At 37.6% G+C, this 132,234-nt stretch overlaps 1 protein-coding gene across 3 annotated transcripts; it reads left to right on the top strand.

Moving 5' to 3' along the window:
* Positions 1 to 63,852: 63,852 nt before the first annotated feature.
* On the top strand, positions 63,853 to 127,248 carry LOC592280 (excitatory amino acid transporter). 3 transcript variants are annotated; one of them, XM_011681720.2, is made up of 12 exons: positions 63,853 to 64,080; positions 86,993 to 87,090; positions 98,302 to 98,646; positions 100,198 to 100,405; positions 110,886 to 110,928; positions 111,387 to 111,582; positions 117,035 to 117,161; positions 117,583 to 117,813; positions 118,646 to 118,840; positions 119,645 to 119,779; positions 125,917 to 126,016; positions 126,657 to 127,248. In XM_011681720.2, exons 3-12 carry the CDS (start codon positions 98,370 to 98,372, stop codon positions 126,786 to 126,788), a joined length of 1,644 nt encoding a protein of 547 aa, XP_011680022.1. In that variant the 5' UTR covers positions 63,853 to 64,080; positions 86,993 to 87,090; positions 98,302 to 98,369; the 3' UTR covers positions 126,789 to 127,248. The 3 variants fall into 3 exon arrangements, with proteins under 3 accessions (XP_011680022.1, XP_030843703.1, XP_011680025.1); XM_030987843.1 differs by lacking the exon at positions 63,853 to 64,080 and adding an exon at positions 76,917 to 77,214; XM_011681723.2 differs by lacking the exon at positions 63,853 to 64,080 and adding an exon at positions 84,528 to 84,630.
* The last annotated feature ends 4,986 nt before the right edge of the window (positions 127,249 to 132,234 follow it).

Below are 132,234 nucleotides of genomic sequence, written 5' to 3'. Positions count from 1 at the left end.
CCCTTGTATACGTAATGACGTTTTAATGAAAGGTAGAAACAACTCTCTTAGATTTAGTATTTACAGGTATCGGGGCACATTTCGAATGTGGATGGGGCCGTGGGGTCGTTTGAATTTATTACACTTTTTGCCTATAGTATAAGGCTAAATAAAGTTTTCCTTACCTCTTTTCATTTAACGATTATAACAATATGGTTTATTCTTGATACAGAAAGTTTATATCTACCATACGTTTATTGATCAATCTCTATGACTGTTTAGATTGATCAATCAAGTTCTTAGAAGATATAAACCGAATCTATCAAAAATAACCATATGCTCATATTCACTTCAAGAAGAGGTAAGAACAAAATTATTCGATCTTTATGGGCAACACCCGCCCCCCCCCCCCCCCCCCCCCACTCAGAGGTCGGAATGACCGCATGCGTGTTGCCAAAATGTCCGGTAAAGGGGTACTTTTCGTGCGACAAAGTCCGGCCCGAGAATTGTAAAAAAAAAGGGTGTATTTGACTTTTCACCCGGAGATTTCTTTAAAAAGGGGTGTTTTTTCTTTTTTTCTCTCATCTCTTTGGACTCCTGAGAAATTATTCCGAATTTAGGGGGTTACATAGAGCATTTTTCCTGATTTAGGGGGGGTCTCCAAGGCAGGAAAAGCCCGCGAAAAGCCCGCGAAAGGGGGGTTCGAAAATGTTGGCAGTCCTCAGATAGGGGGTGCTTTCAAAAAGATGGAACAAGCATATGCGTACCCTAAATAACACTGAGTGGGGGGGGGGGGGGGGGCTGGGGGGCAACAGCGTATTTTACGGGCATTGGCCATGGTATAGTGTATATTAGAATGAGTGCAACCATTGTGGGGCACTGGCTTCATTGGGGATGGGCACCTGTCTCATTACATGGAATGTTGGTTTATATACAAGACCTCAGATTAAGGGAATAGTGTTGCCCTTATTTTGCCATTCATATAACGACCTTTCTTTCTTTAAAAATATTCTTCCTCCCCCCCCCCCCCCCCCCCTCTCTGTCGTTCTGTCGTTACGACACTGTTTATCGACAAGTAAAGAAAAAGGGGGTCCTCGGATTTTCAAATTACTAATAAAGGCTCCTGTCTTCACTACTGAATTCGCAATAAATTCGGGAACAATCCTCCCCCATCTATCAAATTATCCGGACAATAGAAAAGTTAAATATAAACATTTGCAGTTGTCCATGATTTGTTAAATGAGCCGACAAAATTAGATTTAATACGGAAAGGAGACTATCGAAATAAAATCAGACATTTATCATCCTACATACGTTTAGCCTTTGACAAAACAATTTGAATGCAGTTGGACTTTTTTGTTTTTTTTCTTGGGTGGGGGGGGGGGGGGGGTACAGATTTGCCAATTTCCATTAACAGATAGGGGAAAGATGGTTCTTCAACAAAATGGGGGAGGGGTGATATTTTAGCAAGCCTGCAAGCGTATCGTTGACCCATCGCAATTTGTTGATTCAATCAGAAGGGGTAATGGTTGGGGTTTGTCAGATTGGCAGTCCTAGGGGCGTGGATCCACTGCTAGTCGTTGATGTGCAGTGTGGTCGGTTATACAATGTCTGATCACAACTACATGTACCTAAGGTATAGGTCTAGAGTTAAACATAAATAAAAACTTGATACCAAACTACTCTTGATGAAAGATGGCAAAATCAGAAAAGCATACCAGTGGTAAAAGATTGAATAAAATTCTGACAACAAAAATGAGAAAGTTATGCAATTTTGAAACTTGTAATCACTATGGTATGTGCTCTTCGATTTGGCTAAATCGGTAATGTCTCTGTGATATAATGGAGGACACCTTTCCCACTTGTTCCAAGTCAAGAAATGACTAAAAGTTATGATTCAGATTTGTTTTCTTCATAGAGGACCTTTAGTATTAAATACGCTATCCATAAAATACTTTGAGTAGTGCTCCGAGGGAGAAGGCAATTAGGAGAAAAACAAAATTAATGATAATGTGTACTCGACAAACGGGAGCTTTCCTCAACTGTACACTGACCAAACTGCCATTTTGAGATTCGCATAGAATTATTACCCCCCCCCCCGGGACTTGGTGATCTTAAATTTCAAACATTCATAACTTTCTTATTGGTCTGCTTTATTTCAAACGTTTGTCATTCTGTTTATATTATTATTATTTAGTTTATACAAATGAACTTATCACAAGGATTGCTCTTTAACGGTGCAAATATGAGGAGGGAAGGGGGAGAGCGGGGGATACCCCGGCTACACCCTCTGTCGGATACGCCAATGCGTGCAAAGGAGTCTTATCCGTCTATAGTACTATAGTAATTGGACAGTTGATTATTCTAATGCACTTTACCGTATAAGTAATTAATTATTGACGAGGGTTCTTGTGATAAAGAATTGGCGTGGCCGCTTCAAAGACGATGCGATTCACACAAGAACATAGCTGAATTCGCATTAGGCCAGAATTTGATGAACTTTGCAACTGTAAGCATCTAGCGAATAGAGATCGATGGCGAATCCGTCATGGGGGGGGGGGGGGGGAGGGCAAGGGTGTCGATTTGTATCCGTGGTTGGGGGGGGGGGTGATAGGTGCCAAAATATTTTCGGCAATGGATCAAAGCAATCAAGAGGTAGAAGCGTGTGGCAAGTTGCACCCCCCCCCCCAAGCGCGTAGCCAGGATTTCATTCTAGGGGGCGGTAGTGAGCACGCGAAGCGCGGTCCCTAGGGGGTTGCGTGCAGGGAGGGGAGTCCCCCCCCCCCCGCGAAGCGCGGAAGCTCTGATGTTTCATTAGATGATTAAAGAAAGAAGACGATCACCATTCTCGACTCTTAATCCTTGTTTGAATCAAGTTCCCCTTCCTCCGCGCGTAGCGCGGAAGCTCTGACGTTTCATTAGATTATTTAAGACAGAAGACGATTCGATGTACCATTCTCAACTCTTAATCCTTGCTTGAATCAAAGTTCCCCTTCCTCCGCGCATAGCGCGGAAGCTCTGACGTTACATCAGATTATTATAGAAAGAAGACGATTCGATGTACCATTTTCGACTCTTAATTCTTAATGTTTGAATCAAGTTCCCCTTCCCCTTCTGACGTTTCATTAGATTATTAAAGAAAGAAGACGATCCTGTGTACCATTCTCGTTTCTTAATCCTTGTCTGAATTCATTTTCGCCCATTCCTGCGCGAAGCGCGGAAGTTTTCACATTAGAGAAAGAAGACGATTTGTTGTATCGTGTCCTTCATGAACTCAGTTTCCCCCCTACCGCGCGAAGCGCGGAAGCTTTAACGTTTCAATAAATCATTACTCTTAATCCTTGTCTGTATTCATTTTCGCCCATTCCGCACTTAGCGCGGAAGCTTTCACGTTTCATTAAATTATTCGTAAAAGAAGACGCTTCGTTGTATCGTGTACTTTGACGTTTCATTTGATTATTACGCTTAATCCACGTCTGAATTCAGTTTCCGCACTGAAAATAATTTGTGTGACAAATAAGTTGTGACATAATAATATTTCTCCAAAAATGAAAAATCTTTTAGGAAATATCAGGAAATAAAATGAGTGAAAAAAACAAAAATAAAGATACAATGACGTGAATTTTAAAAAGGGTGAACGGAAACAACATAACAACTAGAGAACTATTTTATAAGTCATACTAATGTCCGAAAATCTTTCTCCTTGTCTCTGATCTCATCACGAAATCGTCACAGAGTTCATCTATGTTTACACTGTCCAGGATTGTCTGATGTGCATTGCAGATTGCTATTTTTGCGCTTCGCGCTTAACATTTAGCTCGTTGCTTTTTGACGCTGCGTCTTTGCATTTGGCCCACTGCATTTCTATGATGCTGTTGATTGAACAAATTGAATAAATTCATCAGTTCCTGATGAAACCGTAATAACTATGAGCGAGAATTCAATTTATTCTTGTCTCATATACGGTTGTCTTATTTACTTCGTATAAAAAGAGATAGCAAAATGTGCATATTGATGGTCATCTTGCGAGTAATAACCATTAACTACTCTCATCGGGCTCTCATCCTTAATTTTTCTCTTCATTTTTTAGTTTTGTTTTTTATGGTGAATTATTGGGGGGGGGGGATGATTGTACAGGCCACCCCCCCCCCCCACCTGAAATATTGGGGGGGGGGGATATATCCCCCCATCCCCCCCCCCGGGATCGACACCCATGGGGGAGGGGGAGACCCGCCGATTAATATTAAAACATTTTTTAATTTTCATTAAAAAAAACGTTTCGTACGCTTTCTCAGGGAATTTTCAGGTTTCAACCCCCCCCCCGCCCCTCCGCTCTTCCCCCTTATGACAATCCTTGGTCTCTTCTGCTTCGAGCCTTGCCTCGGCAGATGTCCTAGAATGATTGCTCTGAGCAAAATGTGACCGAATTGGCAAGCACCATTTTAGTTTTTGCCAGGTAATTAGATTAAATTTGATTCTTTGCCTAAATGCTATCATCAGCTCGTTCCACAATTTCTGTTTCATTAATTAAGGTGGCTTAAATATTAAATATATCATTCAAACTTCAAACCGCAGGGGTAACATTACATGAGTGACTATGAGAATAATTTGAGAAAGCATTTATATATATATATTTAAAAGTTCTTCAGGAATTTAATACTTATGGCAACAAAATAATTTATCTCAACTGGAGGATGCTGTATTGGGGTAGGGGAGGAGCAAGAACGTTAGAGACCTATGGGGGTGAGTGACGTTATGAGAAGGGAAACCAGGGACAGAGAAAAGAGAGTGTATAGGCTTATAGGTCATCAGGAGCGTGGTAGAGGAATGAAGATAAAAGGAGTAGGGGAGAGGGAAAGAGGGGGAGTGCGAGAGAAGTTCGTGAGAGAGCGGGAGAGGGGAGGGGGGGGGGGGGGGACGCAGGGGCGGATCTAGCTTTTTGCCAAGGGGGGTGTTTGACCTATAGTGGCGGACCCAGGATTTTCCAAAAATCGCGCCATTTTACTTTGTTTCCTTTTTTTCTTCTTTTCCCCCTCTCTTTTCTTCACTTGGCCACCCAAGGAGGGGGATCAAACCGCCGACCCCCCCCCCTCCTAGATCCGCCCCTGGACGGGAAGGTAACGGGAGGGTAAAGGGATTGGAAGGAGAGGGAAGAGGAGGGAAGGGTAGGGGGTGGGTTCCTATTTATTAACGACATATATTATTGAATCTTGCTTCAAAAGAGGATTTTTATTGCGACTGTAAGAAACCTCACAACTCTCTCGCAAACTTCTTCTATTGCTGAGCGATGGGGCATTTGAAGGATGGGGATTTGGGGGAGGATGCCCCGAATTCCCAACGACTCTATCCCACTTTGCTGTCTAAAGGTACACAATCAAATCAATCAAAACCTCAATATTGTGTTTGTAAACATGTTTCACATAATAGGAAGCCATAGACAAATAATCTAACCTTAAAACGAAACCTCAAGTGTGCAAAGCTTGAAGATTAAGGGAGAAATCATATAAATTAGAATAGCTTATCCCAGTCTGAGCTTAGCCTTTCTAAAGCGACTGCGCAACGATAAGCCGCTCCGTATTGCCATCGAGTAGTTTGTGCAGCGGTCGTTTCGGTGATGACGATGTCAAGTCAGTAGCTGATGTGAGCGCGTATGCGGTTTGGTCTCTGCCTTTGCCTCCGGTCTCTACTCGGATCCATCTTTCTGAAGTGATTTTTTCGGGATTAGCTGATAGTCTTTTTGACATTTTTAGCTAGTTCGGAGATTCAAGGTGTCTTTGACCAGCTTTTGACGCTTCGACCTTGCCTCAGCATTCAACTTTCCTTGAGTTAGACTCAACTCAAATCTTCGATTGCAGATAGTTAACCTGTGCATTCCGGTAAGTTTCCCCCTGTTGGGAGAAAGTTTGTTTTCTCTCGCCTAGCTAGGCCTTGCGATCGAGCTCGAGCGTGTATCGTGGGCGTTTTCACAGGAATTGTCGCCTGCGCTGGACCAAAAACACAGGGTCTCGCAAGTTATGGTTTTGGACAGGTGTATGGAGGAATTGAGTGATTTGAAATGACATTTGCAGAGTGAACTATCCCATGTTCATGTGGTTGTGACATTTATAAGTATTATTGTGGGTGGGGGTGATTGGCAATGGGAGATGAAAGGGCTTGTTTGTATGGCACCCGGGTATGGCATGATTCGATGTGCATATAGACTGGTTTGTTAAATGTTAATATATTTAGATTTATGTAGTTTCTTTCCCACGGACCCAGTGATGAGTTTCCCCCATTATCCTGTTATAAATTGATGAATTACAATACTTGGAATCCAGTCCAAGTATATTACTTGTTGCTATGTCGGGCAAGCTTTCAGGATGTCAAGAACAAACTTTGCTCTAAGGAATCTCCACCCCAAGTAATAACTTAGTGATTCTGAGAGACCTATTGTATTCTTGCTCTCAGTCCAACATACATGTAGGCATCACCATTTTCTTGATAACCTGACATACTATCTTTCTGGCTCTAAACTGACAGTTTATTATCTTCCTGATTGCACTAGATGCGCCAAAAGGCAGTAACTGTTAATTCACTCACTTTAAACTTGACTCTTCTTTCCCCTCCAATGTGATTGGTGATACAGAAATGTTCACACATCTAAACATATAATTAATAGGCATATCAATAATTCACAGAGTAACTACCTACACAATAGGCCATTATTGTAAGGTCTTCAAATTCATACAAGTTTACTAAGCAACGAGCTAGATGTATTACATTCACATATTATTGTATTTCAATAGCTGGAATGCAAATTGCAATATTAGTTGTTGCTACATGTAGGTAGGACCAATATAAATGGCTAGCCCTACCTAGCAACATGTGATGTATACAATTTGCATTCTGACTATGAAATGCAATTATTTGTAACAGCAGAATGAAATAATTCATAACGAGGCACTTAAAGGTTGTGTATCCCTTTAGCAGCCAACATCAACTTCAGTAGAACTTTGTGGGAATCATGAATATGTCACATATGTCCTTTTTGTGAAATTTAAATGTTAGCAGTGTCCTAGTATTAAAATTATGCAAGGAAACCCGTTAACTTTCTAGACTTGACTGTCAGACACTCATTTGAGTGAGTGACTGACTGACTTCTTTCTTCTTTGCTAATAACATACATAAAATGAGCTGTAAAGGGTACATGAGCATTGGTACACATCAATAACACACCTCTTGTTAATGGCCAAAATCAAGCTGATTGAACATCTGTGCAACACAAAACGTTTGACCATACAGTACAAGGGTCTGAAAATTAGACTGCTTCTACTCATAATCTAACAGTTGATATAATACCGCATGATTCATAAAGGCAATTACCTAATCTTTTTAGGAGAGTTTTTAGTAGGTATTGTCTCTTGTTTATCATAGGATTCACACACGTTTATATTTTCAGCCTGCAAAAGGGACACACCACCTTTAACACTTATATTTTGCTGATATCATATGAACATCAGGGACCCGTTTTACAAAGCCTTTTTTTCCATGACAAATGACAAAAATCAGTGACAAATCTGCTGATAACCAATCAGAAGCAAGGATTTCACTAGCTTATAACAAAAACTGTTATTTGTCACTGATAACAAATTTTGTGAATTGGTGCCCTGGTCTCTTTGATATAATTTTGATTTGGCTTTATTTTGAAGGTCATCATGAAACTTAAAAACAATATTACTTGCTGATGATGAACCCCTGAATAAATGTTACCACAAGTAAACAGTAAGGTAATTTTATGCAAATGAAGCAATTTGATAGAAGATTATAACTCGGGGAAATCAAAAACATGTTTTGGGACTCTAATTTTATTTAAATCTGTCTTAAAGAACAAAAAAAGTGCTCTGAATGTCATGTCCATTAGACTGAAATTGCCCATTCCCATATTTAGTGAATTTTGATCTAGGAAAAATACTATCATATCAATTAGTAATCAGACGTTTGTTTTTAGAATTTATCCTTTCATCACTTTCTCTGATATATTTGATCATGCACAAGTGAATGTTGTAATCAAGGTCGGATTGCCCTTTAAACATTAATAGCATTTATGTTTAGTTCATGCGTGACATTACTTCATACAGTTCTGCTCTATTTGATTGTCAGTATGATGTCCATTAGATCAGTATCAAATTGTACGGTTCAAGGCCACTTGTGAATGACTTTCAAGAGGCCTGTCATCATCAGGCTGAAGTTGCAAAATAACCCGCTATTTTCAGACTCTGGATCTTTTCCCTAAGCTCGAAATTACGTCTTCACCAGACCGATACGCTCATTACGAATGGGCACAAATTAGGGGGCTAGAAACAAGACCGACATTTCTTGGGATATTTTCTCGACCAAAGAGGCAAATCATAGCCAACTCATATTTCAACATTCATAACTCTCTTATTATGGGTTTGATTTATTTCAAACTTTTTCCATTCTATTTATCTTTTTTGTCTGTTTTAACCAAATGAACTTATTCCAAGGATTAGATTAAAGTGAACTCCTTTGTAGAGAAAATACAAATTACACCACAAAACCCAAACTCTGTTTGACTTAAAATCCTCAGACTGCCAGAAGTTGTTGTACATACTTGTACATACATCATAAACTATTTTGAGAGCTTGATTATCAAGCAGCAGTTACTACATGTAGCTTGGATATGATCATAACCCTTTACTTTTGATCATAAGGGAGGACAATTTTATTATTCGTTAATATTTCACGTATCCAAAGATATGAATTGGTTAGGTTTTGCAGACTAACATTTGTAAGCCAAGCTAGTATCAATAACTCCTCCTCCTGCCTGACATGGTATGGTGTCTTTGACTGAGCCAAATGTAATTTGTGTGTTTCCAATTCTTTTGATGCAAAAGCCACCCTCAGCTTCCCTTGACTACAGCTACATGGAGCAGAAAAGGAGAAAGTATGAAGACTCTGACATCTGTAATTTATGTATCTCCTGTCAAATTACATTTTCATCTGTCTTCCATGGGGCGAGAAATCTCAAGAGACTTTCCCCCCTTTCAAATCGTCTGATTGATGTTATACTTGTACATAGGGATCACCCCGGGTTTCATGTCTAATTTTGTTCCAGCTTTTTCTCCGGGTTTTTTTGCGCTGTGCTGGAAGCGATCCCCATTTTTTCCATCAGATCCTGCCGACGTTTTTTTGTCAGCTATTTCCCAGCGATCCTGAGGCTGTAAGAACCACAGTGTGTACTCTGTAACGAGGCACATCTTATGAAAGAAGTGCAGAAGTGGTGTCATGCATAAGGGGCTCTTCAAAATTGAAAGTAAAATGTAACCTAGCAAATGTGGCAATTTCAAAATTTTAAGTCCAAAGGTTGATTATTTTAAGCGAATTGTCAGGTTTATTCCAGAAATAGGTATTGTGTAAACTAGGTTGAAATGTGTGTTATTATAAGTTTATAATTTAGTTTATTAAAATTGAGATATGATCACATGACACCATTTTAACCTGTCGATTTCCGAATAGACCATTTTCATAATGTAATCAAATCAAATACATAGGTCTTTGTTAATAATAATAATAATAGCTCACATTTATAATGCGCCTAGTACTTTGTTTCTAGGCGCAGCACAATGATTACCCCTGTCATCAGATTCAGGCTTACCTGCAACACAATGTATGCACATTTTGCACTTTGCTGCATTACAGCTTACAGTCTGAATGGAGCCATATTTATACCTCAGAACTTGATACATTGTGGCCAGTGTGAAAGTGTCTATAGTCTGAATGGAGCCATTTCTATGCCTCAGAACTTGGTACATTGAGGCCAGTGTGAAAGTAGTCTGAATGAAGTCAATTTTATACCTAAGAACTTGGTACATTGTGGCCAGTGTGAAAGTGTGTATAGTGTGGATGTATTGTTGAGAGGGAGGCTTGCCATGTTCAACAGACAAACAGTAAAGGACAGGAGTAATTGTTGTTGACAGATGGAAACCATTAGGTTTTCTCAATTGATCTATGGTTTAAATGATATCTAGTGAAGATGGTCAATTGCCATTTGGTTCAATGTCAATTGATCCAATTCCAAATCCATCTGATCGCATTTTACTAAAGAATGTGTTTTCTTTTGTACTTCCACTTTGTAAACCGTTTTACTAATTAATATATTCAAATTTGTGGATATTTTATTTGGGGACCTAGTGACGACCTTTTCCATGAACCTGTTATTAATTAATGTACTACAATATTTGGAATCCAGTCCGCATACATTACTTTCTGCCATGTCAGGCAATCCTTGTGCAACTTCAGATTGTCAAGAACAAATCTTGTTAAAAAAATTATGCATACAATTTAAATATGTTAGTAGAATATCCAGTTTATTCCATTATGCATTTGGTCTAATCATTAGTTTGTGTAATAATGCCAGCTTTTCAGACCCGCTTCATGAGTATAACATCCAATGGAAATATGCTTGCAATGGCCACAGTAGACCTGCTGCAGTATCAGACCAAACAGGCTACATGTATATGAACTAAGCAAAATGATAAGCTAGTAGCCTTACTGGTCTTTTAGACCAAATTATAATTAGACTGAAAACTGGAGAAAAAGAAAAAAGATGAGGGCACATGAATAGACAAACTACATGTGTAGCTCTGGACAATTGCATTTGCAGTTGGATTGCAGACCAGTCTGTTCGGCCCTGTAGAAAAAAAGAAGATTACACAAGTTTGATAACTACTGGCAAGATAGCATTGGACATGTAACATAAAGACAAGAACAGAATGGGTGCAGAGATTGAAGCCTGAGAATTTAACTGTATTTGTAAAATGAAAGCGATTGGACTACATGTATATTACAGTCAAAATTGTCTAATAAGGCTACTGGTACCCAACAGAAACCAGAAGTAGGTCTCTGCATGCAGATGGCTATTCTGAACAGGTTCTTCAACACACATTTCTTCCTAGAGCCGGTAGAGGGAGATGATAAGGTGCATGGTCTTTCAAGAGATGTGACCATAGCCATACGCAAATTTAGAAGTTGTAGACCTAAATGGCATTTCCCACAAATGGTTTGTGATTCAACATTTTGCATGTTACACAAGAAAGAAAAGGGAAGGGAGGCTGTACAGGAAGTTGGTCCAGACATCCCTGCAGTCTGTAGATCCTGGACCACATTCATGTAGATCTGGGAGACATGTAATTAGCAACCAATTACTGAACATTAACAGTCCTTGGTTGAATACAAAAAAACGTTTGTAAGAATGATGACAGAAATTTCTCTTGCCCTTTTAGACAAGAATAATTCTTAATCAAGTTGTCCATTGTGGTTGAAGCCCCAAACACACTGTAAACCTATGACAATTGGGTTTTTTGATCACTCCACAACGCTGCCCCTGTTTGCAATGACAGTACTTGTGCTACATGTAGGTTCATGTGAACTGTGGACTGTGAACAACAAGGTACAGGGTTCGAATCATTGCCACAACACTAACGTCCTTTGGCAAGGCATTAATCTACTACATTTGGCACTCTCCACCCAGGTGAGGTAAAGGGTTACCTGGTAGGATTATTCTAGCTAGGGTAATAATTTCCAAAGCTCTTTGGAAGCCCCTATGCACTATACAAGAATGGATTATTACTATTATTTCCATTAGTTCAAACAAGCTCTAGCTCAAGCTTGAGACATCAGAGTGATCAGTGTCTCTTGAGGGAAAAAGTCTTGAGTTTGAAATGCTTCTTCTCCAATCTCCTGATTTGAGTATTCCCTGCTTGCTAGAGGAATTATCTGCAGTTTCACTGCACATCACAGTCTGGGTGTTTCTTCTCTGGCAAATTAGCCTTCTACTACTATTGCCCAAATTGTTGGCTTTTTCATGAACAACTCCCTAGTTTGAAGGCACAATGGTTTAGTGGTAGAGCAGTGTCCTCGTAATCAGAAGGTCCCAGGTTCAAAACGGAGTAGATGTGCTAGTGCCCTTTGTTATGGCAGTAATCCTCATTACCAGGTCCCTCGGAGAGGACTAAAAGATGTTGGTCCCCTGGTTGTTTACTTACAAGCCCATGCTTTCTTAGGAGTCGGGTTTAAACAAAAATGAACAAAACCTATTTTTGCTAGGATAACAGGTCGAGCAAATATACAGCGAAGTGGTGAAATAGCCGTCTATTGGCCTGATACATGTACGTGTCTGAAGCTATATTAATGTAGTTTTTAAGCCGTTTAAATGTCCCTTGATTACAGTTTGTGGGCTATTTAGATAACTCGGTCTATTGTAAACTGGCCCGCAGTGTGAATAGAGACTTTCTGTTCATAGCAATAAGAAACAGGTGCATGTTACAATGTGGGTGGGGAAAATCGTGATGACACCCAGAAATTCAATTGGCATCCTGGTAATTAACGTCTAAATAGGCGACCACCACAAGGGATGATAGCTAGTCCAGATGCACCAGAAACAAGTACATGTACGTCAGCCAGGGGCTTGCTACGTTGGTTGACTCTAGATTTGTCCTCCAGACTCTTATTTTATCATGACGTAGGCCACGGTTCGAGTCCTACCACGGTACTAATGTCCTTTGGCAAGACATTGATCTACATCTGCCACACTCAACCCAGGTGATGTAAATGAGTACCTGGCAGGAATTAATTCCTTGAAATGCTAGAGCGCCGTAATGGCAGCACAGCTAAAGCCAGGGTAATAATCGGGAGCGCCAGGGGTGTCAAAGCTGACAGACATGAGCGCTACACAAAAACCCACTATTAATATTATTATGGGTTAGGGTTAAGTTGAGGTTTATGGTGAGATTTAAGATTTAGGTTCAGGTGTATAGATCAAGTCCCTGATACGGTCGATAGCCAAAGTTAGGAGTTGATTAGTGCTAGAAATTGACCATGGAGTAATTGTCGCTGGAGCATGTGTCATACTCCATCTATAATCTCTCTCTTCATAAACAAAATAAGTTAGTATGTCAAAGACTTGGACCATTGCCAATCAACTCGAACGCATCCGCAGGATTAATACAACATCACTCTCAGAGAAGGGGTGAAAACAGCTTTCTAATACCTCACCCTTGTTTGTCTATAATTCACGTCAAATCATTTCAGACGATCTCCGGAGACATTGCGATGCATAGCTTTACCCCTTGGAGACGGGAGCCAGCAGAAGCAATTTGGAGCTTGATGCAGCTCTCCGTAACACATCCACGTTCTTACAGATCAATCAGTACCCATTCTACGTCCTCTTTATTTAAAGGTAGTGTCAGTGCTTGGGAAGACAAACAAATCAAAGAGATAGAGAGATAGCATGCCTCCTCGTATTCGGTGGAGCAATACTTTCAAATACAGTGCCACCAGAAAAACATACTTTAATAAGAAATTTTAATTTCATGGAGAATATCTGGAGGATTTGAAAATTGATAATCTTGATGCCATAGAAGTTTTTTGGTGAGAATTTCAGCATTACAAGTGCAGAAATACAGAGGAGTGACTGCATAAGAAGCGATTCTAAATGGGTTACAGTCAGACTATTAGACACCGGCCCTCCTACTGGCTTGTACCAATCTCCTAAAAAATAATTTGTGTACAGCTAGAATGAATGAAATCAACCTAAAAAAAAACTTTACCTGGCATTCGATTGGCCAGCAGATAAGGAGGATTAAGAAAATAAAGAATGACATGAAACTTAATGCATGGTACCCAAGTTCGTCCGACTTGGGTTCAATGCGGGCCCTTATACTATTTACACTTTAATTTAGAGATACATTTATTACAAAGAATCAGAATGATATCAGGAAGGCCACTTTCATGTGAGTTAGTCAAGATTAAGAATTATGAGGTGCCACAACTCTACCCACTTTCAAATTAGGTCAATGCACATTAATTATCAAATAAGTCAATGTCTGTGAAGTTATCATGTTACCAACACTTTATCTGTTATTAGAGACAATGTCTAGGCCAGCCTAGTGCGCCTACATTTATGCTGGTAGAGTATACCATTGATGGATCCAGGATTCTTGAGGGGGGGGGGGGGGGGGGGGGGGGGGGGGGGGGGGGGAGGGGGGAGGGGGGGAGGAAATGATCCCATCATCTCTCACAAGGTATCATAAGAAGGATTTCTCACATTTTACTGGTGCTTATTGTTATACCATTTAAAACAGGGGGGATGGGGCACAATTAAAACAATTTTAGGAGCATTTTGGGAATATACTTAATTAAGCCAGTGCTCTATACTGCTTTTGTTAGGGTCCAGATTGAAATGATTTGGTCTATGTGCATTCAGCTCTATGTAGAAAGTTTTACCTGTGGGGGGTCTGGATCTAGACTTAAGGCATTCATGTGTTCTGGGCACCTGTCTGTTTGAGCTTTGCTTAAATACATGAAATATGCAGAATGGGTTGAGCTGGGAGGGGGGGGGGGGGGGGGGGGAGAGGATGTGCCCCCTGGATCTGCTTCTGTTCTAATTATGTTATGTAGATCAGTTCACCTTCAATTGGTCTAATGCTGTTCAGTGTGTGCTTGGTTTAATCAGTATACCGTATGTGATTTTTATTAAGTGAAATCTGCTGGTACAACTAGCCCCGTATTATCAAATTTCTGTTTTACCAAAAAGATTCCATAGTCATGAAGCATCCAAATAAAACTTTATTTTTTTTACCTGAAATTTAGAATACATTTTTTAAAATTTTGCATTAATTGCAAGACCCATAATCATGAAGTATTATTATCAACTTTAAGATGTCCTCAGTGAGCTATTCTCCATTTGTTGTCTACAAGGAGAAAGTACAATTTTTGTAGGTATAGTATTAAATCTAACAGACTTTGGTCATATATCAGCACACATATATTCCTACAAAAAGGGGGATGGGTTTAAAAGCAAAATAAAGCTATGGAGAAAAATGGAAATCTATGAAACTAAAACAAAACATGATATCGTGTTGTTCCCCTGGTGGTACAGACCCTGTTATATTTGTTATGTCTCTAAATTGTTTTGTCTGCAAATATGAAAACGTATTGGAAATAAAGATTAAAAAACAACCTTGAAAGTAGGTAAGGGTTGGGAATTAGATTTCCTACCAATGTTTAGTTCTTGGAAAGATGTTTTCCCCCTCGTTTTTTCTAAGTTAGATCTTACTAGTTTGGGCATTAATTTGAAGATGGATTGATTGATGAGTGATTGGTTATTCCAATTGTCTCACTCATATTTTACATACCTGTAATGAAACTAAAATAGCTACATTTCCCATTTTTCTTGATTTCATTGTTGATTTGGGATTTGGGTACATGTATATCCTATGGGAACATATTTACAATGTTTGTACCTTACAACCTAGGTCTCCTAACCAAGACTAATTCAAGAAATGGAAGGAAAAGGCTATGTTATCCTGTGAAAGTTGGTTATTTTACCAGGTCCTTGCCGTACTTGACACCAAGGATTGAGATATCAATCATATCTGAACTACATCTTGCACAGGAACAAGCCCACATCCGGCTCAGTGACCGGTGTGAATGAGCCACACATTGTAGAGAATGGCATGGAGGAGGGCCATGTTCACACTCACTAGAACTATATTTTCACCTCAAAAAGAGGGACAATTATTCAGTGGTGAGACGAGTGTTTTTACTTTCAGAACATCCTTCATTTCTGGCTACAGGAATAGGCTCCTATCTGCTCAGTGATTGTGTGAAGAAACCCACCTGTAGTGAATGGCATGGAGGAGAGGCCATGTTCAGACTTTAACTTTAAACCCACCTATAGGCCTTTATAAGGAAGCATACTTGTTCAGTTGTGAGAACAACGTTTTTGTTTTATGTGTAGGACGTCTTTGGTTTCTTTCTTCAAGCAAATAATTTATCAGTGGTTGGAGCTGTGAAATCCATTGACATATTGGACCTTTGATTGATCTAGTCATTAATCAATCAATAGTTGAAACAATAAGCTTGATTGATTGATTGAGTGAGTGAATGCATGAATGAATAAAGATGTTTATGCACTAATACATTCATTAATATCATTTAATTCATCAATCACTAAATTGATGTATGAATCAAAAAAAGTACAAATTAGCCCAATTTTATGAAAATTCTCACAATGAGTCATAAGGCCAGGAGGCTAATATGGTCAGTCATATAAATCCATCTATCTGTATTTCAGTCAATCAATCATGAAATTAATAAGTCACTCAATCAATTGATCAATAAATTAACTAATTAATCAATCTACCTGTCAATCAATACTGCAATCTGTCAATCTATCAGCCAGTCAATCAATCAATCTCTCAATATGTCAGGCAGTCAATGAATCGATTAAACAATCAAACACCAATCCGTCTGTTAACCAGTCTATCATCAACTGTGATCCATCAATTAATCAATCCAGTCATCCATCTATCTATCCAACAAGCAACTCATCCTTCATTCAATCTCTCACTCAATCATGCAATCATTCACCACTGACTCACTCATCCAGACTACCGGTACTAAGATTCATTGTAGAGCATTTGATAATCATATACGGCAAGCAATGAATTTTTCCCTAGTCTGAATATCAAATTTATGAAGAAAACGTTGTATAATGAAACACCTGTTTGAGCTTCGTTTGGAACGAAAACTTGTTTATAAACTAGAATCACTCTCTAGTCTAGCTGAACTTGTCAAATCATATGAAAATCATCTAACTAGGTGGGACTTATCTTGACTGAGCACTGATGATTGACCATCTGTCGCGTCAATTGACCTCTTCAAATATTTTAATTTTTTGTTATGGGACATTTCTTTAAACGGTGTTGTTTTCTAGTCTGTACACTCTTTTCGCTATACCATGATTTTTGTATACAATGTTTCTTTATGAGATGATTCCTTATGCGATGATTCTTTATACAGTGCGTCCCAGAAAAAACGAAACCGAGAAGTATCGATGTTTTATCATAACTTAATCACAACCATAATTAATGAATGATACATACTTGGAAAGCTTAGAGTCTCCTCTTTCAGTTGATGCATATTTAACGCATGAGTGATTAAAAGCAATTTGAAGGAAGGAAACCAAAAAGTAATTTGGCGGGCGGTATCTGAATTTCAGAGAAAAATTCATATTTCTAGATAGTTCATTTTCTGCTCTTTCATATGATATCTCAATCAAGAAAAATGAGCCAGGAATAACAAAGTTCTGTTTGTTTAAAGTAGCCCTTACATTTTCATAATTTTAACAAACGAATTCGTTTTCACTGGGTGCCTGCCGTAGCAAAAAGCAGATTTGACAAAAGACTTAACTCCGTTTCGTTGACAATCAGCCATGCATGAAGACTCTCGTATACGGCTGATTGTCAACGAAACGGAGTTAAGTCTTTTGTTAATTTCGTTTATTGATACGGCAGGCAGCCAGTGAAAACGAATTTGTTTAATAAAATTATGGAAATGCAAGCACTACTTTAAACAAACAGAACTTTGTCATTCCTCGCTCATTTTTCCTGATTGAGGTGTCATATGAAAGGGCAGAAACTCAACTTTCTAGAAATGTGAATTTTTCTTCGAAATTCAGATACCGCCCGCCAAATTACTTTTTGGTTTCCTTCCTTCAAATTGCTTTTGATCACTCATGCATGAAAAATGCATCACATGAGTAGCATCAACTGAAAGAGGAGACTCTAAGCTTTCTAAATATGTATCATTCATTAATTATGGTTGTGATTAAGTTATGATAAAACATCGATACTTCTCGGTTTCGTTTTTTCTGGGACGCACTGTACAATGGTTCTTTATTTACAATGATTCTTTATACAATGTTTCTTTGAATGGGTTTTGTACACATTTCCTTAAGTCTGAAGGGGCACTCCTCATCCTCCCACTCAATGGATTAACCCTCAATCAACCAAGTAATACCTGTAACAATGATTGACATGATGACCATTACACAATGGTCTTATACCTTTCTTATGGACTTGATGGTCACAACGGACCACAAATATTGTAAATAATGCATCTTACCTAGCCAATTATGTTAATGGATTTCATTTTCAGTGTACCGATACTAATTGTTGGTCAGGAACTTGATGTTGGTGTGATTTATTTTGCCCAAGTTTCTTTCCATCTCTAAATTTATTCCACACATTTTTCATTCAACAAGTAAAGGCATGTATGCAAATCTCACTTTGATTGATTAGAATCAGATCAAGTACACCACATGTTGCCTAATATTTAAAAAAAAATTAAGATCAGTTTCAAGCAGAGAAACAGGTTTCTAGTTTTCTCATGTAGATTTGTGATAAATTTTGAAAGTGAAAAATATGGTTCTAGAGAATGATCATTCACTATACAGTAAGAGATTTGAAAGAGATGAAAAGTTTTTTTAAATAAATATTGTGGAGGTTCTTTATCTTTCGATTTTTTAAATTTTGTTGAGGTTCGGCTTTTTCATTGTGCTTCATCGACAGGTGATATTGAATTGCTCTCCTCTGTAATAAATGTTTTCCTAGCTACGGCAAAACGTTTCATCTCTTTTCAGAACACGCAACAAAATTCTATGAACACAATAAGCCAAGATTATATATCCTTCCCATCATCCAATACATTTATGTCAATGAAATGCAGCAATATACTAGAGCCAACTGTTACAGCACACTGCTACAATACCTGATTACAATCTGAATACAAGATAAGAGCTTTTGTATTGCCCCATAATGAAAGAGGCGGCATGTCGTAAATATCACTTTCCAACCGATTCCTCTGCCTCTACTTATGACGATGATGTTCTTCAACACAGAAGCCTGGTGATCGTTAATCATAAAATGCTATAGAAGAGAAGTTCATATTTTTCAGCTTGGAATTGAGATACTTGATGATGATTGAGATCGCTTTGAGTGCTACCGTCATGAATCAGATATTCTGAATTATTGCAAGCTCATCAGACAATGCTACACTGACAGATAATATCAAATTTGAGAAGCAAACTGGTTTTTACCATGTTATATAAATGCCAATATGTTTTTTGTCATTAATAATAATAATATTCCACTTTTATATAGCGCTCAATACAAATGTCTCTAAGCGCTTTACAGATATTTGTTTATCATCTGAATATACAAGTGCTGTACTGAAAGATATCAAATTTGAGAAGAAAGCAGTTGTTACTATGTTACAATGTAGGTATGATTTTTCCCATTTTATCATCTTAATTCACTATATAGGCAGTAGTCTAGAGGGGGTTGGGGGCCTCATTATTCCCCCCCCCCCCAAAAAAAAAAGCCCTCCAAATTAATCTTTTGAACTCTGCCTGACTATATGTGGCATGTCATAGGGGACCAATCCTTAAAAAAGATTCACATATTTTAACAACATAATGGTATAAAACTATATTTTTGTAAAACCATACTGTACTACCACACTACCATGAAATCCCCTCAAGCACTCCATGTATCTCAGGTCAGCTGTAGCAGTATGGTTCCGTAACTTGCTGCTTCCCTAGCTACTCTGTTGGTTCTTGTATCAAGTCCTCTGCAAAGTGGGAAGTAGGTATTTGGGTTACGCAATGTTGGCGCTTTGACTATTAGGGTGCGTTTAATCGACACTTTTTCACCCTAGAATCACGGTTTCTAAAGACGTTTAGTTTAAAATGCAATGCGTTCAAGCGACTTTTTCGTCGGTCGTAAAAATAAACGTGTTTGAAAACACAAACATGAAACGCTGAAAAAGAATCACGGTCGCTAAAATTCGATTGAACGGACGGAGTTCTCAATCATGATTGTATGACGGAGCCTGTTCCGGTTTGGGCAAAAACCGCGCGCCTGCTTTTCATGCAATTTGCGTTTACTATGCCATGCTCTTTATCGTGGCCTGTTCCGTTATGTTATACCTTGTTTTCCTTCTATCTTTTTCTCTTTCTGTCTTTCCTTATGTTATTCTTTGTTTCTTCCTTCTATTCTTATGCTATTCTTTGTTTTTTCCTTCTCTCAGCCTTTCTTATGTAATTCTTTGTTTTTATAATTCTATCACTTTCTCTTTAGTTATTCTTTGTTTCTTCTTTCTATTCTTATGTTAATCTTTGTTTTTTCCCTTCACTCACATTCTCTTATGTTATTCTTTGTTTTAATCATGCTATCACTTTCTCTTTCTGTCTTTCCTTATGTTATTCTTTGTTTCTTCCTTGTATCACATTCTCTTTTTGTCTTTCATTATGTAATTCTTTGTTTCTTCCTTTTATTCTTATGTTATTCTTTGTTTTTTCCTTCTATCCCCTTCTCTTATGTTACTCTTTGTTTCAATCATTCTATCACTTTCTCTTTCTGTCTTTCCTTATGTTATCTTAGTTTCTTCCTTCTATCACTTTCTTTTTAGTCTTTCATAATGTTATTCTTTGTTTTTATAATTATTCTATCACTTTCTCTTTTGTTATTCTTTGTTTCTTCCTTCTATTCTTATGTTATTCTTTGTTTTTAACTTCTATCACCTTTTCTTATGTAATTCTTTGTTTTAAGCATTCTATCACTTTCTCTTTCTGCCTTTCCTTATGTCATTCTTTGTTTCTTCCTTACATCACCTTCTCTTACGTTATTCTTTATTTTAATAACTCTATCCCTTTCTCTTTTTGTCTTTCCTTATGTTATTTTTTGTTTCTTCCTTCCATCACCTTCTCATTCTTTGTTTTAATATTGCGATCTATGCTCAAAACAGCAGTCGACAGTCGGCCGTAAACAATTCCAAAAAGCGCGCGCCAAAGTTGACCTATACTTGCATTCTATCACTTTCTCTTTCTGCCTTTCCTTATGTCATTCTTTGTTTCTTCCTTACATCACCTTCTCTTACGTTATTCTTTATTTTAATAACTCTATCACTTTCCCTTTCTGTCTTTCCTTATGTTATTTTTTGTTTCTTCCTTCCATCACCTTCTCATTCTTTGTTTTAAAGGTAAAGACCAGTTATGGTCATGCGATTGCATTGTAAAAAGAAACGTTGTGGAATCAATCAGAAAAGGTTGATCATCTAGCATCTAGCATCTGCAAGGTTCTGGAATCATCTAAATGATAAGAAATTTGGCCCATTCTTCGTAAAGTTACAAGCACTATACACAGAAAGATGTATATGGGACTACCCTATATCTATCACAGACCATGAGAGAAACAAATTTACCAAATATATGAATTAGTAGGCGGTTTCCCGGCAAATTTTGTATCATCATGTATTAGTCAAAACATATTCTTTCACATGATTGGTAATGAGAGCTTCCATTTCATTTTTTGAAATTGGTGCGTTTCCAATACTGGTCTTTACCTTTAATATTGCGATTAATGCTCAAAACAGCAGTCGACAGTCGGCCGTAAACAATCTCAAAAAGCGCGCGCCAAAGTTGACCTATACTTCCTGGGTCAAACTGCGAGTGTGATGCGAAGTGGCTGGGCACGAAATGAGCTAGAATCAGCGTTGAAGAAAAATCGCTTGAACGCTAACCGCAGTGACCTTGTTTTTTGTAACGGCGTTTTGATTTGTGATTCATGTTTGTGATTCTAGCTTCGAAAATTCAATTGAACGCACCCTTAGACGGCCCGTGCAGCTAATGGTCATGCTAGGGTAGAAAGTTATTCATTTCTGTATTGCTTTAAGGCCTGAATATAAACTTGGAGTTTACTTCAATACCTGCTGATTTTTGTTAACAGTGATTGCAAGTGCATTTACTAGTCTGCTGTCAAGTGGTTTTTCTCTCAAGTTAGAGAGCACTTATGGTCTTTGAAATATTAATGTTTCTTGACAGAAATAATGATAGGTTTATTTTGAATGCAGGATATCAGCTTGGAACTCCAAACATATAGTGTAAAACAATCTAAATTGATAAGAACTTCATCCCATCTGCAAAAGCAAGCATCAATTCTATGCACCGATTATTTGTTACTTAGGATATTTTGACTTTTAATTGTTATTCAGAATTTTCAATAAAACAATTTGGCTAATTCAAGTAACATAATTTTTGTATTTTAGTAAAGGTTCAAAATTTACCTTTCATTGAAGGCACTGAGAATGTCTTTGTCCTTTGTTTTAATGTCAGTTTTTTCTGAATGTAATTTGGATGAAAATCAGCCTCACTGAGCATGCATGTTGAAACACTAAGAGCACCCCCCCCCCCACACTCTGTATCAATTTAGTTTCAATTCAGAGTTGACCCCAGGTAGCAATACAAGCATGGCAAAAAACCTTTGATGATACCCAATCTTCCTAGTTGCACAATAATAACTCGGTGTAAAAGAATGGAACCAAACTGATTATGATCTCATATCTACACAGCAGTGATTATACAAATTGCTCCTGACAAAAAGCAGATGCAATTTTGTCTTGCCAATCGGCTTCCAGTTTGGCAAATTACAATAGGGGCAGCATGTAGATAATCAATCACATTGATAAGAGACCTAGATTGATGTCATTTGGAGGCCGCCGCAGGCTTCCCCTCTCCTCAGAGTAGGCCTGTCTTCACTATCTCGAGATTGCCAAATATCCAGCTATTTGAACTATCCTTATCGCAAACTATCCAGCTTATTTGCGTCTTCATTAGACCGAAGTAGCAATTAGAAGGATATTTGGTCAGGATTGTCATCCCAAGATATCTTGGGATAGTTTGCAAAATATTCAGCTATTTGTCCTGTGCGTCTTCACTAGACCGAAGATTCGCAATACGCGCTAACGCTGAGCAAAATATCTCAAGCTAATTTCTCAAGGTCGAGTTTCAAGTTTTGAGGTCAAATCTCGAGATAGTGAAGACGCGATTTGTTACTTCGGGATTATTTCCCAAATCAGAAATAGCGGGCTATTTGGCAATCTCGAGATGATGAAGATGCGCCTAGTATGAATAAGACATTGTCAGCTTGAAATATTGAAAAGGGAGAAAGTCCTGAAACAGGCGGGCGGCCGATGTTCAGCGGAAGCACACGCTTTCCGTGTCTTCCCTTTAATAGTAATATCAATATGTGAATTATTAAATTGGCATTTGTAAACAATTGATGGATGAGTGTACGTCAGGTTGGAAGAGGATATTGCAGAGTGTATGTTTCCTGGGTTGTGGGCATACAAGTTTGCATACTACCAAATTACACACTGACTAAAGCCAAGTTCATAAAACCATACAAACAAATCTTTTTTTAATAAACCTTTTTACAAAGAGTGAAGGATATATTCTCTGTTTTCTGTCTCCCAGAAACCAGAGTCATGGAAGATGAGTTTATGGCTTATTATGACAGTACATTATTGGTGGCAACAGTGGGCTTACATGTATGTGCATATTAAAGACGATGGGATACACAAGTTTATTGTGCATAGCAAAATTTGGTTTGACTGTGTCACAATGGCTATCAGTAACTTTTTGGGCTTTCTGTTGGCTTACTATTAAATGTACATGTAAGATTCTTAGATGTAATCTGAAGAAAATAACACCATAAATTTTACTTACTGCAGCCTAAATGCTTAGTAAAATACTGCAGGGGGTGTTTCACAAAGATCCTAAGTCATACTTAACTCTAAGGTGGACTTAAAAATTATGGAGAGCTATTTGTAGCCTTAAAATAAAATATATTCTGAAGCTAAAATTCAAGTATTTTAGACTTTTTATAATTTCCACATCAAGAACATGAAATCTCCTTGATCATCGAAAATATGAATGATTTGAATCTACATGTTATGCCTTTTGAAATAAATTTTACAGAATATTTTCATAGATGCTAATGGTTTTTCATAATTGTTAAGTCCAACTTAGAGATAAGTTCAACTTTGGATCTTTGTGAAACACCCCCTGTACTGATTTGAAAATACTTGCCTAGGACTTTAATCGGTGGCAGCGGTGGGATTGTATGTGTACTAAGCAATGGGCTTCACAAAGTAGAGTTTATATTGGGTAATGAACATTCAATGGCTTTTTCCTATCATTCAAGTTTTCAACAGCACTATTGTATGATCTGTTGAGAGCCAAAGGGCACTTATAGGCTTAAAGTCCTTCTGGCTCTCCACTGACTCTGTGTAAAGTTTGAAATACATTACATGACCAATCCTTGCCTTGTTGTGGGCAAAGGTGACAAACATCATCCATCTGCAGTTTTGTAATGTTTTGCCCAGTGTTAGAGCAGTGGTCTCGTAACCAGGAGGTCCCAGGTTTGAAACCAAGTCAATGCGCTAGTTCTTACAAGGCAAATTTTAAGGCCCAGTGTTTTTATTTCAGATCTATGACATGTAGGTTTTTGTATTGCCATTTCCAGGAATCCTAGAAGTTGATTCAGAAAGTTGATCCTCCCAAATAAAAATTCTCCCAGATTGGCCTGTTTATTAGAATAAAGATTCACATGTCCATTCTGTATTGTTAGTTTCAGATGTGTCAACTATCAACCACTGATGAAATCATAAATGAAATGCGTTAACTACTGATACAGAGACACTTCCTCACCTGCACACAAAGCCTGAAGGATCTTTTTCAATTGAGTAACCATTAAATCTGAAAACAATTGGTTTAAACACTTCAGTACTCCTGCTAGTCTCTTCTTTTATTATCTTTTAATCCTATAACAGAGGATTTGGGAAATAATCTTTGTAAAGTTAAGAAGTAGTACATTGAACTGTCTAATTGCAATGAAAGCAAAATCAGTGTGTATTACATTTGGATGATGTAGGTGCTTATAATTCTTTTTTTAATTTACCAAGAGGTTAATCTTGTTTCAAAGTTCATTGATTTGATGTGTCATCAGCTGTCACATCATTGCAATTTTATCTCCTGAATATTAAACATTTAATTGTCTATTGTATGCTGGAATGAGCTGACACAAATGTTAACTTGTCTGTTCTGGCAACTCATTCCTGCGTAGTATATCTCAACACCCATTTATACCCCAGAGAATTGGATGCTCTGGTATTATTTAAAAAAAATACTTCAGACAAATATGCTAGTAATTACCAAATTTTCTGTGAGGCAGAAGACACAAGAGAAAGGTTTCTATAAAGAAGTTCTGAACTAAAACCCAAGATTGTAGTGATGTCATTATAGTAAAGTCACTTACACATAGTTAAAAAAAAAAAAAGAAATAAATAATTAACAAAAGAACTGTAAAGGCATTTATACCCTTTATGAAGAAGGGTGGAAAATCTATCAAATGAGTTAACGCCCTTTTGGCTCTGACAGTCTGAATGGAGGATTTGATATATTTTTTTATATTTAGTGATAGATTCATTTCATTTCTAGCAATGACCATGAGAGAAAGGGTATGGGGCTGCTGAGTGCCACAATCTACTGGAACTTTATACAAGAGTCATTATTAAAAGCTAAATGTTTGAACCTAGACATTTTAACCTAGTGTCGAGGATCTGTTCAATAAACAGAGAAACAGAGACAAATCAGAACTAACAAAAAGGAAGGAGAAAAGAACAAGAAAAAAAAAAACTCAAAGTGAGGGAGGTACAGTCTATAGTCTTACAGTCAGGCCCTGTGTGATGGCTAACACTAGGGGTCGTACCTTGTGACTCTGCATGAATTATGGACTGAACTTTTTCTGACTTGTTTCAGTTCGAAGGGTTGCGTAAAAAGGTTCATGAATTCCTTGTTACGTCCCCCATCCCTGGATGTTGGATCGAGTCCATTGGGAAGGAGATTGTGTGCATAATATCGATCTCACCAAACAATGTTAATTGAAGACGCGGGGCTGGGGTTGTACTGGAGCAAACGCGGGCTCTCAGACCGTGTAAAAGGCCTTTTAATTCCGCCGGATTAGTCTGAAAGATTTCATTAAGTAAAGTCTTTGGATTTGCTCCAAGGCTGTTGGATTGTTTAATTGAGATATTGGGATGTCAACCGGTTAGCGCATAATCCAGAATGACAGAGAGAAATCGGCTGTGCAGCAGTCAAGCAGCAAAGTGGAGAAGGAGAGAAAGGGGAGGAAAGGGAGGAGGGTGTGTAAGAGAGGGAGAGAGAGACAGAGAGAGAGAGTGAGAGAGAGAGAGGGAGAGAGGGAGATGGAGAGAGACATTTGAAGACTGCATTTACATGTACGGAAGGGAAGGGAGAGAAAAAGATAATGATAAGGTTTAGAGAATGAAAACTATTTAAAAAAGTAAGAGAAAATGAGAGAGAAATTGACTAAGAGTTTGGGGCTAAGAGGGAAGGAGAGAGAGAGAGAGAGTGGTAGATTGGGAGGGAGAAGCTGGTGGGGGAGTTGAGAGAGAGAGGGAAGGCTAGAAAGAGAGAGGGAGAGGGGGAGGGAGGGAGGGGGGGGGGGAAGGTGGAGATAGATAAGATAGGTAGGAAGTAGAAAGTGTTGAGGAGGTTGCAGTCGGTGAGAAAGGGAGAGAGAGAGAGAGAAGCGGCTGGGGGGAAGGCAAGATAGCGAGGGGGGACAGAGAAGGGAGAAAGAGTTGAGGAGGAGGTTAAACCATGGACCTACTTTGTAGTACGTCCATGGTTACAGTTGGTGAGAAGAAGAGAGAGAGAGAGAAAGATTCCTTCCTTGCCTCTTAATCTCTTTGTACTGGAGCCAGTGTTTGGTAGTGAGCTTAGCAACCATAGATCTTGATAGGTATCTTGATGGATGCATAATTTGTGGAATCGTAGCCGAAGCTTCACATTCAATCAGTGTGTCCGTTCCTCTTTCCCCTGCTTCTCAAACAATCGATGCAAAGTGCTGTAAAATACATCTCCCCTGTCTGCGCATACAACTGCTGGTATTTAGCTGTCGAACTTCATCCTACTGATGTGCCTGCAAACGGAGACTTAACGTTCTTTACCTCAAAGTCAAACGCTACTCAATAGAATACATGAAAAAGAATGGGAAGTGAGAGATGCATTGAAAAATTATAAACACAACTGTAAATTTCAAGCACATTGATGTAAGAATGTTCTAGACATCCCTGAACAACAACCCTATTTGTCAAAGCTTTAAAATATGCCAGAGAGAGAGAGAGAGAGAGAGAGAAATACAAGACTTATGTAACTTGGCAAGTACTGTTTCAGCCCTTAAAGCCTATCTGCACTAGTTGGCCTGGAGGGATTAGAGCTCCCTGCATGGTCACTGACAGGTGGTTATCTCATCAAATAAGCTCTCAATTAACCTAAGAAAAAAGGGACCATTGGAGACCAACGGTTACCCATTAGGCATTTTTTGCTATATAGAGGGCGCAAGTAGCTACTAGTAGTGCAGTGGGGCTTTATGAAAGAAACAAAGAAACACAAAGTATTGCTCACATCCATGCAAAATCTTGACAGGATGTCTGCATGCCTTGCATATCCCTGCTGTGATGTGAAAATAAGGAAATATTTTGTCAAGTTTTCTTAAAATGCATTTTTGATTTCCAGAAGTTTTTTAAAGTATAAAAACAGTATAAATATCATAATGTAAAAGTATAAAACTCTGATAGAGTCAAGTTCTGCTTGCCCAAATTGGCCAAAAGTATCATAATGTATTGAACAGCTGTGAAACAGCCAATTATTGTGTGGCAGGAGTGGGGAGCATGACTTTGGAGGGGTTGTCAGTGGAATTGGAAATTTTGAATGAAGATTGAAGTCACTCTGACATCTAACAATATTGAAATGTTTCTGACTGGACATTTCCTGTCTATCTGTCTACATAGCCAAGTTTGTCATCACATTCAGTAATTAGGTTGGAAACCCTCGGGTTGTAGAGCTTTCATCACTATCTTTCCGTTCTGGCCTTTACTGGGGGTTGCCAACTTGTACTTTTCTAGGGCGTAGCTAGGGGTCGGTGATCGCCTAATCTTCCCAAGCAAAATGAAAGGATTAACACAGCAGGAATTTAAAAGTTTGAAAAGGTTCTAGTAGCCAATAGAAACACTTAAGGGAAAGTGTTTGGAATTGACCGCCAAGCAATTTTCGCCGGAGCATGGGTGCCAGAACTTTCTTAAAGGCATCGTTTAATAATGTTAAAATCTGAGATGCATGGCCCTACATGTTATCAGAGTCTGTGATATGGTGTAATATTGAAGCCCTAAAAAATTGAGCTTCAAAAAGATCTGGAAGTGCCTCAAAAAAGTAAAAAAAATCTTTAAGTGACCGGTTTTACCATACTCATTTTCCTCAATAGGCTAGTGTTATTAAAACCATTAGGAAAACGGTTTTTGAAATTTCGATTTCCAATCATTAATATATCTTGATAATCAGACAAGTGATCGGCTTGTAAAAGTCATGGGGTTCCTGACTGACCTAAAGGTTTATGATTATCATTGCAGCATGAGCTAATCCAGGATTTTGTTTACAATCTGAGGCAATGTTACTGAGTCACTCTGACCCTTTCCTGGCTCTTGATCAGCTGATGAATATGTAATGACTTTAAAGAGATTAATGTACATCAATCATCACACCTGCTTGATGAGGCTGTGATTTTATGACATCTAATTAGTAGATCAGAGGCATGTGTAGGTCTAGACATTAATGGAGCACCAGCATTATGGGGGTGGGGGCACTGGTCTTACTAATTTGATAACATCAAGGAGAAGGTGTAGGGGAGGGGGGGGGGGTCATAGTCATCTTCTTGTCCATCTTCCCTTTTATCCTCTTCCTTTTCTCTCTCTCTCTCTCTCTCTTTCTCTTCACTCTCTCTCTCTCTCTCTCTCTCCCCTCATTTTTTGTCATTTGATTGAGGGTAGAGAGAGGGGGAGGCTCATTGCCCTTTGCGCCCTGTAGCTACACCACTGCAGACATGTATGTTCTTCTGCTGTGCCAAGAGAGATCAGTGTTTTGACAGAAGCCAACTGCTCAATTGAACTGCAATTTATTGAAAGTGAACAAACTCTGAATATGAGTTTCCCCCAAAAGGCAATGTTTTGTTTTGTTTTTAGTCTGGTATAGAATATGACTTATCAGAATTGGTGAGTGATTAGTTTTCATGTTTTAAAAGAAATATAAATTAAAACTATGAAGGAAATACATATAAATTCATTTGCTGATATGTCTTGTCACTTGACTACCAAATTTGTAATTCTCTCCAATAAAAGCCTCAACCATTTGATTATGTAATACTCTATTTTTGGGGTGGTGATATTACTGTATGTATCCTTATGGATTATATGTTATCAAGTGATTGGCTATATTGAAGTATACATATCATGAAGGAAAGTGTAGCTTCTTTTGTGCAATGAGTTTGCATGGTAAATAGTAAGGAAATATCATTCTTTGAAAGGTTTTCTAAACACTGTCACGTGTCTGCTTATATTGCAAAGTATCAATGTTGAAACCTGATAGCAGTAACCGCTCTATCACACCAGAGACGCATCTCAGTGGCCTTTTACCTTACGATTCCTTCCCACCTCGCTGCCCGACCGCCTGCCCGACCGCCTGCCTCCCTCCCTGCCTGCCTGCCTGCCTCCCTTCCACCCCATATCATTGAACAAGGTGATCATGGTGACATAATTGAGAATTAATATTGTGTGCATACAGCCTGCTGGAGGGATAAGGGGAATTCATCAGTAGAAGAAGTTATTGTGCTCGCGTTTTAATTTAATCTTCAAGGCGCCCGATTTATAATGCGATCCCCATCGCTAATCGCGATTTGCCGAGCAAGGATCGAGCACTCGAACGCTGGAGAAAGCTTTTACGTGATAAGAGGGGATTTGTTGTATCGTGGAGATGGGTACGGTTACCCATGGGGCTACGGGCAAGGAGAGTACTTGCGAACAAGCAGTGATTGCAAAGTTGTGGCAAAGTATTCCTTAAAGGGAGGGAAGAGGGTTTGCAAGGGGAAAATAATACAAATATATTGCGTGAATGTTTAAAGGAATTTTCCCCAAATTTGCAGTTAAGTATTATTTAAAGGGAGAGAAGAGTCACTTTCAAGAGGAAAACATGACGGAATTGTTCTACTTTTTACAGGAGCTTTGCTAAGAGTTTATCAAAGTATGTGTATGAAAACAATGTGACCGAATCTACAGAATACAAAGTTGCAAAGCAATAATTTGGTAGGATATAATAATCAAAGAAATTGCAGGCCGGTACTGTCATAGGAACATTTACTAAGAATGATAGGAAATAGTGACTCCCCAAATTTACAATTCGTTTGCAAGAATGAATGAAAGCAGTTCACTCTTACACAGAATTATAGCATATAAAAACACCTGGAAAGAATTTTTTATGATTTTGTAGTACACATTGGAATATTTTGCCCCAAACATTTGTATTTATTACAGAAGGTACCTGTATATTCTATGGTTATGTAGGATCTTTGAACAAGAAAAAGTTTGTTTTTCTCCATGGCATTTAATGTCTTTTAGTTTATTGAGAAGTCAAACATTGATTGTGGGATGCTACTTCTCTTCTATGAAGGTATTCATGAAAAGAGCATCATTCAAAAAAGAAAGAAGGTAACATTTACACGTGAATATATTTGAAAACTTGCTGCAATGGTAAAGGACAAATGAATCGTTGTATTCAGCACTTTTCACATGTTTTAAAATTGCTTTTACCACATATAACAGATATATCTTTTTCGTTTGTTGGTACAGCATTTTAATAATCACAGGTTAACAATATCATGGATTGAATTGTAACAGTGTAGCCAGTGGTGATCATGTACATGTACATGCAGATCAGTTAAAAGAACAATTAAAGGAGCTTTGAAATCAGATCAACTTCTGACTAATGATAACAGTATCTAAAGCAGGTGTTATATATCACAGTCATCCACATTGAACACAAACACATTTCACTGCCCATGGATTTTTGGTTTATTGCTATCAAATGATAATTAGACCTTATTGATGGTAGACGAAATGGGCATTAGACCAACTGGGAATTGGACTAACTAGTTATTAGACTAAATGAATAATACACCAAATAGGTAGTTGAGTAGACTAAATGGAGATTGGACCATACGGACATTATACTAAATGACTAGTAGCCTAAATGGTAATAAGGTAGACCAAGTGATTACAGTTGTGCTTTCATTTCACCAATTGCCTATTTGAATTTGTCTGTTCCTGTAATAGAGCCTGTGAGAATAGAATTATTCTGTAGTCAATTTCCATTTAGAAACCACAAGAAAAAAGTTTTTTTTTTGTTGCATTAAGATACCCCTCATACTCTTTACAAAATTTAGACAGTGTAAAAATATGAAATTGTGAAATTAAATGAATGTTTATCATGTGTTCTTTTCAATTATTTGTTTATTAGTACCTTCCTTTCAACTGAAAGCTAAAACTAATGGCCATGATTCCCTTTAAAACACCTTCCAAAGTGCCTTCCATTTAGAAAGCATGAGAAGAAGTAAAAGGCAGTGAGAATAAAAGAATGAATTAGGCGACCGCCGTGCCAATGTGTATGTATTATCAGTTATCATGTGGGTCTATTTGCATGGTCTGTGTGGTTAGGTGTATTAAGCCGTGGCTCAGCTAGCCAAGCCAACCCTGGGTAATTCGCAGTTCGGTGCTAACGAGACGATTTATGGGCGACGTGGGGACGTTTCTTGCGCGTTCGATTCCTCAGTGTCGGCATGCGACGACACGTCTCGTTCCTCAGGGCGGGTAGCGCTAGGGGGAAGGGATATGGCGTTAAAATGCTGTATCACATAGTGTGGAACCCCATTCTCATTGTGACTCTGGTATTGAGATCAAAAGAAGGAATTTTTTGTCAGCATTAAACCTTGTCGCGTCCTCCTTTCATACAATCCCTGCATCCCAGTGAGCTATCTTATTACCATGGCAACATGAGATGATTTCATCTGTTTTCCTTCTCTACGTATGAGGTGCTGATAAATAAAAAGCTCTCCTGTGAATTCATAGAAAATAGAGAGCTATATAAATGATGAAGATGGATAATAAGATGAAGTTTGCTTTGCTTGGCTAATGAATTGATGTACCGGAACAATAATTCTGCTTCCCTAAAATATTGAGCACATAATTGGGTGGATTCACAATTAACAGCATCCCTCCAGAAAGCCGGGACAGGCAAACTTTACTGGGCAGTATAACGTTAGCCACCGATAAAGATGACCTAAGTGGTCCACTTGATTCTGAATGAAAAATTTGGAGTGACTTTGGACGAAAAATCAATACAAATTATCATTTTGGGGGCAAAAAGTGACAGAAATTACCATTTGTAGTTGATGGAGGTCAATCTGACACATAATAAGGCTCATCAAATCTCCTGTGTTGATAATAACGACTGGAAAAGTTACCCCTGACCAAAAGTGACCATAATGGTCAGTTTGTCCAAAAAGTGGCCAAAATGACCAAAAGATTATGATAAGGGTAAGAAGACTGATATTTTTGGAATAAGTGTGGTTTAAAGGTACTCATTTTAGTAGGGGCATCTCCACTGGGGTAAAAATTATTCTCAAAGGCATTGGGCCATCTGGGCTGAAAAGATATGGTGTCAAACTTATAAAAGCAATTTTTAAGAAATTCAATATTTTGTAAGCAAAATGAACTTTAAAAAACACGACTCTAACAATAGATACTCATACATACTAATATCTTTCATATGAGAATCAACTGTGACATAAAATCTTTTGAACTAATCCAAACAGATTGATTTTAGGGTTTTATTTAGCTCTTTTCCTCTCCTTACTTGTATTATATGACTGTATGACCTTCAGATATTATAGCTCAAATTTATGTGAAATTAATTGAAATTGATGAACTCTGCCACCAGCAGACTAAGTCCATATCTTATGAAGAAAACAATATGATTTCATTTGAAAAGTGCTGGAGGGTGAATTATCTTGTAGTTTGGGATGTTTTGGGAATTATATGGCACATCCTAAGACGATTCATGTCGATTCATGTTGATTCATGTCGATTCATGTTGATTCATGTGCATGTACAGCTACAGTGCATACTATGGAAGACTTGACTGTACATGTATATTTAGAATATTATGTCAATCAAATATTCTTTCTTTAAACTTTATTCAAGCATTGTAATATTTAGGCATTTAAAAAAATTCTTTTCAGAATTATAAGTCTACATCTTAGTGAGATGATTTATACACATGTTATTTAGGCGATTAAGTAGGAAATAACTTTTTATTCAAAATGTATGTCGTAGAATCTACTCTTGCATTGTACTATTTTTGAAAGTCTGTCCTTTTTTTAAAGAGTATGTCTACATCTTAGTTAGATGTATCATACAGCCTTTGAAGCACACAGCTACGCCGGAGCAGAGAATGGTTTAAACAGGCATAAATATGAAGTAGATCTTGTTAAAAAAATACAAACAATAACTAAGAAATACAGAAAGAAAATTCTGCACAAAAAATTGACTTTAGACAGAATTTTTAGAAAGATTTAATTTCTATGCCACACCACTAAAGCCACTTTCTCATAAAACACAGGTCTATATAATTACCCATACTTGAAATAACCCAGTATTTCTTGAATCCGATTGTATCATATTGAAATCACTGTACTTAAAAAAGTTCATTTATTTCCAATGGCAAACTTGTAAAAGGTCTGTACCTCTTGGATTGTCACTCATTCTTTTAATCATGCTGTACTAATCTTGGGCTCTCATAATAGAACTTTTTTTCAAAAGAAAGTGGTATACAATTACTCTCAATGGTTTATCATACTTTTTGGGCTTAACTGCAGAATACCCACACTATGCATGTATAGGGCTAGGATCAGGCTTAGGATTAAGATTAAGATTAAGATTTATGGTAGGGTTAGGTTCATGATTAGGCTTTAAGGTCACGGTAAGGTTATGCCTTGATCACACTAATGCGTGGAGCCCATGCGTTTCCATTTCGATGTAAAAATCAGAGAATGAGTTGACGTCAATAGCTATGTCTCCAGGAAAAAAACATCCATAAATTTGAATAATATTATTTTAGTGAACCGGTCTATTGCATCTTATCTCTAGTGAAAAACCTTGAATGGTCTGCTATCTATGGTGATGCCATTAGGCTGGAATCTATTCCTCTATCCATGTTTATATGTATGTTTATATGAGTGATAACAGGGCTCCTCGAACGAACAGTGCCTATTAAAATAAAAGCCATTTCATACGTGTACAGTTGTATGTATATGTATGTACATCAAAGGAGTATATATATATATATATGGTTAAAGGCAAAATAAGCTTATAATAGTTACAATCAAGCATTAAAACAGGTGTGTGAAACACAGTCATACTTCAAATGCCCATATACATGTTTACATGTACCTAATTGTGTGGTAGGTCAAAGTACAAAGTACAGGATAGTTTTGTGATTTAGCTTTTGAAATCCATGAAACAGCTCTTTGCCTTTTATTTAAGGAATACCTGACATAGCTTACTTTTAATATAGCTTATTCAGTACATAAAATAAACTTCAGTCTCCTTTTTTATCAAAGACATATGAAAAACGTAAGGCACATTTATTGTGAAAATTAAGGTTCATATTACTACTATTGGAATGAATCTGTCACAGATTGTTTTCCCAGAAACCAAAATTTCACTTTGATATATTTCCCGCCCAATTTGGTCATAGGGTAATAACACAATTTTTCTAACGTAATTTTGCAATATCAAAAGTTTGTTGACCTGCAAGGAGTATATCCTTCGTTTCATAGATGTGTTTTGCACTGTGTGAATACATACATTAACCCCAGAAATCATTTTAAACAGAGGTTTTGTGTTGGACTAGTACATGTGCATTATCTTACACTTAATTAGTACATTTGATTAGTAATCTAATTGAAAAATGACACTTTTAGAAAATGTACATTAATATGACATATGTTAAAGCTATCATGCCATCATTCATCTTCTTCCAGCTCACATTTGATCATGCAGATAACTAGAGCAATCTGGAAAGCAGACTTTCATAATTTGTCTCACTCGTAAATATAGCAAAAGTAATTGTATCAAAATATGACCCCTACCGTACATCACAATATTGAGTAATGTGTACAATGTATGCATATAGTGTCACTGACTTCGTGATATTTATCTAAAGAAAATTAAAAGCATGGATAAGGATTCATTCTTAAACTAGGTCACTGTTTTGACCCCCCTTCTCATTTTAAATGCTTGGTTTATTATTAAATTAGGCTTAACATTTATTACATGATGGAAAAAATATCACAATTATATTTACCTGTCCCTGTTTCAGGTTGAAAAATGGAGCAATATACCGTTTGCGTAACATAAGCAAATTTAATGCATACATCTTTGTTAAGTGCCATGTTACAAATTATTTCATTCGCCTATTACGAATTGCTAACATTAATTGACGTTAGGTAGGGCAAATATTATGTCTTGTCCTTTCTAATAACTAAGTTTGTAATTGACATTCTGACCATTGAATAATTTGTAACAAGATTTGTGCATTAAATTTGATTACTTTACGAAAATGGCCTATACTTAGTCCAAAAGATTGGTTGACACTCAACATTTGTAGTGCATTGTGCAGCCCACAGTACGAGAGGAGTTAAGAACCTCTGTTACAGGGTATAGTTTTAATAAAACCATTATTAATAGTTGCATAAAAACACAGTTGATCACTGTAGTATTTATGTCTTATTTTTGACAAGTAGCGCCTCTATAATGTGCTTGAAGTGAAATCCAGCGTTAAGACGACTACTCTAAAAGAAATCAGAGAAGCAGACTGTTAAAAGTTTGATACACATCGGACAAAAAATAAGAAAGTTGTAATTACTATATGTACAGGCCCTTCAAATTGGAGTGCTGGACTATTTTCCCATTTATTTCAACACACAATGATAAAAATATAATTTTTTCAAGATGTATTATTCAGGAGGGTCTTTCCTTTTGAGAGGACCTATTTTATATTTTGAGAAAAAGAGATATTAATGATATTTTTGTACACGACCAAATTGCCAATTTGATATTTGCATGGATTTAGGAATCCCATATTACAAACATTCATACCTTTCTTATTTTTGCGCTAACTTATTTCTAACTTTCACCATTATGTTTTTCTTACTTTTCTGCTCCCATATGAATAAAGTTATTACAAGGGTTGGATTGACCTTTAACCAGTTTGGAAAAAAAGAACCGTTCAACATGTATTCCTAAAGATAATCGATCCTGTGTAGGGCAAAAGTCGTCCAGTGAGGCGGAAAAAAAATCTATAATATAGTTTTTTCTCACTTTTTTTAATGACACTAACTTATTATGAACTTCACAGGTCCCAGCCATTGGGAATTTGTAGTTGGGTTGCTTTGGTATTGCTCATATATACCACTCAGTTTGACGTTGTTATGTGTGTTTTGACTGTATGTGAACACGAATTCTTGGACCTTCGAGATATTACTAGAGATAATGGATCTTGTACAGGGCATAAGTCGTCCAGTGAGTCGGAAACAAATCAATAATTGGGAGGCAAGCCATCTTGAGGAGAGTATAATGTTTCCAGGTTAAACATTGCTAAGAACCCGTAATGTAAGGGTTGGTACAGCGTTTTCTTGTTAGCACTTAAAGGTAGGATCAAACATTCAAATGGTCTGCAAATGGTTAACTTTCCAAAGAGCAAATTTTATGCAAATCGGAAATGAACAAATATAAAGATTTATAAAGATACTATCTGTAAGTTAAGGATCCATACAGTATCTGTTCGCACTTAAATGTAGGATCAAACATTCAATGCCTTTTTTTGAAGAAATGTGTGCAAATGTTGAATTCTGCAAAGGGCTGATATAGATTTTCTCTTTGATAAATTGCCAAGAACCCATAATGTAATGATTGATACAGCATTTCTTGTTAGCACTTAAAGGTAGGATCTAACATTCAAATGGTGGGCAAATGGTTAGTCTTCCAAAGAACAAATTTATGCAACTCTAAATGGAATCAATACAATGATTTATATGGATATTCTTTTAAAAGATTGCTAAGAATCTGTAATTGAAGGATTGATACAGCATTTCTAGTTAGTGTTTAAAGGTAAGCCCAGCTTTTCCCTGCCATGTATTATAGAATCATGTGCAAATGCTTCACTCTGCAAAAAACCCATATAGCAATTTAATGGAGATTCATACTTATTTGGTTTAAACTTTGCTAGTAAGAAGCAGTAATGGAACTGAAAGGGTTAGTGTGTAGTGGTGGTTATTTTACCTGACTGCTAAGAAAGCATAAATGCTTGTAAGTAAGCAACCAGACGGCTGACGGCTTTAGGTCCTCTCCAAGGGACCTGGTAATGAGGATTAATGCCTTACCAAAGGGCACTAGCGCATCGCCTTGGTTTCATACCTGGGTTGCCGAATTACGAGACCACTGCTTTACCGACTGAGCTATCGCATCTCTTCTACAATTTGGTACAATTTTGTAAGCACGTAAAGGTGGAATCAAACATGTATCAAAGAGTTTTGTTCCAATGGTTCATTTGTAAATCTACAAAGGTGAGGATTTACAGATTTTGTTCTTGAAAAGTTGCCAATAAAGCATCATGTAAGGATTGGTACATCGTTTAACACTTGAAAGAATGTTAGGATTTATTTGTATAGCTTTTCTTTTAGCACTTAAATTAGAAAATGCTAGCAAGAAATCTCTTAACATCAATTACTTACTCTTCAGAAAAACAATCAATAACCATTCCTATTATTGCTTCATTTCTCATGGATAGTCCTACATTTCAACCAGATGGTGTAAAGCAGGGCTGTGCCACATTCATGTAATTTTCAATCACACTGCCAATTCCCCAATAAATTATCTCACATCCGCAAGATATCAGCCAATCATGGAAATTCCCTAACATTGCCAACATAACTAGCATTTTCTGATCGGATAAGAACCCACCCTGATCAGTAATTATAAGAGCATTTCCCAGATCGCTAGGGGCGTTGTCGGACCGTCTAATGAAACGTTGTATCCACTCAAAGTAATGTAGGCCTTTATTAAGAGGGTAAGCTGATGTTGTTAGTTAAGCCAAGAGATCATTGTACACTCCATGGCCCAGAGATCCACCTTGTGAGGTCCGTTCACACATGGCAGATAAACCGCTGTGACAAAATAAACTATTGAAGTGTATGTGAAGAACAGTTATGAGTGAGAAAAAAGTATTGGTGCTTATTAAACAAAGGCTCCTAAGCTTATATATGTTTATCTATGTGTTGTAAGATGCAGAAACGTAAGGAAAACTGCACCTACGCCATTTTTTATTTAAAGATAAAGTTGAGTACTGGTCATGCGATTGCATTATGAAAGAAACGGGTAGAATTGATCAGAAAAGGTTGATCCTCTAGCATATAAGTATTGGTGTGTACTGCAAGGTTCTGGAATCAAAATGATAAGAAATGCGGCCCAGTCTTGGTAAAGTTACAACCACTATACACAGAAAGATGTATATGGGACTACACAAATGGTGTCGGGGTAACCTACCTTGATTTCCTTATCTTTCTATGCTCATTACTCAGCCAGTATACATTTTCTACCAAAATTGTTTGGCAAATGACATTTATTTGTAATCTTGAACATTCAGTGTAAGTTTGTTTGATTCTGTGAGAATTAATTTTCTTTTTTTACCAGAACTAAAGTTTATCTTTAATTTCTGTGGCATTGTTTTTGAGGTGGTTTAGCTATCATATGGGAAGGAATCTTTAGCAAACCAGCAGAGCTTAGAGTGAAAGGTTAGGGACCAGCAGAAGAGTCTACGATCATGCCTACGCATACCTAAGTTGTCGAGGGGGATGAGTTAGTTTTTGTCTCTCAACCTTCTCACTTACTTTGCCATGCATGTGCATACTTATCCTTCAGGGATAGTGTGGCACCTCATACTGACAAAGCAATTTTTCATATTTCTTTTTTCTTTATGGCGGTTGTCTCGAGCTGTGACAGAAAGGAGAGAGGGAGAGAGATAGAGAGGCAGAGATTGAGGGTTCAAGCAAAGATGAAGAAAGATGGATGGAGGGTTTGGAGTTTGGTGAAGGTGGGAGAAAAGAGAGATAGAGAAATGAAAAGACAAACAGAGAGACAGAGAGAGAGAGAGAGAGAGAGGGATGTGACAGAAAGGAGAGAGAGAGAGAGAGAGAGAGAGAGAGAGAGAGAGATAGAGAGGCAGAGATTGAGGGTTGAAGCAAAGATGAAGAAAGATGGATGAAGGGTTTAAAATTTGGTGAAGGTGGGAAAAAAGAGAGATAGAGAAATGAAAAGACAAAAAGACATACACAGAGAGAGAGAGAGAGGGATGTGACAGAAATACACCTAGATGTAGAGAAAGAGAGAGAGTTGTAGAGTCGGGGTGAGTAAGATGTATGTTTGGAGCCAGAAGGGCGGTAACTCTATGTGAAATGATATCAGTTAACACCTTTCTGACTGTGATCAGCCAAAGAGATACTCAAATTGTCAGGCAACAACTCTTGCATGGCTACATGTAATTCATTACACTAATCCAGTGTGTGATTTCAATCCTCATAATAAACCTTACCATAAACCTGTCCTGAAACTCAATTTCAAGTGAGCCCTGACCCTCATGTATGTTTTAACAAATAAAACTGAATGTTAATGTTGTCCAAGTAAATGTGTGATCATCACTTATGGATACAAATTTTAAAGAAAGAAAAAGAGATCAAGAAAACAGATAAATGTTTGTAAGCAAGAAAGAAAACAGATAAAACACACACATAGATAGGGTGAACCAGAAAGGAGCGAGACACAGGGAGGGAAAACATAAGCTGAAAATATAAATCGGCTATAAAGGAGACAAATAAAACAGAGAGAGGAGAGAGAAAGAGAGAGAAAAAGAAAGAGAGAGAGAGAGAGAGAGAGAGAAAGAGAGAGTGTGAGAGATGGATGAAGTAGGGGAGGAAGACCCCCTATGGAAATGAAATATGAATCAGAACATGATTGTATCCTAGAAGGATTTGTTCAGTAATGGCATTTGTGCATATTTCATGAAGGGATTAATCACCTATTGAGAGGCAGAAGGGAGCTTGCTCCATTCCAAAGTAATGAGTCAATGCCCTTTTGACTCTGAGCAAATGATTTGAGAGTTTTGACGTCAGAAGAAAAATGACGAGAGGCTTTACTATTACATTCTCATCAGGCTGTGATAAAATCTTCTATGAAACGGTAGTAAGCTTAAAGGGTTAATAGGTCCTGTGGTATATTGGATATGTCACCAGGATGTGGATCATAAGGTTTGCGGTTCAAGTCTGAGGTATCGTATTATTTTTACGTGCAAGGCATGACTCTATATTTCCCACTCTCAATCCAGATTTGTACATGTTTCATGACTTTGAAATTGATAATATTAGTCTAAGTATAGTGACAAAACATGAGAGTGGCCATCTTGGATTTTAATGACAATGGACAAAAAATGTGTGCCAACAATATAATCCAAGATGGCGGCTCGCATGTTTTGCCTCTACTCTTAGACGAATACTATTAATTTCAAAGTCTTGAAAAGGCACTAAATATCAACAAACATGGTCTACAACAACTCTAAATGACAAAATAAACCCAGCTATGCATGTTTTTTAGCATTTGATAGCCCAAAACTTTAAATTTCGGCATTAAAAAAAAAAAAAAAAAAAATCTGCCAATTTTTTTCCCGATCATTTTCTTGATTGGGGATCGAAATTTATTTCCGATTTCACCTGATCGGCTCGAGATCGGCTACAGGGTTATCTAGAGCAGCATGTTTTTTTTTTTGCAACCTTCTTTTAGTTATGGCACCCTTTTAAGAAATAACAAGTTTCGCATCACCCCAATCCCAAATTCATTTACAGAAGATTAATTTTGCATCACTCTGACGCTCGTCCCACGCCATGTACACATGGGCACATTTGTTTCTAAATGTTGTGATCAAGTGAAGTTAGCAAGCATAAAAATAATGACACTTTTAATATGCTAAAAAATTACTTTATCAACACACTAGATACAATAGAGAAATAGGTGTGCAGGCACCTCACTGCTAAATACACAATGTGAGGTCGATTTGATGCACAAATATGAGGAAATTTGGGCATCTCATTGCCCAGAATTAACATGTTTCTAAATATTGCGAGCGCATAAAGGGAACAAGCATGGTAAAAATGTAATTTTTATATAAAAGATATATTCAGGCACCTTGATGTCAAATAGAAGGCTATCCAGGCGCCTCGTTGCTCAAATGTAGAGGTACTCTGGCTCTTGGCTGCCAGATATCATCATCTTTTAAAATTTATGAGCGAGTGATGCGAGGGAAGAAGATAGACACTTTATATTTCCTCATGAAATTACATACTTTATGGTTTCTAAGGTTTTCAAGAAAACAATGTTATTCCAAATTTATGATTTTTTTCTTTTATATATATATATATATATATATATATATATATATATACTAAGATTCTCTCTCGGCACCCCTAGACTAGAGATGTCTTGCACAGCACCAAAACGCAGTTCTAGGATATCCATGTTAATGAACACGATATCAAGCCAAAGTGAGGAAGATGCCTCAACTTGTTTATTCCAAGCAAGGGCAATGTTATGATTGATCATAGATAGATTGGATTCCCACCTACAAGCAGTAGGTCCATGCTACAAGTTACTCACATTAGACTGACTGACTGACACACATTTTATGTTTTCCTATTTGTCCAGGAGGAATGAGTGAGGGTACTAATAATCATCCCCACACCATTATACTCCAATAATGAAATCCTGGTATTTTTGCAAAGTAATCAATATCTGTCTATTCTTCATTTGATAAGCCATTGAGCTCATACACTCATTGAGGTCCTGTCTACTTTTCTTGAAATGGAAAATCCAATAAATTTGTTGATGTAAACGAGCGATTCCGCTGTGTGTGGAAAGTGAGGGTTAATTGCTTGCCAAAAGCAAATAGCAAATTGGTGAAATTAAAACCTGTAGAGATAGTAAATGCGACTTTATTGACGATGAATGGGGAGGTGGAATAAAATAGAATTCATTTGTTGTTGGACAGGATATGAAGAAACACGAGGACAATAGGAGCCACAGGCTGGGAGATATTAAGAGAGAGAGGGAGAGATAGAGAGAGAAAGGGAGAGAGAGGGGGAGGGAGGGAGGGAAAGAGAGAGAGAGAGAGAGAGAGAGAGAGAGAGAGAGAGAGAGAGAGAGAGGATGAGAGATGGAGAGAAAGAGAGAGAGAAAGAGAGAGAATGGATGAGAAAGATAGAGAGACACAAAGAGAATGGATGAGAGAGAGAGAAAAGGAGAGAGAGAGAGAGAAATGTTTTGTTGTGGGGGGGGGGGGAGGGGGGTAGAGCAAAAGAAAGATTAGAAAGAAAGATAGGGAGAAGAGACAGAGAAAGACATACACAAGAAAGAAAGGAAGTGAAGAGAGGGAGAGAAGGGGGACACATGGAGGGGAGGAGGGGAATAACGAACAGAGAAGAAGAGAGAGGGAGAGAGACATTTAACAAATTGTTGAAAGATGGAGACAGAGGAGGAAGTTAGAAAGAGAGAGAGAGAGACAGAAAGAGAGAGACGGAGCGAGAGAGAGAGAGAGAGAGAGAGAGAGAGAGAGAGGGAGACGGAGTAAGCTAGTGAGGTACCTGGATGACTCCATCCCTCTCTCTTTCTTTCTCTCCTTTTCTCTTGTTGTCTTCCTGCTAGCGGATAGGGCATCATCTCATAATTGAATAGATGATAGAGTTACCTTTTAATCTCCTCACCCCACACATTAACTGCATAAGAGCTATTACCGAGAAAACATTCGCCTCATGCACTAACCTACCTCTGTTTGCTGACCATACAAAACTAGGTAGATCGATTTCTTGTCGACTGTAATGTTTAATTGAAAACTATTTTATTAATTTACAAATGTCACATTGACAATTTGGGTTTGATGAAAATGAGAGCAATTGTTCAGTGTAGAATTTGGAAAAATATATGTCACGCTCACTTTGATGTTAGGTGGATTTAGCCATTTTGAAGAACGATATTTCTATATTTTATCCTGTGCCAATAGATTTTGCTCTTTTTCATGTTTTACCAAAATGTGAATGATCTTTACCCTTCAAACATTTGTTTTACTTCATTCATGTCTTCAGTATCAACATGATCAAAACATTGGGGTAAATGTGATATTTAATGATCTTTCAATTGATATGTAACAGTATTATTTCACTCAGTTCGTGCGTAGGAATAAATTTCAAATATAATTGAATATATACTTTCCTCCTCAACCTTTCTATTCCTCATTTGTTCACTCCACTCTTGTGTAAAGTAAAAGTTAGCTCCAATCTTTTACAAAATCTGCAAATAAAAACACGATGGTTAAGGTACCATGTTATGTATTTAGAGTGCTTGTTTCAGGCTCTTAGTGTTGGTATGAAACTATCAATTAACCTCTGTATTATTACTTTGTTTATAATGGAGCAATGTGCCTTTAAACACACTTTTCACTGATTGTCATACATTTGCATGAATAGGAACCAAAAAAGTAATAATTTATCCATTCAAAATACTTGTTTTTCCAAGTTTGTTGTGCATTATCTTTAATGCAGGATAATTTTTACTCAGCCATAGCACCTGCACTGGTCTTAAATCCTATTTCTTGTGGGTAATTGCATTCCAGATATGTAAACACTAACATTTAGATTTCAGAAATGTCGTCATACAAGGATAAAGCACTGTCTACCATATATAATTGCCTAGCAGTTATTCCTAAATTTATCTTTTAATCTGTAATAATGTGAATGTCAGTTCACTCGTAATCGTATGTTTCCTATTGCGTCAATTTCTGTATAATTGTACTGAAATGTCCAATAGATGGCAGTGTGTTTAATGTGATAGGACATTAGTAGGGACTTGTATGACATAAGGAGGCGATTTGAGGGTAATGTTACGAAGCCAAGGCGCATTACGAGCCGGAGCATGACGACCGCTTAATTCCCGACTGGCCGGGAGGTCCCAACAGTACGTCCCATCGTGCGCTGGTGGTTAAATGGAACAAAATATTACGAGGAGAAGAGTCGTGTAATGGGCTTGTCATCCGAGTAAATGGGGAACTATGAATTTTTATGATCAGATATCGAGGCCTGCAGATCGAGCACGATGTGCGCCACTCGTGGAACGTGCCGGAGCAATACCCCGGCCGGAAATCACGGATCGTTGAGTTTTCTTTCCCATTTTTCATGCCCTGAAACGCTTTGGGTGGCTGGTGTGAAGAATGTTTTGATTTGACAAAACGGTGTCAGGGCTATGTGAACTCTGATTTCAATAGAGAAAGGTGACATTTTAGAAGGCTAGATAAAAAGAGAGATTTGTATCTATTATATGGGTCTGAAATTTAATATTTATGGAATTAACACACCTGTGAGTGCTAAGAGAAACTAAACACAGTATATCAGACCATTAATATCTCACGTTCATTGTAGATTTTAGTATCTTATATTGAAATCACTTATATCTTAGTTAGAAAATTTGACATCTTTCAAAACAATACTAGTGGCAACATCCACTTAATTTCAGTGTCGGAGATTAGTCTGTATCACTGGAAGCAGCAATACAATAAGTTAAAAGAGTGGTTATAAAGGTTGAAAGAAACAACACGATCAGGTTTGAAAAGCTTTTAGAAGTGAGAGTAGGAAAGATAATAGAAAGACAGAGGGAGAGAGGGGGAGAGAGAGGGGGAGGGGGGGGGGGGGGAGAGGGGGGTGGAGAGAGAGAGGGGGAGAGAGAGGGGGGGAGGAAAAGTTATACAAAAGGGGAGGTGGGAGGAAGTAGAGAGAGAGAAAGAGAGGTAGAAAGAAGGGTAGAGAGAGACAAACAGATAGAAAGAGAAACAAGAAGGGATGAAAAAGGGAAATCAAGAGAGAGAGAGAGAGAGATGGGGGAAGAATAGGGCAACAACCAAAAATAAGATATGTGCATATTAGAGAGAAAGTGAGAGAATAATAAAGTCTGAGGAAAGGAAGATGAGTGAGTAGAAACCAAAGTCCGAGCATCGCTGGCACCTCTACCATTATTGATTACGGAGTGCTATCCCCAGACGATGCTTGCCCAAAGTCGTGTAAAGACGCTCAAATAGAAAGAAGCTCAGTGTAAGAAGATACTATACTCATGACCCCGGGAGAGATTAACCTGCAGATAGATGCGAGACTCTCTCTTTCTCTCGCTCCTCTGCTCTGTTTGCCCTCTCCATCTTTCTCTTTGTCCTTCTCTATCTTCGTTATAAACTCTACAACTCTCTATCCATCTCTCTTTGACTTTTTCTATCTCTGTTATAAGCTCTACAACTCTCAATCCATTTCTCTTTGTCCTTTTCTATCTCTGTTTTAAGCTCTACACCTCTCTATTATACATTTCTCTTTGCCTTTCTTCTTTAAATGTAGTGTTCTGTTTCATTTTCTCAAAGCTTTCTCACCATTGATCTTTCCTTTCTCTTCTCTCTTTTTCCTTTAAAAAAATGTTTCCATTTTCTATCACTGCATCACTTCCACCATCTCTTTAATATCTTTCTCTCTTTATGTAACTTTTTTATCTGTAATTTTGCTCTCTCTCATCTCTAGGCTCACAATGCTATTCTTCTATATTTTTCTCTCCTCTTTAATCTTAATTAGAATTTGGGTCTATCCCCCTTTCTTGATCTCTTCCCCTTACGTCCTCACTCATCTCTTTATATGTTCTTAGTGCTATCTCTGTCTCTATCTCTCTTCCCTTGTGATCACCTCTTTTCCTCCCTCATCTCTTCTCTCTCTTTACTATCTCTCCTTCTCTTCTCGCATTACTCAGCTTACTTAACCAACACCAGTACTACAAGCCACAAGAAAAGCCTGGAGAGGAAAATCACTTTCTTCTCGCTTTCACTGATTTAATAATTCATTTGTTACAGCCGAGAAGTTCCGGATCAATAAGTGACGAGCGAGCGTAAAGTGGGATTTTCGTTGACCTTGCTAGAATAGCCCATTTAATGGACCCCTTGTTCAGACTACCCAAATTTATTGTAAAACTACTGTATAACTATGCGATAAGTAATTACTTTTTAAGTAATCTGAACATTGTATAAAATAGACTTCATGTAATGAATAATCGTATAGCGAAACACAACTTTGAGCATGGTTTGAAAGAAAAACTGGATGAAGAATCGGTTTCCCTCCTTAGTCTGTATGTTGTACTGTACAAAAACTTATCCACAAATCGTGAACACGCAGTGGTGAACACGCAGTGGTGATTGGCCAGCTGCTATGTCAACTGACCTCTTCCAAATTAATTTCTTTATATGATGTCATTATAGTCTGTATCCCCTTTAGCTATACATTGATCTATATACAAGTTTTAGATATATTCTGTCTAGTCTGAATGGGCCGTCGGTGCAGAGTTTGCATAGGATGCGTTGTTGGGGGAAGGCTGCATCGTAAAAATGAGACGTGGCCTGGAAAAGTGTCCTGAGCCTAGCTTAACTGCGTTATCTGATGTTTTTGACTTGGTGTTAGATATCATCAGTACTTGAACCTCCCTGCCCTAGATGAAGGAATACACATGGTGGTGCATCATTCAGATGTACAGCCATTCACCCAAACATATTTTTGATTTGTATGTTATGCCATAAATGATGAAATGTAATTAATTTTTAAAATTTTAAATGTCCACATTGCAGAAATGGTAAAGGAAATGGTATAGAAAAATAACTGTATGTGTGAAAGCTTACCATGTTAGTGTACTGAAAAATAGGGAAGACATAGATGTTTGTTGTCTAAACTACAGCATGTGCATACTTCAACAAGGGTCAAATTAAAAGGTTTCAAGACTTAAAAATTTTAAACAGGAACATCTCAACATTCCACCAGTCCACAAGATTGACAATGTTCATTCAGTATACGTCCTAGGAAAGTTGTGCAAAAGATATTTTGCTTTGTATGTTATGGCTTCCATGTGTACAACTCTATTCAAGACATTGGGCTTCAAATATTACTTCTATATAGAGTCATTGCAATTTTGAATACCCTCTCAGTTAACATAAAAGCAACTCTTGAGTAAACTACTCACATTAATCACATGCTTGGGGTTCTATATTATGCTATATTTTTGTCATACTCATATAAGTAATTATGCATCATACTCTCTGTATTTATAATAAATAGTAGTTCACTTGACTTCTTCAAAACACATCTGAAAACATACCTCTGCAATTCATTTTTTTTTTGTTTATTGACTAAGAGACAGCGCCTTGTATTCCCTGGTTAAAGTGCTATATAAATCCAATTATTATTTTTTATTATTATTGTCATAATTATCTGTTATCCCATTGGACACAAGGTAACAATTTTAAGATTGATTGTATACATTCTAGCTATACACAAATGATCTTTTAAAGCCCCACTGCACTACTTATAGCTACTTGCGCCCTCTATATAGCAAACAATGCCTAATCGGTACCTGTTGGTCCCCATGAGCCCCTTTTTCTTATGTTAATTGAGAGCTGGCAGTGACCTTGCAGGGTGGTCTAATCCCCCTGGCCAAACTAGTACAGACAGGATTTAAGGCAATTTGTACACTTTAAGCCTCAATTAAATTTTGCTTTCTACTGAAGATATGAAACCCTTATCTCACCGAAGAGAAAAAGAAAGAAAGAAATTGTGTGCATTCTTCAGGCTCTTAATTCTAAGAGAAAAACATTTTCACAGAAAGGGGAGATCGGAAATTAATTTCCTGTAAATCGGGATTGATACTTTGAAATTGTCATAACAAATTTATATTGCAATCAATTATTGATTGTTGCGTGCACACTGACCAGTTACTGCCTTATGAAACATTCACAAAGTCATCTGCACTAATAGACTGTGCTGTGACTGTGCTGTGGCTGTACTGTGACCCGGCATTTGAGCTTGTGATAATTTCTCTGTTTATTTCATCAATGATCTAGGGTTAGGGTTTGGGTTGCACTTTGGTTCTAGGTTAGGTTTGAAGTTAAGGTTATGGATAGGCATAGTCTTAGGTCCAGGATGGAAATCATGAAATTGGTTAGAGTAAGATGCTGACCACAAATACTCAATGCATTCTTTACCAATGAAAATATAAGACTCTGAATGTTTTTTTTATTGAACGATGGGTGTTGAGTGATTGAGCTTTGGAAAGCTCTTAAAGCCTGTATGCACTAGTTTGGCTAGGAGGGATTAGATCTCCCTGCTGTGGTCACTGACAGGTGGATATCTCATCAAGTCAGTACTCAATTAACATAAGAAAAAGGGGATTATGGGGGACCAATGGGCACCGCTTAGGCACTGTTTGCTATATAGGGTGTAAGTGGCTATAAGTAGTGCAGTGGGGCTTTTAAATTGTGTGAAATAAACTACAAACTAACTCTGGTATATAAACAAACAAATACAATCTGAATTGCAAAATCAACTTTTACAGACACCTGTAATCATAAGAATGCTCTGCTGAGCAAAAGTGTCATTTGAAAAATGGATCAACATGTGAACAATTTCAGTTCTAATAACAAATAACTCATGCTATCCTTTAAAGGTAAAGACCAGTAATGGTCATGCGATTGCATTGTGAAAGAAACGTTGTGGAATCGATCAGAAAAGGTTGATCATCTAGCATCTAGCATCTGCAAGGTTCTGGAATCATCAAAATGATAAGAAATTTGGCCCATTCTTCGTAAAGTTACAAGCACTATACACAGAAAGATGTATATGGGACTACCCTATATCTCTCACAGACCATGAGAGAAACAAATTTACCAAATATATGAATTAGTAGGCGGTTTCCCGGCAAATTTGTTATCATCATGTATTAGTCAAAACATATTCTTTCACATGATTGGTAATGAGAGCTTCCATTTCATTTTTTGAAATTGGGGCATTTCCAATACTGGTCTTTACCTTTAACTGAAAATGTTAATGCTTCACAAAAGCTTATAAAATATAGATTTCTGTACATTATGTATCCATGCAAATATGAGGCATCCTGTGTTTAGCAGTTTAAGTAATAAAATGGAACGACATAAGTAGATGTTTTAATGAGGATTAGACAGGTGCATGAGCACTTAGTGTATTTGACAGATTGCACTATTGAAAACTTACCCTATTGAATTTGAAAGGAAATGCCATATGAATCATTGAGGAGGATTGATATTCTTCAGTGGGAGTAGGCCATTTCGTAATGTAATCAAATTTAAAGACCGTCAAAACTACTGGGCCAGAGGGGATTAGACCACACAGCGAGGTCACTGACAGGTGGCTATCTCATTAACTCTTACTCAGCTCTCAACTAACATAAGAAACAGAGGATCATGGGGGACCAGCAGGCACCGATTGGGGAAGTTTTCTATGTAGAGGGAGCAAGTAGCTACAAGTAGGACAGTGGGGCTTTAATGCATAATTCTTTTTTTTTAATGTCTCATTAGAAAGTATATCATTCACCTGTTACGGATTATTGCATTTCAATAGTCAGAATGCAAATTGCATACATTGGTTGTTGTTAGGTAGGACAAACATTATGGCTTGCCCTACAAGGAGGAGAAGCAATGGCTCACTGGTAGAGCAGTGGTCTCGTAACCGGAAGATCCTGTGTTCGTAACCGTGTCGATGCACTAGTGCCCCTTGGTTAGGCATTAATCCTCATCAGCAAGTCCCTCAGAGGAGACTTAAAGCTGTCACCCCCCTGGTTGCGTAAAACAAAGCATCAACCCCAAGACAAATATATGCAGTTTGCATTCCAACTAGTGAAATACAATTGTTTGCATCAGGTGAATGAAAGAGTTTGTATGGAGGCACTCAGGTTTAAATTTGGTTATATTACAAAAATGGCATATCTATGCTTGTTCATTAACCTTTTGAGTACCATTTTGAACCCTGTCCAGAATATCTATGTCATCATCTTAAGAGGGTTAAGAGATTCGGATGCAGTCATTTGTAAACCATGAAAGGGTTAATGAACCAAATGTTCCCTTTAAGAGAAAAAGGAGAAGAAAAGAGAGAGAATACTCTGTTGTTGTTCTTCCTCCTCGTACCAATTTGAACTAATTCAACATGAACAACTAATGGGTCTCACCTCAACTTTTATCAGGTTTTCATATCGATGGATCAAGAATAAAATCAGTAATTTGTAAGATGAGAAATTAATTTAATTTTCATTAAGTCTCAAATACCTCTAGGCATTGTACTACAAGCAGACTTGCTCACTACAGCCTGGGCATGTCTGTAGTAGTAGGGAAGGTAGCAAAACCAAAATTGCCCTTGTAAAATGGAAAATTTTGGAAAATGTTCTCATAATCAATTCTGTTCAATTGAAGCAAGTAATGGATTAAAGAGTTGTGAATCAGCTACCTAGTATTAGAGATATATTGCAAACATGATGCTTTTTGTTTGATTTTTCAATAAAATCTTGTTTTCATCTAAGCTAACAATGGATATATTCTCTCTTTTTTATTCTTTCTACAAACAGGTTGGAAGCTGTGAGCAGAAACTGCGGCTTGTGTACTGCCTATTCTTGTAAGTAGGATTCTGTGAAAAGAAAATATTGTTTTTGTTTACATTAGAATTTTTTTATGGTGTGTATATGGGGAAGTTGTCATTAAGATGTTCAGGTACCATATGATTTAGAATTTTGAAGATAAGCAGACCTCAAAATAACAATACTTTTGAAATGAAGCTAGAAGAAACTCGACCTTGAGTCAAAGCAAAATGCATGTGATTCCAGAATCGATCCTGTATATTTGACCCTTAGGCGGGACTGCACTACTTGCGCCCTCTTTCAAGCAAACAATGCCTAAGCGTCACCTGTTGGTTCCCCATGATCCCCTTTTTCTTACGCTTATTGAGAGCTGATTTGATGAGATAACCATCTGTTAGTGAACATGCAGGGAGGTCTAATCCCTCCTTGGCAAACTGGTGCAGACGGGCTTTAATATAGCCACCCCAAATTTCCTTCTTTACACAGAATGATAATAATATTGGACATTTTCATAGCGCACATATCTAAAACACAAGATGCTCCAGGCGCTCCAATATTACCCTGGCTCTGCTAGGCTACCAATATCAATGCTCACAGCATTCCAGGAATTCCTTCCTACTGGTATCCATTTAACACCTGGGTGGAGAGTGGCAAATGTAGATTGATGTCTTACCAAAGGACATCAGTGCAGCGGTGGGATTCGAACCATAAACTCTGTGCTCCACAGTCCTGACGAATCCACTAGACCATGACACCTCTACATGACAATTGGTGATCCGTGCCACTACCCCACGGACACCTGACACCAGTAGTGTGGGGCGAGTCAAGTCATTGAGGGGGCAATGACATCATTTCAGGAGATGGGGGGGGGGGGGGGGGGGAGGGGGGGGGGGCAATGGTCGTAGATGAACATTGAAATGGGAATTTACAAGACTTCTGATTAGGGGGGAGATGCTTAATTGAAGGGGTCATATGATCCTTTTCCCCCAACCCTTTTCTCTGATTTGTTGTTGTTGTTGTTCCTTTATTTCATAATTCAATAGGGGGTGGCGCATGCCCCCTGTGTCCTCCTGTTGCTACATTACTCTCTGATGTGTATTATTTCATGTGGTAATATTTGGTTAACATTATATTTTATGTGAGATGATAACATTGATAGAGCATGCATGATACACAGGAAGCCTGTGGAATTGTGTATATATACTGACAATGTTGATTCAAGAGGAGTGTGGAGTGCCCCTATGACCCTCATATCCAGAAGTCTCCCATCAGGTGCATCGATCCCCATTAACCTAAATAACAAATTCATGCTTGAAATATAGACCAATCAATGCCTCTCGAAAATGTGAGATTAAGTTCATAATGATAATGATATAATTTTGTAGTGTAGCGTGTACAATATTATGATAAAACATTTCTCTATGTGCTTCCAAAGGACCTTTGATACTAGAACCCTGGCTTTAGCTCCAGTAATTGCAGAGCTCAGTGGACAGTGCATTTGTGGAATAAATCATACCAGCCACCCGCTTCTGTACTTGATAATGAGTGCGGTGGCAAATATGGATTAATGTCTTCCTAAAGGATGTCAGTGCTGCAGCAGAGATTTGAACCTGAAACCTTATGTTAGGAGACTTATCCACTAAACCACTACACTTTTATTTATGGTGAAGAAAAATATAGAAACAACGGCAAAACTGTTTTTAAAAATAAATCTTATTGATCCTCTGTGTGAACAGCCTGATTGTGATTTCTTTGCATATGTAGCTTTTTTTGTAAACCTTTTCTGTAAGACTATCACGTGGTGTTGCGGAAGGTACCAAAAGCCATACTTTGGAATACTCACTCACAATGGAAACCTACAACTTACTCTGCATTCCTACCGAATGAATTGATTTAAGATCTTTTCAGGAACCATTAGCAGTATATAGGCCTACATCAGAAACATGCATTCTCTTGAAACTTGATAGTTATTAGATTTTGTTGGTGCTGATTCTTCCAAACTAGATCTGTAACTGAGGAATGCCTGAAACCTGTGGAATTTGGTCAGTTGGAAAGATATAAACCCATCAGAATAAGTAATGTGCCCCTATGACCTGGCTAAGGGCGTGTCTATGCTTAACTTTTCTGGCCAGAATCAGGCATCTGTTATGCTTTTAGTTTAAAACACGGTTGCGTCACGATCGCCGATCGTAAACTCACAAAAAGATGCGTTTACAATTTGTAAACACATTTAAATGGGGTCAACGCACTGACCTCTAGTGGGTCTACGTAGCATGCACAGTGCAGATTTGCGAATCCAGCTGCAAGGCCACCCAGGGAGAATTGCCTGGAGGAGCCAGAGAAGTGAGCATAAACAGTACACCGTGGAACTGCGATTACGATGAGCATTTACGATGAGCGTTACAAATCGCTCATTCTGCCTTCAAAATTTAAGCTTAAACACACCCTTAGTCTCACAGATCTTCAAACTGAAACCTTGTAATACCTACTCTGTGGGCAAATTCTTTGATGCAAAGCCCACCAGAATGTTTTCATCTGCTTTAACTTTGTGTGATTCTCCTCCATAGGCCTAATCCGATGCTCTCTAGGTTCAGGATAGAGAATTTATTCACTCACCCTTCACCTCCCCCACTTGCTCTTCATTTACGCAGGAAGTCTTAAACATTTTGACTTGCTTTCTTTGCCTCTATGTGTGGTTGCCTGTTTATCACACTGACAGTATTGCACATAACCAGTGATGAGATGATCGCTAAATTGTACAGCTCAACGACTTGTCTTTGTCTATTGCCCATTTTATCTACCATTTTGCAAAATGACCTATTTCTGGTCTTAATTAGCACCATGAGGACCATTTGAACACCGATATAAATTAATCTTGCACTGGAAACAGTTCAATAGTCTTGAAGCTTTTAGTTTATCTTTCCAGAGAAGTATGATGTGGCACAGGAAGATTATTTGGCATATAAAGAGTTAAGTGCCTCAAACATTTCTACTGCAAAAGACTAACAATTCTTTGTGTGTTTTAATAGCAAGATGGGAGGGGGGGGGGGGTGAAACAAGTAACCCATAACAAAAGGTTCTGATATTTATAGGGCTAAATGTAGACCCTATTCACCTTTCACTATTAAAGATAGCTTTATGTAATGGCATTTGTGACATATTGTTTTTGTTGTGGTCTTCTAAATCATGCACGTGTAAATTAGGTTTTACTTAAAGGTAATACAAAGTTTTGGTATGGGGTCATGAATTTGTTTCAAATGAACATATTGGAAGCATTTGGATTTTACAATATTCAATGATCGTTGTCGTGGTTGAAATCGAGTCTAAAGTGATACAATTGTAATTAATAAACTCTTTATGTTGTATAGCTCCCTCTCAAGATTCATATTACTTTAGCTTTAAAACAATGTTTCTTGACTACTATCGACCAATTTGCTATTTAGGTGGGCTGTATCTAATACAGACCACCTTATATTTTTGTTAAAATCGCCTTTATTTATTTATTTTTCTTATTTCGAACCACTTTTTTGTGAGCAAGATAACTAAAAAATGCCTAAATCAAATGCCTTGAAATTTGGCACACATATGTATAGGCATATGGACGAAGCAAAATAACGTTTTCAACTTTGACCTTCACTGATGACGTCATCTAGGCGCCATTTTGTAAAATTTTCTGAAAATCAAGTCATGATCATATCTCCATAACCAAAAGTTATTTTTCATTCATATTTATAATGATGAAGGTCAATATCAGTCCAGTCAATTTCAGGTCAAAAAACGCGCACATGCGCGTATGTCCGCGCGTCAGTGCGTGCGCAAAATTTCAAAATGCTCAAAATCGTCTCAAATTTATTTTGCATACGTTTCAAGTCATTTTAAGCATTTTATAAAAAATCGCGCACACGAGCATGCGCGCGCGTTTTCGCGCGTAACACCATTACAAAACATAGAATCGCCATTTTTTTTTCTTTCATGATATTTCTCTAATTTTTTCGAGGAATTTGATACCATGTTTATCTCTTTATGACCATTAATAACAAGATGAGCGTCAATTCAAGATAAATGTCCGTGCGCGCGAGCTCTTTTAATACATAGCATATATGGACAAAAACATGCCTATACAAAATCCATTATAGCTCTTTGGAATAAGCCGTGACCTTCATTTTGTTTTCATATTGAGATAGAGTATGAGTCGGAAATATGATTTAATGTCTCATTTGGCGATTAAAAATATTTTGACATCATCATAATGGCCTTCGAACTAAAAATAGGAATTTGCATAATATGACGTCAGCATATTTATGGAAAATTGATTGTATCTCTGTATATATTGATCGATTTTCTTCAAATTTTCGATATGTTGTAGCTAAGATAATTCTCTACAAGTTCAATTATAACCATTTTTCATTTTGATGACGTCATCAGAGTAAATATTTCGATTAAAGGCCTCATGTCAGAAATTTCATAATTTGCGTGTTATGACTATAGAAGGTGAATTTCGTTCACGTAATGAATCTACATGATATTGTTTTTTAAGAATTTGTAAGCAGTATGTCGCTTATTTTTGCTCTATTTTGTCTCAAATGTTAGTTGACCAGCCCACCTATACTTGTTCCAAACAAGTATTATATGTCTAGTTCTGTTTGGAAACTATATATCAGAGCTGCATATTCTGAGATTCTCATGGTTGCAGCTATCATGGAATGGCCTTAGGCGCTATTTTAAATATTTGAAGATTACCGGGAGCACCAGTCAATTTTGATTATTCAATTTCTTGAAAGCAGAAGTGTTTTTGGGTGCTAAATGTTGTAGTGCTCATTGTACATCGACAGGGGCATCAAAATATATCAACATTTTAAAGAATTACTATCCATCCAATTTTCAAAATTTCCCAAAACTTTGCATTACCTTTAAGAAATGTCTGCTTGCACTTTTTGTCTCTCAGTCATCACTACATGCCTGATTGCTGATAACCCCACCTTTACTACTTAGAAACCCAACAAATCGATATGATAAAAGTGATGAAGCTAGCGAGGCTTAAAAGGGTTGTCAATTGCGTACAAACATACCCTTAGTTAAGCCCTCAGCCTTTGAATTTACTCTTCCTTGTATACTATAGCCATACTATAGTATACTATGCTTAGCCCATGCATGCTTAGAGCTGAGATCAGCAGACACTTTGAGCCTGGACAAATCAAGAACTAGTTATATCAGTGCATCAAACATTATACCTACTTGTTGTAGCTCTTACCAATTCAAATGTTAGTAAGTCATCAGACACTGTGGCCCAAATTCACAAAGGAGGTTTGTCATAAACCTAGGAGTGCGTTTTGCCGCGTTTCAGACCAAGGTTGGTCTGAAACGCATCGAAACACGTCATTTGACGCACATAAACCTAGGTTTGTTGACAAACCTCCTTTGTGAATTCGGGCCTGTCTGTTTAGAGCTTGAAGGGAATCAGGTGAATTGCTGTTTGGTCCACAGTTCGTCTACTACCCAATTGCTCTATTCCCAAATAGTCTACACCCAGCCTGTGTACTATCCACGTGGTCTAATAATCATTTCGTCTAATAACCAATTAGTCTAATTCCCATTTTGTCTAATGCCCATTTCATCTACCATCTACAGGTTTAGTAATCATTCGATGATTGTTATTATTTATGATAAAATGATTATTAGACCAAATGGGTAATAGTCCAAAGTAGACATATTGGATATTTAACCAAATGACTATCAGCCTTCATGGTCCTTAGACCAAATGCTAAGTAGACAGGCGCGTAGCCAGGGGGGGGGGGGGGCGGTGGGGGCAGTCACCTCCCCCAAAAACGCCAGCCAAAAAAAAAAAAGAGAGAGAGAAAGAAGAAAGGAAGAGGACGTTGGAAGAAAAAGGATTAAGAGTCGAGAACGGTACAACGAATCGTCTTCTTTCTCTAATAATTTAATGAAACGTCAAGGCTTCGCACGGGAGGAGTGGGGGAAAACTGCATTCAGATAAGGATTAAGAGTTTAGAACGGTACAACGAATCGTCTTCTATCTCTAATAATTTAAGAAACATCATAGCTTCCGCCCTTCGCGTGGGAGGGGGGCAAACTGAATTCAAACGATTAATAGTCAAGAATGGTACAACGAATAGTCTTCTTTCTTTAATAATTTAATGAAACGTCAAAGCTTTCGCGCTTCGCGAGGGAGGGGGAAACTCCCCCCTCCCTGCACCCACCCCCTAGGGAGCACGCTCTGTAAGTGATTCGCATGCTTTGCGTGCTCACGAGAAATTTGGTAGGGGTTACAAAGTCATGCAAGCAATTGTCACCCAGTAAAGAAAGCAAAGGCCGCAGTATACTACAATCCCTGTATAAATTTCTTCACCATAAGGCTGCTGTCTTCATCAGCTCAAGATTGCCAAATAACCCGCTATTTTAACTATCCTGATCGCAAATTATCCAGCTAATCAGCCCGCAGTTTCAATTAGCGGGATATTTGTTCAAGATAATCATCCCAAGATATCTTGGGCTATAGTTTGCAAAATATCTCACTATTTGGCAAAATATCCCGCTATTTGGCAAAATATCCTGCTATTTGTCCGATGCGTCTTCACCAGCCTGAAGACTCGCACTATGCGCGAACATTGAGCAAAATATTTCAAGCTGATAAATAGGCGATTTGTAACTTTAGGCTTATTTACCAAATCAGAAATAGTGGGCTATTCGGCAATCTCGAGCTGATGAGGACATACCTATAGTGGAGGTTTAATGCTGGCTCACAATCGCTTCTTTAATTGACCCTCCTGCCACTATGCATGGACTCACAAGGTCAGTGTATTTAAGAAGGTATTAGGAAGCTGGACAGCCCACTTTAAGCTTGATTTGAAATGTGACAGGTTGAATAAAGACGTTCACTCTGTTAATCTTGAGAAGCCCCTTATGTGTATACTACAGTGAGCTGGCTTCTGTATAGAAATTAACTTGGGTGTATATATGTTACTTCCTTTGCTGAATCAATACGAAAGGAAATGGACTAAGAGTGATATAATTCCTATAAAGTTACCCTCCCCCCCCCCAATAAAAAGAAGTTTTTACTGTTAGATTTCTTTCTTCATTGTAATCTGAACTTAAAGCCCCACTGTATTACTTATAGCTACTTGCGCCCTCTATATAGCAAACAATGCCTAATCGGTGCCTGTCGGTCCCCCACGATCCCCTTTTTCCTATGTTAATTAAGAGTTTATTTGATGGGATAACCACCTGTCAGTGACCTTGCAGGGAGGTCTAATCCCCCTGGCCAAACTAGTGCAGACAGGCTTTAAAGCAAACATGGTTCAAGCTTTTATCTTTATTTCTAGTAATCAAGATTTGAAAGAAAATGGTTTGAAGGAATTCTAGAATTGTTTATCAGGTGAATATTGTAGATCTCAGATTGAATGATGTTAGATGTGTACTCCTAAATAAAGCATTGCTCTGGAGAAGTTAAGACTTGTCAGAGGATATCCATACAAAAGCTGCATTTACAATTAATGCAAGCATAAATCATTGATTTTTCTCACATTCCAGTGTTTGACATACATGACGAAAAAACAAAATTGAAAAATCCACACCTGGAGTGTGGTATTTTAAACGCCTGCTGAAATTTCACAGATTTTTGCAGTGTAAATGCCCGCTCTCAAAACTTTGGTACGAGTTGGTTTGTGGTCACATGGCTCTCCTCGCTTCTATGTGATTGCATGCAGGAGCAGCGACAAGTTACGCATCTAACCAAAAAGTTGGATTGGGGAAACACTGATTTTTTTTAAATTTATTTATTTTATTTTTTTTTTATTTATTTATTTATTTATTTATTTTTTTTTTTTTTTGGGGGGGGGGGGGGGTTCCAAGAGTGTGAATGGCTTTCCAAAAAAAATTGATGATTAAAAACAATAGTGTTTCGGGCTGTGTATTGGGTCTATTATGACAACTAGCTAAGATGTGCTACTAACAATGCAAGGTTTATGTGTCAACTGTCAAATCATCCATGAATTAGATAAAATTGGTAAACTGTTGAATTTTTCTTTTGCAATGTAGGGGCTGGAAAAATGGGTAGGCTAAGCTTTATCAATATATGTATAGGCCTAAGATATGGGCTATTAAAATAAACAGTGGTTTCCTATACATGATGTGAGCTTTGTCCTACTTCTTGTTTGGCAATATACATGTATAGGCCTGAATTGTAAAAAGTTTGAAAACATTGGCATAACTACGGCAGGAAATCTGAAGAAAAGGTGGCTCATGGGCTCTTTCCTGACTGACTTCTTAATTCCTTTCTTCCTGTCAAACCAAAAGAGATAAGGCATGGCTTTATGCTAGCTACTTGAAAACCTTTTCGGATTATTGGATGAAGGAACAAAAAGAGTAATTGTCTGATATTCAGGGCGGGTTTGAGAAGATTTGGGATGTTTATTTGAAGATTTTAAGTTTAGTGAGGAATTAATCTGAATGCAAATAAAGTTAAATGGATTGGAGGGAGTGCAACCTGAACAATAATGATTTCAAATGAAAATTTTGATTGTAGGTAAGACCCTAAGTCAAATTCAATCAATAGAATTGATATACACTACCTTTACATATACCACAGGTGAATAGAGTGTATATACCTTTGATTTAATATTATATCATTATCAGGTGTGTATCAGTTTTAAGTATGTTGCATGTGTTTTATAGATGAGAGGACGTTGCCTACATTTACCAGGATAAGTACAACTTTCCATCAAAATGGTAGAGAATAGAAAATTCCATGCACCCTGGCATTAAGTTTATTCAAATAGATGCTGAAAAACCTGTAGAGAAACCTGCTAGTGCAAGTTTGAGAAATAATTGGCAAAAGTTATGAAGATTTCTAGATTAAAAGGTCCCTATACATGCAAACTGGCAACTTTATGATTTCCTTCATAGCAAACTACTCTCTTTCTGTGTCCTCAATGGCACCCTTTTTAAAAGAGCTGAAATAAGTTTTCATGGGTTCATCCTGTGAAGGATTATTCTCTCTTTATTTATTCCATGTTGTAATTGTATTCATCATCAAAAAATAAGAAGAAATCAAAAATCAAATCAAAGTAAATCTAATGCAAAATTGATGCACTTCTGGCTCTAAGCAGATGGCTAATAGCCTGCTCAGACTATACGAAAAAGAAATGTGTAAAGAATCATCATATAATGAAAGGAACGTACAGACTAGAAAAAACATTGTACAAAGAAACGTTGTATAAAGAAACGTTGTACAAAGAAACGTTGTATAAAGAAACGATGTACAAAGAAACGTTGTATAAAGAAAGCAATGTTGGACAGGTCAGTTGATATCACAGCTGGCCAATCAAAACAAAATTGGTGCTGAGGGTTTACCGGACATGCAACAATATCATATTCAATACACTTGACAGTGTGACTCTAATTCCATGCACTTTTCAGAAAATCAAGTTTAAAAAATATGGTATCCTGCCTTAGTCTGCTACCCATCGCTTCAAGGATGTGTGTCTGGTTTTGTTGTGAAACAGTTGACAGTTATCCATTCACAGGGGATTAAAAGAGGATTAAAAGGGATTACAATTTGAAATAGAGTCTAGAGATTAAGAGCAATTTGTGACAGCTTTTCACATTTACCGCTAGCTATTAATTCCACCAGACTGAATTGAAGATTAACCTGGCCTTCTTTGAAGCTGATTTGTTAAGAAAACACTTTAAAGTGTACTAATCACCTGAAAAAATAATGATGTGTTTAAATTCAACCTCTAAACACTTTACGTGGCCTTCTAGAGGTAAATGGTTCAGGAGTATAACGAATATCAATGGTAATGCCAAACTTTTGGTATTGGGTGCGCACAGAACCCAAGTTGAACTTCCTTCTGTGTGCACCCTTTTCTAGTCTTATCAACAAGACGTTTACTGTTCACTGTGTATTTAAACTGCAAATTTTCTTTTTTAGAAGTAATATTTGAAGCTTATATTTTGAATACAGTATAGCGACGTGGAACCCTTATGGTACATCAACAGCAAAACATATTTTGGTGATTTTGACTCAACATTATACCTATACCTAACTGTAACAGTAGCCCTTACCCCTAAGCGCTACCTAAATTTCTAACCCTAACCCCAAACCTAAACCTAAATCGAGACTTAAACTATATTACACGATTGCAACCAAGAATACGATCCTATCTTTTATTTTCTTTCATCACCTGGTTTCTTCTTATTTGATAAATCACATCATCCTCGTCAGCATCCTCTATCATCATCGATATCTTCATCATCACCACTATCATCATCATCTTCATCATCAGTGTAAACATCCTCTTTTTGATTCTGTGGGGTTGGATGTTTCATTTCTTCAATGTCCCCTTACCCCAATCAGAATTCACAACAATACAAACTTTGTTGGTTGATAGTATGTAGACTGCAGTTTGAGTTTTTATGTCCATAATTATTCTTCACCCTGTTTCCTGTTACCTCCCAATATGTCATTGCAAACTTCCTGAATAGGCCCATTATTTTGAAAGTCACACTGAAGTGTCCAGCAGACTTCCGGAATATGTTGCCCAAGTGCTACTATTTTGAGAGAGTCAATGAAAATTGTTTTGTCATGTTACTGCAAGAAACAATACATAACTTTTATAGTCTTCTTACAGGCAACCGATGGGTTGTCCTTTAAGATTGATACAAAGAAGATGGGGATAGAAGTTATTATAAGTTCATCTCCCCAGTAAATAGGACAAATTACTCTGTAATGAGGAACTTAGTTTGCTTAGGCGAGGCGTCAAAAATAAATATACCAGCCAGCGGCAGCTAACTGCACTTGTGCGTCCTGGCTGCATATTTTTAATTAGCTCAGCCGGCTACCGCTGGCGGTAGGACCCTCAATTAACTCATGATGTCATCATAATGGTCTCCGAACAAAAGCATGCGCCGGCTGCCGCCTTTCGAATGGAAACCGAGCCTCAGATCCCAGCCTGGCGCAAGCCGGCTGGGCTAATAAGTGAAAAATAATTGCCCCAGCCAGGCTTCGGCCGTAATTGCAGCCTCGGTGCGCCAATACGTGAGGCGGCAGCCTGCTGGTATCGATATTTTTGACGCCTCGCCTTAGAAATTGATCCTTTGAACAATCTGTCATCCGATTCTTTCCAATTTAATTTCACTGCTAGAATTGACTTCTCTGCTTGATACTCCATTTCAATTTCCTGAATTGGTTGTATAAACTATGACAATGAATAAACCTTTGCTCAAGAAATTTGTATCCATGATTTGTTGACCTCAAAACAAGACAGAACGGAGCAACAAAAACAAATGACGTAGGTAGTCAGCAAGTGGAGACAAGGCCAACAATGTTCTTAGATATTTGTTTTGAGTGATTTACAATTGTTACAGAATGTCAACTGATTACATAAAAAGAAATTTAATGGATACAGATTAAATTTGGTGGTGGTGGTGGGGGTGGTGGTGGGGTTGGTGGTGGTGGTGGGGTGGTGGTGGTGGTGGTGGTGGTGGTGGTGGTGGTGGTGGTGGTGGTGGTGGTGGTGGTGGTGGTGGTGGTGGTGGTGGTGGTGGTGGTGGTGGTGGTGGTGGTGGTGGTGGTGGTGGTGGTGGTGGTGGTGGTGGTGGTGGTGGTGGTGGTGGTGGTGGTGGTGGTGGTGGTGGTGGTGGTGGTGGTGGTGGTGGTGGTGGTGGTGGTGAAGAGGAAGAGGAGAAGGAGGAAGAGGAGGAGGAGGAGGAATAATGGTCACTTATACTGTGCTATACACTAAGAAGTACCACAGCGCTTACAATGTAAAACACTTTAAAAATACACAATCTCTGTGGAAAAGACGGGTCTTCAGTTGCCTTTTGATATAGGCTTATTTTATTTTAGGAAATACATTTCTATTTTGTCTTGTCTGATGTGTCTTTGACTGAGACAAACACTGTCATGATAAAATGAAAATGTATTTTTATGCTGATTATTCTATAATTTTTTTTTATAGTATCAGCTTTTTTCTTTTTCTACTCAACTAGTATTGCTACTACATTTATATAATTATCTGGAAGTTTTAATTTAAAAAGAAATGATATCTTACAAAAATATTGAGTGGGTCTGAAGAGATATTTGTTTTTCGGAACAGTAATTGATAAGTTAAAATATAGTCTTTATTTGTAAAAGTGGTATTGTCTTTAACTCTAGTTCATTGAGAAAAAAACAATTTCATAAATCTTGCTGTCCTTCGTGATGGGCCTGTAACAGTTTTGACTAATTTGTCATAGCCCCCAAATGCTGAACTACAGGTATATATTTTATGTGTACTTCTCAATACTTCTCAATCAAAATCATTCCAGTAGAAGAATGCATAATGTAAAAATACGTCTGTTTTGGAAATTTATCAATTGATTATTAGCATAAAGTTAATTAAATAAATGCGACACGTTTGTGTCTTTGATAACAGTTTGGACTATTAAATGTATTTTTTGCTCTCCCAAACCTCCCAAACGCTGAACTACAATGGTAATGTGCATTGTTGACTTCTTAATTATGTATTCATCTCAATGCATTGTATGAGTGCTGTATTGATGGAAATTGTATGGGAGAAGAAGGGAGACTGTGAATCAGTAAATAAAGCACCCCTCCTCACAACAAGAAACACATTGTAAGAAGCCCAGCCTAGCATTCCGCATGCATCTCTGAATCCTCTGATACAGATCAGTGATGCTCACCAAACAAGTCAAGCAAAACAGCCTCCATCATCCTCTCTGCTTTACAAACCAACATCACAATAGTCAGCTTGCATGCCACGCACTCAGGTGAAAAGCGATTGTATTTTCATCTTTTGTGTGAGGCAAAGCTATTTAACGTGATGGTGAAAATACTGTATTTGGTTCTTTATCTATTCAGTGTGGAATCCAAGAAGAAAAAAGAAACTCTGAAAGTTACAAAACAATTTAAGTAGGAAAAGGTAATATTGATTTACATTTAGAAAAATAACAATTCTTGCATAACTCTGCAGTTGTCAGAATTCTTTTGAATAGGATATATTGCTTTCAAGTTACGAACATGTTTTTGTGAAAAAAGTCTATCGCTGCTATTATTGTTTATGTTAGTATAGTATGAACACTTTATATTGTAAAGCTTTAATTAAAGGTTTTGGGAATGGAGGTTAAAAAAATTGGTTGAATTTTGACCTCAACACATCTGAAACTTTAATTTGAAGTTTATATGGTTTATATTCAACAGAGATAGCCTTGATATGCTTGTATAGTTAGAGCTATACTCACCACCTTCTGAAAGAAGCTGAATTGTTATGCTGTGCGAAAGGACTACCAAGTGTTTATGAAGTTGTATCTTGATATATAATAGTACACTCTGATCGGCTAGATTAAAATCAAAGTATGAACAGGGGCCATTATAAAGGGGAAATTATTATCATGGTTATTGGCGAGATTCTTGAATTTTGATAATACTATCTGATACTTGTGAATTAAAGGACCCAAAGAATCCATCAATTTAAAATCACAGTGTAAACAGATCTAGATGGTAGTGACCAGTACAGCTGAATGGGTATGCATAGGTGAAAAGTGGGCGAAACACTTTTTTTCTTCTCTCTCTCTCGTATAATGTGTGCTCGCTCAACATCGACGCACCATAAAAGCAGATTACCTCGCCTGTGTGTCGACAGTTGTGGTTCATGCTGAAATTGGATAATACATGATCAGGAAGCTTGCTAATAGAGAGATATTTGGTAGCTAGGCTAGCTGTTGGTCTTGGGGATCACATACCTGGAAGATCAAGGGATAACGGCCAGTGCTCGATCTTTAGCCTCTAGCTCATGCAGTTGTTGGATTGAGGATTTTACAAATATCTGTGATTATCCAGTAAGTTTTATTCGTGGAAACATGACTGAGAGTCAATCATTAACCAATTTAAAAACAGTTTGTCTATTCAGAACTGGAATGATGTTAACTATGTGTTAAAATATATGTGTTAACACCCTTCTGGCTCTCGACAGACAGGTTTTTAGTTTTATAGACTTCTCTTTAATGCGTTCATAGCAGCATTTGTATACTTTGTGTGATGTCTTTTCTTAATTGAATGTACTTTAGATGAACCTATAATCTACCCCTTCTTCTCTAATTCACTCCTCCCATTGGATAATTCTTATTTGAGCATTAGTGCTCTAATTACGCTAGGTCACCCCCTTATTTGCTCTGGTAATTGATTGGTATAATGGGTGATTAGTATGGGCAGGTGATTAGTCTACAATGCTGGCACCTTGTTTGCATTTTACAAATCCTGTATGCTGATGAAAGTAACGGACATGCAGTATGGAATACCAGGGCCCGTATTCAATAAACTTCTAAGACATTTTTCTTAAGTCTAAGAAAATGTCTAAGAATTTGTCTAGGTTAAGAAAGTTGCCTTAGCCGTATTCTAAACACGTAAAGCAGTTTGTCTTAGCCAAGACGAAAGATAAGACAAATTCTTAGACCCGATGACGTCATGTGGGAAAGTTGATGTGGTCGACTCGAGCGAATTAATTGCAACTCGATTTGCCTATGTAATTTGCGTGTTAAAATAAAAATCGCACCGCACGAAAATTATACACTAACATGTATGGGAGAGCGTAAGGGAGGAACGATGCTCACATAATTATTTCGGGATTGACCAACTGACACTAAAACAGTCTAGTCAAGACCACCTGAGGCTAGATCTAACATCCACTGTAGGCTTTTTATACTTTTCTGTCAAACAACTCCGAGGAGCCCAACCGGGCTTACTTATTATGTCGCAGCCGCAGGTCTGTGAGTATGAAGGGAGCGCCGTCGCTAGCCGGCCGACCAGCGCTAGCTAGCATTGGATTTGGAGCTACCCTTTCATTGTTTTACATCGTCTACTGTTATGATGGCCTAAAATTAATCAAATGGCTAGATGTAACCTTTATCAGACTCATACTATAACAAATTTTGTCTCACCTAATATTATGCCGATTGCACATTATTCCCTGTTTCCATACTTTAGCGCCAAAGACTAATAAAGTAAGAGACGGTTTCTTTATATACGACAGCCATGTCATGATTTAGTGTTATGCATACTTATGCTACTACTCGTTTAGTTGTGTACATATAGTACAAGTACAAAGAGCCTATGGCGCTCCTGCGCGCTGCGCCGTCGACGCTGTATATTACGCGAAGCTTACGTTGTTATATAGGTCAACTGATAACCTGCGCTCGCGCTGCACGCGCTGCATGCATTGTTTTTATTCCATTTGATCGAAACCCGAAGCGGTTGCTTGCAGCATCACTGAGCTGCCGGTGCCAAAGCCCCATTTAAGCATCCTCGTAGTATGCTTAAATATAGGGTAGATTTCTTACTTATTTTAGATATCTCGATTGTATTAGAATACGACATGCTACTTAAGTCCTTTTTCTTAGATAAAATCTAAGAATCCTTCTTAATCTTAAGGCAAATTTCTTAAGTCCCCATTGCTGTTATAGAATACGATTTTTGGCTAAGATTTTTTCTTAGCCAAAATTTAAGAAAAAGTACTTAGATTTCAAGCTTAAGAAGTTTATTGAATACGGGCCCAGGGGCGGGTCCAAGATCTTGTAAAAGAGGGGGCACATCGTGCACCAAATTTCCTGCAAAGCTTTAAAGGGATCCGGTAACTTTGTCTTAGATCCTTAATTTAGCTCATGCTGCAATGATAATTATAAACCTTTAGGTCAGTCAGGAACTCCATAACTTTTACAAGCCGATCGCCTGTCTGATTATCAAGATATTAATGATTGGAATTACAAATTTTGAAAACCGTTCGCTGAACTGTTTTCATAACACTACACTCTATTGAGGAAAACGAGTATAGTTTTTAGGGCTTCAGTATTACACCATATCACAGACACTGGTAACATGTAGGACCGTGTATCTCAGATTTAACATTGTTAAACGATCCCTTTAAAAAAACGAAGGTCATCAATATTTTGCAGGTCCTTTTTTTGTAAATCAATGTTTGGCAAGCAAAAATAATTTGAAAAATAAAAAATAAAAAATAACGAAAAGGTCATCACCTAAAAATGAAAGAAAGGAATTTCACAAATTTGGACTTGTATAGTGAAAGTACATGTATGTCAATTGGGTTTTGAAGGCATCGTCTGGTGGTGCCAGCCTCCCCCCCCCCCCCCCCCCCCCCCCCCCCCCCGAAAATCCACCAATGTGTGTAGCTTACAGGCTGTTATCAATTCAAATCGAATTTTACAAGCGTGAAGAATGTAATAAATGTAGGACTACTTTTAAAAATTACATAGATCAAGTTGCTTCTAAATTTTGCAAAAGTTGATAATTTCATTTATGCACAACATGTGTCAGATTTTGCTATTTTTACAGTAGAAATTTGATGGAGTTGTTGTTTGAGTGACCATTAGAGTACAGTTGTTTTAGAACTGACTACAACTGAACACACCCTCTTTGCCATCTTTTTGGTTGCTTGATAAATTCATAAAAAGTTGTGTTCTGTTTTGAAAAGTCTATAGATATCTGACATATGATGGAAAGGACGGATTATAATACAAGACATACCATAGAATGATTTCATACAGTGACATTTATGAATTATTTTTAAATTCATGATACAGATCTCTCTTGGTTTGTGTGGTCATAAATCTCCTCTAAAAGGAAGTGATATTTATTTATAAATAATTGATAACAAAAAGGTTATTGAGGTTATTTTCATGCACTTTGGTGGTGAATGTAGATGAGAAAAATCATGTTTTTGTTCCTCATTCAATGCGCCAGCGCTAAGATTTTAATCACCTTCATAGCATGCACAATGCTCACAGATTTGTAAGTTTTTACTTTGTGTGAATGGGCTTGTAGGATGAAATTTGAATTGAAATACATATCTGATTTCTCTGTGTGTGAATGAGCTTATAAATCATTACTTTTGTCTCTTCAGGCAATCAGGCATACAGTATTTGATTTATCTATGTAATAACCAGCTGTGAAATATGCGATACTTGACCCTTTTTTCTGTAGGATTGTTCCCATTTGTGCATTTTGTTCTGAGTTTTGAGAAATTTAGAGTTTTGTGATTTTGTGGTTAGGAAATGCATTTCAAAAGAAACTGGCTTAGTGACTTGAAATGATTCTGCACTACTTTTCATGCTATATTGCCATGCTATATTGCCATGCTATATTGCCATGACCAGCAAAATACAATTTTTGTTTAATTATTATTATTATTATTATTTTTTTTTTTGGGGGGGGGGGGGTTTTGCTGAAAATAAAATTCATCAAAAGGTGTGACAAAATGCATTGGTCATGGAACTTACATCTCCCTGATTATATTTATAATACCTCTCGTCATGGTTGTGCTCTCTATTATATCTTTAGTTGTTTTGGGAGGCTAAGCAAATATTTATTTGAAGTAGATGGAAGATTCATTTTTAAAACAAAATCTGCAAAATCTGTGCAAGAAAATTTAAAATAAATGAGAACTTGTCAAAAATGTCTGTGTAAATTAATTTCTGGTTAGTACCAGAACTTAGAAAACTACCTGACAGGCCAACCATGCATGATGGGGAGAGGATATATTTCAGTTTTAACAATTACTAGAAGGGATAATAGTGCTCAGAACTATGTTATTGGTCACTGGATAAGTCACAGGATCATAAGGTACATGATTCAAGACTCGATTCATGATTAATTCTTGCCAAGCTCAAACCAAGTGCAGTAATTGGTTTGGCCTACTTGTAGGATTATTCCTTGAAAAGCACTATGAGCTGATCAATGGGGTGTGGTTGGGGAGGGGGAGAGAGGAGAATAAAGCGGGGGTAATAGTATTGAAAGCCCTTTCAAAGTATATAGAGGTGTTACATTGTAATGGGATATATGCCCTGCAAGAATGGAATATTAGTATTTTCTTATTAGTAAGTTTTGAAACATTGCAAGAATGTAGTGTCAACAGGGCCAAACACCCATGAGGTAGGTAAGGTTTCATTTTTTGAGGAGATATTCCTGGGAAAAAACGTTTTTCAATGTTTGGGTTCGTTTAGCCACGTCTGAGGAACTTAGTATCAAGTTCACAAAGGACATGTAATTTCCTCCCCAGAGAGTTAGCGGCAATATCAATCCCATGCTTACAATTGGTTCCTGTTGCCCCATCGTTTTTCTTCAGAGCAATAATGTTTCCTTTTTGAGCCATGTTTTCACCTCTTTCCAGGGAATAGAAAAGTGGACGCATTCCAGCAGTCTTGCGCTGGGAGATTATTGGGATCGCGTGTCAAGAGCGCCGGTGGCTGAGATTGTGTATACCTTACTTACGTTCAGGCAAACGTTCTTAAAAATATATTTCTCAAGTTTTACCACCGTGAAGCGGAGAAACGGGTTAACATACCTTTAAAGTCGATCAGAGAAACGTTCTTCGGCGGCGACATTAGTCACACAGAGATAATCAAGCTTTATTACAAATTAGATCAAGGGACTGATATGGGTCAGTTCTAACCAAGGGTTCTACGTTTCAAAATGTTTTCAGATTCTTCAACTAAACAACTTGATACAGGTGAATAGCCAGCTCAGGTGAGAACTGAATTATAAACAACAGTTTGAATAAGCTTCAGCAAATATGAGGGGGGAGGAGGAGGCACTATAAGAACTTTGGTAAATTTGTTTTTCTTACTTATACCACTTATGCTAAGACATGAAGTCCCATTGAAATTTGTAAAGAAACTCTGTGGCACAAGAAAGTGCCACTTTTAAAGCCACTAGTTATCTGTAAAGATGTGAAGAACTTTCAGAGCTTTTGTATTTTGAATAGGAGGTAGAAGAAACGGAGGATTTGAGAGAAAATAAAGAGGTGGAATAGGATGTGAGTGTGAAGATCAGTGCAATGGTCAAAAGATAACATTGGGGGGGGGGGGGTGTACATGTAGAAAGAAACTTTGAAGAGAGAGAGAGAGAGAGAGAGAGAGAGAGAGAGAAACAAACACAATATTGGATAACAAATATAGCCAAAATCAGAGTAAGACAAAAAGGGGGGGGGGGGGGAGAGAGAGAGAGAGAGAGAGGAGGGTTTGGGGGGGGGGGTGGAGCAAAGGAATAAATGTGTGGAAAATATTAAAGAGGGAGTAAAACTGGAAGGAGGTTGTTTGTGCTTTCCAACAGACAGACTCACAGTGGCAACAGGACAGGAGATGTACAGGGGTGGGGTGGGGGTTGGGTGGGGGGGGGGGGGGTTCCTCCAACAGACATACATTCATGTCATCCTTGAATACTTCCATGTCTTCAGACATGGCGATATACCCTCATGTGGTTGTCATTTGTCTATTCATTTCTCTCTGACTTCACGGGGTCATGACATAGTTTGTAAGCATGAACCCTTGTCACTGGTATTACTTAACAGTGTCTGCATTGCGAAACTAGGCTGACAACGTACTCCATGTTCTTTGTACTTTAACTGCTCCAGTCACAGTCAGAGACAGACAGAGATAGGCTCTGCTCAAGGCTTTAGGAATGGTGCTAAAGTGTCAAATCAGAGTCTGTGCCTGCAGACTATTCATGATAGTGGTGTGGTGTTGGGAGAAACATTCCAAACATACACATATCCATGGGATGCTCAACAGAGGTAAACAAGAACACATTGCAGGTCATGTTCAATACTTTTAGGCAAAAATGAATTGGTTGAAGCTGGTATTCAACTTTAAAAATACAGGTAAGCTTAGGCCCTACATGATGTAAACCAAGATTAGTTTGGAAGAGACAATGGTATGCCCTCTCTTGTTCTTGGATCTTGGATTGCTGTCCTAAATCTTCCATCAAGAAACCTTAACTGGAGATGTGTTTGTGGGTAGTCATTCACAATAAACTATCAATTAAAATATCATTCTTCATTTTATGGAAGTTTTTCCAGGATTTGTAAAGATGATCTACCCCAAAAGACCTGTTTACTAATGTATTTAAATTGATGCACGTTTCTCTCCCACACGATAGGGTACCAACCAATCATCTGCTATGCAAAGTTGCATCTCTCTGGATGGAATTCAGTACATTAGTTGTTGCTATGTGGTGCAATCATCTGACAAGCTTTATAGTTGTCATGGTAAACTTTTGGTAAAAAAGTATGCATAGAATTAGTTAACATGTCTAATGTCTGTTTATCTTTGATTTAATTTGTATTGATGAAAATGGAATCCACCCAGCTTATATTAGTTGTTGCTGTGTCAGGCAAATATTATGCAAGGTTATAGGCTGCTACATGAATAACATTTGAATACAAGAGTCAAGAAGAAAAACAAGCTTTCTTGGTTCTCAAATGTTTGGAAATGTAATGTCAAATTTGATTGATTAAGACTAGTGTTACATTTGAGAAGTCTTTGGGAGTAGCCTCAAGAGATCATCTACTGGGTATATTATTGGTCATGCTACTGCAAGTTATAAGTATGTATTGTGAATTTGTGAAAAAGGCTGAAGTTGTAGGAGATGCTAGTTGATTTGAATTTTGCTCCAGCGAAAGTTCTTCATTCGTCATGAAAGAAGAATGTGTTGTTAGGTAGGGCAAGCCATAGTTTTTGTCCTACCTAGCAAAACACACTGTATCCAATTCTCATTTTGCCTATTGAGATCAAATTATTTGTAACAGGTGAATGAAAACATTTGTATCGAGGCACTTCACAAAGATGTATGCATTAAAAGTGGATACATTATGAAAATAGTCTATTGCAATTTAGCTTTAGGGTTAAGGTTGGGATTAGCTATAGTGTTCAGTCTAGGGTTGAAGTTGGCATTCTATTAGTGAATGACCTCTGAGTAATTACCACTGGAGCAAGTGTGTAGAACAGAGAGGCATATACTCTAATGCCAGCGTGGCTATAAAGCTAAGTATAATAAGAAACATTAATGATGTGGTAATGATGATGATGACAAACTATGACAGCTGACTTGGTAATTACATGTACTTATCACATAAGGTTAGGCCAGATGAGATCATCCATCTGTACAAATGTTTGCACCATGCTGTATCCCGTTTAACCTGCTATTTTTGTGTGGAATAACTTTCAACAACTGTAACATTAGTACTGTCAAAGTAGATATTTCACGCTAGTCATGTACCACTTTAACATGTGTGAACCAAGGTGCCAGAGTATGCATGATTTGTACCACAGATCTTCCACAGTTAGGGAGAAAGGCCTGTTATTATAGAGTTGAATGTGAACTGCTGATTTATATTCCATATATGGATTGAACAAATACATGTTATTAGGAAATTGTATGGATTTAGAAAAGATGAAAAGTAGAAAAGAGAGAGAGAGAGAGATAAGGAGAGAGACAGAGAGAGAGTTATAGAGGGAGCTATAGAGGGAAAGGAGAAGGATTCCAGCCTTTTCTCTTTCCCTTTGCTATTCATTCTCTTTACTCTTCTACTTTCTATCATCTTCCCTTTCTGTCTGTCCTTATTTTACTCTTTGTGTTTATCATTCTTTCATTTTCTCACTATCTTTCCTTACTTTATTTTTTGTTTTTATTCTTTTACCATTTTCTCTGTCCCCCTTTCGTTACTTTCCCTACGAACACACACTCACTTCTAATGTAGACCAGTCCAGTAGGTGAGTGAGAACGGGGTCATAGTCTGTAGTACATGTGTGTATATTCTAATGTTATTCTTCTAGTCTAAGAACTCCAGACTGGGGGAAACATTGTTTATGTGCATCAGGGAAGACCAATTCCACCTACAAGGCAGGCTAACAGCATAAGAGACAAAAGATGGAGAGACAGAGAAAGAAAACTCCAAGAGTCAGCCAAGTGACATTCATTGATATGCGATATAACTTTGTTAATGTTTGGTTTAGTTTGAAGAATGAACACAATGATTTTGGCCTTGAGGGCAGACTAAAGTAACCTACATTTAGCTTGTCTCAATAGAAGACTATTGTCATTTATGACGTTTGCGTTCACCTCTCGCTGTTTGTCTTTCAATTTAGGAAGTTTAAACATGGTATTATTTAATTTTGATCTCTGTTCAAACATCTAATTCAATTGGATTGTGATCTAGACACCTGTCTGGAGGTAATGCTCAGTAATCCATTTTGTTAGTTTAGAAAACAATCATGGAATCTGAGGTATATTGTTTCCTTGAAAATACTTTCATTTCTATAATACATGAGAAGGAAAATTGTTGGATATTATTCCTTTTTTACAAAAAAAGAAATACTGTGGGAAATATGTTAAAGGGCAATTCACACACATAAACACACAAATTAGATGTCATAAGAATATATTTGAAACCATCAACAAACTGTTGTATGTGAGACATCAAAATGATTAACATTTACAGAACATTGGTAAAATTATCTTGGCCCCATTCAGAATTTGAATTTTTATTAACAAGTTCATGTGGGAAGTATATGTAATGTAACCAAATGTATGCATATCCTTTTGTGATGCACCTCATGCATAGAATTATTAAACAGTCAGAATTCAAAATGCATAAGTTTAGCCCGTAAAAAACTTCTGCTTTTGAGAAAAATTGAATATCAAAATTTACTGGTCCTCCTGGTAAATTTTCATAAATTTACAATAGCGCCTACGGCCATTCCATCGTAGCTGCAACCATGAAAATCTCAGAATATGTAGTTGATATATAATTTTGAAACAGGAATAGCCAATACCGGTAGGTCCATTTTGGTTAATGTCTTGACCTTGAGAGGGAGCTATTCAACATAAGGAGTTTATTATTTACAATTTTATCACTTAAGATTTTATTTCAACCGCGACACTGATCATTGAATATTATAGGATCGCATATGCTTCCAATATGTTCATTGATTTGAACCAAATTCATGACCCCATACCAAAAGTTTGTATTACCTAATACAGCAGGGAATAATTTTCCTCAAATTTTTTGATTAGCAATTTCAGCCGATGGATAAATATTTCAAATGCAATTCTGTACATTTCTATGGAAGAAAACTGCTACACAAAAGATATTTTGTATAGCAGTCATGCAAAAATGCATAGCAAATTGCGATGCGATACCAGGAAAATTATTCCCTGTACAGATTTGGTTACATTATGAAAATGGCCTATTTATTGCAGTATAATTATCTATGGCAATTTTATCAGTGACTGATAACATTTTTAATCACCTCTAAATTGTATGATATCCCTAAGCCACAGGTATTCCAGAGGCACAGCCCCCCTCCTTTTGAGGGGGCAGGGTGGGGATGTATTGAGTTCAATTTTCATAGCACATTTTATGTATCTACAAATTAGAAAATTTAGAAAATATATTTTTTGGACCAATTTGGCTATTTTAAATGCTGTAATCATGATTGGATTGACTGCTATAAAAAAATATCATTTTAAGGCAATTTTATTAGTCCTGTCTGTCACCTTTAGAAATGTCTGAACATTACAATGCTGTATTACATAATGGGAACATGATTTTTGTGGAATAAATGTCCTTGAGTTGATTTGTCAAAAGTCGTGATGGTGTTTGCGTTACCTCGAGACCAATCTCTCACATCTCCATCATGTTGATAAGTACATTTGTCATCAGATGAACAAGCAACAGCATCAGGGGTATGTCAAATCAACCATCTTTTTCACACTCTACCTTATGGAGGCCTCCTACCCATCTAAATGTTTTCCCAGGCAAAAGAAGGAATAGAATGACTGGCGATAAGATCACCCAAAGACCGGTGATAAGTTCACCTAAAGACCAATAGGTCACTTTCTAATGTAATCAAATGTTTTCATATATGCCTTTGTGAAGTGCTTGATACAAATTATCTCAACAATCAAAATATAAAAAAGCATACATAAGTTTTTCCTAGGTAGGACAAACATTATGGCTTGCCATACCTAACAACATATGCAATTAGCATTGTGACTATTGAAATACAATTATTCTTAACAGGTGAATAAAATCGTTCGTGTCAAGGCACTTGAAGTAAAAAAAAAAAAAAAAAGGTTACATTATGAAAATGGCCTATTAATGAGATTTGAGATAATAAGAATATTCAAGGAATTATCTTAGAATTATCATCAAAATCCCCCCCCCCTCTCTTTTTTGTAAACAAAAATTTCCCACGAAGCAGCAAGTTTATGATCACAAATGAATTTCACTATTAGTGCATATAAGTATTATTGACTGATTATTTTGTCCATTCAAAGCCTGAAGAATATGTTAGAATAATTATTTATTGCCCTTCTGGTTCTAACAGATGGTATGCTGTATGCTCTCTGTAACCCTACTCTATTCTATACTTGTACATCCCATCAAAGAACATTTGCAAAAAAAAAAGGGAAATTTCAATAGCATTTCAAATTTCACCCTTTTTCATGTGTTAGCTTTTGTCTTAACTTTTGTCTTACGCAAACTAGCTACTTCAGAGGCTAAATGACGACCCGGGGAATGATGACTAATTGAATATTACAGAATGACCGGTTGATCGGTTGGTGAAAAGATGAATTTGGGGCAATTATCACTAAGAATCGTAAAAATGATTTACATTAAGACATAGATATGTATGTCTACTCTCTCCTCCCTCTCTGTTTTAATATGTCTCTTTCATTTCCCTGGTTCATTCCATTCTCTCTCCCCTTCCCCTTTCCCCTTGCCATCTTCCTTGCCCCCTCTCGCCTTTCCATCTCCCCTCCCCTTATTTCTTGCCTTCCCTCCCTCTTCCCTTCCCTCCCTCTTCCCTTCCCATTCCATTCTCCCCTATTTTACCCCCTCCCTCTCCCCTATTTTCTCCCCTCCCTCTCCCCTATTTTCTCCCCTCCCTCTCCCCTATTTTACCCCCTCGCTCTCCCCTATTTTACCCCCTCGCTCTCCCCTATTTTACCCCCTCCCTCTCCCCTATTTTACCCCCTCCCTCTCCCCTATTTTCTCCCCTCCCTCTCCCCTATTTTCTCCCCTCCCTCTCCCCTATTTTACCCCCTCGCTCTCCCCTATTTTACCCCCTCGCTCTCCCCTATTTTACCCCCTTGCTCTCCTCTTTCTTACCTTTTTCCATCTCTTTCTCCACCCATTATTTTTACTGCTCCACTTCTTTCTCCCTTAAACTTAAATCTCCTATTCTCATATTATTCGCTTGCCCCTCCTTTCCTCACTTTCATCTTCCATTTTCAGCCCGCTGTCCTTTTCCTCCGTGTTATCTTTCTGTCCTCTAGATGCAAGTTAGTTAGCATGGCTTCTATACATTGCACCTGACAAGGCTACTTCTCTCTCTCTCTCTCTCTCTCTCTCTCCCCCTTCCATCCTTCCATCTATTCAGACAACTTACATCAAGCAATGCTTCAGATTCCTGTTAATTACCTGACAAAGTGCTTTACCACCCCAGCCCCTGCTCTGACTTCACATGACATCACATGATGTCACACATATCTCATACAAACATAGGGTAACGTCAACAACCCCTTTCATATCCACTGAGTCAGAGGGTCGAGTCTACCTTACGGAAGCTTCAACAACCCCTTTCATATCCACCGGGTCAGAGGGTCAAGTCAGAGGGTCGAGTCTACCTTGCAGGAGCTTCAACAACCCCTTTCATATCCACCGAGTCAGAGGGTCAAGTCAGAGGGTCGAGTCTACCTTACAGGAGCTTCAACAACCCCTTTCATATCCACCGAGTCAGAGGGTCGAGTCTACCTTAAGGGAGCTTGAGCTCAGCATATCTGCTGTTTATATTTCTTACCTTGGTTTTGTTCAATGCAGTGAGTTACATTTCTGTGCTTTCTGATTTCTCCTGCCATTCTGTTCATAAATATAGAAAGCATCGATCCTAGAGGAGATGTGTTGATCTGTGTGAGCCCAGACTCAAACCTCTATGTACTACTCCTAATGACTACATCTTCACCCACACAGGAAGGGGTCTAATGAATGGATGTGAAAAAAAAAGCATTATTCATTTAGTCTAACTCCTTTTCAGCAAGTTTTCATGTCACAAAGTAAATTAAGTCATGTACGTATTATGGACTCTCAGAAACAAGCTACAGAATAGGCATAACCTTTTATTTCTTTGCTCATTACCAGAATAGTGGAGATTAGGGCATTGTTTCATGAAGTCCAAATTCAGATTCACCGACATCCAATTGAAATGTGTGTATTGAAATCAACATGTATGTCAACATGATGTCAGTGAACTTGTCCTCATGACTCTTTTGTGAAACAATGCCAAGAACAGATCTGAAGCAACTGGTCTATTTTACTGTAGATGTGAACATTTGTTGTTTATCATTACAAAGAAAAGCAAAAGTCATCTTGGTTGTTTCTTTGCCAAGTTGCACTTTTTGTAGATAATTTTAAATTTTATGGTGGTAACTACCCTCCCCCCCCCCCTTGAACTAAAAAAAAGTGATCCATACCCCCCTCCCTCGTTCATGCCTGAATAAGTCTCAATATCCACCAAGCTAAGCATTACCACTCAAAAGCATCAGATCCAGGGTATCTACTAGTCTGCAGACACAGACCCTAATTTGACACTTTACCACAATTCCTAAAGCCTTGAGCAGAGCCTAGCTCTGTTAGTCTCTAGCTGTGTCTGAAGCAGCTTAAGTATAGAGCCTATGAAGTATGCTGTCAACATAGTCTCACAGTGCAGACACTGTTACGGACAGCGAGTGACAAGGGTCTGTGCCTGCAGACTAGGTTTCTACATGCCTTTACGCTAAACCCAGGTGGGGTTATTCCCTCTCTCATTCAGTGCCTTTCTGCGAGCTGATCCCAACACTTCACAGCGACTTTAGAAACTTTGCTTTCAGTCCTGAAGTAGCGTTTCACACCCGACTACAAAGCAACATTTCATCCAAGCTGAAAGGAAAGAAGCAAACTGTCTGCTCCTCGCTCTCGCTTGCTCCTCTACACTTTAGGGATTGATTCTAACTCCAATGACCTCTCAAGTGTTAGCTTTAGAGCTATTTTCTTCTTCTGACTTATTATCTCAAGGATTCTCAGTTTTACTCAGGATTGTTGCACCTGCTGGGCGTTAGGAGACGGCCAGTCGCCCAGGAAGGAGGTGAAACAAAATTCATTGTTTGCAAACTTTTATACTCTTTGCTCGCTCATCATATCTGTCTCATTCTCTCTCCCTCTCTACCTGTCTCTATCTCTCTCTCTCCCTGTTTATCTCTATCTCTCTCTCTCCCTGTTTGTCTCTCTGTCTGTCTCTCTATATATCTCTTTCTCTCCATGTCTGTCTCTTTAGTGATTCCAAAGGTACACAGAGTGCAGTACACAGACAGGCTGCTGCGGGCTAGCTTGAAAAGAATCCATTATTAGAACATACAGGTATTGTCACTGCCACTACCAGGGAGTTATTTCACATTCGACTGTACAACTATTCATCTGTGTGCACGAATGTTCGCTGGCTTGGCTGGCAAGTCGCTCAGACTTTCTTTCTTGTACATTGAGACTTGGACTACATTTTGCATGTGGTAAAGTTTGCTCTGGTGGTGGTGTGTACTGTGTGTACGTTTCAGTTGAGTATCAGTGGTCGAGTTTTGGAAGTGAACAGACTTTGGACAACTCCTGGAGATCATTTCAAGGTTTGTAACGGACACCACACCACTTGGTGCACAATTATACTTTTTTGGTAAAGTAATATTCTAATGATTCTATATTTGTTATCAAGGAAAGGCAATGTCTCAAATGTAAAGAAGGCTGTAGGCCTACATGCAGCCTATAAGTAATCAAACTATTGGGACACTCTCTTTTGTATGTTGATATGTACGGTTTTTCAATGTCGAACAGGGTTAGTCTTTGTAAAGTTTTCTTCTTCGGCCCCTTTCTCTGTTGCTAGGATTTGGAGCTAATTTTCACCAAAGTGCTTTATGTCCACAAACATGCAAAGGCCATTTCTCTTCATCAGAAATAGGTAGGTTGTGCAATGCATAGATTATGTTATTTTGATGAAGAGGGATATATTGTACTACTATCAAGTGTCATCATCAAGAAAATGGTGCCTGTTTGTGAAGAGCTTTTAAATTCATTAAATCTGTTGATTTCTGGAACCCTTCACAGGCCTTGCATGGTTGACCTCGGCTCTGGAACAGACATACAGGATTGCCACAGTCGACTTTCGTCACATGTACAATATTGTCTGTTTGGAGCAAAAAGGTTGTTAACTGGTATACTTTACACCGAGTATAGAGCTTAAGCTGTCCAGTGTTTTGATCTGTGGTGAATAAAGAGTTAAGGTACTTGATATGCCTTTTTTATGGTGATTATTTTCATTAAATTGTGATTACATTCACATTATAGTCATTGCAGAATCTGGGTTTGACTTGGACATTTCAGACGGGGACTGGGTCCAGAAATTGTGTGCATGCAGCGTCAGGAGTTAAGATTAAAATGCTTAACTAATAGTTTATATATATATATATATATATATATATATATATTATAATAAATGAATTATGAAAGTTTCATTCTACTGCAAAATCTAGGACTCCTAATACAATCAGCTATATATCGTATTTATTTTGTTGCCGAGTAACCAAGGTGCCACTGAAAATCTTGCCATTCTTTATTCATATGTAGAATTCTGCGAAAGCCTGACCCTCTTTCATTCCACTTGAAAAGTTTTTTATAGTACATTTGAAAGCAATAAAACCTCAATGATATCCGTTTGGAGTATTACAATTCTAGCGTAATGACCGCTTATCATGCTTATGCCTCATAATACCGGTAATACCTGGCTCCATGAGGACTTAGCTCTGCCAAGGACATGTAAGAACTACCAGTAATATAAGGGTGCGTTCAAGCAATTTTTTGAAGCTAGAATCATAAATCAAAACGCTGTTAAAAACATGGTTACTGCGGGAGAGCGTTTGAGCGTTTTTTCATCAACGCTGATTCTCGCTCATTTCAAGCCTAGCCATGCACTGCTCATCACACTGTGCAGGAAGTATAGGTCAACTTCGCTGTATGCTTTCTAAATTTGTTTGCGGTCGAATGTTGACCAAACCGGAAGCAGGCCACGATAATGGCGTTATAAAATCATGATTGAGATCTCCGTTCATTCAAGCAGTTTTTAGCGACCGTGACTCTGCAGAATTACGATACAAAACGCATCTTTTTCAGCATTTCATGGTTGCGTTTTTAAACACGTTTATTTTTACGACTGACAAAAAAAATTGCTTGAAATCGCTTGAACGCAACCAAGTTTTAAACTAAACGTCTTTGAAAACTGTGTTTCTAGGGTGAAAAAGTGTTGCTTGAACACACCTTAAGGCATGTTATCATCCTTGTAGCACTGTCAGGATCTCCTTGGGGGCATGGATAGATGGATGGAATTCCACAGCCCATTAGTGTAATGATTATTACCCTGCTCGTTACATTCAAATCAAATCACAATCCTAATATTCCATTTATTGATCTATTGAAATTTTTATTAGAAGAGCAGTGATGTATTTAGACCCCTCAAACTTTGTGTGCAGATTTTGAAGATAATATTCAGTAGTGGAAGGCTTGAGAGCAAAGAGGAAATTAGAATGAAATAGTTTGATGATTGTTTCCTATCATGTCAAAAGATCCATCTAGGAGATATTCTGATGTGAAAGATACGGTGAATAAGTGATACATATAAAGACCACTCAGAGAAGACAAGAAAACTGGTCTGTAAAAGTTGTTTAGACAAGTGGTTGTTCTTTTTAATAGTTGAAATAGTTGAAATATTTATTGGTTACTGAATCATCATAGGTTATAACAATAATGTGACAATGTCTTTACATGAGTATAAAACATAAGTTAAATTACATTTCCACATTCAGTAAATCATAGATACATACGCTCGAAGAGGTGATGATACAGAAGGGCTACAGCCTAAGCGTGACAGCTTGATACGCTTGCAGCCCAGAAACATTTAAAATCATAACGATTGTAAAGTAAAGTAAATTACAGAACATAATTGGGGGAAAATAACAAAAAATAAACAGTGACTTGCAACCAAAAAAAAAAAAATGGGATAGAGGGTGCATGGGAGGGGGATTTTCCTGCTATATCAAGGAAATGCTGACAAACATATATGATATCATGTGTTAATTTAAGAGATTTGTCAATATTTGCTCAATAAAATTGATTTCACACTTTTCTTGAAAGTATATACTGACTTCAAGTTACGGATGTCAACGGACAGTGAGTTCCAAATATCCGGACCAGAATGTCTTATAGATTTCATAGCCATTGTTGTTTTAGGATTACATAAATGGTATTTATTTGATTGTCTGGTTGGGTATGTATGAATATTTCTATTCAAACAAAACATTGGTGGGAAGTGGGAAGGTAGGGAATCATTATGTAGACGGAACATGAACAGTGCTTTTTGTAAAAAGTTAATATCAGTTACTTTCAGAGTTTTTAACCTCGCGAATAGGGGATCAGTGTGATCGCGATATCCAGCATTGGTACACACACGAATCGCTTTCTTTTGTAAAAGTAGCATTTTATCAGTATATACTTTTGAGTCTGCCCACAGTATATTGCAATAAGACATGTAAGGAAGAATCAAGGAATTGTATAGCATATATAGAATATTCAAAGGCACATAATGTTTTAACTTATACAGTAAACCAACAGTGCGTGACACTCTCTTTGAAACGTAATGTACATGATCACTCCATTTCAGATTTTCATTGATGATAGTTCCAAGAAATTTAGTATTTTGTTTTTTCTCCAAATATTCACCATCCAAGACTATTTCAGGTATAGGTTTATCAGTTGCATTTTTCCTGCTTTGAAAATGAATATAATTAGTTTTTTTCAGATTCAGAGACAATTTGTTGCTCCTAAACCACAAAGACAGCTTAGGTAGCTCGGTGTTCAGAATTCTCTGAAGTGATCGAAAATCGGAATTGGAGCAAAACACATTAGTATCATCAGCAAATATAATATATTGTAATGATGTAGTTGAGTTCGAGATATCATTAACATACAGTAGAAACAATAAAGGACCGAGTATCGATCCTTGTGGGACACCACATTTCATAGGCAATAATGATGAATCTACAGATTCGTAGCTTACATATTGCTTTCTACCTGACAAATAATCATTAAACCAGTCAAGAGCAACTCCTCTTACTCCGTAATAATGAAGTTTGCTTGATAGTACCTTGTGATCAAGAGTGTCAAATGCTTTGCTTAAGTCCATGAATACACCAATAACATGCTTTCGAGACGCCAAAGCATTCGAAACCTTATCATATAATTGTGCAAGGGCTAAATCGGTTGAGTGGTATTTCCTGAAACCATATTGATCCTGATTCAGTAAGTCATTTTCTGTTAGAAAACAATATAGCCTATTGTATATAAGTCTTTCCAATACTTTGGACAAACTCGAGAGAATAGAAACAGGGCGATAGTTTGAGACTTGGGAAGAGTCATCCTTTTTGTATATCGGAACAACCTTAGCAATCTTAAATGCTTCTGGAAATGTACCAGTGATGAACTATATTAAAGGGAAACAGAAATGTGATTTATAGGCTGGTGGTCTTTCTAAACATGCAGGTGGTTGTAACAGAAGGTATTTTGATGTCCCTTTCATTATCTTATATGAATTTAGTGTAAATATAAAAAATGAACACATCTAGTGTCCTCACACTGGTGCTGTACTACGGCACATGCCTTAGTGACACTTGTTGAGAGGGCAATATCTACTAACCGTATTCTTAACTTTGACACTGGACCAAACACTATATGTAACCCAAATCCTAGTTATACTAAACCTAACCTAAAACTCAATAGATGGTTTTACTAATTGTATGCATACGTTAGATGCCATTTTGAATAGCAGGTGAACCAAATAGTTTGTAGCTCCTGAGAGGAACATGTATACATAAGAATATATTAATAAACTGGGCATTTACTTCTTGACTTCTCTTGATAAAATATAGCCAGCAAAAGAAATTGTTTCATGAGCATATTTTGGAGCATCCTACATGACTGCTTGGATAGCTCCATGCATACTGATCACAAAAACATGGCTAATGTTTCATTTGTCACCAAATTTATGCATATGTCTTTGTGAGGTGCCTCAATATAAATTATTTCATTCCACTGATCAGAATATTTGTATCTCAATAGTCAGAATACACATTGCAACATTAATTTTCACGAGGTAGGATAACATTAGGGCTTGTCTTACCCAACAACACATGATATATGCAATTTGCAATCTATAATGGGTGGTATTCCGGTAGCGCGTACTAAGTTAGCGCGTACTTAGTTAGTTCACACTTCTATGGAGTGCCTGTTGCAAACTAATTTACCCCGTACAGATTATTTTAATCCTTCAATGAAAAGTGTTCAAAAAATTAATTTTGCAATGAAATGGGAAGAAAAAGATAATATGAGTATGAACTGAATTTCAACAAAGTCTTTGGTAGATTATCTTTGTCATGAATATTGAAGGAGGAAGATGAAACCTAGCATTCCATAGAAGTGTGAACTAAAATTCTTGTTTAGTCTGGACTTGTCCTGGCTTAACTTATGAGAATACCACCCATTGAGATTATTCTTAACAGTTGAATGAAATAATTTGTATCAGGCACTTCAGTAAAGTTTGGTTACATTACGAAAATAGCCTATTCACATCCTGGCCCAGGATTTAGGATATATATATGTGACCTTACATTTGTTTAGTGGAAGCGGTGGTCAAGGTGAAAGGGTAAGTTTACCCTGCTTCCTAGTATGGCCTAATAACAACCATGAATGTGTGTGTAAACTAATTATATATCATTGGCTTATCGGAAACTCTAGTACTGTAGTTCTGTACATGCATGGTTAGTTACTTGACATGGGACTGGTTGTAGTTCAAGCAGAGACATTTTATTAGTAGTTTTCCTTTAAAAGAAGTTTGTACTCCGTGAGTCCATTGCTACAAGGTAATATTCTTGCCATCTTACAGACTGGACTAAAGACTTGAAGGTCTGTAATTATTTATGATGCTCTACAAGGTAAGCAAATTAATAATCATCAATGCTACCAGTTGTGCCTCTTAAAACAGACTGTCCCATTGAAATAATAGTACTTTCCAACTGGGAAGGTGTGCTGAATATCGCCTCACAAAACAAATCTCCCCAAATTTATGAGATTTACTCAAGTGTGTGAACAAACCCATTTGACCAGGGCATCTGTCACAGTTCATTTACCAGCCATGGGCATTTCACATTATGCCCATGTTTACACTATTGATGCACTCTATTCAAGTTATGCTTTCAAAAGCACAGCGTCTAAAGCGTTTTAATACCAGCCCATGGATAGCATTATAGTTGTGAGATTATCAAGAATGACTATATCTCGGTGCCAACTAGATGTGAAATTGTATAAAGTGATTTTTAAATTCCTCCTTTTTTCCAGTTCAATTTGAATTGAATAGACTGAGTGTAAATTGACCTACAATGCAAAAGATACTATTTCCCTAAGGACCATACTGTGATATATCTATTTTATGAGTCTATGTATTTTATGTTTCTCTTCACGTTTGGAAATTTTGCAAGTGCTATGGTACTTTTTTTATATATTTTAGCATTCCTAAATACTCAGAAAAAAGCGTCTGCTTACTGTTAAGCTTTCTTTTGCATTGGACTGAAGTAGTTTTGTTGTTGTTTTGTACTGAAAACTTTTGAACACTGTCCACTTGTTTTATTTTATTTTAAATTTTGATACATATTTTTGCATAGTGCATATAAATTCCAAAACTTGTCTTGTCTTCGTTGGATATGGCAGCCATTACATATCAGCACCTAGACGTATACGCTGAGATGCAAAACATACCAGCTTTCCCCTTAGTACACCTAGAGACGCTAGCAAAACTCATGAGTAGCAAATGCAGATCCAGAGGACTTGAGTGCTATGTCAGGGTTCAAACTTATGAACTTCACATTGACAGTCACGTGTTCTAGCCACAATATCTAAACTTATGCAACAGAGTTGTATTAAGTGTTGTATTAAGTGGCAGCCACATTATTGTATTTTCCTCTCTTTTGTTACATAAATAAATGTTAATGGAACATTTTGGAGGGATGAGGATGTCCTGTATTTAACGCCTTGTCACTGTGCCACTCAATTAAGGGTGGTCCTAGACATGTGCAGTAGAAATAAACCTTTGTCATGATTGTGTGTATCCAGCCTTGAAGCAGGAAAGTTACATTCAGTTCTAAAAATCAATCACCCTTCAAGGTGTATCGTCATACAATTGATGAAGTGATAACATTGATTTTTTTTCTTTGCCCGCACGTACGATTGTTCAGTCGTACGTGGTTACTGGACACATTGCATTGTTCTTTTGTATTCTATTAACTCTGCAAGCTTGATAAGGACATCAGTCATCAAGCAGAGGATTTCCTCAAGTTTTTTGTTTGTTTCATCAGCGTTGTTTCGCTTTAGATTTAATTGGTAATCCCAGCATGGATCCATCAAATGACTGGAGCATCAGGTAAATATGACCTGGGTCTGGGATGACTTTATAGATGTTACATATGTGCGGCGCTCCCAGCAAGCCATTTGCTGTGTACAAGGTCTCGAGCCCAATTACCTGTATCATAAAGATTTGTATGATCAAATAAAGAAAGCTATCAGTACTGATTCAGTAGTGCCAAAACAATATATTTATGGCCCTGTCTAGGAAACAATTGGCATTCTAAATTACAGATGAAGTATTAAAACATGTTGAGCATTGGATCATTGTTCTGTTGGTTATCTTTTGACTGATGGCTTGATACTAGTACTAATAGTCCTTTGAGACGAGCTGCATGCTCAGATTATTGTTGGTGTATTTGAAATAAAATTAAAAAAATAAAAAGTAAAAATAAAAAATAAATATTTTTTCATGTTATCCTTTGATGTAGGATGCTATTCATAGTAATAGGACCAGAAGGATAAGACAGAATTGAAATTCATTGGAATGCCATTGGAATCCATTTGCACGTCTTTTTTGAACTCCTATCAATTGTTTTTACACGTTTTGATTCAAATAACTGACCTAAGAGTTACTCGAATATAAAAGGGCAATACAACCTTTGTAATAAATTCATTTGTATGAAGACAGAACATGTGAGAAATAGAAGAGAAAAATAATAAGAGAGTTAGGAATGTTTAAAATATGACATCAATAAATCTATGCAATTCTGAAACTGACAATTTGTCAATGGGTTATGACATATTCACAGACAACTCTCCCGTTTGTGTGTTAAAAAATATCACTTATTTCTGTTTTTCTCTTAAGCGCCTCCTTTTCTTTATAGTGCACTTCTCAAAATGTATGATGTAAATTATAAGTACTGTAAACAGGAAAGACCCACCTGAGTCATACATTTTGTGCACTCTGATAATTAAAAACGAGGTAAAGAGGCAAGAGGCAAATTTCTATTAAAAAACCCAATTCATTACATTTCTGTCTAGAAGAATTTTCAGAGAGATTTATGACTAGATGAATGAGTATTATTCATAATTCTAAAGACTTGATCTTTTATCCTGTTTAATGAAATTTGATATCTGAAATAAGTGACCAAAGTTCAAGTTAGGAGAACTTCAAGAATAATATTTTCCACTTTTGCATTCTTCTACGTCAAGTTTAGTCCTCACTTATTTACCCAAGTTATACAAGTCTCTCTGTTACCCTGCGGATTTATTTGACCGTTATTACTGATTTCTAGGATTTATAAGCCTACACAAATATATCCTGCAAACACGTCGGGGGGACGGCCCAACAATAGGCCCATTTACACAGCCCATACACTATTTTGAAAAATCATGGATTTTGGGGACTGCCATTTCTACCACAGGTAAAACCCATAAAATACTGCCAATGTTTGCTCCTTCCAATTTTGGGGTGAGTACCGGTATTGCACATGTGCGACTTGATGCTGCTCCGTCTGCATGAGACGGCATGGAAAGGAGGAGAGTCGCATGATAACAAAACACAATCATTCAAGAGTGGGTATTAATTTGCACTGTGAAAATCAGTGACATTTCTAATGGTGTTTTTCTCTAGAGGTGGATTTTTGTTGTTGTGTTTGCTGGTAGTTGCTTAGCAACTTGCGACACAACACCGGAAAGTGATGTTTTTTGCATGCAGTGTAAATGGAGCTTTGTTAGAGGTGTGCCCTATGCCATGGGAAACCCCCTTTTTCAAGATCAATCCGGCTATTGGTTGCAAGAATCTGGAAATGGTCAATTTTATATTCCTGAATATATTTGATTATTGAATTTTTCTCATTCATCACAGCTAATTTCAACCATATGTAAAGATTGAAATATGTTGTTGACTTTACAAATGTGAATAAAGATAAGTGAATGGGGGGGGGGGGGGGGTGTTAAGGGACAGTACCACTTGCATCAACAAGCTGACCAACGCCAATCAAAAGAAAATTGAAATATTTGATCTTTTAATTGCCTGCATTCACTTTAGTTCTGCAATGAATCATTTTGAGGTTTTGTGTGGACCAATAGAAGCTGACACAAAGCCCAAAAAAAATTGAGGGGAGAATTCAGAATACAAACAACTGCATTTTTATATGAATTGATAAAGAGAAAATATAAAAGGGTTTGGGTGTTATTTAATATTGGGTGGGGGTGGCATTACTTGGAAAATGCTATACAAATTTACAAGGCTACTGGTTAGGGGAAGGGTGCAGGATGTGGTATGGGCTTCTTCTTTCCTTATATTTCCCCCTTCTCTTGTTCACTTTCTCTTTCCTTGCTATGTTTTTTTTTTTCCACTATAAAATTGTAATTGGTGGGCTGTGTAAATGACCTAATGAAGAGATAACATTTTATTGCTCAATTCTATCTTGCAGATTCTAAAAGGATTAAAAAGAAGTAACAGAGGAATCACTGAAGTCCAAATCCTACTGGAATAATACAAGGCTTAAAGATACTCACAGTAACCATATTGGTAAGTAAACAAAATTATCAATCAAAGAACCCTCTTGTGATATCGAAACAAGATTTTCTTGGGCCCTGGAAGATAAAGAATCATGATCGATTATATCTCCCCGAATATCAATTATATCTCCTTTAGTCAATAGAGGTTAACTTACATTTATGGATGTTTCTTTCCTAGGAACCTAGTGAAAAGGTATTACATTGACCTGTTATTAATGTATGAACTACAATACTCCGGTCTGCATATATTACTTGTTGCTATGTTGGGCAAGTCTTGGGCAAGCTTTCAAGTTGTCAAGAAAAATCTTTGTTCCAAAAGTATATTTGAATATGATGATAAACTAATCTTTTGTAGCTTTACACAAAGTATAATCAAGTTTATGTCATATAGAGACAATGCATGGTATAATGGCAGCCAGATTTGAGGTACAATATATTTGTTGCGAGTGACTTGATTTTATGTTTAAGGGCACTGGTTGCAGCCCCTGCCCTTGATTTAGTGCTTACTGATGAACTGAATATACTAATTCATATTTAAATTGATTTCTTCACGTCCTTATGTAGACATAGAAAGATTATCATTAAAAAAAAAGAAGAAAAAAAAAGAAGAAAACAAAGTTTAACAAAATTGAGGTATATATACTAAAGAAAACAAAGTCATATTGTACATAGACATTATCACATTACACTCAACATAATTATTAATATTGTTATTATCAAAGACAGAACAAAGATAGGAACATCATAGATATAAAACAAAACCTAGTCAAAGACGCATACACGTAAACAGCCTAAATAGGGATGGGAAGATGTATCTACCACTGGGCCACTGTGTCACGGTCAAAAGTTCACTTTCATCGCTTACCTCTTTCTGCCCTTGAACCTGTTCACACAAGGGAAACAAAATAATACGATTCTTGGTGTAAATTTCTGCTTTTACGTTAACCCAGGGACTCTTGTTTTCCTCGGTCTTTTTTCTGCAGCAGTGAGCATCACAAAATAGTACCAGTATGTTGAATTACAAATCTACCACTTGTATACCTCTAGAACCACTTGAAACCTTTGAGGTATTGAAATTTGAAGGATGGCATTTTACTACTGGTAATGCTCTAACGTTCCAGGTATAATAAACTGCATACTGTATCAATATTTTTACATGGCTTTCATTAGAATTATGCTCAGTGCACTGAATAGCTTTATGTCTCATTGCTACAAATCATATTTATGGGGCACGTTCACATGATTCAAATTAATCACTTATTTCTTCATAAACATCTTGGTTATCATTTAGTACAATTAACACCTAATTTTCCCAGTGTGAAGGGGGGGGGGGTACTCTTCTTCATGCACTGCCTTGTTCCACAGTGATCAATCTTCCATCCCCTCCCCACCATCAGAATGCAAATGACTCTAAATGTTTTCTCAGCACTCGCCTGGCTCTTCAACCAGGAAACTAATAATTCCTTCCGATTCCAGTAAAAAAGAAGAAACAGTCTGCAAGGAAGAAGACAAGCGCACTAAGCACCTGCTTGTAACATCTGTTCCTATTGTAAATGGGTTGGATGAATAAACCAAAGGAAATATCAAGGATATATATTTTCTCTCTGAAAGAGGCTTAGGTGGAATGGATCTGGTAGATAAGTCAAACAGCAGGAAAAGAGGACAAGTGTCAATAAATTGTTTAATTCATCTGTATCTTGTTTATTAACGTTCAGGTCAGATGATTTGATTTTGAGGACACTCTGGCCTTTCTTCTTTTTTCTTCTTTTTTTCATCTTGTCTTGGTCACTCTCCAAATTATCTAAAACCCTTTGGTTGCTTACTTCGCCTCTCTGCGTGGGTGCTTATGTGCCACACATGCAATTTTGCACAAATGTTAGACACCAATTAACAAAATACAATGGCCTTGCTATATTGCAAATTACAGTCTTGATTAGTTTCATTACCACACTTTTAAAGGTACTATGTCCCTTTTTCAGCCATCCTCAAATTCTGTAGAACTTTGCAGGAATTATGAATATGTTATGTATGTCCTATCTGTGAAATTTGAACGTTAGCAGTGTCCTAAAATTAAAATTATGCAAGGAAACCCGTTAACTTGCTAGACTTCACTGTCAGACACTATTGAGTGACTGACTGGCTTTTTTCTTCTTTGGTAATAACATACATAAAATGAGCTGTAAAGGGTATATGAGCGTTTGTCTACATCAATAACCCACTTCTTGTGATGGCCAAAATTAAATTGATTGAATCTTTGCGCAGCATAAAACGTATGACCATTCGGTACTATGGTCTGAAAATCAAGACTATTACCTATTGGCTCTATAGCTCCTAGGTCGATTTGACAACTAATAGTCGTTATTTTCCCACTTGAAGACATTTTCAAGCCCCACCTTTTTTAGGGAAGTTCTAAAATTAGTATTATCTTTCTAATGCCGTTGGAATTCAACCTTTTCAATTTTTTGGCCTGCAAATGGGACATAGTACCTTTAAAGCCCCACTGCACTACTTACAGCTACTATGCCTTATCGGTTCCTGTTGGTCCCCCATGCATGATCCACTTTTTCTAATGTTAAAGGGAAAGTCCACCCCCAAAATAAGTTTGTTTCGATAGAGGCATAATAAAAAGAAAATCAGGTGAGTGAAAGTTTGAGCAAATTCTGAATGAAAATAAGAAAGTTATGAATTATTGAAGTTGTGATCAATCAAATACAAATTGGCAACTCTGTGACTTATTATACGAGCTCTCCTTCATTTGCTTTGTGCATAATATTCCATAAAATCATGTTTTCTTCGTTATTGATGACGGAATATATATTTGTTCCTTGCAGGGGGAGTATAGAAACATATTTGCAATTATTATATTTAGGGTGCATGTATGGTTGAAATATTTCTTGAGGGAAAATGAAAATTTTAGATTTTTTTAGTACTGAGCAAATGGAAGTTGAGCTCGCATGATACGTCATAGAGTTGCCAATTTGTGTTTGATTGATCACAACTTAAAAAATCCTAACTTCCTTAATTTTAATCGGAATTTGCTCAAACTTTCACTGACTTGTTTCTCTCATTTTTCTACTCCTATTAAAACTAACTTAATTTCAGGGTGGACTTCCCCTTTAATTGAGAGCTGATTTGATGAGATAACCAGCTGTCAGTGACCTTGCAGGGAGGTCTAATTCCCCTGGCCAAACTAGTGCAGACAGGCTTTAACACCGGTATAGTCAGAAATGTTCCTAGTCTGAGCATTGCACTGGTTAGGCACTCACCATTGCACTGCTGCATTTTGACCAAGATATTCCTCTGGGCCGGGCAATCACAGATTAACAATTTCTAGTTCTGAAGAAATATACAAACTTAAGTTCAGTACATCAATCAGTAAATAGGCAAGTTGTGTAAAATCATATGTTTAAACCTTGAATTACAATGTGATCAGAAATGTGCATGTATTTGTTACTACATCAGAATTGTTATGATCAAATACTTGTGAGAATGCCCTACAAATCTGCTTCAATTGTACTTTGGTTAATGAACCCATCAATATAGTTTAATGGTCATTTATTACACTGGTAATAGGAAGACAGGTGGGTTGGAGTGGGAAGAGAGGAAGTAATTCAGTTTGCTATCAGTTGATTACAAGCAATAAGGATATGTCTGTATACATTTACCAGCTACAGAGAAATCGGAATGGAAAGAATCGTGAGCAAACCATTTGTCACAATTTCGTTTGAAAGGTATTTTTTAATTTCTTTACATTGGTTTGTAGTTCATAAAACTTACCCTTTGATCTGCTTTATATTTGAAATGATTTTCTATCTTTGGTTTTCTATCATAAACTATGAATAATATGATACGGTATGTGATAGTCATGATGGGAATGATTTTTAGAATGCAGCACTGAGCTTGTCAGAGTATTTGTTCATATAGCTTTGCCTTTAACTTTTGTGATCATCTGGCAAAAATGTTGGCAAAAACATTTTTGTTCTCCATGCACAGCAAGCATGTACAGATGACATCAAACGGAATGAAAAAGCACCTGCCTCTCTCTGCCCATGTAAACCTGTTCGGTGATGGGTGTTATTTGTTTATTTTCAAGATGATCTTTTGTCCCTGAATGTTTGATCCTTGCCACCTATTGGACCAGTTTTGCTTCTCACTGATTGATAGATCAGATGGGGAGATGGGAGGACCAGATTTCAGTCAATCTGCGTTCTGACTTACAGGAACATGGTACTATGGCTGTATGAGTCCTGTATATACGCGATAGGTAATGGCATTTTTCCTAGTCTGAATGTTTTTTGAAGAAAACTTGTATAAGCAAAACACATGTTTTAGCAACGTTTCGAACAAAATTTGATAAAGAATCAGGGTCCGCTGTAATCTGAAAGTCACATCGTATGTATAATAATAATAATTATAATACTCAGCTTTTATATGGCACAATTTACGATTAAGTCTCTAAGCGCTTCCAAACTTGGAGATTATTACCCGGCTTTAGCTGTGCTGCCATTACGGTGCTCTAGCATTTCAAAGAATTAATTCCTGCCAGGTACCCATTTACATATCACCTGGGTTGAGTGTGGCAGATGTAGATCAATGTCTTGTTGTCTTCCATAGTCTGTGCGCTCTTTTTGTTATTCTATGATTCTTTAAACGATGTTTTTTATACAAGTTTTGTATAAATTTGCTTTAGTCTGAACTGGTTTTTAGTCAGAGTGACATTCACCTGTAGACAGTGTAGTCTAGTCTTACTTTTGAGCTCTTGCGGATTGCTGTCCAGGCGTCAGCCATTTAAAAAGAAATCCATAGACTTTGGCATGGTTGGCCCTTCTAAGGAATCAGTTCAGACAGGTTGGGCCAAATTAAAAAGAAAACATGTTTAGCATCCTGTCTTTTGAAAAATAGCAAGGAGTAGGCCCTTTTTTTTTCCTTTTTTTCCTTTTTTTCTCTTTCAAAATGGCCGCTGGACGGTACATTTTCCCTGACAGTCGGGCTATTTTTCAAGATGGCCGCCGGCATTTTTTTTTTTTTTTTTAAATCAGAAGTAGATCATTTTAAGCAGTGTGTTTTTCATGTTTTTGTTTTTTTCTAAAAAAAAAAAAAAAAAAGAGGACGCACCCCCAAAAAGGAAGCGGGCGGGGATGCTAAGCACGACTTTTTTTTTAATGACCTTGTATAGGCACACTATCTAGGAGACTTCATGAAATTTAAAAATCACCTGTGAGACAAAATAGTTATAACCCCATGAACTTGGAATGGAGGCTAAATTGTCAAGGAACATTGTTGACTTAGCAACCAAATCAGTGTTTACATTGGCGATGATTTTGATCCTGTCAAGTCATAGTTCCTTTATGACTTCTGTTTGCATTCTGTCAGGCTCGGTATGTGACTGCATGGTCTCACCTTGTTAATTTTTGCATTTGTGGATATGGGGGGGGGGGGGGGGAACAAATAAGTTTAGCCCCCCCCCCCTTTGAACCTAAGTGGCATACCTGTAGTACACAAGTTCAAAAATGTGCCCTACTTTTGAGAGCTTTTTACCATTACTATTTTGCTTCTCAGCAAGATTTTATAAATACTGTGCCCTCTCTTTTACAAACTACTGGATCCTTGTGCCTGCATCTCGGTAGCTTTGTGGTTTGTGTAGGCTCCCTATGTCATAACGGGTACCCGGTAGGATGCGACTGTCATTGTTGGTCAAACAGTTTTTGAGCATCAAGTAATGCCTGGCTGGAATGCTCCTCAGGGAGTGGAGATTATGCACACATTGTGTGCTGGAAAGTATCGAATCCAATGACCGGGGTAATAGTATATCTGTAAAGCGCTTAGAGACATTTGTACTAAACGCTATATAAAAGCGGAATATTATTATTTATAATACAAATAGTCTACGAACATGGATTTATTTGCCATAATCAATGTTTTGATTTGAAATGAATGATAATGAAATTTTCTGTATAGAAATAGTTGGAGAGAAGCTCGCAAGATACTTCACAGTGTTGCAAATTTGTGTTCCAATGATGACAACTTCAACATTTTAGAAGTTTCCTATTTTCAATCGAATATTGCTTAAACTTTCACTAATTTATTTCTCTCATTTTTCTGCTTTTATTTAAACAAACTAAATATTAGGGTGGACAAGTTAGTAGGCATTCCCTTGAAGGTTGCAAATATGCTCATCAACTTTGATGAATGCCTTAATATTGACTAGAAGATATGATGTTTTCAGAAATATGTGTCAGAGGTACACACAAACACACAGAAAAGTCACTTTTGTATCCACATTCCACAACTCGCAAGTGTATCATGCCATTGAATTTGTTGTTTATGCTAAGGAAAGGCGGGTCAATTCCAGTCAATTTAGGTATTTGATGGAGCTGGCCAGATTGGGCAGATCAGTGACCTCTCTGGCAGACAACCTTCACTTCTATCCAGCAGGTCCACATTAGGTTGTTTACACAGCCAACAAATATTTTGGACAAAAAAATGGCATTTTTTCCCCACTGCCATATACACTGTTTTATAATCCTGTTTTGGGGTAAGTTGTGCGCACACCACTTGTCACTGCCCTGTATGATTTTGCATGAAAGCGAGGAGAGTCCCTTGACCGAGAACCAGAATGATTCACAGGTGTTTTGAGAAGCAAGCATTTACACTGCAAAACAGTTTTTAAAGTTTTGCCGTTTTTTCCTTCAATAAAGAGGTGATTTTTTGTTGTTGAGTTTTTCATCAAGTTTATTGGTAGTTGTTAAGCAACTTCCACAAAAATGTTATGAAAAACCAAGGGTTTGTGCTTTCAGTGTAAATGCAGCAATCCAGTTATTAGCCCCAGGAGGCTCAGGTTGCCTAGCAACGGAAAGCTAGCAAATCTAAACAAGGAGGCCTATTAACCTCCACCTCCCAGTGGATGAGGCAGTGATTAGGGATTTGTTCTGACATCAAGCGTGCTCTTTGGTCAATTTCAAGCTCTGTTTTCAGAACCCCTTCGTTTCCCCATGTGGTAGTAGTCACTTCTGTAACTCATTACCACAATATATCGCTACAGATATTTGTAAAAGGAATTTGTCCTGTTGGTTGAAGTATTTGTGTATCTATTCTAGAATATTGTAAAAGGGAGCTATATAAAGAACTATATAAAGAACTATATAAAGAACTAAAGAGAAAAACATGAACATGCTATACGTAGAAGAGACAAAATTGTTATCTTCAACAGCAAGTGCTATTCAGGCTCTTTGGCTTTGCTCATTGTGGGAGCTTGAGAGATGTTAGAAAACTACAGTAAAGCTGAGCTGAGCTGGTGATTTGATTTAGGAAGTTTCATACCTTCGGACTGAACTTACAAAATGTTCCTATCTATTTTTAATCAGCATGATTTTTCATTTTTTAATCATTCTCAACTTCTTCTTTTTTTCTTTTCTCATTACCTTGTCTTTCATTTTGCTTGAGTCAAATTGTCATGGTATTGTTACAGGAAAAAAACAACTTTTCGGGGGCTACTTTTCAAGCTTGTTTGCATGAAAAATAACACTCTTTAATTTGTTTTGCTTTGAACTCTATGCAAATTTTTTTGGCTCTTTTATGCATTTCGGGGGCTTATTCGCCCCGAGCCCTTGTGTTTTTTTTTCACTGACCTGTTCTTTTTCTCATTTTCTTCATGTTACTTTTCTTCTCAATTTCTACCTCTTTACCTTCATCTTCCCCACTGTGCATCATATTTAGAGGCACATTTTGATTACACCACTATTGTTTCTTATTAACCCCATGTTGATTGTCTTGCTATCTGACCTTGCTTTGTTTATGTTGTTACTACATAGTAGCATGACATGAAACACCAGGTATGACATTGAAATATGATGAGCTTTTACATTTTCCATATTTTTTTGAGAGAGAAAAACTGTGGCATACTTTTAAGAGAGGATTTTGCAATTTCTATGATACAGTGAGCCTGCTTTAGAAGAACACTTTTGTATAAAGATCACTTGTCACATTTCTATGTTTCCCTTGACAATTGTTTCTCATTTAAACCTGTACTAAAGTAACCCTGTTCACAGACACCACCTGCTTATAAAGCAGGGCTGAGCTTGGACCTCTTGAAAACTTCTTTAGAACAGAGGGTCCCAGGTTCAAGTCCCACACATTTTCACAGGCAATGTGAAATCAGTACTGTGTGGTATGAAATGTTGCAGGATGCAGATGGAGAAGGAATGACGAGAGAGAGGGGGGGGGGGGGGGGGTTAAGAGGGTAGGAGGGATTGATGAAACTCCTCCACCCCCTCCATGATAGTAATGGAGGGAGTGAAGTTTATGTTTTACTTTGTGAGGTTGGACGGGGCTGGCAATTATTAACAACACAATAACTATGTATTGTGTTGCTTATAATTGCCAGCCTATATTTGAACATAAACTCAGCATTGGACGATAAGTAGGCCTATATACTAAAGTATAGGTCTATTCCCCTTTTTTGTCTCTCATGAGCTATAGAGTTTTTAAATATTTTAAAACTGCTAATATATTCATGGCATAAGACACGGCCAAAGACATAAAGATGGCATCGATCCTGTGGTAATGATATTAGTCACATTACAGACCAACATGCTGAGCACATTACAGACCAACATGCTGAGCACATTTTCAAACATTTCAGTGACCCTAAAAAAGTGGTTCAGGCGGAAGTGAAATCAGAACATGAATTAAGAATGTTAAGGTGCATCCCAAACAAACTCAGGCTTGAAAATTCTGAGTCTGACTGGTGAACATGATAGCTGTAATCTAAATGCATCATGCAGGGTGTGGCACCAAAATCAAATCCTACATGAAGTCAAACAGTTTCAGATTTTGAAAAACAGTTCCTGATATTAAATCACAACAAATTTATACTGCCTGTGTCAAAAGTGGTTAGCACCATATGGATGTGTTCACCTTGTGGTTTTGTTTACACTGAGCTTAAAGCATTTGGTACTTTTAAAGACACACCCTAACTCTGTTTCCAAGTGTATTGTATCATAGTTCACATTCACACAGACTTTATGGAATTAGCAATTAATATGTGAACAAATTTTGCACTCAGCAGCTGAAAAATTGGTGTCTCATGGAAATTTTGGACATTTTTCTATCATCTTTTAGATTTGGACTTCATGATCATGGTGGCTTTACCTCGATCATGAGTACTACTTCATAAAAATGAATAGTGGGTGTAGCATGATGTAAAGCCTGTTGGTCACAAAAAGTGAAGTCCGTTCTCTGTGATTGCAGTATAAATGCAGCTAGTGCATCTTAAATTATTATCTGCTAAGTGCTGGTGTTTTCTATGTATTATTCCTGCCAGTTTTGGGGAGTTTGTTTGCATTATCTATGCTACATGATCTACAAGTCAGAATAACATTTTGCTCATAGTACATACTCCCTTTAAAGTATGCAAAGTCTTGAAGGTGATTCACCCCCACAGCTCCCACCTCCCCAGCTCCCACCTCCCCATATTATATCCTATGAAGTATGTATATAATAATTTCAACTAAAGCAATGTCCCATCTACACATCTTTGTTAGCCATCTTAGGGTACATTTTTAAAGCAAGTTTTGACACTTTTATTTTAATATAACATTACTGCAACTTACTTATCAATTCACAATGATTTTTAATACTTTTTCTTGTATTGAAGCTTTGATTTGATCTCAGCGAGTTCTACAGATTGGTTTCAAAGATCCAACCAAAGAGACAGAGAAGAAGAGAGTACATGCGCCAGCTGTAGAAATACCTGATTGTTTATAGGACTTATTGAAGACCTTCGCATCCTATTAACTGTTCACACGTCACAGCCTAGCATCTGTGATCTGATGTGACATACCTTATACCAATCTCAATAGGAATGGTCTATTTAGTCTGCTAGAAATCGAGGTCGGTCTTCACTATCCTGAACTTTAAAAATATGTTCCTATCTCTGTATATATACCATACTGATAACCTGTGCCACATTGTATTTATCATGAGTATAGAAGTACCAAAGGCTTCAAGATTATTTATGAGGTTCGAATTCACTGTTAATCAATGCCAGTGTTCAAAGTGTTGTCATGGAGGTATAATCAAGACTGAAAATGTGTAATGTTGCAAATCCATTGTTTTACACTCAATAATCCTTCCTTCAAGTGGTGCCTACTGTTTTGTGCAAAATTGTATGTTTAGTAATTAAGTGACCATGCAGATTGCAGAGAGGCAGAAGGCACTTGAAATAATTAGGTGAGGTGCATCATGTTTCTGTCACAACATAACTAATTCTGTAGCTACTACCTAAAATACAGTGAAGATTTGGTTATTTCACCATTTACTTGGGAAACTAGCTTGGACGTATGCCAAGTTGTGTTGGTCTTGTTTGTGATTTAGCCCAGTATATAGTCCCTTCTTGGTGGCTTAATTCACAGTAAAAAAAAAAAACTCTGGCTTATTGCTTTGTTGCCCTTGTACGCTTCCATGCAAAAATACCTTTCCCATTTCCTGTACTTTGCATACTCCACACAGGGACTGCTATCAAGTCCCTGCTCCACACTAGGATTTATAAACACAGAAATAGACAAGAAATAAACAGCTTTGTTGTTATCTCCTACTAAAAGACAAAAGTACCTTTCAATTTGGTATAATATTTCAGCATTATTTTTTAAACTCAAGCTTACTAGGACTAATGAGGAGGCATCCTTTTCTCTTTAGAAGACTAGGTGTGAGAAGTCGCTGTGTTGCTCCCCATGCAGTGTTGTCATTCTCTGTGCTGTACCTAGCTCCAAGGTCGACTCACCATCTCCAACTGCACTTTTAAAGGGAATATTATTCAGCATTTCTATGAAACTTGATTGTTTTGTTTTGTTTTGTTTGATGGTTACGAGCATTAAAAACATAATTTAAACTCCTTCCAAAACGAATACATTGTATTTCACAAAATTAGTCTGTTCTCAAAATGGTAGACATACCGAAGGAATACTGCTGATGTCCTGGGACAAGAATGTTGTACAAAAATTCAAAAGTTTTTTGCGCAAAACTATTCTGGCTTGTGGGAGTTTGATTTTTTTCAGAAAAAGAAAAGTCTGGCTCTTAGAGTTAAGTTTGACTTAGGATTTTTGTGAAACAACCCCCTGGACATCCTGCAGATCAGTTTTTAAACTGCAGCGATTAATATCTAAACTATTGTATTTCCATTCAAAATAGATATTATTAATTTCCCCCTATCTTTTCCACTTAGGTAACTGAGCACTGAGCATTGTTTCATCAAAACAAGTTGCAGGAGCAGCACAGACAACCTGTAACACGATGGGTGACGTAGATGCAATCGAGAGCGGGAAGCAGGAGTACACTCTGAGGCCACGCAACCGGGACTGGAAGGAGAGAACCAAGGTGTGGTTCAAGACCAACCTTCTTATCATCTTCACCATAGCGTCAGTACTTTGCGGGATCTTCCTTGGGATAGGTTTGAGGTCCGCAGAGCCTTCTAAAGATGCCATCCTCCTCATCGGTTTCCCTGGTGATGTACTCATGAGGATGCTGAAGATGCTGATTCTCCCTCTTATCGTCTCAAGCTTGATCACAGGTGAGTCTTCTTTAATGCTGTATTAGGGACTTTTAGATTTGCATGGACTGATACGTGTGACGTCCATTTAAGGCAGTGCATTAAGAGGACGTCAATCGTAGCAATCTACGTTGTTGTTCGGCAAATCTAAAAGTCCCTAAAGACCCAAATTAAGGACTCAATTTGAGCTTCAGTTTTGGCTTACTTGATGTAGACTCTAATTCAGATGTAGGAAAGACTTGACTTATTGTGAAACTGATAACTCAACCCCCTCTGTCTCACATTGATTTATGAACAAAGCTCAAATCAGAGACTCGCCTCGGCTAGCTCTTTGAGCTGACTTGTGCTGACTCTAGTCACATTAACAGAAAATACTTGTCAAGGAGCTCGACCACCTATTGACTTGATTTAACAGGGACTCGATCCCTACTGTCTTAACTTGATATTTAAGGATAGTTCAAAGTAAGAAGTCAATTTGCTAACCCTGTGAGCTGACTTGAGCGTACTGGAGTCACAGATAGAAATGACTTGTCATGTAGCCCAAGGACCTATTGACTTCATGTGACTGGTACTCAATCCCTGCTGTCTCAACTCAACATATGGGTATAGCTTGAGTCAGAGACTCAACTTTATAGCTTTTTGAGCTGATGTATGTAAGCTGACTGGTTTCACAGAGAGAAACTCAACTCAATCAAACTAGGATTCAATCCTTGCTGTCTCATATGAACATAGCTCTAGGATACAGCTGTTTTGCAGTGTCTTGTGTTTAAAATTTAGACAAATGTAGGAGTCAATCTTGACCCCTGCTTACCCAACTGAACAAAAAAAGCCAGCTTTAGCTACATCACTTTCAGTGTTTTAATAGCTTGAGTCTTATTCTCAGATTTGGTGACGGTATAGGAGGAAAAGTTTAGACTTGACACTCTATTGACTCTTCCCTAAACTTGACCCTTGTTGAATCAACATGAAATATCAGTTTAGCTTTAGGGACTCAATTATGCTTGTTGAGTCATGGACTCAAGTCCAACTCAAAGGTGAGAGGCTCGACATCCAGATGGCTCAATTCTGAGCTTTACCTGATTCTTATATACTTTAATAATAATGATGATAATAATAATAGGCATTTCTATAGCGCCATCTATCTAGATAATTATATTCCGAGGCACATTTATTATTACCCCGGCTTTAGCCTAGCAGCTGTTCATACAGCGCTCCAGCATTTCAAGGAATTGATTCCTGCCAGGTACCCATATACATCACCTGGGTTGATTGTGGCAAATGTAGATCAATGTCTTGTCAAAGTCATTAGTGCCGCGGCAGGACTCGAACCGCGGACCTTGCGATCGACATTCCGGCGACGGATCCACTCGACCACGACACCTCTACCTTTAATTGACCAATTTAGAAACATCCATTTTTTTTCTTCAGGTCTTTACCATAAACAGATATATTCTAATGGAATATGTGCAAAGATATGTTTATGAGTTTTAGAAGTTGCTTCAGTGGTTGCACTTAATTTCCAGCTAACAAAGCACACCTGTTAATTGTTTCCATCATCACCACCCTGTTTAGGTCTAACGGGCCTTGACGCCAAATCTAGCGGAAAGTTAGGCGGGAGGGCGCTTCTCTACTACTTCTGCACGACCTGCATCGCCGTCATCATTGGAATCATCCTGGTAGTAGCCATCCGCCCCGGGAGAGAGAACATCAAGAAGAATCTCGGAGACGGTAACCAAGTGAAGGAGCTCACCACCCTGGATGCGTTCCTAGACCTCCTCAGGTAAGAAGATGGACCATTTCTATCAGATGTTGCATTAAAAAGAGGGAGCATAATATTCCTAAACTTCGCTGTTAAGCAGGGTTGTCCACAAACCACATGTGAATTTGAAACTTGGAATGACTATGAACTGATATGTGCCAAGTTCAAAATCTCTTGTCGCCTTGGTCCATACTAAGGCTCACTCAATGGCTCACTCTAGGGCTCTAAAGGGTTATTATTTGCTCTCTGGTGCAACCTCAGCCATATTTGGGAGAATTTTCAACAAATAGTATGATTAATACTTACAAAATAATTTGGTTGTAAATAGATTTTAACATGTCACTGATTTTCAAACCTGTAGTTTCAAGCTTCAAAACTGCAGCTTTTTTTCGAATATGTAATTTGGACATCAGCCTGGACATTGGCCTGGTTTTTAGCCTGAGACCTCTTGGTTTTGAGATCACTTCTCTGCCGCAGGGCCATCATGTCTTTATTACTTTTCTGTTATTCCAACCTTTTCTTAAATTGAATATCCTTACTCAAAGAACAGTTCATTGGAAAGTCTAAGTTGTAATCCACCGATTTAGAAAGAGCAATGTTCCACAATAATAATGCTCTTTCAGTATTTCTATTTAGCCTCTCATTTAACTAAATAAGGAACTGCAAAACGAAAATAAGATTGGGTTCGTCACCCTAAAGTACAACTACTGGTACCTCTCCAAGTTTTCTCGCAAAATACTGTTTAGAAAGATCCATCATATTTCCTCCTTTCTGACTGTTCAGTTCTCTCTTCTATAATTTGTTTGGCTCCCAAACTGCTGAGTACTTATATTTTAACAAGAACCCTGGATTTTCTTATTACAAGATGCACTAAGACCCCTTTTGTCTCTTTTTTTATGGGGGGACAGAAGAAAAAATATCCCATTTCGTTCTTCATGTTTTAAAATAGGTTTCTCCCCAATGCCGGGGCCTGAGGTGGTGTTTCTTTCAACTGTACCACCTGAACAAATCAACCACATGTTGCTAATAGGCCAAGATGTTTTCAAGCTCTTCCTCATTATCTGTGAGAAGTTTGCAGTGGAGCCAGCTTGACAAAATGGTTCTTTGTTGATCTTAGATTGGACAGATGTACCCTTTGAAGGAGGACATTTATGCCCTCCTGCCTCCTGACACCCCCTCCCCCTTCTTCATCTCAAAGCATGCATGGCCCACCTCTGTGTTACTATAGGTCTGTCGTCATCAGCCCGAGTTGGTCAAATACATGTAGCTCACTATTTTGTGATCTGGGAAATTACAAATCACGTCTTCATTAGTTCAAAACTCAAGCCCGAGAAATTTGCTCAGTGTTTATGCATAGTGCGAGTCTTTGGGCTGGTGAAGACAGTCCACAAATAGCCCAAGATATCTTGGGAAGATTTCCCGACCAAATAGCCCGCTATTTGCATGGTCGCTTGCCAAATAGCCAGCTATTTCCTGATCTGGCGAATTTCCCCGATCAGAAATAGCGGGCTATTTGGCCAGCTCGGGCTAACAAAGATAGTCGTATTGATATTTTCTGTTTTGATCCAGGAAGACGTTAACTTTTAATTGTACACAGAGATAATACCCTTCTGCTCCTAACAGATAATACTCTTTGTCAGTTGGTGCAAGAAGGGCACTCACAAAGAATATCATTTGTTGTTAGAGGTGACATTGTGAAATATGGAAGTCATTAGACTAGAAGGGTTAAATGGGCCTGAGAGAGAAAGAGAGAGAAAGAGATAGAGAGAGGGAGAGAGGGAGAGAGAGAGAGAGAGAGAGAGAGGGGGAAGACAGAAAGAGAAAGAGGGGGGGGGGGGGGAGAGAAACATATTCTTTAAGCTGATTTTTCTTACCTTTGGCTAGCTTGTATTTATGTTTGACAGATTCAAAGAGAACCCAGAATTCTTAAGACTTAGATTTAAAACAAGCGTGACTCAACATGACGTGCGAACTATACACATGCTTCTGGCTATCAAACAAGCATTGTCGTTACTAATCTCATGTACTCACCAAATGATTCCTGACGGTAAATTGAGCATGACGCTGAACATTGAACCCTGACAAACATCATTTTAAGGAACATTCACATGAAAGATTTTAAAAAATGGAGACTTCCAGAAGACATGCTTTACCTAGAATTAAGTGTCCCCCAAAAGTTGTGAAAAATTCCCAGGACATTTATTCTTCACAGATTATGTTTACATACATGTATACCTTCTCAAAATGTTTTTGTAAATTTCTATGACTCTTAGTTTAGATTGTTCTGAGAAGATACAAAGTTTATTTATTCACAGTGTCTGTATCCTATACTCCAGACAATGCGGTAGTCCAGGTTCCCTTCACTGCAAGTAAAGAAAGAATTAATATGGACGTTCCAAAAGAACTGGGTCATGTTTGATTTATAATAGTCCAGAACAAGGATGTCTACTGTATACAATTTATCTTTATGGAATAATAAATCAATTTTGAGGTCATTCTGACTTTGTTGGGTTAATTGCCCTTTGACATGTTAACCCTATTTCTACAACTCACCAAAATGATATCCAAAAAAATCCATTCCCTGTCCCCCCCCCCCCCCCCCTCAACCATCAAAATAAATTGAGGCCTTTGGAATTTAGGTCCAAACAAACATAATCTATATAATAATACTGTAAGGCGTCGAGGGGGGTATCTGGGGAGTGTTTCGGCTCCATTTTACAGCGCCCAAATCTCCCCTCCCGCCCGCCCCCGGTCGTCGGCGGGCGGTCCCGCGGACGGACGACGTTTTAATCCACCCATTTGGCCACGTCCCCGTTCGAACTTCGGTCGTGGTCGCCGTCGACGTCGATAAAGGCGGTTTCGGGGTCCCGGGGAGGACGGGCGGACGAGAGCACGGCGGGCGTGGTGGATTGCAAGGAGGCGACGAACCTGTGAGAGCGAGTCGGGAAGGCGTGCATCCGCCCTCTATGCAATCAACAAAGAGACTCACAGCGGACGAGAATCCACTTCTGTCAATGGGTGTAGCACATCACGTAGTAACGGTTGTGGCTTACCCCGAGTTTAGGCCTCTTGCTATAGGATACGCTTTGTAGCATGTAAGAGAAATACACATTAACAGATGACTCACACGGGTGAGGGGATGTAAAAAAATGCACGCTCTCACGGGTTGGGCTTACCCGTGTTATGCGTCTTTTTATAGGATATATGCTTTGTAGGCCAGCCCGGACCTGCTGCGTGTACGAACGCGAATGTATGCGATGATTCTACGCTCACCGTCTCACGCACAGCTCAGTCGCTTCGTCTTTGATTCTATGATGATTGCCGTGATTTGTATATAGTTTACGTGAATAGAGGTATGCAAGCAGGGTTACTTTGGTATTATCCTGTTCATGTTTACTGAATTTTGAAAATCATTCTTCAAAGTAAAGTTTTCACAAGAAATTCATCGTAACTGACAGTTCAGTTGCAAGCTAGCTGCCGTGAGGCACGGGCAGTGCAGTGCGCCACTCCTGCCGAGCACTGTCGGAACTGTGACTGTGTGTGAGGTGGGGTGAGCTGAGCTGAGCTATTATAGAGTAGACTCGACAACATTTTGAAATTGCTCTTATTGCCCCTATATTTCAATATAGTTTCGTGACTATAGAGGTATGAAACCTGAGCTTAGATCGCGATTATTCTGTCCATGTATAGTTGTATGCTAAATTTCGATAATCATTTTTCAAAGTAAAGTTTTCACAAGAAAATCAGACGGTGGTTTAAAAACATAGCCATTGGCATTGTCTATAGCTGGATAGAATACTTTTACTATGATACAGTTCCTTCATCAAATCAATGCATTAAAACGGGTATTACGGTGCGTCATTCATGGTCAAACAGCGTTATAAAAATCGTCTAGATTCTAGGCCTAGACCTTATATATATATGTGATGTAGTAGAAATAGGATGTGATGTTTAATGGAAAAAATTAATCAGTAATCATAGCTATCTCTAGCCCTTTTCTTCCCCAGAACTCTGGGGCTTAAAACCGGCCGTAATTGCAGCAGATGCTGTATTTTCTGAGCTGAAGTGAATTTTCATTTTTTTAAATTGAACCGGTTGATATATTTCATTGACGTTTCTTACAGGTATTCGGACAATGATCCCGGTCAACTTGATACCTCATTCATGAATAACGGAGCTGTATTTCTTGCGTACGCGAAGAAAATGACCGAAAAGAAGCTCGCCACGCAAACACAGAAATTTATGAATATCAATCATTATTTTTAATTAAAATATAATAGGTCTATTTTAAATTTAAATCAGTCAAGTCTTTATTTGATATTTATTAGCTTATTTTTAATTAAAATATAATATTTTAAATTTAAATCAGTCAAGTCTTAATTTGATATTTATTAGCTTATTTCATGATGAAATCAATTATAAATACAATTGTAAATAGAATTGTTATATATGTCAATCTTTACGGAAGCTAAAGGCTGAAAAGTTTGATGCCGCGGACGAACGCAAAATGGCTGCCACAGCAAAGAGCGCCCGTTTAACGGGCGCAAACAGCTAGTCTATATAAGTAATACGCTAAGGCTCCGCGGGGGGCGCGACGTCTCGGCGAGCCTTTGTATTCTATTGTTTTTTAATGAGATCGCCGACCCAAGTTGGTGCGGCTATCTCCTCCTGAACCCTCCCCTCGGGGTACCGGTGACCGGTGCCGTCGTCCGCGGGAGAGTCTACTCTAGCGAATTGGCTATACTCCGCCCGAGGTCCTCCTCCGTGTCGACGTCCAGGGCGAAAACAGACGCGACATGCATAATGCAGGATATGCGTGACGACAGAGATACCTCATGGATATTCAACATTACATCCGTAGACACACGACCGATGACTTGTATACACAAAAATCGGTCGTAAAAAAAACTCGAACCATATTCCATACCTTACCTGGCTTACCATGTCGCACGCAAGTACGCCAAAACACGTACATTTTCGCAGTTGCGAGATCGAGACGGAGCGTAGGGCTCGAGTTTTTGGCGGTCGATTTTGTTTCGGTAGAAGCTGAATCTAGACCATGAACCACTAAACATCGCGAAACTGCAATCAATTTCCATCACGAATTCACGATTGCTGCAATATTATAAAGTTTCCATAAATAGAGGTATGAAATTAAAGCCTATTTTGTGATGTTCTCGCCATGTTTACGTAATTTTGATAATCATTTCTTCAAAGTAAAGAAAATCAGACAAAATCACCGTAACTGTGCATTGCCACTGTGTAGTGTGTGTGAGATGAGCTGAGTTGCAGTTGAAAGTGTGTGAGTTGAATTCGAGTCGAAGAGATTTGACACTTTGAAATTGTTGGTTTGCATCATTATTGCCGCGATTTCAATATAGTTTCGTGAATAGATGTACGAAACCTGAGCTTAGAATTAGTAAAAGTATTACTAGACTCTAATGTCTACGTTTTTAAAAGACTGTTTGATTTTCCTGTGAAAATTTTACTTTGAAAAATGATTATCGAAATTCATGGTCAGAAATAATCACAATCTAGGGTCTATTATGTTACAGTTCTTGCATCAAATCAATGCATGAAAACTTAGTTATTGAACTAGAAAAATGTTTTTTTTTTTAAATAGGCAATTATGAAGTAGGAAGCCTGAAACCTAATAGCCTACTAAACAAATCTCAACAAAGTGTAGGCCTATCCTTATATGAATTAATGAAAAAGTAGCCCCAGAAAAAAGAGCCCCCGAAAATTTCCCTAAAATTTAAAATGGAGCCCCCGAAATGAAAAACTTTTTTTTCGCCAGCCTACGCATAACCTACGCAGGGACTATTTCCCCATTAATACGCAGCCTAATTTCTGCGTAGTCGGTACGCCACACTACGAAAATTTTTTTTTGCCTGCACACCCCCTCTAGAATCCCGCGGATTTCCGCGGGTCCTGAGTTGAGTGTATATATAATATAGGCGTGGGGTCCACGGGTTTCAAGGGGCCATAAACCCCCAAAAGCTCGGGGGTTACGTCTTTCAAAGTTGGGGGGGGGGGGGGAGAGATCAGATCGCAGCGAGTTGAGTGTATATATAATATAGGCGTGGGGTCCACGGGTTTCAAGGGGCCATAAACCCCCGAAAGCTCGGGGGTTTTAGGCGTATAGGGTCAGATGAGCATATTTTTAATACTTTATTTGTGACACTTGCGGGTCGCTAATTGGCGTGGGGTCAATACGTAGAGTTGCGTAGTGTTGCGTAACAACTACGCTGGCCTACGTTACTATATGCTGAGGGACGGAAAGGGGTACGCAAGATAAACAAAAACAATTCAACCTGTTTAATTTTTTTCGCCAGCCTACGCATAACCTACGCAGGGACTATTTCCCCATTAATATGCAGCCTAATTTCTGCGTAGTCGGTACGCCACACTACGGAACTCTACGCAGTTCCAGTGGCTTAAAGAATAACTACCGGTACAGTTGGATTGTTTTTTTAATTTTTATATAAGGCCAAATTAAAAAAAAAACATGTTTAGCTTCCTGTTTTTTTGAAAAATGAGAAGGAGGCCCTTTTTTAAAAAAATTTTCTTTCAAAATGGCCGCTCCGTACATTTTTCCTGACATTCAGGCTATTTTTCAAGATGGCGGCCGACAATTTTTTTTTTCTTTTTTAAAATCAGAAATACATTTTAGCACTGCTTTTCATGTTTTTTTTCTTTCAAAAAAAAAAAAAAAAATAAAAAAAAAAAAAAAAAAATAGGAGGCGGCCCCCAAAAAGGAAGCAGGCTGGGACGCTGTTTTTTTTTTCTTTCAAAAAAAAAAAAAAAAAAAAAAAAAAAAAAAACTTTTCAAAAAATTTCAAAAAAAAAAATAGGAGGCGGCCCCCAAAAAGGAAGCGGGCGGGGACGCTTAACATGTATATTTCTTAATGGCCTGAATGGCAAATAAAGTTCTTGGTGGTTTTAATTTAGACAGTCTCTATATCTATTTACACCCCCCGCACCCCTCTAGGATCCCGCGGATTTCCGCGGGTCCTGCTAGTATATGTATGATTTCCTAAAAGTTTTTTGAAAACGTGTCAACAGAAAATATCCATGGAGTTAAATGTTCTTTAAGAAGAGATCCCTAGAAGTTTAGACCCTGCATGACACAGTGTCTTTGTGAGTTGGAACTTTGATTTTAAGTCATAAAATCTCAATATTTTTTCTTAATATCTATACATCATTAAGCACTCATTTACCATGATATGCACATGAGCTCATATGGAACAAAGTCATGAATGATGATGAGATTAATGTATTTTGCAGTCCATCTGTTAAATGACTTTAATACACTATGATTAAATTCAGAGAAGAGGTCAACTTAGTCGACATAGGCTGAAGTAGAAAGTGGAGGTTTATGAAATTTTTTAAAAAATAGAAAAAATTCCCTTGCCCATTTTGAAATAGCTATCACAAAAACAATCACAAGAATTTGTTCTATTAAGATGAGTCTTTGTTACAATTTTCTTTTCACATTTCGTTTCTGATTTAGAGAATAAACTTTACCAAGATTTAAAGAGAAGGTTAAGTTCTGGGAAGAGGTGAAAAATAATTTGTGAGCGTTACTCATTCTTATTATGCAAGTGTGGAAGAACATCAGATAAGACATGTTCCCTGAAAAGCATGGCTCTTCAAATGCCTTCTTATTCTAAATATGCATGTAACATCGTAAAAATCGGGGGCCGGCTTTTTACGCCACGTGTAGTCCCATATACATCTTTCTGTGTACAGTGTTTGTAATTTTACCAAGTCTTGGCCAAATTTCTTATCATTTTGATGATTCCAGAACCTTGCAATACACACAAATTCTTATATGCTAGATGATCAACCTTTTCTGGTCGGTTCCACACAGTTTCTTTCACAATGCAATCGCATGACCAGAACTCAACTTCATCTTTAAGTTTTGCTTGGTGACTGAATCCCAATCTAGGAACCCATTTATTGATATGATAAAGATCTTTGGACAGATTGTGGGAAATGTCGGTTTGATCACTTACTGGTATAAGTCAACTCAAAAGGGCCATTTACACAGCAAACAAAAGCTGTCAGTTTGTCTCACAATGAGATTTTTGTTGGAAGTTGCTAGGCAGCTACCCATTAACACAATATAAAAAAAAAAACATTGCAAAAAGTTTCCCCTCTCCCTCTTTCTTTCTTCCCCTCTCTCTTTCTTTACTATCATCTCTCTATTATTAGCATGTTAAACAGTGAAGTAAAGATAAACAAAATCCTTTTTTCTCATGGTTTTCTGAAAGAGCTATTACTTTTTGTTTAAGAAGAAATTGAAAATTCCCGTAACATTATTCTCTGCTTTATTAAAAAAAAAGGGAAACTGCACATTTGTCATAATATTGACCCAGTTCATTTCCTCTCTTTTTTAAAAGCTGCCTTTCTGTTCTTATTGCTTTTTAAAAAGAGTTTGCCACTTTTTAAATACTAAGATTTAAGGCCTGCCCCAACCAGGAGATTATTGATATTTTTGTTTTCGCCTGCTTTTTGCTCCTCTCACCCATGGCTGTTGTATATGTCCCTTCCTCCTCGCCATCCATCCTCCACATTGGTCACTCCATTTATCTCCCTGTTCTTTTGAATGTTTTCTAAAGGTTTCTGTTTTCTTTCTTTTTCTTTCCCCTCTCCTCCTCTCCCCCTCTCCCCTCTCCCCTCTCCCCCTCTACCCCTCCCCCACACCCACATACTCACATCACACAACAACACACATTCATTTTCTCAATTTTTTTTTCTTTTTCCTTTTTATTTTCCCTTCCCTCACCCTATATCTCATAGTGTCTTTCTCTGTCTCTCTCTCTCTGTCTCTCTCTCTCTCTCTCTCTCTCTCTCTCCCCTTCTCTCTCTCTCTTTTACCCTTTTCTCTCTCTCTCTCTCTCTCTCTTTCCTCTTTTCTCTCTCTCTCTCTCTTTCCTCTTCTCTCTCCCTCTCTTTCTCCCTCACTCTATTTCTCATAGTGTCTTTCTCTGTCTGTCTCTCTCTCTCTCTGTCTCTCTCTCTCTCCCCTTTTCTCTCTCTCTCTCCCCTTTTCTCTCTCTCTCTCTCTCTTTCCTCTTCTCTCTCCCTCTCTTTCTCTTTCCTCTTCTCTCTCCCTCTCTTTCTCCCTCCCTCTCTTTCTCCCTCTCTCCCTTCCTCCCCCTCTCTCTCCCTTCCTCTCCCTCTCCCTCCCTCCCCTCTCTCTCCCTCCCCCTCTCTCTCTCCCCTCTCTCTTCCTCTCTCCCTCTCTCTCACTCCTCTTTCCCCTTCAGCATGTCTGCTGTCAAAGTCAAAGTCCAAGCACATTTACTCAATTCTATTTGTCATGGACAAAACCAGGAAGGGCATCATTCATTCAAGCTGCCTTTGACAAGTTTGCATAGTGCATTCTTCCTCTACAATAATACCATTGTATGCTACCAAGTTGATTTCAACACAATAGAAAATACAATTCTGCGCTCACATTGCCATAATGTAGAGAATACAAGTCACAATTTTAATCATGGTAATACATAATCCCAATTGCATACAGGTAATGGCCTGAGGCAAGACAAAGTGCTATGAGGCATGTAATTGTACTTTCCAGCCATGGAAACAGGTCATTTTGGTATAGTTCTTCTTTTTTCCACAATTTTTTCTTCTTCATAATTTCATAATCACATTTTTTGTATTTCATTTTTCTGAGCTGTATTTAGCGAAAGGCGAGTGATATAAAAGTAATGACATGCATTACTGTATGTTTTTGGATTATCCTATTCAATTTGCATATCTGGTATTAAAGCCCCTCTAAAGTGTTCAAAGCCCCAAATTTGCCAAAAAGTTGATGGCAAAATTTCACTTAGATTGTATCAAAATAGAGTGGTGAAGTGTGACGTCATCAAAAAATTCAATTTTTAGAATTTCTCAATTTTTTCTTCATTTTCTGAAAGAGCATCAAAAATAATGTCCAAATGTCAAAAACCAACTGAATATGTAAGTATTGGCTGAGATATGAACATCTGAATACAAAGATTGCCTATAGGAACTCAGTGTTATTTTGCTATGGTTTGTATTTCTCTTTCTCCCTCTCTCTACCCCTCTCTCTCTCTCTCCTTTTTTCTCTCCTTTACTCTCTCCTTTTCTCTCTAACTATATCTATCTCTCTCTCTCTCCCCTCCCTCCCTCCAATGAAAAGAAGAAGATGACATATACCAGTATTGATGTTAGGATGTATTCTCCTGTGAATAGACAATGATAGATAGTGCTTGATGGATGGGGGTGGGATATAGCCCATTTCCTCTCATCTGTATTACTGCCCAAATACATAACTTCTCTCTCTTCACAATCCAAAACAATCTCTCAGCTCACGTATATAGTCTGTAGACACAAACTGTTGGCACAAAATGAAATTCTATTTAAATAACCATTTGCTCCACTCCGCCCAGGTTAGATTAATGGGTACCTGGTAGGATTATTCATTATTCTTATTCTGTTTTTGTTCTTTGCTTTTTTTTTACAGGAATTTCTTCCCAACAAATTTGGTGCAAGCTTGCTTCCAACAGGTATGATTTATGATAATCAGTTATTTACCACTTTCAAAGAACATTCCAAGGAAGATTTGTCCTTCCGCCTAATGTTGATCTGTTGTTTTTTTAAATCTTGTCGATTTTAGTCTGAAGATAGAATGATCTATGCCTGTTGCTTTTAATTAATGTTAACTTAAATATAATGGAATAGTCTATTCAGACTTCAAATTGTACATGCATGTAGTTCAGCTTTTTTGTTTTGCTACAAGTTCCAACTAATACCAAAGTTTCTGATGCATATTAGATGTGCATCCATGAAATCGATTTTGATGACATTTGAATTTTGAACAGGGATAACATTGCCAACCAATCAGTGCATGTATGTATAAGTGGATGTGTAATTGCCAAAGTGACATTCTACTAAAAATCTGGTAAATGTTTCATACACCTGACAAATAATTTTATTTGTATTCCTCTCTTTTCTTTCATATCAGACACAAACATATCAGGAAGACGCAGACGTTATTGAGAAAAGGCTTGTTAATAGCACGCTTTTAAACTCCACACTTTCCTACAGCGGAGCCGCTGCAGATAATGTTACAGGTCCTGTGAATGTCACATATGAATACATCACCGTCGGTACAGAAATCGTTCGCAAGCAGGGATTCAAGAATGGCATGAACGTACTTGGTAAGAACTCATCTACTTTATTCCTTTCAAATAAAGCTTCATTCTTAACATTTAAAAAAATGATTTAGGAGTTAATTGACCCAATTAACACAATTCAATTCAATTCAATTTTATTTCGCAATATGAAATATACAAATATACAAAGTAACAGTAAATTTTAACTATGTTTACAAAGGTTGGAAGTGTGTCGCTAGCGGTTGTAAGTTTCGTTTTAATGAATTCCTTTTTTTGGTCGCACAAGGTTGGCAGTTCTGAGTATGTGCATGCATCCCTAGTGCTGCACGTACATATAGATGTTATACATGTATGTGGAACCAAATCCACGTTTGTAGAGACTGATGCTCCGTTTGGGCGGAGCACCATGTGGAAAAGTTTGATCGCCCAACTTTTCTCACCACTCTGAATAGCCTTTTCACATGCTTGCATTGTGCCGGCGATACACACAGACACAGAGCCAACAATCCACTGTTTTCTCACCAAACATCTGGTTCTGGCCTTGCGGTTTCGGGGCAGGTCTCACCACAAAAAAGTACTTCTTAAAGATTGAAACCTGACCGCAATGTCAAAAATATCCAAGGGTGTATGGAAACCTATCTACCTTTGCGGCTAAAGGCGTGTTTCTTTTCTTAAAGCATGTTACAATCTGGTTGTTTTGTGGTCTGAGCCAGATTTCTTTTCATTCAAAGCTCTTTTTTTATTGAATAAGTGGTGACCTCTCCCTTAATAGCGTACATGTATGTATGACTATTGTCTACTGTGCTCTCTCTCTCTCCCTCTCTCCCCTTTCTCTCCACTTTCTCTTCCTCTTTGTTTTTCTCTCTCTCTCTTTCTCTGCTTTCCCCTCTCCCTCTCCCCTCTCAGTCTGCTCTGCTCTCCTATCTCTCTTTCTCTCTTTCTCTTTCTCTCTTTCTCTTTCTCTTTCTCTTGCTCTACCTTTTTTTACCTGGGGATATCCAAAGTAGGTCATCAAGTGTTCCTTACATGGTTTTGATTTGGCCTTCTAAATAACTCAAGATCAGGTTCAGATAGATGTGTGTCAGGGAATCTGGTGACCACACACTGTTTGCTACTCACTGTTTGCTACGCTACATGATACTTATTCTTCATGAAGAAAGTTATTCTGTAGAAGATGTGGTAATAGATCGGGATTAAAGATGCCCTAACTCAGACCCAACACCAGCAACTTTACCATGAGCAGCAGCAAACACTTCCAACACAACCATCATCATCATAACCACCATCATGCATCACCACAACTAAACCACCACCACCACCACCACGGTTATCAATACCACCACCACTACCACCAACACCATGGCCACAACCACACCCTCAATATGACTTACACCACCATCCTCACCACTACCAATACCACCACCAAATTCACTACTACTACTACCACCACTACCACCACCTACCACCAGCTACCATCATCACCAACACCATTGGCTAAAAAATTACCATCCCTTTATCTTCACCACCTTGTCCTGTTTTTTTTTGTCACCCTTATTTGTATTTACTATACATATTAGTCTGGAATCGTTTGCATAAAAAGATCTTTCTACTCTGCAATGGAAATATTCAAGTCATTCTTAATCATGACATCAAATTGAATCACTTCTTGTATTTTGGAATATCCCTTAAGGTAATTTCTAGCAGTGACATCAATCATTTGAATAGATAACAAAATATGGGAAGGGTAGTCTAAATTGATAAAACTCATTAACAAACTTCGGATTGCCTTTAAAGGTACTATGTCCTATTTGCAGGCCCCAAAAAATGAAAAGGTTAATTCCCAACGGCATTTGAAAGATAATACTAATTTAGAACTCCCCTTAAAAAAGGGGGGCTTGAAAATGTCTTTAAGTTGGAAAATAATGACTATTAGTTGTCAAATGGACTTAGGAGCTATAGAGCCAATAAGTAATAGTCCTGATTTTCAGACCATTGTACCGCATGGTTGTACGTTTTATGCTGTGCAAAGATTCAATCAGTTTAATTTTGGCCATTACAAGAAGTGGGTTATTGATGTTGACAAATGCTCATGTACCCTTTACAGCTCAGTTTATGTATGTTATTACCAAAGAAGGAAGACAGCCAGTCAGTCACTCAATAGTGTCTGACAGTGAAGTCTAGCAAATAAACGGGTCTCCTTGCATAATTTGAATATTCGGACACTGTTAACATTTAAATTTCACAGATAGGACATACATGACATATTCATAATTCCTGCAAAGTTCTACAGCATTTGAGGTTGGCTGCAAAAGGGACATAGTATCTTTAAAGTCATGAACCTAAAGTTCACATGTCCTCTTTTCATCTTAGAGGAGGTAGACAAACCAGGATGTTAGGGGGTCAAAGGTCATCATACCCTGAGAAAGTTTGCCGGTGATGTTTTACTTCAGCACCTTGCATTTGTCCAAATTGGCAATCTTGTTAAGTAATTTTCTGTATTTGATTTGGAAATGAGGTGTTTTCGTGACATTTGGTAAATTGGTTCATTGATAGCCTTGCAGGGAAGTGATGATAGAGGTATCATTGTGCTCGTGCTCTGCATGTGAAGCATTCAAATGGATGTCCATCAGTACAAGCCAGCCAGCTCCATGTTGACATGAAATTATTTATTTCTTCTTCTCTCTTTTCTTACTTCCCTTGGCCATCACATATTCAGAAATCCAAAGGTCATGGCCCGATCCGTGGGCAGCAGGGCACTAAGCCACTAATGTTCTTCGACAAGACACTTATGTTTGTTGACAAGACATACCTAATGTCTTTCTCACTCTCTTGACCCAGGGGTAGCACCTGCTAGAATCTATTTCTTTGAATGCAATGTGCACTGAGAAAGATTGTTTGTGCTCAAGTTGAGGAAAGCAGGGAAAAAATACAAGGGGGCTTGGGGCGAATTAGCCCCTGAAATGCCAAAAATAGCCCCCGAAAGTCATATCAGAGCCCCCAAATTTTGCATAGAGTTCAATGCAAAACATATTAAAGATTATCATTTTCATGCAAGCAAGGTTGAAAAGTAGCCCCCAAAATTGTTAAAGTAATTCTTTCCCTGGAATGTGCTTTACATGAATAATCTAAACAGCAGTCATGATGAAAGCATTCTACTTCTACATTTCATTATGTAGTCCTAATTGTTTTCTCAATATTTTGATCAGGAATTACATGAAATTTGTATGTAGCGTTTCATAAATTATTGAGCTTTGAAAATACAGGTTTGACTTAGGTAACGTAATAGAAACTTAAGGCTACACCGGGCGATGGCCAATCAACATCCGTCTTTCCCCTCAAGAAATATTGGACTTGCAAACCAGCAGCAAATATAGGGGAGAGGGAGGGGGGGGGGGGGAGGAAGATTTATTGAATGTCCAGTTTATGCTTGCCTTAACTAAACAGATTCATATATAAATTGGCATGTCCTGTCCAGACGATATATATTACATTTATAAAAGAAAGTCTTTTAAAGAATCATCGTATAAACCTAAAGGAGCGTAAAGATTCAGTAACCACATTGTACAAAGAAACTAATTTTTGACGTTGTCAGTTTATACGACAGTCATGAGTACGTGGTAATGCTAAGCCCCATCCAGTTATACAACTTTTATACTAATACAACATTTAGACTAGAACGGAATGCTGATTCTTTATCGATTTTTCTTTCGAAACGATGCCCAAACTGGCATTTCTTTATACGTTTCTTTATACTATATAACTAGCTGTAGCTATCTATGATTCTGGTATAGCTATACAAAGAATTTTAGTGGTCTGAAAAGGGGAGTTAAATGATTTTTAAACTGTCCACTGCTGTATTTCCATTTTTGCCGAGGCGCAATCGATAAATTAGCCTGTTCACATTAAAGCTATGGGTTAAATTGACCAAGGCCCCATCTTAGTAAAGAGTTGCGATTGATCAAATCAATTGCAAGTCCTATCAATCGTAAGTTTGCAGTCTCACATCTTCTTATGTACATAGTTGTGATTAATATCAACTCTTTATAAGACAAGGCCCAGATGTACTCTTTTGTAAATAAGAAGTTTTACATGTGTAATAGCCATTGCATTTACATGTTCATCGTAGGTAGTTTTGATGAATACAGGCCTTTGTTTACATTGCATACAATAGAGAAGAGAACCATAGTTTAAACATTGCTTTTATATACATTTAACTTGGTTAAAAAGTAGTTAAGTTAAACAAATGGCATATCATTGTTTTTGAGAAAATAACCATAACTTGAACTATTCTCATATCTTGTAATAAACATAATAGACATGTTGGAATGTGATTGATAATGGTTCACTCAGCCTCATGTGAAGGGAGCCAGGCTAAGTTTAAGAGCCGCTGGTCCATTGGAGGATGGAAAATTTGTTTCTGATTGGCAGCTTACCCCAAGCAGACGGCCAATTATCTGTGGAAGCTTGAGGTTAAAGGTCATGGAGAATGTTCTTTCTTTCCCTGTTTTCTGGATACTTTTGGTGGGAACCTGTTGGTTCTTGATGGCTACAATTCACTCCATTCAAAGAAGACTTATGTAGTTATGCCACATGAAGGATCCCTGTACTTTTTTGTCCTTGTACAAAGAAAAGCTTCAAAAGGTAGCTTCCGTTATTGAGTCCCCCCCCCCCCCTCCCTCCCTCTCTCTCTCTCTCTCTCTCTCTCTCTCTCTCTCTCTCTCTCTCTCCCTTCTCTGTCTAACTTGTTTTCTGGCATTTTCTCTCCTTTGTCTCAATACATGAGAAAAAAGGTATTGTCTGTGATATATATATATATATTTTGTGGAGTTGGGGGGGGGGGGGGGTAAAAGGGGAGGGGGTACTGCCATGCATTTACGAGAGACTTTTACAAAATTGTGTGACAAGCTTAAGAAATATTAAATAAAAGGAAAAGGAAAGGGAGAAGGTTCTATCACTTTTTAAAGGTTTTCTTCATTACTCTGAAGACCAGAACACCCAGGTTTTATGGGTTTGTAGGTCAATATGGATCATGCCTTAATTGTCCACATGTAGGGCAAAGACTGAAAAGACATTTTTTTGTTTACAGCATGGATAAACTTGGAATGTGCTTGCAAGTTTCAAGTAACCGAAGAGAAAAGGGCCCCAAAATGAGACCTCAGATTTTCGAAATTGAGAAGAAAAAAATGAAACATTGTCGCTGTTTATAATTGAAAGGTGGTTATTTTACCTGACTGCTAAGGCAGCATAAACACTTGTAAGTAAGCATCCAGACTGCCGACGGCTTTAGGTCCTCTCCGAGGGACCTGGTAATGAGGATTAATGCCTTACCAAAGGGCACTAGTGCATCGCCTTGGTTTCGAACCCGGGTCACTGTATTACGAGACCACTGCTCTACAGCCGAGCTATCAATTGTGATTCTCTTCCAGGTCAAGAAATCCAATTCATATGCCACCTGACTTACCTGTGGAATTATCTTTCTTGTTCTTTCCTCTTCCAGGAATCATCGCTTTCTGCATCTTTTTTGGTATTCTTCTGGGCCAGATGGGAGAGCGTGGTCGTGTTATGGTCCAGTTCTTTGACATCCTCTCTGACCTCACCATGCAGATGGTCAACATCATTATGTGGTAGGTCAAGCTAACAAGCTACTTCATTTTCTGATTAAAGTAGTCCTTCTTAGTTAGGGGAATTTAGTAGCAAAAAAGATGCATCCGGAATGCAAAATGCATAATTGTTGAAAAAATGTTATCACGTTGAGTTGAACCACATTATTATATCTTAACATGCCACTAAATCTACTTTAGGAAGCTTTTTACAATAATTCTTATGCTTACATGATATTTGATTATCGCATTTTCATGCTTATCTAATACTTAATTGTTCTCAATTTGTGCATTGTGCGTTGTGGCAGATTAGCCTTGTTCAAAAAAGTAGTCCAATAAAGTTGTCTACTACTATTTATTTAAAAAAACATACCACTATTACAAATTCATATAGATGATCCTTTGTCTAGATTAATCTCAAGTTTCTCCATTCTCTTGTTATCAGGTACTCACCTATTGGCATCATGAGCCTGATCTGTGCTAAGATCCTTGATATGGACAACCCTGCTATGGTCTTCTCTAACCTGGGTCTCTACATGGTGACTGTCTTGCTGGGGCTGGTCATCCATCTGGCCTGTCTCATGACCATATACTTCACCATCACTCGCAAGAATCCCTTCACATTCTTCAGAGGTCTCCTACAGGCCTGGCTCACTGCTCTCGCTACATCCTCTAGGTAACTAAGACTCCAACCATTCTGTTGACAGGCAGATCTATTAAAGCCCCACTGCACTACTTGCGCCCTCTATATATAGCAAACAATGCCTAATCGGTGACCATTGGTCCCCATGATCCTCTTTTTCTTATGTGAATTGGGAGCTTATTTGATGAGATAACCACCTGTCATTGACCTTGCAGGGAGGTCTAATCCCTCCTGGCCGAACTAGTGCAGTGGGGCTTTAACAGCTGAACCAGTCAGCTTTTCTATCTTCAAATTGGCAACAATGATCCCTGTTTATTTTTCCTAATAAAGTATCACGTGACTGAAAAAATGTACATAAATCTTAAAGCCTGTCTGCACTAGTTCGTCCAGGAAGGATTAGACATCCATGTGTGTTCACTGACAGGTGGTTATCTCATCAAATCAGCTCTCAATTAACATCAGAAAAAAGGGGATCATGGGGGACCAACAGCCACCACTTAGGCATTGTTGGCTATATAGAGGGTGCAAGTAGCTAATAGTAGTGCAGTTTCGCTTTAAAAATAAACGGGGATGAAAACGATATTCAAAAGTGATTAATGAACTACAATTTGTTTTGCAAGAAAGTGATTTTGAACTATCATATTGCCAATTAGGTCATTTACCTTTCGAAAGTACCTTGTACCAATCTGTATAAGGTTAAAAATAGTATGTTTGTTTTTAAATATATGGGGGAAAAATAGATGCAAAAAAAATGCAGAAAGTTTTGCACTTTCATATTATTATGGCTCTGAACCAAAACGTTATTGAGCCTAACTGCAAAACCGCTCTGTATAATAAGATAACATGCTTTTTCCCTTCTTTGCAGCTCTGCGACTCTCCCAGTCACATTCCGTTGCCTGGAGGAGAACCTAGGTATTGACAAGAGGGTGACACGCTTTGTGCTGCCCATTGGAGCAACAGTTAACATGGACGGTACTGCACTCTACGAAGCAGTAGCAACTATCTTTATCGGTCAGCTCAATGGCTATACTTTGACCATTGGCAAAATCATCACAATTAGGTAAGGTCAACTCAATCAGCAGCTCAATGGAATGGATTAATAATGGTTTTAAATCTTTAAAGTTGTGTACAAGATGAAGGCAAACTGTCAGACCCAAAGATGTCATTACTCATAGCTGATGATTGAAGTGGTTGAGATATTTTGGATTAAAAACAAAAGAAACCCATGTTTGGCAAGTTCCAATATGAACCAAGAGAAACTACTGTAAAGTTTTATTTGGATGATGAATGATAGTATCGTCTTCAATTTGTTGGGTTGCTCATCCAAATGTGAAGATCGCCTTTGCCCAAGTTTAAGATGAATGCATACATTGTACACTGTAGCTGCCAATCATTCCTACAGTATTTTGGAGGAATGATTCCTCTATTGTGACTTTCAGACTAGTGTTATGAACCTTAAGCTTACAAAAGACACTGCCTTCCTAATGTGACCTTGAGAGATTCCTATTTTGCCCCACAGATGTGGAGGAGTTACTTTCCTAACATGTGAATAATAATAATAATAATACAAATAGCGGGTTTGTGTATAGCGCTCATGTCAGTCAGATTTGACCCTCCTGGCGCTCCAGATTATTACCCTGGCTTTAGCACGGCTGCCATAAAGCGCTCTAGCATTTCAAGGAATAAATTCCTACCAGGTACCCATTTACTTCACCTGGGTGGAGTGTGGCAAATGTAGATCAATGTCTTGCTGAAGGACACTAGTGCGGCAGCGGGACTCGAACCGCGGACCTTGTGATCGACAGTCTGGCGACGTATCCGCTCGTCCACAACACCTCTACACCTCTCTTCTTTCTCTCCATAGCTTAACAGCAACCCTAGCGAGTGTTGGAGCTGCCAGCGTACCCAGTGCAGGTCTCATCACTATGCTCCTGGTTCTTACAGCTGCAGGCTTTCCTGTTGAAGACGTCAGTTTGCTTTTTACCGTCGACTGGTTCTTGTAAGTTTTAATCACTTCATTTGCTTTGTACTCATATATTGACTCAATTTTTTTTCTTTTTTGTATATGTAGTTAAGCACCCTATGTTGGTGAATTTTGTTCCCACTTATAAAGGTCCTGCCCAAATGAATACACAAAAAACATGATTAAACTTTGTTTTGAAGGTGTGAAAATAGTCACATTCCAAACCAAAGAAACCATGTCATAATAGCAATGAGAAAAGCTAAACCTCAATATGACCATTGATGACCTTGGCAGGCACCAGCCAATACTATCTGCTGGAATACAAGTTAAGTTTTAAAGGAATTTCCAGTTCTTCCTAATCATTTCATATTTTGAAATTGAGCATAATGAACTGAAATTTATCTATGACTAATTATCTGAAAAAGAAATGTGTGCATGTGAGGTACATGAGCCATGTCCTAATAAGATTTGTACTTCCCACAGACATGTATCAGTAACCTCTTATTTGTTAAAACAGAAGTGTTGAATTGATTTCTCCCATCTGTTATACCACCATTGTATCAAAAGATAGATAACAAACAGAATAAATATCCTCTGAGGCTTGACAAAACTATGGGCAATTTGTTAAAATTAATGTTCTGATGGCAAATTGTAACTAGAATCTCCATTCTATATACACATGTAGTATATTCAACAAACAAACAAAATATCCAATGTATTTTTTTTTAATGATAACAGAGTAAGATAAATGGCTAAAAGGATAGTTGAGTTCTGTTGTAATAATAATAATTTTATTGTGAAATAATGAAAAACTGAGTGTCAAATTTGAAAGAATACAATTTAACCCGTTCAGCTCGGCATTATTCAGCCTGATAGCCACCTCACAAACGAGATTAAAAATCGAACACGCCGTACCGTGAGACCGCTCAGCGCGCGCCACAATGCGTGTGCGTTCAAGCGGCCAGAGGCTTCGACTAACGGGAACCTAGCGCATGCGCAGATCATTTGCCAATCTGGTCTTGTCATGTCGAGAACACGTTGCACGGCCGTTTTCTGCTGTGCTCCAAGCCTCTCAGTTCTTTCAGCTCTTTCGTAGGGTTTTCTTCTTCGTTATCTTTTCTTCTTCTTCTTCGCCTCATTCTTATTTTGTTCTTCTTCTTTCTCTTTTTATTTAGATACTCAATTTTATGAGAAAAATACACAATTTATAAGAAATTAAGGATTTGAATGTAAATCTCTGTTGCATCATATTCATATGAAATAATTTACCAGCCTAAATTGACGGTTATAGTATTATTTTGTCGGACATTATACTATAGCGAAAAGATATAGACATGATAAAATGAAACTAAAGAAGAATCCAGAATGGGGGAGGGTTGGGGTAAAAGGAGAGACAAAATAGAATAATAATAAATAAATACAGTACAGACGATACCGATGTGCCATTTGGAGAGCAAAATAATTAGTTTGTTTTATTTACTAATGTAAAGCGCTTTGAGCATGTTTATGCCATATAAATATCAATATGTATGAATATATTGCCAAATTTTGACAATTGTAGTTTGTAAGTATATGTATTGACAAAGTATAAATACAAATAAAACCGACACAGAAATGTCTGCAAGTATTTGGGACATATATAGAATGTGCGAAAAGAGCTTTGTCTTTGTCTTTGGCCCATGCATGTTCCCACAGCTGAGTTACGTAAGAGGAACAATGAACGTTGCTGAGGGTACGGGTCGTTGTCATGGCTATAAACTCTAAAGAGCGGAAGTAAGGTAAGGGTATAATTGAATAATTGGATGACAGATCTGAGATTATATTATCAAAACAAAAGAGAAGAGTATGAATTTACAAATAGTACCAAAAAATAGAAGTAAAAAATAAATAAAGTGAAAGGCGTAAATATTCTTAAAAAAAGAATGAAACGCCGATAATACCAAACAACAACAACAACAACAATGAACTGACTTTGTATTCATGTATAACCCTGCTTTATGTTGTTTTTGGGGAGGGAAGGGTCTTGTTGTTATTGCAGTTGTCGTTGCTGTTTTTTAAATTTTTAAATGGGATCACGTTCCGACATTCTCATAAATAAAAATCATATAACGTAAAGCCAGACTTTACCCTATCTGAAACACTCATTCAAAGACAACAATCATGCACGATAAAGGAATGGACAAGAATATGTGATAAAGATAAAATGTCACAGACAAATAGATAATTATAGAAATGATTGTTTCTCTCTCTCTCTTTCTCTCTGCTTATGTGTCTCTCTCTGTCCCTCTATCTCTCACTCGATCGCTTTCTCTGTCTATCTGCCAATTTTGTTCCGCCGTTTGCTTGTATGCCGGCAACATTCCTTTTTTGAGATAGATTATTATAAAATAATGATGATGTACACACTTTATTATACCTTATATTTATTATAGCGAGCGAAGTGAAAAACGAGCGGCTGATAATGTCTAAATGCGAATAATTATATTTCCAAAGTAAAACTTTTGAATGAAAATCTCTGTTGCAACAAATTGATATAAACACTGTTTATTATGCTATATTGACTATACTATTATACGTCGGACATTATACTTCAGCGAAAAGATATCTATATGATAACAAAAAGGACAGACTAAAGGCGACAAAAATCGGAGCTGGGGTGGGGGGGGGGAGGATGATCGGAGAGACAAATATCATATAAATAAATACAGTACGGACTACGTCCAACTTTCTATCTCTCTCGCCCCCTTCCCCCTCCCCTTTCTCTCTCTCTCTCTCTCTCTCGCTCGTTCTCTCTTTCTCTTTCTATTTCCCCTCTCTCTCTCTCTCTCTCTCTCTCTCTCCCTCTACATGTCTCTCTGTTTATCTGGCAATGTCGTTTTCCATCTTCATCTTTTTTTATTAAATGTTTTCTATTCCTCCGTTCGTTTGTATGCCGACATCATCTCTTCCTTGAGATTAATTATTATAACGTAATTATCCCTGATAATGTACACATTATACCTTATATTTATTATAGGAAACGAAATAGAGAACGAGCGGCTGATAATGTCGAAATGCGAAGAATATTACTGAACAATAATTATATTTCCAAAGTAAAACTTTTGAATGAAAATTTCTGTTGAATCAAATTTATTGATATAAAAAAAATGTTTAAAATGCTATATTTACAATACTATTATACGTCGGACATTATACTTCAGTGAAAAGATATCTATATGATGAAGAAAAAAAAGGGCAAACTAAAGGGTAAAAAAAAAATCGGAGCTGGGGGGGGGGGGGGGGGGGTGATCAGAGAGACAAATATTATATAAATAAATACAGTACGGACTACGTCCAACTTTCTATCTCTCCCGCCCCCTAGCTTTCCCCTCCCCTTTCTCTCTCTCTCTCTCTCTCCCTCGTTCTCTCTCTCTCTCTCTTCCCCCCTCTCTCTCTCTCTCTCTCTTTCTGTCTTTCTGTCTATCTGGCAATGTCGTTTTCCATCTTCATCTTTTTTATAATGTTTTCTATTCCTCCATTTGCCTGTACGCCGGCAGCATCTCTTCCTTGAGATTTATTATTATAACGTAATTATCCCTGATGATGTACACATTATATCTTATATTTATTATAGGAAACGAAATAGAGAACGAGCGGCTGATAATGTCGAAATGAGAAGAACATTACCGAACAACAATTATACCAAGTAAAACTTTTGATTGTAAATCCCTGTTGCATCAAACTGATTGATACACAAATTGTTTATTATGCTATAGTGACGGTACTATTATACGTCGGATATTATACTTTAGCCCAAAGATATAAACAAAACAAAACAAAAAAATGGAAAGAAAAAATGTGAGCTTGAGCGGGGGGGGGGGGTTCAACCTATCGTGTCAATAAAACTTAGATAATCCTCGTTTCATGATCAGTTCTGTAGATGGCATGTACATGCATACATGATAATGATAATGATGATGATGATGATGATGATGATGATGATGAAGATGATGCTTACAATATTGTAATAAAATAGTAATAATAATAATAACAATTATTTTCTTCATCTTGCACTCGCTTTTCTTCATTGCCAGAAAAACTTGTTTTATGTTGCCTTGCATTTTTTTCAACAATGGTAGCATCTTTGCCCGGGAAAAGTCTCATATTCGTGGCTTTACCGCCGGAGTTGCTCAAGACAAGAGTAATATTCCGTAGGGAGAGAGAGGAAGAGTAAGGGGTCGTTTTTCAGAACATAACATTTGAACATTTCATATGCCCGCTCAAGCCAAGACCGGCTTTAGGTTGATCAAGATATTTTACTTCAACCTGCTCTAAAACTGTTACATGCCCTCGTAAAGGTGTATAAGTTAGAGTGGTTGTTTGTATTGTAATGTAAATTGACCTATTTACACCTACATCCTCTTCTTTCAAAACGGCAATCTTCCAGAGTAGTTACTTCTTTACATTCTTTTGTTCCCCCTTAGCGTGGGGCAGCTGAGGGAGCCTGGATAAGCCTTTCATAAAAGAGGAGGTCCATACATGAATGATTCGCTAAATTGGTCAAGTTGATAACATGAAAAGCGTATTAAGTCATGTAAATACAATGACGTAAAAGATAGCTGTGGAGTCAAAACTTTTGAGGCGACAGGCTTTATAGATAACTTATGGAAATATCTTCGAATGTTGTTGTTTCATATTCTTCATTTTCTACGTCCGATGAATACTCTTCTTCGCTTGATAAGTCTATTTGTATCATATTCATTTTCTGAGTCCGAGTCAAGGATCGCTTCTCGAGCATCTTCAACGCTAAAAATAGGCTTTCTCCGATGACGAGACATTTTGAGAAACTATCTTACATAGATAAAGAGCAGTTATAAGCAAATAATTGAGAACCAATTTGTGCAACCAACTATCATGAAAATCAAAAAGCTGAACTAAATAGTAAAACTCCGACACTTTATAGCACGATAAGTAAATAATAGCCGACAACCTTGAAACGAAACAATGGGATGGACTATATCGAGACTAGCTAATCTCCCCAATAATAGGTCGGCCCGGTACCCTGTATACGTACGCATGAGTAAACTGAACTGAGATCGCTAGGTCGAACGAGACTGTAATATACTATAAGCTTTTCAATAATCGGCCCGTTACCATGAATAGGCTGAATAGGCGTCAATGACCATATAAGGCCACGGCTCATGTATTGAACGGTGTATCCGCGCGTGCCGAGTACAAAGGTATCCAGAGCGAGTGTGGAATTCGCTGCTTGCAAAATCATTATGTCCGGCTTACACAGTCGTAGGCATAGTAGACCCAGCTAGCTAGCAGCAGCGAATCCGAAAATCTATGAAAATAACGTAAACTGACTTGCATGTGTTCTATACGAATATCCTGAAAGAGGACTCGTGCATTCTCATGCTAAACTTGTAATAAAACAAAAATTACGCATCTACAGTCGGTAAAAAATGAGATGCATGTAGCCAAAGGTTCAAGGTTTGTATACAGGTAGTTTATATTGTATTTAGAAGGTGAATAGATGTACTTTTCTGCAATAAAAGAAGCCCTTGCTCGGACCCGAGAAATCTCGGTTCCCGTTTGTGAGTACGTACCTCGGGACCCGAGAAATCTCGGTTCCCGAGTTGAACGGGTTAAATGACAAAATTATCTTGGTTTGATCAAAATCGGTTTTGAGACGGCTGAAATATTCATAAATTTAACCATTTCTAATACCTGTGGTCCCCCTCATTTATTCAGTAGTTTTGAACCAGCCGTTGAAAAACGATACAGCACCTTGTACGTTTTATTTCAGCCAACGCAAAAAATTGCCAATATTGGCTTTTTGTAGGCTTTTTTGTGTTACTGGTAGTTATATTATGCACAACCAGCTAGCACTGTATTGTTATTATTAATTAATTGATTAATTAACGGTCACCATATATTTTTGAAACTGAAGCCGAATTGGTATGATCGTATTCAATCTAAATCCACACATTTTGGGGTCTACCTTCATAGCAATTTCAGGTTCTAAAAGGGCACTAAAAATGTCTTAAATAAGAATAATAGCAATAACCATGCACTTTGAAGGCATTTGCGATCTTAAACAAGAACTCATTCTATCCCTTTAACTATTGATAGAAGAAAAAAAATTAATGGAAGCTTTCTCAACAAGTCTTTGTTTTTACATTTGACAGGGATCGTTGCCGTACATCTATCAACGTTGTGGGTGATTCTTACGGAGCTGCCATTGTGCATCATCTTTCTAAGAAGGAGTTAGAGGCAATCGATAGAGAGGTAACGTAGATATTTCATTAAAGGGGATTCAACCTCTAACTTCATGTTAATTTCATTTTGTAGGCCATCTAAAACATTACCGGTATCTGAAAAATATAAAACATCATACGTTTGCCAAACGGGAAGACATTACTCTTCTTCAGAAACCTTTGTCTTTCGCAACTCTGAGAATTTCAGAACGTCGCCATTGTGTTTGCGCAAGGCCCATGCATTCTGGGACATATCGCACGGATTCGACCACTATTGCGTGCATATTAACGTTTCCCTGCTATAAACTTTAAAATGATCACTGCAGATCACATCGTTTTCCCTGTCATGCTTGTACTTTTTGTCCAGAAATTTCTCCACCTTCAGAGCTGCTACTTATAGCTTGAATATTTCATTGGGATTATGTTGGTCTGGAAACCGATGAAACAATGTCCCCTTGGTTTTTGTTAGGAACAATTATTGCAACCAAACACTTGGCAGTTCGCCATGTTTGACGTGTATTGCATGTAACATGTGCAATACTTTGCAGGTCAAAACTTCTCTTTTTTACATAAATGCATTACAACAGGTTTATTCACGATTTGCAAAGAAAACAAATATTATAGATGTACGTTAGACCCTCAACCATTTCTCACCTTTGCAATGCATGCAGGAAGCCGAGATGGAGCTGGAAGGTGGCAAGGACACTGAATACACTGCTAACGGCAAGCCAGAGATGAGAGATGGTAATGCTGTAGCCGACATTGAGAAGAAAGATGGCGACAACTGGGAGTCTGGATTCTAGACTATGCCCCTTGTTACAAGCCATACCTACCCCTGTATACCAATACAGGCAGTTTTTGTGTACATTTGTATTTTTTCTGTTTTCTTTTTTTTATATATATATTATATATATCTATAGATATATATGTATATATATATATATTTTGGCAAGTCTTTGAAGAATAAGATGGAATTTTGTTGTTGATGGCAACAAGATATTGTTAGAAGGCATGAGTTGAAATCACTTAGCTTGCATCACTATGGAGACTTCCAGGTGCAAGGAAGGGAGCAACAATGAAAGGAGATGTGAAAATAATGATCATGTGACCATTATTGCATTGTGGGTAAATGTGTAGGTACGGAGCTTTAGTGACAAGATTGGATGTATGAAAAGTAAAACCACTTTAGAAAGAGAGAGAGAGCAGGAAAGGAAAGAAAGAAAGAGAGAGAAATGAGATAGAGAGAGGGGAGTAAAGAATGGCAGAATGAGAAAAGGAGAGAGAAAGAAAAAAAGGATTGAGGCAAAGAGAGTGAGAGAGAGAGAGAGAGAGAGAGAGAGTGTGTGTGTTAGTGTGAGTGAGTGAGTGAGTGAGGAAGAAAGGAGGGTATTCCAAAGATATTAATTTGACACATTAAACAAAACAAAATTCTTGAAAGCAGCACAAATTTTCAGAAATTCAAACAAGCTAACAGAGTTTATGTGAAAGATTCATTCTTAATACTTTACCACAAATTAAACTTTCTTTCAACCAGCTGGATTTCAAGCTAAGAAAACATTTGGTCTGAAATTTCTGGAAAATATAAAGGAATTTTATGCCACAATCAAATTGTATTCAGTGGGTTATTATAATAACTTGACACGAGGCCTCAATAAGGGCATCTTTTGCAACACAATACAGGGGTAAAATGACTTTATTTGCTGGTTTAGAAAAGGGAATTTCATCTGAAGTCGCAAACCAACATTATGCTGGAGATTATTTTAATGTTGGTCAAGTGATATATTTTAGTCCCGGCTTATTTTTCCTCATATTGTGGCAGAAATGAGAGTAGGGTTGATAAGGCGCTTTTGCCCACACACAAGCGGAGATTGTTTCTTCATCAGTTGGAAGTTTACTTGTATTGTAAAATCAACTGAAAAGTTCCATTGCACAGAAAATCAGTATTGATGGAGAAACCAATGTACAGTATGTATTGTTAATTTTCTATATCAGTAATTACATTTAAAGAGTTTTTTCTGTATTGATTCGTCTTGAAATGTTAACCCAAATTTTTGTTATGTTTGAATTTTCTATGGAGGCATAGTCAAATCATTTGTATATTTTTATTCCTAGCATTAATGTATAGGCAACTTCTCAAAGACATACAAAGCTTGTATCAAAATTTGTTCACAGCAGCGAACTTGTCGTAGAAGTTATGATGCAAAAGAGAGTACCGGTACGTTTAATGCTGCAATCAAATTTTGTCATAATTGTGAGGTGCACAAATTCTAAAATGTCAAAATTATGATATAGCAGATGATTTTCAAAGTTGTTTGTGATGGAAAGGTCAGTGACCCATACCATAAAATTATGGGTATCAGATAGATTTTACTAACACCCCTTTCATGGTCGATATACCGAACCAATTTCTGATATACATGTTGTCTGCATATTTTGGCTAATACCATAGTCAGCTGTGCAGGCAAACTAAACAAAGTACACCCAAATCTGGCTGCTTTCAGAAAAAAAGGCAAATCAGAATAATCCTTGCTGGCTAGTAAAGCTTGAAGGGACTAACATACTTCATCTTTGAGCTGTTAGATAGGATTTACTAACACCCTTTGTGGTTGATATACTAAGATTCTAATATGACTCAAGTTTATTGCAGTCCGATTTCATGAAATGTCCGGCCAGCTGTGACCTTGTGAAGATACACACATATTTAACAACTCAAATTGGGATCTCTTGTCATAAAGCCCAAGTGTTCTGATACAACTCATATGTATGTAAAGGAAAACTTGGGTAATAATGCCTATCTGTTTCTTTCATATCCATCTCTCTTGTTATCATTATCATTTACAAAGTGAGAGTAAATACATGTATTTTCCAAAGTCTTATTTCTATCTTTCTTCTATCACTGTATGTGTATATCATAGTGTGAAATAGTGTTCATTTTGTACATCTCATGTTTTATGAGTCATTAGTACAGGGTCTTTTACGGACACCAGGGCAGTCAACAATTTGTTTCTCTTTTTCATAAAAGAAGCATCTGAATGAATATGTTACATATGTTCTTACAAGAAGAAAAACAAATTAACAACAAAGCAGAGAAATGCTAATCATTTCTTAAACAATACCTTCATTGTGTAATTTGTAAGATGTTTAAGTTTCATAAATGTCTACCTCTAGAAAGAAAATGAAAAATACAACAGCAAAATTGCTCTTTAACTTTGTAATAGAGATAAGCCAATAATTTACCATATTCGTCATACTGAGTCATGCAAACAATTTGATAGTTCTTTTGTAACAGTATTTTGATGGTTCCAGCTAACACATCACCACTATTGAGTCAGGGTGCATTTCTACAGCTTCTATTCCTATTTACAAAACTTGATTGTTTTAAAACTGTTAAGAATAACCATTGTGAAGAAGGACAAAAATTTGGATTTTGAAATATATTCACAATTGCACCCATGATAACTTTAATATCATAGGTGATCAAATAATTAAATTCATTATCGTCAAGAAAATGATTCAATCAAAGTGTTCTCAGTGTGTGAAGTAGCATCAATACCGTCAATTCGAAGAACGCAACCATGATTGCAAGATTGCTCTTAGCACAAGATATACTTTGTGTATCTTCAATTTGTAGCTCAAATAATGCACTAGCTACAGTCCACTGAATCAGTGTATTCTAGCTGTGCCTCAAGTATTCCAAAATCTGCAGCTTGGAGAATACAATCATGTTTAACAGCCAAATTGCATTCAAAGTATCATGTATGATTGCTCTCTCTCAGAATGCAATCATGTTTTACAATGGTTGTGCATAAAGTAAACTTGTTTAGCAGCTTTGAGAATGCAATCATGTCATCAATCTAATTGCTTCCATGGCATAATTCACATTCAATACACTGTAGGCCTATGTTGCTCCAGAGAATGCATTCATGTTCACACAATGAGTGCATTCTAAACTTAATGCCATCAAAATTCATCAAATCAGCAGCTCAGATAATGCAATCTTTGTTCTAGGTTGCACTCAAGTCACCAAGTAACTTTCATCCGGTTACCTCAGAAATGATACACATTTTCCTTTCTCATGATTCTTCCAAACACCCTCTTCATCTCCCCAAATTACTCATTAATTTATATTTACCGGTAGCTAATAATTAGTATGTAATTAGAAAAGTTCTAAAAAAAGCTATTAAAAAAAGTATTTATCACTTTCTTTTAGAAGATAAAGCGATTATGTAATCTGTACAGACTGTAACCTCAATATGTATCCCTTCCATTATAACATAATGTATGTACAATGACATATTTGGTATACCAATTTGTATTTTTGCACTTGTAATTTTTTGTGATACATTAACAAGATATATCATGTACGACATGTCAGTCGAATATAAAGTGAATATGTGGAACAGTGAGTGATTTGATCATTGTTGTGATGGTGTTTAGATGTATTACGAATTTGTGGAGCAAATACAAGAAAAAGAGGTGATTTTGTTTCTACCCCAGTGGGCTGTATATACTGTCTCTCACTTGAGATAGGCAGCAATATGAAGTTAGTATAACTGTGTAGCATGCTAGCAGTTCCAGTGGCTAATAAGCAACTTTCTTTTAAGCTACAAAGAATGATCACATTTCATTTTGCTCTCTCGGTTTTTTTTTTATTTCTTTCAGCATGCCAGTCAATTGATATCATTTTGAGGCTTTCCTGTTAAACAAACCTTTTTATGAACTATGGCAAACAAGAAAGTAAGAGATAAGCTGTAAGAATATGATATGAAGATGTCATTTTAGTAGATGTAGCCATTTATTATAAAGTTCATTAGTTGGGAGAGGTGCTGTGGTCCAGTGGATAAGTCTCTGTATTGTGAACCACAGCACTAATGTCCTTTGGCAAGACATTCATCTACACTTGCCACACTCCACCCAGGTGAGGGAAAAGGGTACCCGGCAGGAATCAATTCCTTAAAATGCTCGAGCGCTGTAATGGCGGGAGCAATAATAACGGAGCACCAGGAATGCTGTACAAGACTCCACTATTATTATTCCGTTATCACAAGTTCTTTGGCCGTTTAACATTTTCAGTCAAAGGGTATTCTATATTTAATAGTTGAAAATTGAAATATGATAAACCATACAGTGTAGTATTGATACTCATTCATGCGTGTCATGTACATGACTTGTACTTTTGATCACATTTACAGATATTAACCAACTAACAATTGGTTTTCCTTTTCTCTCTGGTAAATCAGGTGTAAATATCACCTAACAAAAAAAAGATACCTGGTATAAAGATACATTGTTCTTATACTATCTCTCCTTCAGAAAGGAAATGTCAATGTGATTTTTTGGGAAGTGTTCAGTTTAAAAACACAAATTGTGGAAATAAACGTCATTGAGAAATCCTGTTTATATTTTCCTAAAGGAGCCCGGCAGAGTTTGGTTGTTTGTATAGTGAATCACCACTTCTATTGTTAATGTCTTTATATTGTCATGACAATGTAGTAGAAGAGACATGTTGTATATTGTATGTATAAATATATTTACTCTTTTAGGATACATATACACAAATATTTACTCATATTTTTGTAAATACAGTATAAGTATGTAACGTAAGTTTGAGCATTAAGACTTGTGATATTTTCTACCACTGGTTTGTTTTCATAGGAAATGATAGTAATGTGCTATTTTTTTCAAAATGAGGAGAAAAAAAATCCATCCATTATGAAGTAGAAAGTTGTATACAATGTATATGATCAGCTGTTATTGACCAAGATATAATAGATTTGAAGATGGTTTTGAGTAGCCTACGTACTGATGACATAATTGAAAAAGAACCAATGATTCTAATGGAGGTTTTGTGGTATAGTGGTTGATTCACTTGACTCTCAATCTATGGGTTGGAGGTTCAAATCCCAGAGCGGCACTTACGTCTGTTAACAAGGCGTTAACCAATATATTCACCAATCTCCACCCAGATGTAATTGGTACTTGGCAATCGCTGGGTAATAATACTTGCATGGCCATCAGAAAGCATTGAAGCTTATGAGGCTTACCAGGGTAAACAAAATTATTATTATTGTTATTGTCATTATTAATACATATTTTGAATGATTCATTATTTAGGAAATACAATCAGGTATCATGAGGCATTGAAATCTTTCAAAAGCATCAATGGTTCATGAAAATCACCAGTACCGGTAGTAATAACTTTTGGTTCAGACATTTCATTTATTTCTAGAATGATTTTCAATATAAGAG

This window comes from Strongylocentrotus purpuratus, unplaced genomic scaffold (assembly GCF_000002235.5).
Source record: "Strongylocentrotus purpuratus isolate Spur 01 unplaced genomic scaffold, Spur_5.0 spur5_scaffold_17, whole genome shotgun sequence".
In the NCBI taxonomy this organism is placed as follows: domain Eukaryota; kingdom Metazoa; phylum Echinodermata; class Echinoidea; order Camarodonta; family Strongylocentrotidae; genus Strongylocentrotus; species Strongylocentrotus purpuratus.
This window is presented reverse-complemented; position numbering and strand designations above follow the sequence as displayed.

Bases quoted from the DNA above. Each gene is read 5' to 3' on its own strand.
- LOC592280 (XM_011681720.2), top strand. From the start codon at position 98,370: ATGGGTGACGTAGATGCAATCGAGAGCGGGAAGCAGGAGTACACTCTG. The intron at 119,780-125,916 runs GTAAGTTTTAAT...TACATTTGACAG, and splicing joins TTTACCGTCGACTGGTTCTT to GGATCGTTGCCGTACATCTA. The intron at 126,017-126,656 runs GTAACGTAGATA...CAATGCATGCAG, and splicing joins TAGAGGCAATCGATAGAGAG to GAAGCCGAGATGGAGCTGGA.